Genomic DNA, 126,507 nt, shown 5'->3' with positions numbered 1-126,507 from the left:
GGCGTTTTTGGTGAGGAGTTGCAGGCAATCCTGATGCAAGAAAACTGCCTGATATAAAAATAAACTTAAGAATATTCCCTAGAAAAAACATGATGAATCTTGTAGTTTTCTCTATTACAAAAAGTGTTCCCTTACAGCCTTTTATATTTGTGGAATATCAAAACAGGGTGTGGGATTGTTCGCACAAATGACCAAAATATTCTCTTCAACAAAAAGTGACATATGCCTCCATATTCTTTCCTTTACATATTTAGAATAGTTACTGCATAAATCAGGAGAAAATATACTGTTTAAAATCTGTGTAAGACCAGCTAGCTTGATCTTTCAGAGCTGCCTCCAGTTTATGCCCACCATGTGTGGTGCTTCCCTGCGGTTTGTTATTTTACTTCAATGGCAGAGGGAGGAAACCAACAAAGCTCAGTAACCACACTGCATATCACACTGTAACCATGGAAGCATTTGTCCACTTGGCAGAGCCCCTCCAGAATGATTCAGCCATTCATTTCATTGAATCAATATTGAAAGCTTCTAAGATTTATTACTTGAGGGTTAGAGGGAAACTAATAAAATAAATTCCTTGTTTCTTCCCATTAGATTCATCTTGTCATGCTAGGCATATTAGTACTTTGTAGACACTTTACTAATGTGAGTTGGGATGCATTACTATTTCTCCTTATGAAGTGATTATTCATAATATATTTGCATTAACATGCCTAATACTCCGTGAAAGAGAACGTAAAGATTTCTGAAGCATTCTGATGTCCGTATAAAAGCCAAGTAGAATAGAAAGACAAAAGTTGTATAAGAATGGGGGAAGAAGGAATCTGCTTTAAAATTCATGAAAAGGAGCTATTATGTTTACTGGAATCCCATGTCTGTTATTTAGATATAAAATATAAAGTGGAAACTTTATAACTTGTTAAAAAATGCTTAAAACATTTTTAATGGAGCAATGATTTTGGAGTGTATAGCTATATATTTGTTAAAGTACAATTATGCTAAATGAAATTGTTATTAATTTATGGAGAGCCACTGATACAAAAGATAAATGCAAATATAAAATTAGCTTGTTCTGCAAGAAAATGTAACCAACACCTAAAAGATCTGACCTGGTGCAAATATTCCAGTTTCTAATTGGCTGAAGCACAGAATTTTTCTTTTGTAAATTTTGCTTCCCCCACCCTCCAAAAAAAACCAGTGAAGCAAATTAAATTGAATAAGCAAGAGATTTAATAAAATGATTACTACTAACATCATGACAGAAAAATGCTAATGTAAAAGTCTATTGCTTTTTGCAATTAACAGAAATTGTAAATGTGCCCTCATTGCCTTGTCCAAAGGTACCATCAACGCAGCAGGCTGTGAAGGCAGTAACATTTAAGATGTTTGGATTTATCAGGAGACTGGACCAAATCCTGGAGTGAGCCAAAACTGCACAGGATGCAAATCAGGGTGTGTGAATAGGTGGCTTAAAATTCACCTCTGCTCTTCCCTGATCCTGCTGCTGAACTGTGCTGACTAGTTCCCCTCCCCTTTCTTACAGAACAATGAAATAGCTGCTCTAATTTACCCTATGCGATACCAACCACAAGGGGCTTAAAATGCAGTCAGGCATGAATGTAATGCAAGGGCATCCTAGGCATGTCACTCTTCCTTTGCCTATGCCCTCTTTTCCCTCCTATGCTAGTAGCAAGATGATTGAGTGGCAGAAGAGCCCTCCTGTTGGCTCTAATTAGTTGCACTGCACAAGAAGATCAGGTCCTGTATTGGTGCAGTTCTACCCACCCTGGAATGCAATCAAAGGCCTTTTCTTCATTGCCAGTTTGTTCCAGTTGCAGATATTGGTGGCCAGCCATTAAACTCAGTCAGTGAGTAAGCTTACAGCATAAAAGTTCCTTCATTGCCTCCCAGGTCTGGTCCTATTTAACATCCGGCCACCAGCAGCACCTAATAATGGTTAGCCCAGTAGCCAGAGCACTCACCTGGGATATAGAAGACCCAGGTTCAATTACGCTCTCTTCCTATCAGGAAAGGGTTTGAACCAGGGCCTCCCACCTCTCAGGAGAGATGCTCTAACCACTTTAATATGGGATATTTTGATGTGAGCTGCCTCAGTGTTTCCTGAAGCTGTTTTGCTATGGATAAATAATGAAAGTGATAGAATCGGGGACTCCTGCCTCCCTTGTGTATGCTCTAACTACTGGATTATAGAGTCATCCTCGTTCTCTCTGGCTCAATAATTGCTCAACTGTGAGAGAGTGAGACAGAAAGAGAAAGTGACTTTATAGTCCAACCTCTCTGTAATTCCACACAACACACCCGAGAGATGCTACACAAGGATTATCTAAGCATAACAGATCCCCAAATCATCACAAAGTATCTGTCTGTGAAGTTTATGAATTCAGGCTGATATGAGGACATTACTATGAAAACTGTTGTATCATGAAGGCTCCCATCTGTTTGTGGATATCTACCATGAGATTGCAAGACTGCATCATGTCTCTGGCAGTGTGGGAACAATGGTGGGTTGTTAGAACTCAGCAACCACCCATAAGGTGGAAACAGTTTGGAATAAAAATTGGCTCCTGCCCAGAAAACCCAGTTTGCAGGGTGCTGGAGTTTGGAAAGTGGAAAATTACCAAACACAGAACAAAGAAGCCAAGCGGAGGATATATAAACTCACTCACAGAACCATGCAAGGGAGCTCAGGGTGAGACACAGAAAGTTCAGACAGGAGGTAGGAAGGAGTCAGATAGGCCAAGGCAAAGGAAGCAAACTGATCTAAGGAGAACACAAGCCAAGCGCTAAAGGAGGACTTGGGATAGGCCCAAAGGTCACTGACCCAAGCCCAAAGAATGCTCTAGAGTAAAAATTATTCTTGTATAAATGTATGTAGAATTTATTTTTGTATAAATCTGTACTTCTTATGTGATTAAGAGTAATGTGTTAGTCTTCAGTGTGCACAGTGGTTCTCAGAATTTTCTACTGGTGACTCCTTTCTCATAGCTAGCCCCTGAGTGTGACCCCCCCTTATAAATTAAAAAACTTTTTAAATATATTTAACACCATTATAAATGCTGGATGCAAAGCGGGGTTTGGGGTGGAGAGTGACAGCTTGCAATCCCCACCATGTAATAACCTCGTGACCCAGAGGGGTCCCAACCCCCAGTTTGAGCACACCAGTGTACAGCATCAGCGTGTTTAATTAAGACTACGTTTATGTCACGGAAGTCATGACTTCTAGAGACCTCCGTGACATTTTTTGCTTCAGCCCCTGGGGCCACGGGACCGGAGCTGGCAGCCAGCAGGACACCGGTAGGATTCCAGCGACGGGCAACAGCCTCCTCAGGGTCCCCATGCAGGGTTCCAACAATGGGCAACAGCCTCACATGGGGGGGCAGGGACCCCACAGCTTCCAGCCACCACAGTAGCAGTGGAAACCATACCAGGGGTGGGCAAAATACAGCCCACGGGCTGCATCTGGCCCGTCTAACATTTCTGTCTGGCCTCTTTTGCCCCCTCACGATTTCTGAGTCTGGGCCGCTAAGAGTCCCACGGTGCAGGGGGGTGCTTAGGCAGGCTGCTTGCCTGCCGTGGCCCCTTGCCACTCCTGGAAGCAGCTGTAGCCAGCTGCTGCTGGCACATCTCTGCACACCCCTGACCGGGGGGGCAGGGAGGCAGCTCCGCGGGCTGCCCCCGCCCCCAGCACCGTCCTCACAGCTCCCATTGACTGGAAACCAGCCAATGGGAAAAGCAGGGGTAGTGCTTGCAGGCACGGAGACCCACTGCCCCTCTCCCCACAAGGGGAGCATAGAGACATGCCAGCAGCAGCTGGCCACAGCCGCTTCCAAGAGCGGTGTGGGGCCATGGCATGCAGGCAGCCTGTCCGAGCCTTGCTGCGCCCCCGGTTGGTAGATGCCTGTGGTAAGCGCCTCCTGGCCAGAGCCTGCACCTCGCACCCTCTCCCGCACCTCAACCTCCTCCCCAGGTCAGAACCCCCTCAAGCTCCCTCCCAGACCCTCCACCCCAATCCCCTGCCACAGCCCAGAGCCCCCTCCTGCACCAAACTCCCTTCCTGCGCCCACACTGTTCACCCTCCCCTGCACCCCAACACTCTGCACCAGTCTGGTGCTCCCTCCTGCTCCCAAACTCCCTCCCAGACCCTGCACCTGCTCCATTAATACAGTAGAAATGTGCGGCCCATGATGATTTACCAAAATTTGTGGAGTGGCCCCCCTGCTAAAATTATTACCCATCCCTGGTCTAAGCCCTCACAATGGGATGCTAGAGAATCTGCACCCCCAACAGTGTGCCTAGGGGCCCTGTGTGACGTTCCCCTGGTGTTATCTGGACCGGTGATCTCCTAGGTCACTCCAATACTTGACTCTGGGAGCCAGTTTTATCCTGCTCTGCTGTGAGAACCCACACTCCTAGGCTGTTCACGCACAGCCTCTAGCATGTAAGCTGCTCCCAGCTACGTGAGTGAGCACTTTTGGCCAGCCGCTGTTGGATTGTGCAACCGAATGACACTAGTCAATATCTCTGGTCCCAGACACAACCCTAGGAACCTCCATCTTGCAGTGTCCAGTTATACCCGCTGGACGCTGCAAGCTTATTTGAGTTCATCAATTTAACAAAGAAATTGATACGTACCAGGCTTGTTATCCCAAGAGGAGTCTCTGACACGCTTCAGAACAAACGCACTGCTTCAGGTAGGATAAAACAAACAAATTTAACAACTACAAAAGACAGATTTTAAGTGATTATACGCCAAAGCACAAGAAGTCAGATTTGGTCAAATGAAATAAAAGCAAAGCGCATTCTAAGCTGATCTTAACACTTTCCGTGCCATTACAAACTTAGATGCTTCTCACCCCAGGCTGGCTGGTTGCCTCATGCCCATACATGCCCTGATGAAGTGTGCACTGCCCCTCCGCTCCTGGAGAGTTTTGCTTGGGCTTGTTTTAAGCCATGAGGACACATTTTCAGCCTCATAACTATATACATGAAATTACAACTTATAACATTACTATAACAACAATGCTCAGTGCATCATGAACCTTCCGAAGATACCCAACATGACAAACTTTGCATTGCATACCACACAATCATATTATAAGGATGAATATGGGGGTTCAGGGGGTTCCCCCGAGATACAGAGCATCATCCTGGAATACGGCAGAACTCACCATCACAGAACCCCTCAAGCCAGGACATGGTGTTGCAGGAGTTCTTATAATCAGGACTGCTATATGTCAAGCTGATTTTACTGCAGCTTCCAGGTCCCAGTCAGGTCACCTTCCAAATTTAGTCCCCTTTCAGTGTAACAAAAGTCCAAAGAGAACATCTAAACAGTTATTCTGCCCCTTGTGAGCTACATCAGCTTGTCCTCTGGGATTGGTTCTCAGCCCCTTCTGGGCTATCTTTAATTCCTTCCCTGCTCTGTTACAGAGCATTGACTTCCAGGCTGCTTTCCCAAGAGCCCCTCTCACAGTCTACGACTCACTGAAGTTCCCTGCTCTTTGCCCCTACTCCTGTTCTCTTCATAGTTCTTCTTTGCTCTTCTAGCTGAGCACTGCCTCCTAGGGCTTTCTCCCTGACAACCCTTTATTAGCAAGGTCTGACTGCCTTCCTTCCCAGGAGACTCCAGAAGCTTCCTACACTACAGAAGCTTCCTGCACTACAAGGTGGGTAGAAAGCTGGCTAGATTGTCGGGCTCAACGGGTAGTGATCAATGGCTCCATATCTAGTTGGCAGCCAGTATCAAGTGGAGTACCCCAAGGGTCGGTCCTGGGGCCGGTTTTGTTCAATATCTTCATAAATGATCTGGAGGATGGTGTGGTTTGCACTCTCAGCAAATTTGCGGATGATACTAAACTGGGAGGAGTGGTAGATACGCTGGAGGGCAGGGATAGGATACAGAAAGACCTAGACAAATTGGAGGATTGGGCCAAAAGAAATCTGATGAGGTTCAATAAGGATAAGTGCAGGGTCCTGCACTTAGGACGGAAGAACCCAATGCACAGCTACAGACTAGGGACCGAATGGCTAGGCAGCAGTTCTGCGGAAAAGGACCTAGGGGTGACAGTGGACGAGAAGCTGGATATGAGTCAGCAGTGTGCCCTTGTTGCCAGGAAGGCCAATGGCATTTTGGGATGTATAAGTAGGGGCATAGCGAGCAGATCGAGGGACGTGATCGTTCCCCTCTATTCGACATTGGTGAGGCCTCATCTGGAGTACTGTGTCCAGTTTTGGGCCCCACACTTCAAGAAGGATGTGGATAAATTGGAGAGAGTCCAGCGAAGGGCAACAAAAATGATTAGGGGACTGGAACACATGAGTTATGAGGAGAGGCTGAGGGAGCTGGGATTGTTTAGCCTGCAGAAGAGAAGAATGAGGGGGGATTTGATAGCTGCTTTCAACTACCTGAAAGGGGGTTCCAAAGAGGATGGCTCTAGACTGTTCTCAATGGTAGCAGATGACAGAACGAGGAGTAATGGTCTCAAGTTGCAGTGGGGGAGGTTTAGATTGGATATTAGGAAAAACTTTTTCACTAAGAGGGTGGTGAAACACTGGAATGCGTTACCTAGAGAGGTGGTGGGATCTCCTTCCTTAGAGGTTTTTAAGGTCAGGCTTGACAAAGCCCTGGCTGGGATGATTTAAATGGGATTGGTCCTGCTTTGAGCAGGGGGTTGGACTAGATGACCTTCTGGGGTCCCTTCCAACCCTGATATTCTATGATTCTATGATTCCTTCAGAGACCTCCCTGTTTCTTGCAAATACTATCTCTGGCACCTCCCATAGCACCTAACCAGCTTACTGTTGTTCCTCTTCCCTTCTCTCAGACTCAGTCCTTTTAATACAGCCCAGATGTTCATCAGGCTAACACTTGACCCCATTCATTCCATCCACCCCTCAGGCTGGGAAGCAGCTAATTATCACAAAGGTGGTGCTAATTAAATAGGGCAGACTAGCCCAAGATCTCCCGGTCCTGTAACAGGGCAGGTACTCTGTGACTGTGGGGCCTATTTCCGTTCCTCCCTGGTCTCACGCATATGGGCAGAGTTCCTCTGGGCAGCGTCCGCTGGCTCCTTAGACAACTTTGAGGAGCAGTGGGCGCTCTCCGGGGTTCTCTACTCGGTGTCCCCCTCTGCATCCCTAGTTTTGAACCTGTGACCTTCACTACTGACTCTGTTATTCCTTAGTTGTTCCTGGGTCCAGTGGTCCCACCCACAAGGCTGGATTTCCAATAAGGCAGGTGCTCTGCAACAGTGGGGCCTATTTCCTCTCCTCCCTGGTCTCAAGCATCCAGGCAGAGTTCCTCTGGGTGGCATCTGCTGGCTCCTTAGACAGCTTTGAGGAGCAGTGGGCACTCTCCAGGGTTCTCTGCTCGGTATCCCCAGTCTTGAACCTGTGACCTTCATTCCTAATCCTGTTATTTATTAGTTGTCCCACGTATTCAGTTGGTTCCCAGGTCCAGTGGTCCCTCCCACAAGACTGGGGGAAGGACCTTCAGATGCAGGTGGGCTTGTGCAGGCTGTCCTGTTATAGATGCTACCACAGGGATGTTGAGTCCCCTCACAGCAATCTGCCAGCAGGGGGAGCCCTGGAACATTTTAGGACCCAATAATTCCCTTCTGTATAAAAATCTTCACTTCCCATGTAGAAAAGGGGGAGGTGGTGAGGTAGCTAGCTGTATGGCAGTGTTTTCCACTTCCCTGAGATCCTGCCAAAAGCTCTCTTTAGGTCTGGGGATCTGGTGGGAGAGCATGTGCTGAGCAAGCCCAGGAAGAAATGGAAAATAAAGGAAAGACTTGTCTTATGCCACACTGACTCCCCCAGAAATGTATTACAGACCCAAGCTGTATTATGTTTTTGCAGCCTTCCTCCCTTTAAGTCCTGTAAGAAGACATTGGCTGGACAGCTTGGTTCCACTGGAGCTCTCCTACCAGGGACTTCACATAGTTGCATCTGCTTCCTCCAGCTCCCTTAAATGACAGGTTTCAGAGTAGCAGCCATGTTAGTTTGTATTCGCAGAAAGAAAAGGAGTACTTGTGGCACCTTAGAGACTAACCAATTTATTTGAGCATAAGCTTTCGTGAGCTACACAGCTCACTTCATTGGATGCATTCAGTGGAAAATACAGTGAGGAGATTTATATACACACAGAACATGAAAAAATGGGTGTTATCATACATGCTGTAAGGAGAGTGATCACTTAAGATGAGCTATTACCAGCTATTACCTCCTTTTCTTTTTTCCCTTAAATGGTAATCCCAAGTGTGGAGCAGAGGGAGATGCACCACTGTAAGATTGCCTCTGGGTGTACATATCTGAGTGAATCTCTTAATTACCCGTATTCTAACATGCCCTTTCATTCAGGGGATTATAATATGTATTTAGATGCCTAACTTTAAGCACCAAATTTGAAATCTTGGCCTATGTCTTTAACTATAAAATGCTAGTAATTTACAATATAGTAGGGGAAAGTAACATGCATGTATTGTCAGAAAGACAAAACGTGATTATTTACTGAGGTTTCAGAGTAACAGCCATGTTAGTCTGTATTCGCAGAAAGAAAAGGAGTACTTGTGGCACCTTAGAAACTAACCAATTTATTTGAGCATAAGCTTTCGTGAGCTACAGCTCACTTCATTGGATGAAGTGAGCTGTAGCTCACGAAAGCTTATGCTCAAATAAATTGGTTAGTCTCTAAGGTGCCACAAGTACTCCTTTTCTATTTACTGAGGATGACTCAGAAAAGGTATCAGCTTTCCCCCACCTCAATTCCTTACCTCCTTTCCTTCTTGAATCCTTTCTTAAAATACTTCTATTGTTCCCAGTGGGACTATATTTCCTTGCTTCTTCTCCGTTCAAGCAACGTTGGACACAACATGTCCAAAGGAAAGGGTGGAGAGCCTGTTGCAGTTGCACTTGGAATGCCATGTAGTGATTAACACTGACCTTCTTGCTCGTTGAGTATGCGCTATTAGGATATGCAAAGTAACTTACAGAGGGATGGAGAAAGGCGGTTTTCCCATTAGCATTCATAGTAGCTGTGCAGCTACCACATCAAGCTGCTCATCAAGTTGGGAATATATCCTTTTGTATATTGATGGGAAAATGTCACTAGTTACAAATGGTTACAGACAGGGGTGTAGTGGGGTCAAAGCAAACTCCAATACTTTTTTTTTTCTGAGGGAAAGTGCTGCTTCGGCAGTTCTTTTTCGCCCTGATGGTGCACTGCTAGATAAAAGAAATGGTGGAATTCCCTGCCCTGACCTTCCTTGTGCCCCACTACCCAAAGACTAAAGAAAAATGTGCCATTTTCAACACAAAATATGCCATCAGTAGTTTATGTTGGAATAATCATCAAACTCAGCTGTAGGGTTACTGAGTATGAAGTGTGTCCTCTCAAGGTCCACCCACTACTCTGACCAATCTTATAAAACAATCTTTCAGCAACATGAATGGAGTCTGAATTGCCAGTTTCCCAGCTACCGACAATGACAGTTGTTTCATTTCTATTGCTCAAAGCTTCCTTTTTAAAGACGAGTCGGTGTTTCAGACATTCCTTGCCAAGAGTCCAGTGACACTTCTTAATAGCTGAAATTCCCACTCCTTTGTTACTACTATTTTCTGTCATCTGGAGATACCATAAGAAAATCTTGGTTTGTAGATAATTAACCCAATATTGTCAGCTTGCATAAAACTTCCTACATGCTCTATTAATGTAGTTGGAGGAAGATTTAATCTTCCCACCATTTGCTGTTGCTTGTATTACAGAAAAGCATATTGGGGCAGATACAAGTTCCTTTAGGTAACTGACTAGCAATTGAAACTGGTGCATGAAAGCTGCTTATACACAGAAGGACTTCAACGGAGCTATGATAGCTTACACCAGTTAGAGATCTGGTCCATAACAAGAAATAGCTCTTAAAACAACTAATCTAATGATTTGGCTAAGTATTGGGAAGATGCTACCAAATACACTTTGCAAGGAAGAAAAAGGACTATGGGGAAACATAACATTGTTAGGCTCCCTAAGTTCATTTAAGAAATTCCCCTGGTTGCACAAGGGCTTATAGTAGTTTAAAGATGGCTCTGGGTAGCTAGAGCTATGTTACACCTAATGCTGAGATGAAGATGCCCATAAATTAGCTTATTTTGATCACTCCCAATTTTGTACTGGACATGCACAATTTTCCATTAACACTGCTAGCAGATGAGCTCTGTAGCGTGCCACTATGCTTCCTTTAAAATGGTGCAGAATCACTCCTGCATGGCCTGTGTCCTTCCTTGGGCCCAACACATATTTAACTCCTATCATATACTTCTTCAGTGCACCTGAGAATACAGCCCATTATGTTTATGTTCTTTTACACGATATCTCTCTTCCTTGGTACTGCACCTTAATTGCTCTGGATAGAAAATCTCCTTTGATGCTTGCAACTTCTGATTTTCTCATTGGCATCATTTCCCTTAAGAGTTTCTAAATGGATTATGATTACTATAGAGTATCCAGAATTTTGTGTGAGCCATCCCCACTTTCCTGAGGCAATTTCACATCCTTCAAGCAATGCTTCCAGGAAAAATCTATTGTCAAAACATCATTACATTGTTGTGATTTAAATTTCACACTGCATCACAACCTTATTTTACAATGTTACCACATTGCAATGTATTTTATTTATATTTAAATTAAGACACTATACCAGGTTCTAGATGACCTAATACATCATTAGTGTTCTAATAAAATAATCAGAATGACCATTTTAACAGGAACTCTGCTAACAGACACCTACAAAACCTCCTTTCCCACCCATAACTGGGACCGTCAGCTTTCTCTAAAAACTCTAGCAAACAGTCATGACGTTGTGTCACAATGGTATTATGCATTGAAGTTTATTCTGCAAGGCAAATTCCAAAAAGCCAGCAACTCTAATTTGTGGACATGTTCAAGGAAAGAATAGTAACAGGCAATACATTATTTTTGTTTTGTGTATCATCAGACTAACGCTGACAAAGCCACTTGTTGAGCTGGGTCTAACCTCCTATGTTACACTCAAAACACTAAAAGAAAAGGATTACTTGTGGCACCTTAGAGACTAACCAATTTATTCGTTTATTAGTCTCTAAGGTGCCACAAGTACTCCTTTTCTTTTTGCGCATACAGACTAACGTGGCTGTTACTCTGAAACTCAAAACACTGATCACATGTTGCCAACTCTTGCAATTGTATCATGAGACTCAAATGTTTTTCTTAAAAACCTGCACCTGAAGTCATGTGACTACTTAAGAATTTCACCTTTCTTTGGAAATTTCTAGCCCTCCTGACTTTGTCACAAAGAAAAGCTTGAAAATGTGAACCTTAGGCTTAAAGGCTCAAAATGAGAAGACAAATCAAAAGTTATTTTGTTGTTATCCAAAATGTGTTATTTTTTAAAATCTCATGATTCTTTCTTCAGAATTTTTGAACACTTGTGGTTGGCAACATTCGATTGGTTTAACGTGTACCTCCACTGTCTGGCCCAACCCCAATCTTGCCAACTGTTGTGATTTGTACACCACAATTTTGGCCCCTGCTGACGGCACTTCAGTGATCTAGACCAGAAGCTCCTACCTTGGTGTCATTTAGGAACGTGGTCAGTCTAGCCTTCCCCACTTTTCTGCTTCCTAGAAAAAGCAGCCAACCAGAGCTAATGCAAGACCTGGGCAGAGCTGTCTCTCTCCAAAAAAAATTGGGTAGAAACTCGTAACTGTTTCTCTCGATGGAATTTTTTACTAAAAGCAGAAAGATTTATACTGCAGATGAGTTTTTGCGTAAGCGAGAGGGCAAAGGGAGCAGCGGACACCATTTTTACAAGAGAGGAAGAGGGAGCTGAAATATTTCCTAACAAATTTATTTGAGCATAAGCTTTCATGAGCTACGGCTCACTTCATCAGATGCATACAGTGGAAAATACAGTGGGGAGATTTATATACACAGAGAACATGAAACAATGGGTGTTACCATACACACTGTAACGAGAGTGATCAGGAAAGGTGAGCTATTACCAGCAGGAGAGCGGGGGGTGGGGGAGCCTTTTGTAGTGATAATCAAGGTGGGCCATTTCCAGCAGTTGACAAGAATGTGTGAGGAACAGTAGGGGTGGGAAGGAAAGAAACGCGGGGAAATAGTCTTACTTTGTGTAATGATCCATCCACTCGCAGTCTCTATTCAAGCCTAAGTTAATTGTATCCAGTTTGCAAATTAATTCCAATTCAGCAGTCTCTCATTGGAGTCTGTTTTTGAAGTTTTTTTCTTGAAGAATTGCCAGATTTGATTGGTACAGATTGGTACAGATTGGTCTGTAATCAAGTGACCAAAGACATTGATGTGTTCTCCAACTGGTTTTTGAATGTTATAATTCTTGATGTCTGATTTGTGTCCATTTATTCTTTTACATAGAGACTGTCCAGTTTGACCAATGTACATGGCAGAGGGGCATTGCTGGCACATGATGGCATATATCACATTGGTAGATGTGCAGGTGAACGAGCCTCTGATAGTGTAGCTCCAGAAGTTACCTACTACAGGACAGGCCCAACAAAGAAAATAACAGAACTCCACTAGCCATCACCTTCAGCCCCCAACTAAAACCTCTACAACCTATCCTGAAGGACAATCCATCACTCTCACAGATCTTGGGAGACAGGCCAATCCTTGCTTACAGACAGCCCCCCAACCTGAAGCAAATACTCACCAGCAACCACACACCACACAACAGAACCACTAACCCAGGAACCTATCCTTGCAACAAAGTCCGTTGCCAACTGTGTACATATATCTATTCAGAGGACACCATCATAGGGCCTAATCACATCAGCCACACTATCAGAGGCTCGTTCACATCTACACATATGATATATGCCATCATGTGCCTTGCACGTTCTTGTCAACTGCTGGAAATTACCCACCTTGATTATCACTACACAAGGTCCTCCCCCTGCTCTCCTGCTGGTAATAGCTCACCTTACCTGATCACTCTTGTTACAGTGTGTATGGTAACACCCATTGTTTCATGTTCTCTGTGTATATAAATCTCTCCACTGTATTTTCCAGTGCATGCATCCAATGAAGTGGGCTGTAGCTCACAGAAGTTTATGCTCAAATAAATTTGTTAGTCTCTAAGGTGCTACAAGTGCACCTGTTCTTTTTGCAGATACAGACTAGTGATCAATGGCTCCATGTCTAGTTGGCAGCCAGTATCAAGTGGAGTGCCCCAAGGGTCGGTCCTGGGGCCGGTTTTATTCAATATCTTCATAAATGATCTGGAGGATGGTGTGGATTGCACTCTCAGCAAATTTGCGGATGATACTAAACTGGGAGGAGTGGTAGATACGCTGGAGGGGAGGGATAGGATACAGAAGGACCTAGACCAATTGGAAGATTGGGCCAAAAGGAATCTGATGAGGTTCAATAAGGATAAGTGCAGGGTCCTGCACTTAGGACGGAAGAACCCAATGCACAGCTACAGACTAGGGACCGAATGGCTAGGCAGCAGTTCTGCGGAAAAGGACCTAGGGGTGACAGTGGACGAGAAGCTGGATATGAGTCAGCAGTGTGCCCTTGTTGCCAAGAAGGCCAATGGCATTTTGGGATGTATAAGTAGGGGCATAGCGAGCAGATCGAGGGACGTGATCGTTCCCCTCTATTCGACATTGGTGAGGCCTCATCTGGAGTACTGTGTCCAGTTTTGGGCCCCACACTTCAAGAAGGATGTGGATAAATTGGAGAGAGTCCAGCGAAGGGCAACAAAAATGATTAGGGGACTGGAACACATGAGTTATGAGGAGAGGCTGAGGGAGCTGGGATTGTTTAGCCTGCAGAAGAGAAGAATGAGGGGGGATTTGATAGCTGCTTTCAACTACCTGAAAGGGGGTTCCAAAGAGGATGGCTCTAGACTGTTCTCAATGGTAGCAGATGACAGAACGAGGAGTAATGGTCTCAAGTTGCAGTGGGGGAGGTTTAGATTGGATATTAGGAAAAACTTTTTCACTAAGAGGGTGGTGAAACACTGGAATGCGTTACCTAGAGAGGTGGTAGAATCTCCTTCCTTAGAGGTTTTTAAGGTCAGGCTTGACAAAGCCCTGGCTGGGATGATTTAACTGGGAATTGGTCCTGCTTTGAGCAGGGGGTTGGACTAGATGACCTTCTGGGGTCCCTTCCAACCCTGATATTCTATGACTAACATGGCTGCTACTCTGAAACCTGAAATATATCCAACAGCTCAGGGAGGTTTTATTCCCCTTTTCTCACCTGTAATAAACTGGTTGGTCGGCTCGATGCCCTCTATCTTCACCCCTGCAATCCAGGTCTGGGAAAGGGGAGAAGAGCCCCAGGATCTGCCTCCCATTTCAGACCCGGAAGGGGATGTGGAGAAGCACTAGAACTGCAGAAGGAGTCGGAGAGCAGTGAGGGCCAAAGCGTCACTGGCCGGCGTTGTACAATTCCCGGCTGGGCAGACCTGGGGCACCAGGTTAACTCATTCGAATTGTTCAGGGCCGGGTTCAGGCTGGGGACTCCGCCCCACCCAGCAGCATTTTATAGCGTGGGCACAACTCTGCAGTTTGATCTCGGGTCCAAGCAGCGTGTCTGCTTTGGGGCCAAAATCACCCACCCCGACTGGTGTCCCTTGCAAACCCCCGGGATCCTGGGGCCAGTCTCGTGATCTTTAGACGCTCGGAGCGGGCACCGCTGCCAGGCGCCCTGCCCCAGCGCTTGGCTCGGGGAACCCAGGCACCCCACCCCCTCGGCCGGGTCGGCCCCCGGGGACACGCCTGTTCCACAGCCCTGGCCCCGGTGGCGGCTGCGCTCGGTGTACGGCCCTCGCACCGTGTCTATAGGGGGCGGGCCGCAGCGAACAGCTCCCGCGGCCCAGGGCCCAGTCCACCCCAGTTCTACAGCGTCCCTTACTCAATGCGCATGCGCGGAAGGCTTCTTTACGCGCGCGCGGGGGCGGGGCCGGGGGCGGGGTCGCTTTGCGGACGTGGCGGCTGCCACAGGCCGCCCCGCGCGGAAGGAACCGGTGAGCGGCGGTCGCCCGCCGCCATTGCCATGAAGAGTTCCTGGGGGAGCGGCAGGTAGGTGCTGCCTCGCCCTGGCCCTGCTTCTCCCCGCGGAGAGGGACCGGCACGGCCGCCCTGAGCCCCCGCGACCCCTGGCATCGGCGGCGGTGGGGGGACCGGGTACCAGCTCGCCTCGGCAGAGCCTCCGCCCGTCCCCAGTGTAACGCCACATGTGCAGCGCCGTGCGCAGGCCTCTGCTGCTGATTGGGCGCCGGGAACCAGCGCAGCGGGTGGCGAGGGGCGCTGGGCGCGGTTGAAGGCTTTGCCCCGGGTGGCAGGTGTTTCTCTGTTGTCGTTAGAGGCGTCCCGAGAGAATGGCCGGGAGGAGCCAGCCCCCGGCCGGAGCCCTGCCCGCCGCGGGCGGCAGCCGCGCCTACCCGTTTGGAAACGGCCTCCAGGCGGACGGCGAGGCGCAGGAGGAGGACGGGGAGGTGTCCGAGCTGCGCCCAAGAGGGAGGGAGAAGGTGCGACGAAGCACCTCGCGAGACCGTCTGGATGATATTGTGCTACTAACGAAGGACATCCAGGAAGGCGAGACGTTAAACGCGATAGCGCTGCAGTATTGTTGCTCGGTAAGTCTGGTGTACAGAGCGGTTCCCAGCGCGGTTCGTCATTTTGCCCACGAGCCGCTCAGGCCCAGCGGGACGTGTAGAGTGTTCCCTACAGAAACTACACAACAGGAATGCTAAGATGCATGAGTATTTAAGCCCCCCGAAAGCAAGAAATACCCAAGCGAAGGCTGACAAGGTGGGCGAGGTAATATCTTGATCGGACAACTTCTGTTGGTGAGAGAGACAAGCTTTTGAGCCATACAGAGCTCCTCTTTGGACCTGGAAAAGGTACTCGGAGTGAATGACTAAAGAAATGCTACAAAATATTAGTATATGCCTTACGAAAAAAGGCTTTAATGTTTTAAACTATTGGCTTGGCTATAATCTTGAATGTATGTAGAGTAGCACTTTTCATCCAAATAGAACCTAGAATGATTAAAAACTTTACTGTGTGTAAAATATGCTGACACTGCACATCTCTGAACTGTAGCTCCCTCTGGGTTAATATATGATAACTCTTCAACAGCACATAAGACTACAACAAAAGGACTTAATGTTGTAAGGCGTGTATTGTCGTCACATTTTCATTCCAAATCTTCATACCACATTTTACAGATTTTATTCTTGAAAGCATTTCCCGGATGTTATGCATTTTGGGGAAAAGTGTGGTGTGTCTGAGAGACAATGTGCAGCTGCATCTTAAGTCTGTAGGACAGTGCATAGCCACAAGTGGGCAGACTTGTAATAGAACAGCCTGCATGGAGATGTTTCTTGATTTGGATGCCTGACAGTATAACAGCAGTGCTCACTAAAAGTTTTCGTATGGTACTTTAATTTTTTAGAAAGAAAAATAAAGAGAAAATAAGTAACTTGCTCTCCAGGACTCTGAAATTCTGAAGACTAGCCATAATGGGTATTAGCTCCTAGTGAGGTTATTTACATGTGCTATTTGGCCAGACATCGCTAACCTCCCTCCCTATGCACCTTAGGAGGGCCAAGAGAACACTCTTCTTACATGCGCCTTAGGGTGCTGCCAACTTTGCAACATTTCCAGTTTTAGGATTTTAACTTGCATGAGTAGTGTTTAGCTTCTTGGCAGTCTTGCGTAATCTACTAGTATTGAGCCAAGGGCTTCTGCAGAGCTCTTGCCTCAGCTAAGGTGAACCTTCAGTACATTTCTCACTTTGTAGTTAAACTAGCTGTACATGTGTGGTAGTATAGCCTTCTTGACCAGAGTAGTGAGAAACTTGCACAAAATCTGAGCTACATTTGCTCATGCAGCTTTCAAAAGCTCGTAACTTGGTCAATAAAAAACAATTTTCTAGAGAATGCTCAGGGGTGTTTTTTTCATGCAAAATGTAAACATTCAACTCTCTAGCCATTTTGACTGTAAAGCAATTATAAAAAAACTCAGTGAGTGAAACAGAAGCCTTATTTATTTGTTCTCAAATGTTTTGCTCCTGTTCTCGGGGGTGTGGGATTGGTGGGGAGGGAAGAGAGCTTGTCTGCAGAGACCAAATCTGAGGAACTTTCATCTTGTAAGATGAAAAGTTTAAAAAAGTTAAGTATCTGAACACTTGTTTTAACTGAAATCTATTTTTTTTAACTACCCCTTTAACCATTTTATTTCCTCTCCCTCCCTTCACAAGCTTACTTTTTTGTAGCTGTCTTGGACTATTTTTTGTGAGAGTTAATAAGCGGAGCTCTTAAATCTGTAGGAAACCCTGCCCTTTCTCAAAGAGAGAGGGGGCATAGGAAGACAATGCCCTGAATTATGCCTATTGCTGCACTTGGCAATACAGAGGCAGAGAAGAAAGAACTATACTAGGTGAATTAGGGTGATTTTGTAAAGTAGGAGAACTTCTATCTACCTAGATGTTCTAGAATAACCAAACCACATTTTACAGTAATAGTATGTCTGTTTGCAAAACACTTCATAAACTAATGGTCGTCATTTCTTTGAAAGGGAGGAGTATTATTTCCATTTTTATAAATAGTTAATGAGATAAGGCTGAGTGACTTTTTTTCCCCAAGTTCAGAGGGAGTCAAAGTGATTATTTGCATTAGAATACAGTTCCCGCCTTCCAGTCTATACTTCAGTTCTTGTCTGTTTCAAAAATTTTGTTTGTATTTGGAACTTTGATTCTCTGTCTTGCATCAAAATATTTTTGATTGGGTTCCATTTATAATGTGGAATTTCCCCTTTTAGGGGGTGTACACTGTCACTGAGGGTGGCTAGAACTCTTCTTCAGGTTTATTAAACCTGTTCATGTTTAAACTACATTGCTTTATTTATTTATTGTTCTTCAGGTTGCAGACATCAAGAGGATTAATAATCTTATCACTGACCAGGATTTTTTTGCACTCAGATCTATCAAAATTCCAGTGAAGAAGTTCAGTTTATTGACTGAAACTCATTGCTCTCCAAAAGTCAAGCAAGTTTCAAGATCCTTATCTTCTACTCAGTTTTCCCCAGAATTCCAAGAAACATCACCAACTTCTGATTCATTTTCCTGTAATGAGACTGTTGGCAACTTCTTGAAAGAAGTGGATCGCGATATAGAACAAATAGTAAAGTGTAACGATACAAAGAGAGAGAATCTTAATGAAGTTGTTTCTGCCTTATCTGCACAGCAGATATGCTTTGAACCTGATGCTAAAACCAAAAAGCGGAAAGATCCCTATTATGGAGCAGACTGGGGCATAGGATGGTGGACAGCAGTGGTGATAATGTTGGTGATTGGTATAATAACTCCAGTTTTTTATCTCTTATATTATGAGGTTTTAGTGAAAGTGGATGTTAGTCACCATTCTACAATGGAATCTGCCCACTCACTAGTCACAGCACCATCGCAACAAAAACAAATTGAAAATGGAATAAATCCAGCCAACATCATGAATGTTGAGAGTGAGGAAGAGCTTCAGCATTATAATGGAAAGTCCCAGGAGACTGTTGTTCATAGACATATGACATAACTTTCAGACGAAGAGAGAAACAGAGAATGCAAAATGCATTTGGAGTGCAAAGAATAGATATGACTGATGTATACATTCCTTCTTTTGGGGCAGTATTAAAGTACAAGGATGCTTTGCTTCCTTTATTTAAATAGTTGTGAGAACCTGCCACATTTACATAGGAGATAATCCTTCTGTGGGTCATTTAAACTGTCAAGCACGTTAACAGGTGACATTACCAGGTTTAATGTGAGATTGTCATGGTATAAATATGTATGTAAACAGGTGTTTTTTGAAAGGCTTTGCACTTTTTTCTATTTAAATATAACCTGGTTTTGGTTTGGTTTGTTTTTAATTAACAATTGCTGTTAAGGTGCAGTTCTGACAAACATGAGATAAATGAGTACAATTGACTATAATTTGCTATCTGAAAGCATCTGCTTCAGCATGTTTAATTTAAAATAAATATAGTTTCATGCTTTATTTATAATATATTTAATGGCACATGCTAGAGAGGCTATCTTAATATCCCAGTGTATTGCTATCAACTGAAGAGATCTACTTCCCGCTTCATAATATATACCACAATACATATTTAGTGTATGGCTGGTGTAAATTCTGTGTATAAAACCTTTTCCATATATAAAGTTCAAACCACTTTTTTCCTTAGATCAGTGTGAGACTTCCTGAAGGGAAAATGAATATGTTGGGCTGAGAGCTACTGTGGACTAACTAGAAAGATATACTACATTCAGTTTCGTAGGCTGATAGAGCACTGCTTATGTTGAACCTTTTTTTTGCACTATGACTACTGCCTTACGTAACAGACATCAAGTGGTGAGATTGCAAAGACATTTCATAGAAGGTGGTGAGCTTTTCACCATCAGTGCACAACCAAACAGTTCATTAAATTCCTCCTTTTTGAGTATAAGCAAATTTACTGAAGTAAGGCCCAGTGTTCAGGCTGGGTCTCGTTTTCTGCCTGCGCTCCAGTCAGTAGACTCATAAGCACTCTTTTTAAATGTACTTCAGAAGCTTGCTTGAGGTCACTTTGTGTATAAGTAGGCTATGCTCTGATGCCTAAACACAATCCAGTTGTTGAGACAGAAGTCTTTGTCCTGTGTAATAATTAGCTGCTTAAATTTGAAGAAACTAGAAATTGGCTAAATAACATGTCGTTTTCTGTTCAACTACTTGTATGGCAAAACAATCCAAGAGGTTTAGCATTTCCTTCAATGACTCCTTACCTTTTTTGTATTATTAAGGAAATGTCACTCTCCTAGTTACATCTTACAGTGCAAAAAGCTGGTTTTCCTCAGTTGAAACAGCTGGTGGTTTCAGGTGTCTTGAGTGGACGAATATGGTAGTCTGTAGGAGGGCTTCAGACACACCAATCTTTTCTGACTCACTCCCACAACACTTCAGAGGGAAACCCTGTGGCATCTAGCAGAGAAATTTGGCCTGCAGTGAGGGTGCAGCTACTGGCAGTGCCTTACTGCACCCATGATCCTTGTCAGCCATTCTTGTGCTCTTAAATTTCTTCCCCTGAAGAGGGCTGGTCCCTGCATTTAGCAGTCACCTAAATTTTTCCTAAGAAAGTTACAGTAGAGAAGAGGGAAATGAGTTTTGAACTTACTAATTTTTCTTTAAAGAGGAAAGGAGAGGTATTCCTTTATGGAGATTTATTAAAAATTGAATTAAGATAGTGCTTAAACTTACACTAAATCCCATCATATTTCCTCCCTGAAGCAAGGTTCTCACTGTTACCCTCCACTCATAATTATTTCACCATATGAATAAATGGATAGACTTTGGGAGCAAAAGAGACTTGAGTGAAAAATACTTCCCTTCAATGTTTTGTATTTAAACAGCATCTTGACCAAGTGTACAGTATAAATAAGTGATTCTGAGAAATGGACATATTTTTAAGAGATGCAGTACTTATAAACACTTTTTCTCATGTTTGAGGAATCTGATGTCTTACAGATTTTAAGGAGGGCAAATAGAGCCTCTTGTTAAATGAGGCAAACGTGGTTCACTGACTATTTTTATTTAGAAATTATAAAACTTGAGAAAACAAAAATTGCATTTTAAGGCTCAAGTGGTCTAAAATTTGATGGTAGGTGGAAGTACACTTGGGGCTATTTTGAATTGTTAAAGTGGCAGCTCTCAGAAGAATTTGATCATGCAAAATTTCTTCCAGAGAGGACCAAACTAGCTATACAAGTAGAAATTATTTAATATTTGTTTTAGAAATAGTTACAAAAACTCTTGTTACAAACATAATAGCAGCTTTGCTTCTATGGTCAAAACATTAAACAGCTAGTTGTAGTTTAGAAACAGTTGAGATCGCTTTAATCTAGGATTTCAACATTACTTTTAAGGTACCTTAATAGAAATCATATCTATGTAGGATCTGGAACTCTTTAAGCATAGAATACAATTCTGTGCTCTGAACAAACTTAGGCTTGCTCTTTTTGCTTGCCTTAACTAGCCTCTTGTCTACTGTGTCAATGATTAGTTTTGGAACTACAAAATGTTAATTCTTTATAGTGTCAGAGATTGGTCCTTTCATCACAATAAAAGGCCCAGAAGAATTATTAACAACATGAAACCAGCTTGTTTGGGATTTTCAAAAGATACATTGCATACTAGTTATTTTCTGTAAGTGTGACTCATTGCATACACACATGAGCAGCCAAAAGAAAATACTAAATTATTAAAATTTTGGTAATAAATTATAAGGGTCAGACTTGGTCATACCTTGAATTAGAATCTGAAAGGGTTCTATACTGTTAAAATACAAGTAAAGAGACGTTGCTACTTATGTTGCTCTGTGGCATTGTATACTGAGAGCCTTTGTTTATTTACATCTCACATAAAATAAAACAACCCACAAGTTTGAGTTAAGGTCTGAGAAGACTTGTGGCTTATTGTCAATGAGTTCTTCCTTTTATAAAAAAAAAAAAAAAAAAAAAAGTGTGCTGCAGCAGAGGTATAAACCTTACCTTTTAAAGTTGGTTTTGAAAAAATACTTAAGAAAAAACTTCTTGTTTTGAGCAACATTCAGTTGGCTTATATAACAACATTTTTAAGACCAGAAAGTTAATTTTATCAGAGTTTGACACAGGTTTCCCTTGAATATGGGACTTCTGTTAGTATTAAAGGGAGTTGCCTGCATTAATTTCAGTTTGCTTCTCTGTGGGTGGTGGTGTTCTGTTGCAATTGTACTATGTTTTCCAAACTACTATGGCAGATACTGCAGTATCAACTGTAGCAGTGAATAACTATCTGGTTGCTCTTTGTGATATAGATTCACACTTAATAGTTAGAAGTGAAGTGGTAAAGCCAGACTCCTGTCAAAGCTGTTTTAACAGGGAAGTTGGAATTGGGGGAAAAAATTTATTACACAGTGAATTCAAGTGAAAAATCATGCTTTAGATTAAATACAAAACATTGTTTGCTCAGGAAGTCAATTTTTAATCTAAGTGCATATTGCACTTTGGCACATATGTAAATGCTTTATTTAAATCTGATATATTTTGGAGTACACTACCACAAATGGTCTTTGTATAACAAAGTATTTTATACAGGACAAAATGTAATTAGATGTGAAATAATGCGGTGCTGAAGATGTAAGCCTCTTATTAAACCTTTTGTTCCTTTCACTTGCTTCATAGTTTTGGGAGAGCTCTGAGCATTCTAATAAAATATTTTTGTCTGCAGCGAAATGTGAACTTGACAGTATGTTCTTGTCCCTGCATCTACTTTCCTGAGGAAGTTGCACACTTGTCTCTCAGGCTGATATTGGTTAACCTATGTACAACCTCAAACTAAATTCCTTAGGCTGGTGAATATCTCTGTTTATATATTGTGTAGAGCTCAGTAGAATATTTACATCTAATATGTATTATGACATTACAGTATGGTTATTCACCTCCTATTGCAGGGTTTCTCAAATTGGGGGTCGAGACCCCTCTGAGTGTCTCAAGGTTATTACATAGTGGGTTGCGAGGTGTCAGCCTCCACCCCAAACCCAGCTTTTCATCCAGCATTTATAATGGTGTTAAATATAAATTAAAAACCCTTTTTAAATATAAGGGGGGTTGCACTCAGAGGCTTGCTACTGGAAAGGGGTCACCAGTACAAAAGTTTAAGAATCACTGCCCTATGAGTAGACTCTCAATTTCAGATAAATGACTACCCTTGACCTAGTTTGGATGTTCTAAAAACCATTAGCTTCATGAGGTGAGTGAAGCAGTTATAAAAAATAAGCCCAAGAAAAGTAACCCAGTTATTAGTGAAGCTATTTTTCAGATGCCAACATTTTCACAGGCTGGCAAAACTACGTTTCCAATGGTATACCATACTAGGTTCGCCTGCCACTGTCCTAGGAATTTGCAGCTGAAATCCCATTTTACTTTGTAAAATTGTTCTCCAGAGTCAGAAGTTTTCTCAAACCCAAGTAAACAATGTTTTGTTCACTGTGCTAACATGGGGGAATATTAACTATATATAGTTAAAGGGACAGTGCCAATTTGGAATGCTATCTTAAAAGTAGTTCCATGTTTCATTCAGACCCTGAACAGTATAGTTCAACTCTATCATCTTCATCTTTCCCTATAAGAGGTAGACTTTCACAGGCATGCTGCTCAGTTCAATTCTTGTAGCAGACCCTGTTCAATAGAGAGAACAATATAACTTTACCAAGCTTTATTCTTAAAGGGCTGTGCTAAGGTATGGTCATGCCTGCAGTGGTTAGCTGCATGGTTATCCGTATTCACTACCAGCCATGGTAGCTGCTATAGCCATAACAGCCACATTTCTCTATGGAGGGGTAATGCAACATCTCCCCCCACCAGTTGTTCAGGGATGGAATGGAAGGAGGTCTGTCTAAAGGGAAAGCCATAAATAGCTCCAGAATCACCTGAGTACATGTGGTACAATGTACAGATGGTAAAGCTACCACTAAGTTATTGGTGCCTTGTCACTGAAAGGCAGCCTTGGGTTCAAGGCTTGACTACAGACAAAAAATGGTAACGAGGGTATCCTCAAACTTAAATTGGCTAACACAACACCCTTGATCCACACAACCATATTGTTTTCAGTAAACTACATAAGCAAATTCTCCAAGTCACTGAGATCTGGGCCGTGTGTGTGTGTGTGTATGGGAGATATTTGTCTGTAACATTACACCTCATCTTTCTCCACATTCTAGAGACATACTTATAAATGCAGTTTAAGTTCTATTTCCTGTGTGTCTTCATGTTGATTGACACTAGAATGATTCCTGGCTTCTGGCAGAGTCTGGAATTGTTAGGAAATAGCTTCAGTGTTCATGGTGATGTGAGAGAGACAATGGTGTTGAAGAGTACCTCAGCGACCTCTACTGATGACCCCATTCCTGTACATTCAGGCCCTCAAATACTCTTCTCCTATTCTGCTCCTGGTACAGTAAACTCCAAGCACAAGACAACTTACCCTGAGCTGGGTTCAGCTAAAGTCTACGGGCTTGATCTAGTAATTAGTGGATTAGGTTCTATAGCCTATGGAGGAGATCAGACTAAATCATAATGGTCCCTTCTGGTCTTAATTGTCCATGGAGATGGGGGAACCTATCTGGATAAATATGAATTGATGTCCCAAACATCAAAAAAGACAGCTGAAGAAACTCAGCTGCTGCCTCTTGAAACCATGCCCTGCTCTTTGTCTTGACTAACCATAATTTTTTTGGTGGAAAGTCATTTCTGAACACGTTAAATCTTACTGCCTCGCGTTGGACAATGAAATAAGGTGGTTTGTCTCTCCCTTTATATTTGTATACTCTTTCTTCTGATTGCATTGTATCTCACTATTTCCTTATTCTGTGATCTTTGACTGCATTTGATAAAATCCTGCCTTCCTTTTTCACATTTCACCTAAGGAAGCAGTTGTTGGCACAATGGTTCTATAAGTCTACTTTATAGAATCATAGAACTGGAAGGGATCTTAAGAGGTCATCTAGTCCAGACCCCTGCACTCATGGCAGGACTGAGTATTATCTAGACCAGAGATTGGCAACCTTTGGCATATGGTGCATCAGGGAAATCTGCTGACGGACCAGGACGGTTTGTTTACCTGCAGCGTCTGCAGGTTCGGCCGATCGCAGCTCCCACTGGTCGTGGTTCGCCGTTCCAGGCCAATGGGGGCTGCAGGAAGCAGAAACGAGCACATCCCTCGGCCCATGCTAATTCCCGCAGCCCCCACTGGCCTGGAACGGCAAACCGCGACCAGTGGGAGCTGCGATCAGCCAAACCTGCAGACTCTGCAGGTAAACAAACTGTCCTGGCCTGCCAGCACATTTCCCTGGCAGGTTGTGTGCCAAAGGTTGCTGATCTAGACCATCCCTGACAGGTGTTTGTCTCACCTGCTCTTAAAAAAAACTCCAATGGTGGAGATTCCACAACCTCCCTGGGAAATTTGTTCCAGTACTTACCCACCCTGACAGGAAATTTTTCCTAATGTCCAACCTTAACCACCTTTGCTGCAATTTAAGACCATTGCTTCTTGTCCTATCCTCAAAGGTTAAGGAGAACAATTTTTCTCCTTCCTCTTTGTAACAACCTTTTATATATTTGAAAACTGTTATGTCCCCTCTCAGTCTTCTCTTCTCCAGACTAAACAAACCCAATTTTTTCAGTCTTCCCTCATAGGTCATTTTTGTTCCTCTTCTCTGGACTTTATCCAGGTTGTCCACAACTTTTCTGAAATGTGGCACCCAGAACTGGACACACTACTCCAGTTGAGGCCTAATCAGCAGAGTAAAGCAGAAGAATTACTTCTTGTGTCTTGCTTACAACACTCCTGTTAATACGTTCCAGAATGATGTTTGCGTTTTTTACAAGTGTTACACTGTTCACTCTCATTCAGGTTGTGATCCACTATGACCCTGAGATCCCTTTGTGTAGAACTCCTTCCCAGGCAGTCATTTCCCATTTTGTATGTGTGTAACTGATTGTTCCTTGGTAATAGGAGCATTTTGCATTTGTCTTTATTGAATTTCATCCTCTTTACTTCAGACCATTTCTCAAGATCATTTTGAATTTTAATCCTATTCTTGCACTTGCAACCCCTCCCAGCTTGGTATCATTTGCAAACTTTAAGTGTACTCTCTATGCCATTACCTAAATCACTGATGAAGATATTGAACAGAACCAATCCCAGAAATGATCCCTGTGGGACCCCACTCAATATGCCCTTCCAGCTTGACTGTGAACCACTGATGATTATACTCTAGGAAGTTTTCCAACTAGTTATGCACCACCTTATAGTAGCTCCATGTACGTTGTATTTCTCTAGTTTATTAGGATCAGCTGCAGCTACCCGTTGCTCTGCCTGATGCAAGCAGAACCTCTGGAGTGTTCAAAAAATGGTGACTTTATTATGTCATCCGCTCAGCTTCTCTCTTCCTGAGTTGGAGCAGGAGCCCACATGCAAGGATGGGCAGAGAAATAACTGGACATGCCATGGCCATGTAGAGGCAGCCTATTTGCATAAATGCAGTTTGGGTGCACACCATACTATAAAAAAATTTAAAACCCACAAACTTTAGTCCTAAACTCTTCATTATTAGTTATAAAAAAATTAACTTCAACACAAAGTCCTAATTAGTGACCAGAGTAAATTTCTGTTGCAATATAGCATAGTATTTAATAATACAGAAATAAGTTGTTTTACATTGTTTTGCTGTATCTTCCTACATAGCAATTTAACATTTAAAAATAATCAAGTTAAAATATACATTTAAAGTGTGCCCTGTATTGCATTTAGTTTTCTCATCCTTTGGAATTGCTTCACATTTTGTTTATCAGAGCATTTTAATTAACACAGGGAAAAAAAATACAGCCAGGCCCCAAGTTATACAATCATTAGTATATGTAAATAGTTTTTTGTTGATTTTATCTCTCTATTGTTTCAGAGTTAGCACTGAGGTAAAGTATTGTTTGGCAAACATGTTCCCCAACCATCAAGAAACAAACTTTAAAAGCTTATAAGATTTAAAAAAAAACCAAATAACCAGTTTCTCACTAGATGAGAACACATTTTTTAGTTCTCAACAGCTAAAGAGCGAAAAGAAAGAGGACCAATCTGATCAACTAACACAGGTTCCAATTTGTGCAGAGGAACAACAAAAGCATAGGTTAGAGCCTTTTAGTGACATTTCTGAGCTTAATAATTCTAGAGGAAAAAGTTTATTTTCAATTTTTCATTCATTTTTATTAAATTTTAAATTAAATTTAAAAATCTGAAGCCCCCCACAATCCTCAAGTCAGCTAAAATGGTTTCTATTGATTTTGCTTTAAATTTATCCTCAGCATCTCTGTCTTTGAGAGTAGTTATGAGTCCAGCTGGGAATACTTCAGAGAAAAACAGCAGCATAAAGGAAACAAAAAACAATAAGAAGAATAAGCTTTAAGTTTCCTTGAAGATTGGCAGAAAGGAAATTTAAAGCCTATTCTATAAAACCACATGCTTCTCCTTTTATGAAGACAGCTCCTGTGGCTACTTCAAAAAGACATCAAAGGCCATAATTGAAACAGTGACATTTCAGATGATGCTGAGATTTTAGGATCCAGTGCTTTCTATTCATTTTGAGTGAATTTAAGCAAAACAAACAGTTTTTAAAAAAATAAGACCTATTTTAAATTGCTTAGAAACACAAAAATATTAGAGATACATTTGAATGTTGTACCTACCAACTATTGTTATAAATAACTCCTAGGATTACTGTAATAGAAAGATTAGAGTCACAACATATTCAGCCACAAATATAGAATATTTATAGCATTTACGTTATTGTTTTCACCACCCTCACAGTTTACCATAGCATATTACTCTTTTAGTATATGTACCTTTATTTTACAGTCTGATTTTTTGGCTGTGCTGGGAAGTAAATTACATAAAAACAATATTTCACATTTATATAGTTAGTATTTTTTTATAAACATCAACTCTCACAACAGTACTATGAGGTAGGAAGTAGTATTTTCCCCATTTAACAGCTGGAGAAACTGATGCAGAGATGTTGAGGGACTTGTCCAAGGCCACAGAGAAGAGCCAAACCGAGAAATCAGGATTTCCTGGTTTCCCACTCCCTTGCTCAAACCTCAGCCACAACCCCTCTCTAAATGAAACTACTAATTAGCCCCAGACCTCACTTCCAGTAAACAGGAATTCATAAAACACAATCTAATCTCATTTATTAAGTCTCCTTACACCCAACAAGCACTGGTTTGAAAGATGCTCCCTATTCGTCAAAGTGCTGAATTATGAAAGTCTGTTGATTAGAATGCAAGAGCCTTCAAAATTATCTCCTTACTTTTTAGTCCACAGTACCAAAGTACTTTTAGGCTACTTTGTTCAAGAAAGTGCTCAGTGTTCAGTTAGATTTCAATCCCCTGATTACAGAAATTATATAAATTCCTTTAAAATGTCAGCAGCTAAGTAAGAACAGCTTGTGTTCAGAAAGGACCAAATCCTGGTTCGCTTAAGTCAATACAAGTTTTGCTACTTACTTCAGTATCCTCTGAAATATGACTTCACATCCGGAACAGGATTTGATCCCTCCCATGCATAGAGAAGTGCAAATGCTTAGGCACAATTCAGTCAAAATGTATATTCTTTTCCAGTGCAGCAGAAGCAATACAAAGGCATATATGTTCTTCCCAAATGCTTTGAAGACAGATATTTATCACTGCAAGGTTCTCTAGAACTCCCAGATACAGAGTTCTAGAGAACCTTGCAGTGATAAATATCTGTCTTCAAAGCATTTGGGAAGAACAGTAATATGGCAGCTAGGTCTCCCATTTTTCAACTCAGTTAAATAAACCAGAAAAAAATGCCCTTTCATCTGAGGGTGAACTCAGCGCTCCAACTTCAAGTAGCTGCATCAAGAGTTGCGGTTGCTCAGCCCACCTACAACTGGGTCCAAATAGTTTAGTGGATGTCTTAGAAGGCCAGGATAGGACACAATCTAATATAAATTACTAATAGGTTGCTTCATCCATATTGTCATCACTGCCAGCACCAAAGTCATCGCCATCTTCAAAATATGAAGCAATATAGTCGTTTTCCTAAATGAAAATACATTATAGATCAAAATACTTTAAGTTACTGATGTAGATGAAACAATTAAATGCACTGTTATTAAAAGAGGCACATTGCCTCATAATCCTAATCAGGAGAATACAGTATGATTTTGAAAGAAGAATATACAGGGATACATCCTCCTTTCCTAGTTTGATGAGAGAGGAAAAGACCTACATTTTGGGATGTTTAAAGTTTGATTGTCTATACATGGACACACTCATGGTGCCTTGAACGCTTTCTTTGCTGGAGGAGCTACAGTTACCTAAGGTCATGAGCCATTTGGATCACACTCCAATGCAGCCTGAGATATAATCTGGATCTTTTTTTTTTTTCTTTTTTTTTAAATCTTCTGTTGTTTTCAGATGCCAACAGCCACCATAACATTGGGGAACTAAGACAAATAGTTTGAAAGCATGTTATGAAAAACTGTCTTAGATCTTTGTAAAAGTATCACTATAAACTTGCTGCGCTTTATCAGTGATACAAATAAATAATGACATCCACTCTTAGTGCCAGGACTCACTTCTAACTGCTGAAACAAGATTTTGCAAGATTTTGGTGATACTAACATATCTAACAGAACCTCTTAAAATCAATCACCGCACTAAGCAGCATAATGTGCAGCTAGTCCACGTAATAGTGCCTTTCTCATACCAACTTTTCCTCTAATGCAGAACAGCTAACAACTTTGTTGGTACACGTGGTTTCAGTCATCATTCCTGTCACCATATTTACCTCTAACAAATAGGGTCTGTTTTGTTAGAGCTAGAAAAGGAACCAGTACCTCTTCATGTTCCTCTTCATCATATTCTTCTTGTTCATTTGCTGCTGCTGCTTCTTCCTCTTCATCCTCTTTGTCTTTTTCTTTCTCCTTTTCCTCATCAGATTTTTCTTCGTCACCTTTCTTTTCCAACTCCTGTCACAAGTTAGAACATGTTAAGGAGTCTATCAACAACATATCCTCCACGCTATCAAAATGCAGAGTTTAGTTTTGTTGTATTGCAACTAATAATAATAATAATGCAACTAACCAAACAATGGTGTAAAAATAACAGGCAATTATGTTGCTTACCAAAATGCCAGGATTTTCCTAGGACTTATTAGATCGAATACTAGCCATTATGTTTTTAGCACATTTGGTGTAGTACTACAGTGCTGAATTCTCTTCCCCGTTATCTTAGGATAAAGTGGTAGTTATTTGTGCAGGCACACATGGTGCTTTATAAGACAAAGAACACCACATAACATCTGCTCCAATATGCGTACGTACTAAATCAGACAAAGACACACAGGGCAACTCTGCCTCTCAACCTCTTAATACCATTGTGTGCAACACATACGTCTAAAATTATGATCAAAATTTCCTCCCAATTTGCCTAGCCATTGCCTCCAAATGTCCCCTTCTCACGCCCTCTCTTCTCAACTCACTACATGGGTTTATTTGCAACACTGGTAGGTTGAGAGGGCACTGATAGATCTCTCCTTCCCTTTGGGATCACTGATAGATCTCTCCTTCCCATGTCTTCAGACACCATACAGTCATGTGTCACCAAGGCACGGCAAAACAAGACCAGACCTGACCAGAGAAATGGCTAAAATGTGAGAAGTCCCACCCAATGTAGGATGATTGAGATGTAACAGCTATTGAATTCTCTTTCTGCAGCTTTATTCCTGGGGGAATTCTGTGTCACTGCACATGCACACAATTCATGTCCCTCGCAGATTTCTTTGCTTCCCTGCAGAAAAATGACTTCCGATGGGGAAGCAAAGGGAAGCCACACCTCTCCAGAGCAGTGCAGGCAGGTCAGTTCAGGCACCTGGAGCAGCCACTAGAGACATAAATCACCTCTGGGAGCAGGGCGGGATCTGGCCAGTCATGAGTGTGAGAGTGGCACACTGTCCCTCTTGCTTGCTATTGCGCCATGCTCAGTGTGGAGGGGCAGGGCTTTGGGGTGTTTCTGAGGAGGTAGGCATGGGACAGACTCTCTCTACTCAGGCAGAGCAGAATGTAGCAGCCTGCCTGCTTAGTGAATTGTTGCCATTGTCCTGTGAATTCCCCCAGGAGTATAAAAGAAGTGTAAAAGTTGTAAGGCTCCTTTACATTGCCAGACTGGTGTAAAGGACAATATGGCTTATAAATGCTTATGGTGCTTTAGTGATTAGAACTGGTCTAAATGGACTGAAAAAATTTCCTATTAAAATGTGCTCCATGAACTGTTTATTACTGACCTTTCTGGAGTTTGATTCCCCAGCTTCACTTGCTCTTTAGTTGCCTATGATGTAACACTGAGCATATGACTGCATATATTTGTTGACTAATAACTAGAAATAAAGGATCAAACCTAGCTACATTACTATTAGGCAAGGGGGGTTGGGGATTTTCTTCAATGCTCCCCACGCCAAATCTCCATCCATGGTATTGTAGTTTAAATAAATTGCCTAAATAATTGAAACCAGAGTGTTTATATTGCATTATTTTGACAAATAAAACATGCAGAATTTTAAAATACTGTGCACAGCATTTTTTATTTTTTGGTGCAGAATTCCCCCGGGAGTAAGCATGTATTGCACAACGGAGGCTATACAGAGAAACTGCATCTTTTGCATCAAGTAGGTCTTACCTCAATTTTTTTCAACACATCCACATGACTTGTGGGTGTGGCAACTTTTGCCTTTTTCGTTTTTTCACCTGCTGAAGTAAAATAATAAGTTACTTAATTTACCTTCTTAATTCCTACATGGAAAATACACATTACTCACTGTTAGAGATTACAGCACTGTTAACATCTGTCATGGCAAATTAATGTAATGTCTGTGCTATATCCTTGCTTTACAGTTGCAAATCCTTTACCCTGCACTGAATTGCAATAGCCCAATTTATGTAAATGCTGCACTTTTCCCTAATTCGGGCAGATCTGAAACTCAACTTTGAATAGGCATTTGTCCAAATTGTGATATTAAGCTTCAGTCAAATAATTTTCAAACATATATTCAAAGCTGGTTAAGAACGTACAGAAGAAAATACGTATTATTGTCATTTTCCATCTTCTTAAATATATTAGAAACCCCTGGAATATCATTTTAATTCTTGTTCAGCATATGTAGCTTCAAGATCATAGTAGGTGTTTGTAGTAGGCTGGCAGTCCTCACTTTCAAACATCCTGCCATCTTAACAGCTGTTGATCCAGCTGAGAAAGGGCTAGGTTGCTTCTGCTGACTCCAGGTTGCTTATTACATGGATGTAAGTGAAGTAGATCTATCTCTTCAGGGAGAAATAACCTAGGGTGTTGGCTAAGCAACCTTGACATCCTGTAGAATCCTGTAGAAAAGCAATCCTGTAGAAAAGGCTTGAGATGACCTTTACTTTCTTTCATTCTTTGTTAATAAAACCAAACCCCACAAAGGAGTGAACTTTTAATTTTACATAGGTACGTGCACTTTGTTTAAAACCAAGCTATTTAAGGGTCTTGCCTACAGTATAACTGTAAAATAATGACTCCCAAGAGGCAGCTCCATTTTTGGAATGACAAAGTAGACACCGAGCACTTTAGGCCCTAATTTTCAAAAATGTCAAGTCCCATCTGACTATCAAAAAGTACTAAGTTGTCAATGGAAAAGCCAAGAATAGAACTCAGATCTTTAGATCCCAAGTCCTCTACTTTACCCACTAGACAAGGATTTCTCAAATGGGGCTATAGCATTAATTCCTCTTTATGTGATAACCTATAAACTGCAAAATTATAGAGATGGCAGTCATAATGCCATAGTAGAAAAGGAGCTGAGATTTGCACTTGTAGTTGGGATTCAACTTCTTTGTCTTGTAAGAAGAATGCAACATAACCTCTCTAGAATTACAAGACTTACTCTTCACTTATTGAACAATGAGGATAGGAACTTATAGAAAGTGTTGGAAGCTGTGTGCAGGTACACTAGAACACAACCTGATTGTGTTTTATCTGGACTAGCTTTTGAGAAAAGACTAAAGACTGACAGAAAGATATAGATTCTACTATGCAGGAAGCATTTGTCATTGACAGTGCTGATGTTCACTTGAATATTTTATCTAGATAGGGATGCTGTGGCAACGAGGAAATATTTTTAGCATACGTCTAACAATCCAACACAGTACATCTTTGATGCAAGTGGAGCTACTATGTAATAATTTATTAACTGTATGTTGACCTGATTGTGAGGATGCTTGTTTCTGAATATACTGGTTTAGTTTTATAGAGAGCTATAAGGAAAGCAAACAGGAAGGAAACAGAATGGCTTAAGATAAGCCACTTCTCCAAAAACATTTGAGGGTTGTTAAAAAACAATGCCACTAAGGAAAAGGCCTGGGAAGCGGAAGATATATAGCAGTTTAAAAAGAAACTCTCAGGAGAGGGTTGGGGTTTTTTTTTTGTTTTTTTGGAGGTGGGTGGGGGAGAAGAGTTGTTCAGGAGAACCAGGTCGATATACAGACACTTGCTGGGCGGGGAGGAGGACGGGGGGCGGACGGGTGGTCTGAAGCAGTTAGGCCTTCCTAGGTCACCATCACAGGACGGCAGGGTTTTAGGCATGTAAAACTATTATCTTACAATCCTTTTTCTCTAAACGCTTTGTTCTTTCTGTTAAAATAAATAATATGTTGGTTCTAAGGCGACTGGTCACTACATACACCTGGTCAGTTTCTCAAAGGGCAGAACCAAAGACGCCAAACACAGTTGCACCTGCTGGGTACGCATGGTTGAAATACATCATGATGTAGCGAAGGGCATGGTCTCAGAGAGGCAGAACTGCAGAATTCCACCCCTGGGAGGTAAAGGCATGAATCCTAAAACATGACGGGGTGCACTCAGAGACCAGAAAACGGACAGAGGTGCAACTAGCCCTTTAACCATGGCAATGTCATTATCCAGAAGTAAAAGTCACTCTCAGCAACATATATAGTTAGAATGGGCAAAGCAAGTTGGGTTGGATTCCAAGATAGAAAAACTGACTTGCGCTAAGAGGGGAAAACCCAAAACTCACCCTCTTCTAAAAACACACACATTTGACTTGATTATAATGTGTTATCTAGATCAGTGAGGCTCAAACAGGTGTCCTTACTCCAGCAGATCCATGAGTCATGTCCGGGGGGGCCTCCACCCTCGCTGATCAACTCCTCCCCTTCCCTCCTAGTGCCTCTTGCACATCACAGAACAGCCGTTCAGTGGCGTACAGGAGGGGCTGGGAGGCGGAGCAGGGACAGGGTGCGCTCAGGGAAGGAAAGAGGCGGGGTAGAGGAATGGCAGGAAGAGGTGGGGCCTTGGGAAAGCAGTGGAGTGGGGGAAGGGCCTGGGGCAGAGCAGGGGCTGAGCACCCCTATGGAAAGTTAGAAGCTGGCTTGTGGGTCCACAAAACTTTTTAAATCAAAATGGGGGTCCTGCTGAAGTCTGAGAACCACTGATCCAGATTATTGTTCTCAGAGTATGCCAGAATGATGTAATGGCCACCTTTCTACAAACCTCTGCAGACTATGTTTTCTGAAAGGCTTATATACATATATTTTGTAAAGGAATCTGTATCTTTCTTATGTTCACAGAAGTTAAACTGTTCAGTTGATTTTTGTTGTTGATATTAAAGAGAAAAATGGTCACTTTTGGTGTGAGATCAAATTAATAAAAATGTATCTTAAAGGCAGTGACTTTGAGCCTATGTTTATGGTCATCATTTAATGTCACTCGAGCAAAGGGACAAATCAGCAGCTGATTTTCTTAGGATCTGGGAGAGCCAATTACTGGCTCAAAGTCTGTGTAAATACAGCACTAATTACACTTTTGAACAACAGCTATATACTGGTTATTCTTCTTTGGCGATCCTGACAATAAGAATTTAATTTCCAGGAGAATGCTTGCACTCTACTTTTAGTACCATGCTTCTCAGTGAGGCTCTTAAAAGGAACAAAGCTTCCAGATGAGCCAGTCTCCATGACTACTGCACAGTCACTTTTCTGTGTTCTATTTTATCCTTGAACTGAAAGATGACTCACTACAGACTTGGACAAGGGGTAATGAAAGTAAATAATTATACGTAACAGACATCTAGGTATCAGTCAAAGGGTTGCTTCACATCAACAAAACAATAGTTCTCCAGAGAAAATTGGAATAATGGTCATGCATGCCGGGGAACACTGAAAAATAAATACATTTTATGACATTTTGTAGTGAAAATTAAACTGCTTTCTCTTTCAGAGCAACCAATACCAGCTCTAACTGCTGTTGAAGGATCTGGTTCACAATTCTGTCAAAGAGAGCTGAAAATAAATAGAAAAAGGAAAAATAGGGAAAAGCAGAAGTTACATTTATTCACACACAAAAACTAAAACAAACAGAAGAGCCAACCAAATCACAAGCAGGAACACAAATCATGGAGTATGGGAAAACAGCGGTGAAAGATGTTTGCAAACTTCTGAATGCAACAGCAAAAGAATACAAGTATTTTTTAAATAACTCAGTGCTACCCCATCAGCATTCAAAGACATATTGGTATGCAAAGCAGGAAATGCAGATACACCAGCTCCAATAACAGGTTTCAGAGTAACAGCCGTGTTAGTCTGTATTCGCAAAAAGAAAAGGAGTACTTGTGGCACCTTAGAGACTAACCAATTTATTTGAGCATAAGCTTTCGTGAGCTACAGCTCACTTCATCCGATGCAACAATAAGCTCCAATAAGTTCACTATTATTTTCTTTAAAATATCAAAATTTAGTTTTTGGTAGTTCTGAAAACATCCTATAAAACAATAAACAGACCAGTCAAATAATGTTTAAAAAAAAAATCCTAGTCAAAATGTTTCAAAAATTATTACCACTGTTTTATTTTCAACCAGCTCTAACAATCGTCTCTCTCACATATAATTGCTAGGCACTGAATGCTCCTTAAAACTACAACAGCTACCTTTTTTGGTCTTTTTCCTTGGCTTCATCTCTCTTGGGAGCCTTCTCCAATCTGCAAAAGAAATAATTTTAATATATAGGAACTATTATTTATTTGTATTACATTAGTGCCCAAAGGACCCAAGGAGGGTTGGGGTCCTAATGTTCTTGGTGCAGTACAAATACAGACCCTGATACTGAAACAGGCTCAAATTTTTGGTATCCAACTAGTCCCACTAAAGTAAACACAGTACCTGAAGTGTACTTGAAGTTTAGCCCTAGTATAAAGATTTACAGAATCAGGCCCATAGAACAAAAAAGAGTTTCTTCCCCAAAGAAGCAACCGAAGTTCAGACATAAGTGAACCTAATAACCTTTAATTTACATGTAATAATTAGCAGTAGTGAAGCTATATAGATAAAGCTGAGGTGGCCTTTCCATTCCAAACCCCAAATCTTCAGATCACTGACACCACAAATTTTCATTGATTAAATTTCTCATGTTAATCCTCAGCTCAAGCTTGAATTTTTTGGGGAAAATGTGATGCAAGTCTGAGAAACTAAGTTGCAAGCAAAGGTGGAAAAAATCAGATTTATTTTTTCAGGCAGCTCAAATACAGGTTTGTCAAGTTTGCAGTGGTAAAACATGTGTCTGCACCTCCACAAGGAATACACAATTTAGAAAGGTTGCAAATGCCATTTGACTGGCATTGTTTTAAAATGGAGAAACTGGGTGTGACGCGTGACCATTCTTTGCAGTTCACCCTAATTGAGTGACCTCAGTTGGCTCTCCTGGGACTCTGGTCACTGTGGCGTAGTCTGTCTTGGATACACATTGCCACAGGTTAATTGGGTTTCTGGATCAGAACCACACGCTTGTCAAAAATTAATTTTGATATTGGAGAGTTTAAGAATTAAAAATCAGTTACAAAGAGTGAGCCATGATCATATGAAGATCTTGACAGAAAAACCCTTGAAGAATTGTGCTTACAGAGGGGGCTGGGAGCTGTGCTGATTCAGGATGGGGAAGTGGGTAAAAGGCATCCCATTGCATATCTAAGAGAAAAATTGACACCCACTGAACAACACTATGCTATGCTGTGCAACTGTGTGAGCAGTAAAGCAACTCAAACCCTATTTGTATAACAAGATGTTTACCATGTTCAGTGATCATGCTCCCTTGGTGTGGTTACACAAAGCAAAAGAAACCAATTCTAGGTTACTCCGTTGCAGGAGTTTGATATGGACATAATTCATATCAAAGGAAACAGAATCTTGTGGCTGATGCCTTGTCAAGGTTGGGAGATGCTTGAGGTTTATGCAGGAGCTCTAATTAGCTCTCTTCGACATCAATCTCGCGTTGGGGCATGACCAGAAAGCGTTAAGAATCCTACAAGATAAATGACTCAAATTCAACCTTTAAAAACATATAGGTGGATAATGTTTGTGTTTTTACATATATATTGGTAGAGATCAACAATATAATCAGAGTCCCTGTCTATGCTGTATTCTGTTAATTCAGAGATCAAAAGACCATCTTAACATTTAAATGAACTGTAAACATAGGATATCACTGTATTCATCTCTCTTTGAAACGTATAGCAAATCATCTGTGAATGGTGGAAAAACAGGCAATTGCCTTACGTTAATCTGTGTGAATAATTACCGGTAATGCTTAGGAAATGGGTCCACTTCAAAGTCCACATGAGTGTCTATTGTTTGCCAAAGAACTACAAGCTGTCACAAGAAGGCCTGAAACTGTATAAAGATGTTTGGGTCCCAATCCTTTTTATCTCAGATCTGCCTGAGGCTTCATGCAGGGGAAGCCTGAGCCATAAGAACTGAGATCCCAGTCCTGACTGGACCACCCTGAATATAAACATTAGACTATAACCTATGAACTATTTCTGAAAGAACTCTTTGCATCTACAAAGCTCACCATCTCTGCTATGAATCTGAATCTTAAGATTGACTCATGTCTTTATGTATACTGATCTCTTAACCAATCCTCTCTCTTTTCTTTTTAAATAAATTGTAGGTTAGTTAATAAGAATTGGCTGTAAGCATGTATTTGGGTAAGATCTGGAATATTCATTAACCTGGGAGGTAATGTGTCCGATCCTTTGGGATTGGTAGAACTTTTTTATATGATGAATAAGATTTTCAGTAATCCTTGTCATATTTGACTTGCGTGTCTGGGTGGAGGCCTAAGGCTGGATTACTTCAAGGGAACTGTGTTGTTGGCTTCTGGGTAACCAGTGAGGTATTATAGAAGCTGTTTTGTGCTGGCTTGTTAAATCTAAGTAGTGGAATATCCATCACCTTTGGGGATTGCCTGCCCCATTCTTTGCAGTTCACCCTAATTGAATGACCTCAGTAGACTTCCCTTGGACTCTGGTCACACTGGGCATTTAAGAAAACTGGCAGATTACTCAAGATCCATGCAGAATTTCACTGTTGTAATTTACATTATTACCTGGGGTCCATTCCATGGATTCTTTTTTCATCTGCAGGTACTTTTTACTATATTTTTCAATTCCTAGAGAACAAGAAAAACCTGCAGTTATTGAATTCTATTTCATTTACATGCTATTAACCAAGGCAATCCAAACACTGTATTATATGCTTCCCTTGACCCAAATATACATACACACACACACACACACACACACCTTCCTTTTATACAGATGCACTTTCCATTGTGCTGATGATGAACATGTTTAACTGTACTACTGTGAGCAGTTCCCTTGAAATCAATGGGACTACTAACATGCATAAAGACTTGTCTACACTTAAACCGCTACAGCAGCACAACTGCACCCTGGTAGCACATCCATGAAGACACTACCTACACCGATGGGAAGGTTCTCCCATTGGCGTAGGTAATCCACCTTCCCGAGAGACAGTAGCTAAGTCGAGGAGAGAATTCTCCCGTCAACCTAGCGCAGTCTACACTGGGGGTTAGGTCAGTTTAACAGCATCACTCAAGTGTGGGGATTTTTCACTGAATACTTACCTACTTTCCTTGTATAGACCAGGCCCCAGCGTAGATGAGGATTTAGTCAGTTAGACCTTGCCTACATGGGAAAGTTTTACCGTTTATACTGATCTAGTATACAGGTTGGCAAAAGCTCTACTGTCGACACAGTTATACGAGCAAAAAAAGTCCTTTTGCCAGTATAGCTTATTTTATTTAGGGAACCAGTATAAGCTATATCTACATTGTGCCTCCATTAAGAAGGTTTGCTGGTATATTTATACTATGACCCCTGTCTAGTGTAGACAAAGTCTTATCTGGTATGTGGCTTTTTTCAGTATGGCTTAATCCCTTTCCCAAGCAACATAAACTTAACTGAAAAAATGCACTCATATTGGAAAAAAAAAGAGTGTCTACATGAAGAGTTATATCATTTTAAATCCACACCTTAGATTATAATGAAAAACCTTCCCATGTAGACAAGTCATCCCTCAGTAAAGAAAAACACTGAGACTGGAACTTAGGCATTCTTGAGTGTTAGTCCTTCTTTATTACTATAAACCATAATGCCTCAAAACAAAAAAAATAAATAAAATTACAAAATTAATTTCTACTGCAGTAATGCCTAATGATTCCCAAAAAAAAAAGAAGGCCCCTGTATACTAGGCACTGTACTAACAAACCACCCCAGAGAGCTCAGAGTCTAAGATTTACACAAGACACAGAGTAAAATAATGAGACAAATTAGGATGATGGGAGGTGGAAAGGTAACAGTACATTCAACTCTAAATCAATTACATATATGACTCCCCATCACTTGGGCTTCCAGTCTGTTACCAGGGCAAATGTAAGCACAAGAGCCAAGAATATAGTGGAACAAAAGCTTATGTTTAAAACGATGGTGCCTCAAGGGGCACCTAAAGTAACTGGTGTTGGGTGTTTTTTGTATGAACTGTCAATGTCAGGAGAGGAAAAACCAGTGGCTTTGATTTCAGGATGAAGCCCATTATGGAGGAACGTTATTGCAACTGCTAACATCAGGGTAGATTTGATTTAAAACACTAGTCAGGAAGACTTGATTTAATCATGGTTTTCTACATAAAAGTGCATTCTTGTTGGTTGTTATAACCTTAATACATATTTTTTACAACTCAGAGATAGATGTAGGTTTCATTTTTAGAAGGTACACACTATACATTTTTAAACAGTGATTTATTTTGAAAACTTTTCAGATTACTTTTACAGCTATATCAGAAAATGAATGATTGTTTGTTTTTTTCATTTACTAAAGGTAACTGAAGCAGATATATGAAGTCATTGGGAGGTGAACTATCTCCAATTTAACAGGTTAATCATTAATATTTGGAGGATTTTCTTGCCATGCTGTATTAGGAGGAGAACATCACCAGACAGACATTTAAATTGTTTTATTTAACTAAAACAACAACGTTAAGTATTCTGGATTTTTTTCTTCAACTGCAAACATATAATATTTTAACAAAACAAGCATATGTTCCTTGCTTCTCACATTTATCTCCAGACTTCTTCTCCTTGTCCAGATCTATTCCGCCCCCAACAATCTTCTGTTCATTGAACTTTTTGAAACTTTGCACTTTTAGAGAGAGGTAAGGGATTGACTCTGTGTACACAAATTTGCAGAGGGACAACAGAGTTGAGGTCTGTTATTTCTCACCTCTATATATTATTTATTTATTTTAAAACATTTTTGCCGTTAACAAGCATGTTACCTCTGGAGACACAAATCCACAGTTTGAGAACTGCAAAACTAAGCATATCTGATGGTATCTTCTAGACTGAGCACTGAGTCCCATTGGGTAGATAGAAAGATTAACCTAAATAATCTACACAGAAGCCTGTGGAACCCATAAGATTGGGTCCTTAATCCATGAACTATTGGAGCTCATTTACAAAACTTTGCTTAAACATTACATGAATATATTGTCTCATACTACAGAATTAGAATTTATAATCCCTATTCCATGATAAGATATCTTTGAGCTATAATGTATCTTTGTATAGGTTTTTTCCTCAAAAAGCATTTTATCAAAAAAGTCCAATTTTATTTTTTTAAATCATTGATTTTTATCCACCCTGGCTAACATATGTAGTAAAATCTGTGTGCAACAGTAACTGATCTTAATCAACCATAGGTACCCAGCAAATCCAAACCCAGCAGCACAGCTTCTCTTATGCCACTGTAGCATAGACACTTACTACAGTGATGAAAGGGGATTTTCCATTATTGTAGTAATCCACCCCCACAAGAGGCAGTAGGTAGGTCAATGGGGTTTGGGTTGGCTTAACTACTGTTTTTCATATCTCTGAGCAACCTAGTTAGGTTGACCTAAGTTTTAGCTGTAGACCAGGCCTTCATAGTTTGTAAAGGCACCTATCTTCAAGTTAATTAAAATGTTTCAAAAGTTATCATTCATTTTCATTCAGGAGAAAGCAGGATGGACAATATTTTTCAGCATGACTGATAGTAACGATAAGTAGCAGGCAACAGAATACACTTGTGTTTAAATAATATCTTCTCAGTTCAGTTGATGGATGTTACCCCAGTACCCACACATAATTTCCCACCATATCCCAAATAAACAAGAATTAAAATTAAGCTCCTGAATCCAACAGATCAAATCATGTATTCCACAGCCTAAAATGTATATTAACATTATAAAAAATAAAAATCATACTACAAAATATTATCCACGAGTGATATTGCCAAGATGCAATATTCTCTCCCACATCTTTCTTTTGCCACCTTTGCCATTTTAAAGCATTTCATAAGAGCATTTGGTCATTTTAATCCAAGAAAACAAAAAAGGAGTGAAATACTTCTTTCACCAGTTGACTACTTAATGACTGTGTATTTGATAATCAGGGTCAGGTGTGCTGATGGGTCTAACTTCTGGAAGGAGAAACAGAGATTAGATCATCTGCTACTGCAGGATTCTTATAGCTTTGTCTATCTGGTGCTGGCCACCATCAGACACAGGATACTAAACTAAATGGACCTTCGATCTGATTGAGTATGGTAATTTCTGTGTTCCTTACAGTCCCCAACCAACATCATTTACCATACCTGGCAGTCAGGCTAGGCTCACAGGAAGATGGTGGAATTGACAAAAAAGGTTGAATAGGGAAAAAATCCTCTCTGAATAATGACAGCCTTCTGTGATTGCTAGATTTTTGATACTCCTGCAGTGAAGCTGGGAGGTACTTGGGTCCTTTGTTTTCCCCAATGCAATTTTCAAAGACTTGGAAGCTTTGATTTAAACAACGCTTATCAACAAACTAATGAAAAGGTAAAACATATGTATTGGCTGTCAAATACAATATGTCAGCCAACACTGAGAAAGACAACAAATATTTTCAAAATTAAATTGCAGTTTTATAAAGGTTTAAAAAAAGGGGGACAGATACTATGGTCTAGGTGAAACACGCAAAAGGCTGGCAGTCAGGAATTCCTGATTTCTAATTCCACCTCCACCACTGATTCAAGCATTGGTAAATCTCTTCACCTCTGTCCTTCTCAGCTTTGCCATCAGTAAAACTACTTATCATACCTACCTGTCTTTCAGGGATGTTGTGAAGTTTACAATGGAGCACTGACTAATTTGGGCCGTGATAGAGTAACCTTCAACTGATTATTTTTAATTGGTATATAATATTTTAAAATAATCTGGCTACAGTTTAAAGGGTCCTTATTGGAACCTGGGCTTTTTAAAAATATATTTATATAGAGAATTCTGTGCTCCACTATTAATGATTATAAAGGCATTTTCAGCAAGGAAGAAACTGACTGACTAAACAGAGTTGTCAAATACACAAACAAAACAAATTGAGAAGAACAGACTTCTCCCAAACCCATATACTACTTTTTAGTTACAGCAAATGTAGGCATTACTTGTAATTCTCCTAGGTGCAAAAGTTTCACTATTCAGTGTCAGTACTACAGCTTGAACATATAAAGTGCTAATTATTACATTTTTCACACACAAATACATTTTGCTGTTCTAAAAATTACATTTATGCAGAACAAACCTTGATTTTCATCTTCATTTCGCATAAAATAAGGCATTTTTTTCATACTTCCTCTAAATTCTTGCTTTAAGGCCAACATATAATCCTCTTCCTCTCCCATTTTCAGAGGCACTGGCTTAAAATCTGTTGGCTGTGTAAATTATTAAGGTGCATTATTATGCTAATATCCAACACATTCAGCAACACAAAAAGCTGCAGAAAAAATGTGCTAGTTATAGAGGGGTGCGATTCTGTATTATGCTAGTTTGCAAATGTATTGTATTGTATTGTATTTTGACAATATGTTCAGAACTTTATAAAGCATATTTTTCAGTTAAATTGTAAAAAGGATTTATTTCTTTTTAATGTATCCATCCATGAAAATCTCTATCAGGAAAGAAAGAAAGAAAACAAGTATCTAAAACATTTTCTTGACTATTAAAAAACATAAAATTCTAATTCAACTGACTTTAGATCAGTGCAGCAAGGTGAAAATCATCATCCACCCCACTAGCCCTCCAAATGCAGTGCCTCAGGCTGACTTAACGTGCTCTGAACCTCTTGCTGCTATCTTAAGTCAAAGAACAACTTCAGCAATACCTCTTCCCAAAATACAGTTGGATCTGTGCTAAACATGATTAATCTAAACAATGGGTTCTGATTTTTTTTTTTTTAAATCATGCTAGTTACCTCATGGACAGTCTAATACAATTTAACAAATCTGCTGTCAAGAACAAAAAAGTCTCTTCCCACTGTGGCCTTGTCTACATTAGAGACATGGGATCTGTAAGCCTCTCACAGTGCAGCTCCATTGATGATAGCAACAGTGAGGTTGTAGCATAAACAAGACTCAGACTGTTTATACTATCATCAGACAACAGTGTAAAACACCTGAATCCTCACTGGGAGCACATGGTTACATGGACTAGTTACTTTCAAAACTGACTGATAGTGTTTAGGATTTTTCCACATGTTTAACAGTTCACCTCATTACCTGAATATGAATATGAAACACAGTACACAGACATGCAACATGCTCTTAAAATTATGCTTCTGTACTTACAGGAAACAGTGGACGGGGCTTGAATGCTACTTCAGGTAGCGTTTCACCTTTGGCAAAGCCAATTGCCTCGATGTTGAAAGTAAATGCAGCACGTCCTCTTCCTTTCCCTGACCCAGCCATTTGGAGTTACTGGAAATATTACACCCTTTGTTAGATTCTAGTTGTATCACAAAAAATAAAGCCAAAATTAAGATGGAAAAAAGTCAAAGACTAAAAAAAAGGTATTTTTCAATTGCATGACTCAGATCAATTATGATCTCCAGCTTGGAAAAAAAGTTACTTCTGTGTGGAAATCAAACTGGACTCAAGACTCCATTTTTCGTTTCTAATCAAAACTGAGTCTGGTTTAAAACTGAGAACTTAAAAAAGATGGGAACACGTGTCAGCCAGCCCCGCCCCGGCTCTGCTGCCGCAGCCCGCAGTGGGTAGCGGCGGCCTCAGTCTCAGTGCGGGGCTGTGTGCGGCCCGGCATGTCGGCGCTGGAGTGGTTCGCCCACAAGCCCCTGGGCGGCGGCATCTACTGGATCCAGGAGCGGTTCTACGAGTCCGGCAACCGAGCCAACATCTGGCTGGTGCGGGGCTCGCAGCGCGACGTGGTGATCGACACCGGCCTGGGGCTGCGTAGCCTGCCCGACTACCTCCACTCGGCCGGGCTGCTGCGGCCGGGCGGCGGGCCCGGGGAGGCGGAGGGCGGGGACAGGAGGCCCCTGCTGGCCGTGGCCACCCACGTACACTTCGATCACGCGGGCGGGCTGCACCAGTTCGACGAGGTGGCGGTGCACAGCGCCGAGGCGGGCGCGCTGCTCCGCGGGGACAACTACGAGACCGTCACCTGGCTGTCGGACAGCGAGGTGGTGCGGCCGCCCAGCCCGGGCTGGAGCGCCCGGCAGTTCCGAGTGCAGCCCGTGCAGCCCACCCACGTCCTGCAGGAGGGTAAGGGACAGGCGGGCCGCCCCGCGCCGCCCGGCCGGCTCAGCCGCGGGGCGGGATGTGCGTGTGTGCGAGGAGTGGGAGCGAGGGAAGCCGAGACAGCTCCTTGGGGCACTTGCGCTGGGGTCTTTACAGGGGTTTGTGTAAGGCGGGTGTGTTGTGTGTGTGTGTTCTGTTGGGCATGTATGCGTGCGTTTGCTGGCACACACGTAGAGGTTGGGCTGGGCACTTCTGTAGGTCAGGAGCGCCTACGTGTGTGTGTGTGTCTGTGTGTAAGTGAAATGGGGCTAAGATGGTGAGTTGTGCATCTCTGTAAGGCAACGGGGTTTAGATACAACACACAGTGATGCACTATCTGTATAGTACATCTACACGGATACCCAGCATCTGTATGCCTGGAGAGTTGGGGGGAGGTTCATCTGCATGTGCGTGCCTTACTCTGTATGTTTTTGGGGGATAAGAAAGTACATCTGTGTAAGACTATGCACTACTGTTTGTGGGAGGTGTGCATATGCTGCGTTTGTGTCTTTTATTTACATCCATGTGTTCACATCTGTTGTATACTTGCATCAGTTCATCTGTGTTTAGTGCTTCTAGATTAAATATCAGCTTATATACAGTGCATCCTGTTTATATGTATCTAAATATATACCTCACGTTTATAGTGTTAGTATATTGTATGACACTCAAATATAAAACATTTTTTTATATAAAGGGCATCAGTGGATATGATATGCTGTATCTGTGGTGTATTCATATATGTTTGTACTACATGTAGTAATCAGTCAATTTATATGAAGTGAATCATACATAATGCATCAGGATGTATGTTTATGGTGCATGTCTGTATAGTGCCTATGCATCAGTGTACCTCAGGTTTCAGCTAAAGGGCTTGATTATCTGCAGCCTTGGCTTTGTCAGTCTTCTATACCTCTGCAAAGAAGGTGTAAAATGCTACTAGCAATATAAGTATGAGAGAATTCTGATTTTTGGTATTGTTTTATACCCACTTTTCACTAATGTGAATGACTGCACAGGGTGCAGGGTAGTGGAGAATTAGGTCTTTGGTTTACTAATGGAAATAATTTTTATCAACTAAATAAGGCAAAAATTATTCTTCCACGTCTGTTATAATTCTGACTTTCCTGCAAGACCTCTGGGGAACAGAGGAAAAAAATTATAATGCTCCTCTTTGATCTAGCTAGATAAAAACAGACTAAGTATTTTCCTCTCCAATGGGAAGCAGGCAAATCAGGAGCAGACAACACTGCCAGGAATGGTGTCGCCCCTCCCTTTTGTCTCTTCTGTTACAGGAAGACTTTTCACTGAGGGTGAACAGAATCTGGATCTAAGGCGAGAATTGTCTCCGTCACCAATAATTTGGAGATGTGATGATGCATTCTCCCATCATGTAGAGCAGGGGTAGTCAAAAGACAGCCCAGGGGACAAAACTGGACTGTCAGATGCTTTTGAACAAATTGCAAAATCTTTTTATTTTCATTGCTGGTTTTGTATTATTTTCTCTGGACCTTGACTATACCTTGACCAAGAAATTTGGACCTTGACAAGAAATAATTGATTAACTCTGATGTACAGTTTCATGATGGAAGTAATAATTCAACATTATGTGTTGTTAATATGAATATTTCATGGTGAATTTTCTTTCAGAATCTCTTTTGACCTGTGTTGGCTTTTATGTTTGGAGTTGTGTTTTTTTTCATTGGATGGGCATTGGAAGGAACTGTCTTACAGATAAGAGTGGGGAAGAGTTGAGATTCCAAAGCCTCCACTTCCCCTCCTTAATTATTTTATACTGAGAAATCTCCCTCTGTCGTATTCACAAAATGAATAAGAGGTATACCTATATTTTGCCCCCATTGATTTCAGAGGAAGCAAATTTAGTTTTTTTCCTTCCCCAACAGCAAATAAAACTGGTAGAGAATGTGCAGTGAAAAATAAGGTTTCAAATATGTTATAAACTATATCACAGATGATTGTCAGTTAGGACTGTACTCCTGATAGGCTTGTTTGGGCTGCAACCTTCATTTTGAAAGAAAATGGAATCTCACCAGATAAAAACAAGGAGCTGGTAAATATCTGAAACCGGGGGGGGGGAGCGGGATTTTGAGTTGCATACTTCAGCCTACTGAGTATAACTATTTTTCATTTCTGCAAGTAGTATTTAGTTACTGTGATATGATAGTTCTTTCAAAATGCTAATAGCAAATGTCTAATGAAATAGATTGCCTAGTTTTGTAAAAATTTAAGCAGATTGGAGATCTAATTGGATTTAATTCCCAGACTGTTCTTGAACATAATAAAAGGAACTGTGATATGCAATGTTGTTGTATTTTAACTATGAAGATTTCTGTAAAGGAAAAAATAATATCCAGCCTTCTCCTCAGGTGACTGTAATCTGTCCCCTTTTTAATACTGTATTAAAAACATATTTGTGGTAAAATGTTAAAGAAGATTATATAGACCAATCTGGAATAGTTGTAGCAATAAAACATATTTGATTCTTCCACTGGGTGAAGTAGGGCAGTATGTTTCATTTAATAAAACAAAAATACCCCCCTTCCCACAATGTATTTAGGTGCAAATGATGTATTTGTTTGTAGAGTTAAAATATCCCTATTGACCTTAGAGAACATTACTAGTTTTCCTCCTTTTGAAAACTTTATAGCAGAGAGGGAGAGATGTTGCGTGAGTAATGTCTCTGCATAGTTTGATAAGAGAACTTGTTATAAAACAAGTGTGTATATGAAAATAATTAAAACTGGGGATTGATTTCTCCATATTGGAAGTAATAGTTTAAAATTTTTGAAGAGTCAAAATTGTAATAAATTATGTTTAGTTGGATTGTTGTGCTGCCCCCTCCACTCTAGCAATACAAAACCTTTATTTCTTGAAAGTGGTGAGTGGTACAAGTTGGGGAAGTCAACTTTTAGCTGTGTAATCACCTGTTGACTACACTGTCTAGCCTTTTCTTATTCTATACCTATTTAAAATCCCACTTAGTATATATGTTATTCAGTTTCAACTGTTTTTCCTTATCTTGTCTGAATTTGTTGTTAAAGTGTGAACGCTTCTCTTCTCCCTCTATTTGAATCATTTTAGTTTTAATAGGCACCATTCTCTTTTTAAGAAACCAGTATCACGGTATTTGGATTATTTGAACTTCTTGGCCCTAGAACCGTTTGTGATAACCTCCATGCTGATATTGTACCTTATGAAGAGTTGTTTTTGTTTGTTTGCAAGAGCTGAATTGCAGATTTAAAAAAAAACAAACAAAAAACTAAAAACATCAGAAGCACTCTGCAAAGTTTATTACACTTCATACAGATACGAGAGTAGAGTAAGGCAAATTAAGAGTCTTATCAGCTCTGAAAATGTTGACAGAGTCTCAGGGCACTTAAAACATTGCAGCAGTTGGAAACCTTAACTCTGATTTTTCTGAAACGGCATCAATTTAGCCATTTTCCATGTATTTGTGGTATTTTTTTATTGATGTTTGTATGTGTAAAATAGCAATGTTGGATAACAAATTGTATACCATAATATACAAGGTATGCAACAAGCCAGAGTTAACGTTCTGTTAGAAACTTTAGCTCTGAATTTTGTGACCGATGTAATTTATCAGCCCTAACAATTAATTGAGTTTAGTTTCTCCATTTACATTAGTCATATCTAATCTCTCAGACTACTAATGCCACTTTAATTTATTTATCCTGTCTAAAATCTCACTGAATTTTTAGCCTAAATTGTCTTTGTTTTATCCTTGCATTTTTTGTTCCTACACTCCTGGTGTACTTCATTTTCTTCACGCCATTCTGATGATTGTGCCTTAATTCTGCAAGTGCTTTCCCCCTCTTTGAATTTGGGCTGTTACATGCTGTCCATTTCTCTACCCTCTTCTTTCATTTTTTTTTTTCCTAGTATGATGTTACTTTGGGTCTGGGAAGCCCATTGGAGCACTTCACAGCTCCAACTTCCTCATCACCACTACCATCTGGTTCACCACTTTGGACATTCTGTATCTTTTATATAAAATCATCAGCGTTCATGCTATTAAACTATTATCTAGGCCTTCCATGCATAGTCAAACTCCCTTTTGAGGATAACACCAATAGCCCCCCAAATAACTTGAAACTAACTAACTTGGCAGCAAATTTTCAGGTAGAGACAATACTGTTTCCCTATGCTATGCACAGGGTAGTCAAATCTGCTTCAAGTTTTAATGTTGTGATAATGGTGAGATATCAAACCTTTGGCCTGGCATAGCAGCACTGATAAGTAGGGCCCTACCAAATTCACGGCCATGAAAATCTAGTCTCCCCCAGAAAATCTGGTTATTGTAAAGGTGTCACGGTATTGCCACCCTTACTTTTGTGCTGCCTTCAGAGATGAATTGCCAGAGCGTGGCGACTACAGGCCAGGAGCCCGGCTCTGAAGGCAGCACCACTGCCAGCAACAGCGCAGAAGTAAGGGTGGCAACACCATGCCACCCTCACTTCTTTGCTGCCATCAGAGCTGGGTACCTGGCCAGCTCTCTGTTTGCCCAGCTGTGAAGAAGAAAGGGTGGTAATGCCCATGCTCCCCACACAAACACAAGAGCTTTGTGACACCTTTAGGGTCAGGACCCCCGGTTTGAGAAACGCTGATTTAAGGGCTTTACATGTTTACAAATCATGAATATGTATTTAAAAGTATAATTACACCATAAACTTTAAGATTTAAATATCTGAAACAGTGAAATTCATGCTTTTTAAAATGTAATGACTGAAATTTACCAAAGTGGACCATGAATTTGGTAGGGCCTTAGTAATAAGTGTAACCCAAACAGCTACAACACAGATGCAAAATGCTGTCATTTTAGGGCCTGACTTTCAGAGGTGTTATGTGCCTCTAATCAAGCCTATAACTTCTGTAGTGCTGACTAGATTTCTCTTGTGCTAGCTGGTTATCAGAGCCAGAGTTGAACCAGTATTTATTTTGGTTTGGATTCATGTTTGGGTTCATTTGCATTCGGTGTGTCTGGGTTTGGTTCCAGTTCAAGCCACCAAACAAAAATAACAGTTCAATTACTGGATTGAGCCAGTACAAATCAAATTTTAGTCTCGGTGGAAGTATGCCTATTTACTATTTTGTTGTCTTGTTTTATAAAGTAAGATCACAATAGTTTTTAAAATAGTAAGCCTAAAAAAAAGTGAAACATTTATTTTAACTAGAAACCCAAATAATTTATTTTAAAGTTCAGGTTCAGTAGGTAGGACAAATTTATGGTTCAGATTTGTTTCTAGTTTAAGTAAAAATACTGGTATGAACTGGTTCTTCGGTTTCCATTCACTTCTCTGACTAGGACTAGATGTTTTGTAATTTCTCCTTAGTTTTTGGACTACCTAGTGCAGAGGTTCTCAACTCTGGTCCACCGCTTCTTCACAGAGAGCCCCTGGCAGGCCGGGCCAGTTTGTTTACCTGCTGCGTCCGCAGGTTCAGCCGATCGCGGCTCCAGGCCAGTGGGGGCTGCAGAAAGCGGTGCGGGCTGAGGGATGTGATGGCTGCCCTTCCTGCAGCCCCCATTGGCCTAGAGCGGCAAATCGCGGCCAGTGGGAGCCGCGATCGGCCAAACCTGCAGACGTGGCAGGTAAACAAACTGGCCTGGCACGCCAGGGGCTTTCCCTGAACAAGCAGTGGACCAGAGTTGAGAACCTCTGACCAAGTGCATGATGGCGTGTTAAAAATCCTTCTTATTTTAAATTAACTTCACCACAGTCATTACGAAGGTCCTGTATCATGATTGCCATCCTTTAGGTTGTGGAAGATGATGGAATTTCCTTTAGAATTAGTTAATATCACTCTTTAATCAGCAGTTTGTATGGAGGTACTTGGTGAAATAAGTCTTATCTGTCCCTCCTCTCATAGTCTAGGCTTTGAAGTTGTAAATCTTACTTTTAACCACTTCTTTTAAGTTAGAGATTTTTTTAAAAAATGAATAGAATATAAACTTTCAAATGCTGAATTAGCTATACTGTCTAGCCAGTTCTACATCATCAACCTGAGCTTCTGCTGAAACTATCAATGCAATGGCTATTTCACTAAAAAAACATTCATAGCTGTGGTGATAGTGAAACAGTTCTTAAAAATCTGTTCTGAATATGAACTAAAATATGACTACAACTTTCCTTTAATTTCGTATATCTTAGTCAATACTGGTATTCTGAAAAGTAGTATATTTGGGAGCCAATCTTGCTTCCATTTTAATCATTTACATTGTTCTGTCACTGCAGATCTCAAAATAACTGTGTTGGAGTCCAGAGAGAGAGCTAAATAACAATAAATTTTTATAGACCATAAAAAGCTCGGTATTAAAAATGTAGGAAAAACCGAAGTTGGGAAATCAGTAGATTTTTAGAATGTGTATTTCTTTCTGCCCAAATTTCTTTATAGTTCAGATCACCTGATTAAAAATTAAGTCCCATTCCACGTTTACTTTACAATGTTTGGTCTTTTTAGAGGATATATAATTTGCTTATTGCATAGACCGCTGTATACGCTTTGGTTTTGGCTTACAATGCATAATAAATGCATATTTATATATTATCCCTTTAATATATTTAAATCTGTAGGGGACGTGATCAACCTTGGTGACCGACAACTGACTGTCATGCATATGCCTGGTCATTCAAGAGGAAGTATTTGCTTACACGACAGAGATCGGAAGATATTGTTCAGTGGAGATGTTGTTTATGATGGATCAATGATTGACTGGCTTCCCTACAGCAAGATAAGTGATTATGTCACAACTTGTGAGCGTCTTATAGAATTAGTGGACAGAGGTCTTGTGGAGAAGGTACTTCCAGGGCATTTTAACACCTTTGGAGCTGAAAGGCTGTATCGTTTAGCTTCCAACTACATTTCAAAAGCTGGAGTTTGTCACAAAATTTCTACCTGTGCCATGAGGTCCATTGCAAGTTTAGCTCTTCGTGTGACAAATTCTAGAGTCACTTCTTAGTGTCAGTTCATTTTGTTAATATCAGCTGTTGTAAAACCAAATGGCTTCTGAGCTAGTGTTGATAAAAAGCAAACAAAAGCAGTGCGTTATTAAAGAAAAGGCAGACTGATAATGAATGATCCATAAAGATTTTTATTTTTGCTTATTTTATTTTTATTTTATAAAATTAACACAAGCTATACCTATGTGAATTATCTTTTCTTTCTGTTTTTCAAGGCATGTTTGCACCTGGATTATGAATGCCGTTAGACTGTGGTTGGAAATATATTGTTTTATTTTTGATATTATTCTAATGAATACATATGATATGCCAAAATGAAAAGTTTGACATTCGTGCCTGAAACTTAACTTTTTTTTTTTATGTGGTGTTAGGTTAAAGGCTCAATTTGTGTTTAAAGTGTACTTTAAAAATGGCTGAAATGTAATTTAGCGGTTAGTGCTATATTTGAAAAGATAGCTGTAACATTCCATTGTCCTATAGTACTGAATTCAACATCCAGTACACTTAGTTTATTACTTTTAAAGTGAATGTAACTTGAACTGTTTACTATTTGTTTATAAAGTGTTTCAGTACATATTGTTGCTTTTTGAAGAAGTGCATTGCATTTGAGTCTCTGTTCCTAAAATAGATTAAATGCATCCATGAAAATTGCTAAGATATATCATTTCTTCATTAAAATTGACATGTTTGTTGTTTTAAATGATGTTAAACAAGTTAGTTTATATGTGCATAATTATTTAACAATTTAAATAGAATATAGATACTATTTTAAATGGACACTGTCTGATTATTTTTATATATATTTTATCTTCCTAAGAAGTTTGACAGTGTTTAGTTTTCAAATTTTGTTTTTCCAGTTTAGCAAATTTCTTTTATCCACTATGTTTAAGAGGAGTTTAAAAATTAACCTACTTCTTTGTTTGCAATTGACTTTATGCGAAGAGATGGTTTTATGTGATCATACCAAACTATATTTTGGGCTCTATTCAGAAGAAAATATCTATGGCCTTTCTGACCTAACATAAATTTTGGGAGAAAGAATGGTCTGCCATGGAAACTAATCACAAATTAATAAGCACTCTTGCCCATAAGTTATGGAAGTGAAAATCTTATGTAAATCATCTCTCCTCTCATGGCTATTTACTTCATATATTCTTCACCAAAACCAGCACTGCATATAGAGTTTAATAAAGGCATGACACATTTATTTAGATTTTAACAGTGCCTAATTAATGTATGCTGGAGCAAAACTGTAAGTGGGCAGAACAGATCCACCAGACCGTGGCTAGTCAGGACAAGTTAGCAATTATATGTTCTGGTTTTTGTTTGTGTAAGAAATCTAAATTCCTTTATATGATTATGTGAAGGAATGATAGCTTCATTTCTGAGGTTAGTTCAGGAAGAACTATTTAACCCAGTTGCTACTTTCTTTAATACCAGAGATGAAAGGCAAAAAAATGGGCCTGAAAAGAAAGTTACTCAGTGAAGGGCCACAAAACAAACTTCAGATCATGGCCTCTCTTCTTTTCAGTTGACTGACATTTGCTCTTATCTGCATATGCTCATTCCAGTCTAAATATTATTCTGAAAAGCAGGCAGGTTGGCAGTTTGAGAACTGTTGTGGGAAGTAGAAAATTCAGAATGCCTGAAGAAGCATATTGTAGCTACCAAAGAAGCTTGGGTTTACATTGAATTGTCTGGGTGACTTGCAGCAGCTGTTGTGGACCCCTTGATTCAGTAACTGCCAAGAAAGGATGTTTTGTACGGTTTTAAACACAGAATTTGTGTTCCAGCATCAACTATGTCATACTACAGAGTCCTTAAATTCTGACTTCACTGGGTGTTTTGCCAGCATCAAAGAGCAGTAATTATCAATAATATCAGTAATTGTCAGATTTCTTCCTCCACTAAGTTTTGCCTAAATCAGTAGTTGACCCAGTATAAACACAGTCTTGGAATGGTGTTTAATAGTATACTGCTTGCTCCAGATACACAGAAAATCCTAGTGTTGTGGGTCTTAAAATAGCAACTATTTTTATATTATAAGAAATAACTTGTTAGGCAAGTAATATCCTCTCTGTAAAATATTTGGAGGCCTTCCCCCTCAGACTATATTTTTTTTGTCAGATTTTGATCTTAAGAGTTTAACACTGTCCCTTTCACATTATTTGATTAAATATATTTAAAATCGGTTAAGTTTAAGTATTGCAAAATTTGGGGTGTTTAGAATTGTTTGTAAAAAGTCTGAAGCACTGTCTGTGTTAATTAAGTTTGCTGTTTTCAGTATAGTGGAGGTTTTATGGAAAAATTAAACTTGGTCTGTCTTCAATCAAAATTTTATTGATGTTGGCTGTCTGTTTTCTAGGAAACTGTATTGCATCTTATTTTGCAATGGATACTGATAAAAAAAGTGTTATAATAGTGTCCAGTTATAATTTTCATATGTCTTAGAATCATAGAAATATAGGGCTGGAAGGGATCGCAAGAAGTCACCCAGTCCAGCCCACCACACTGTGGCAGGACCAAGTATATATCTAAGGTGTTTGTCTAAGTCTCCCTTGCTGTAGATTAAGCCAATTACTTTTTGTCCTACCTTCAATGGACAGGCCCATTGTCTTTACAACCGCCCTTAATCGGTTTGAAGACTGTTATCAAGTCACACACGTACTGTTTTCTCAAGACTAAACATGCCCAGTATTTTTAACCTTTTCTCATAAGTCATGTTTTCTAAACTGACTATCATTTTTGTTGCTCTTCTCTGGACTCTCTCCAATTTATCCACATCTTTTGTAAAGTGTCACCTAAAACAGAACACAGTACTCCAGCTGAGGCCTTACCTGTGCAGAGTAGAATAGAATAACTAGCTCCTGTGCCTTAATATATTTTTTCTATATGTTTTAAATGGAATATTTTTATTTAATAACAGAAAAATTAAGATCTTTGTTTAAATGGAAGAGGATATTAGAAATGTAAATTTTGTAATCACATTTCTATCCTAATAATGTAAACTGCACTGTAAACTTACTCATGATGGACAGATGCTGCAAGACCTGATTTTGGTCCTTTCTTTAGTAATGTGTTTGTACCAAAAAAAAAACCTTACATTTCTTTCAGCAAAATCCACACAGATAAACATTGTATTATATAATTCCCTTCTTTTATTAGAAAGACTGCTGGCAGGAAGCATCCCCAAAAAATAGGAAGTACAATTTTGCACAAACAAAAGGATGTGGAGGATGTGTTACTCTAAATTTTAGGTGCCAATTAAATTAGCCTACAATAGCGCTTCTAATTTAACAAAAGGGTAACAAGGTTGTGGCCCGCCTGAAAGGAATTGCCAGTGTGTTACCAGGGGGCTTGTGTCCAACCTGCAGAGGACTCCCCAGAGCAAACTAGTCTTGCTAACCCCTGAAAGGACACGGATACAGCCTTCCGCTCAAGGATTGATGCAAGCAGAAATTCTTTTAACAGAAATTTTTTTTAAAAAAAAGTTTAATAAAGCAAGAAAAGATACATAGGATTTAATAAAACACAATAGAGTTATATTTAACAATTACACAATAAAGCAGTACAGCAAAATAAAAGACAGACTGCATAAAATACCTAACACCTATAGAGCAGAGGTTCTCAAACTGTGGTCCGTGAGCTCCATTCAGGTGGTCCACGGCTAATTCCCTCTAAGGTGCGTGCCTGGGCGCACACAAGAGAATGAAGGGCCACCCACCTAATTAGTGGAGCCGCGCAGGTGAGGTTCCACCAATTAGGTGCCTGTATCCTGGAGAAGACTCACATATAAGATGAGGTGGTGGCCTTGTGGGGAATAGGGGATAGGTGGGAGGGGACTGGGGTGAGAAGAGGGGGTGGGGGGAATTTGGGACGTGCAGGGCTGCAGTGGCCAGAGAAAGAGGTGACTTTCCCCATCTTCAGGACTGCAGCTGCCAGGGAGAGACGGCCCTCCTTCCCAGCCCCAGCTCAGGGGCTACTGCGGCAGCACAGTGGCTTCCCAGCCTAGTGACTGCTGTGGCAGGGGAGACCCCTCCCCTCCTTCCCAGCCCCAGCTTGGGGGCTGCCACGGCAGGGAAGAGAGGGCACATCCATCACATTAGAAAGGTAAGACTACTGATATTAAAATAAGTTATGTGCTTTTATTTGTAGAACAAAAATAAAGGGTTTTTTTATATAGCACTTTTATCCAAAGCGGTTTGCAATAGTTAGCTAACGGTACAAACAACATTTGGAAAGATGAGTAAGTGGGCTGTTGACACCCTCAGCAATTTTCAGGTTGTCTGCAAAAAAAAAAAAAAAAAAAAACAAACTTTGAGAACCACTAATATAGAGAATACAGTAGTTTCAATGTAACATGCATATAAAGATCCCACATTCAAAGGCTTTTAGTCTTAGTGTTAGTCTAATTCTGTACCTAATACAGTGTAATATACATGGCCTCTATATACACATATGAAAAAGTCGTCATTCACAGATTTAAAAAGAAAACATTTACTTAACACTAACACTTAATATTTAAACATAAATCCTGTGAGCACTGGCCAAGCGGTCAGTGGGCAGGGGAGAGCTGCTCATTCAGAAACAGGCATCAAACTTTATTAACACACCCACCCAGACACTCAAAGAAAATAATTTATAAAATTACTGTTACGCTTTCACACCAAAATCCCTCTGACTCATCTTAGGTCCTTCTGCTCTGTCAGTATAAAAGATGAAGATGTCTGCACCTGGAAGAAAGGATCTAGCTGATAATGACATTTTCCTCTGTCTTTATTTAAATGTATATCATAAGGCTGAATTGCACTGTTATTACAAATATATCCAATTCCCTGTTCTTCCATACAAGCCTCAAGTTCAAGGATTTTCCATGTCTGATTTTGTTTTATGGTCTATTGGTTGCATCACACTGGTGTTGACATTTAACCCAAGTGATACAATAGGAGATATCCATTCAGTTTGGGCATCAGACATCATATATGCAGTTGCTTGGTTCAACTGAGCATTGTATGTGAAGTTTACCATCTTCCACCAAGAATTAAGGGTTTTTTTCAGCCTCAGTGGCATATTTCCACATTATGTTTCTTATTTCTAGAGGTAAAATTCAACTCATTCCATCTCCTATAATGTCTTGAAAACATTTTCCTCTTTCAACTACCAACATTTCAGTCTTTGGGCTTCTCTACATGTGAAAATTAATCCAGAATGCAGGAGGGTGTGAATGTAAAGCAGATTAACTATTCCTGATTAATTCTATGTGTGGAGGTTTTTATCCCAGAATAAGAGAGCCTTATTCCAAATTACATAAATCCAGTAAATTAACCTAATTTGGAATAAGAAATGCTTATTTTGGAATAAGTGTGTCCACCCATGAAGCTAGTCTGGAATAATTCCCCATGTAGACAAGTTTGAGCAAGCTGTCTTTGTCATGGAGCCAGTGTGTCATGTTAGTGGGGATAGCAGTTGAATCTCTAAACAATCAGAAATAAAGCTGGGTGTCTTGTGTATTTTTGGCAATGAAACCAATGTGTCGCAGCACCTCTCCAAGTGGTCTCCTGGATTCTGAAGAGGAGGGGGAACAGGATAGTTCCTTGTGGGAGCCCACAAGTGAAGACTTTTCTGGAAGAGGAACAGTTTCCCATCATTCCTCTAAGCCTGTTGGAAAAGAACGGTTGGAGCGCTATTGCTGTGATGTCTGGTTCAGCGATGTCTTGTAAGTGGTCAGCAATACCTTGCAGTTGACAGTCAAAAGTTGTGGAGAGGTCAGGTATTATGAGATTGGCCTCTCTTCATCCCTTAGTATTACTGGGGCTGTGTCCATGCCATGCCCTGGTCTGAAGTTGAATTGCAGGACATCCAAGATGTCAGCAAAAGTCATACCTAGTTGAAACATGGCTACCAGTACTTTCTGAATGGTTTTGCATAAGCATTGGAGATTTTCCTCAGTCAAATGCTGGCTTTCTGAGAATCATGAACATTGTCACAATTTTCAGTAGGATTTTCATTGACAATTACCGTTAGGAGTAGGAACAGTTTTCTTTATTGCCATTCCTCATCCCAGAGAGTTTCACCTGTTTCGCAGGTGATGTGTCAAATATTTCTCAGCATTTCTTCAGCTTCATTGTGTACCAAACCCACACAAGTGGCAGGGTTGGTAATGTCATCTGATCTGCTATATAGTTTCCTTCCTATGTGCATTCATCTCATCTCTTTTGTGAAGCAGGAGGAAAGCTCTTCACAGCAGTGGTCAGTGGTTTGGTCCAATGTCAGGAGCTTCAGGTGCACAGTACCTCTTAAAAACAGGAACACAATTTTTTCCCCATATTTTTCAAAATCAATTTTTTCATTTGCTTTCTGGGTTTGTACATTTTTATGTACAGAAATTTTAGATGCTTGTATGAGCAGTGTTCTACATTCAAATTGTATTGTTTTGTTATATCAAACTAAATCTTGTGTTCTGTAACTTCACAGCAGAAACTGTATTATGTTGCAGCAGTCCTCAGTCAATGACCATGGAGTCTCTCTAATTTTTTTAATTGGCAAATAAAATGTAATCTTTTCAGTTACTTCTGGTATCTTAGCTTCTCTTTATCTCGAACACTGCTGTCATCAGGGAACATCTCTTCCTCTGCAAAAGAATTGTGCTGGAAAAATAGGAAATATCACTGCTAAGGATGAAATAAAGCATCGGCAGTGCTGGGTCCTGAACATGTACTACTAGAGATCAGAATAAACCTTAGTCCAACTGCTCTTTGAACTGAAAAATAGCTGCAATCAAAGGAAATGAAAAATCAAGATGTAGGAGAGAAGGAAAGGGTATAGGCAGGGAATTATGGGTGAAGGAAAATAAAACAATTTTCCCAAGTTAAATTAAGGACTAGTTTTGTATGTTTTTTAATTATTGTACTTAATGCCTAAGTACTACAGTGATTTTAGTAATATCTCTCATGTCTGAAAAATTGTACTGAATATCATACAAAAACAAGTAACCTGTGTGGTATTTCAGCATTTCACTTCCAAATGGAACCAGGAAGTGCAGAAGCATGGAGAACTGAAAAATAATTAGAAAACAGTAACTACACCTTATTTGAACTTCAACTGATGTTTGGTTCAAGTTATGGTGATGGTTTGGTCAGTTCATATTTTATGTAAATCAGTTAATACAGCCTTAAAGAAAATACAACCAAATTATAGTATCTTGTCACTGCTATTCCTTGCCTATCTTCCTATATAAACAGTCATTTAGTGTTCATTAGCTATAAGCCTATTTGTTCACTCATTAAGATTGACCAGTCATTTCAAAAATAAGTGACAGATGCATGCCATCTGGTGGTTTACCTGCATATGTACAGTTTAGAGTTCTACCATCATGCTCCTTTATTTTAGGAAATCTTTTCCCAGTGTTGTCGCTTTGATAACTAGCAGAATAGTAACATTTAAAAACATGCTGAAAGTGAGCAAGCAGATCCCTCTGAAGAATGCATCAAAATAACATGAAAATGAAACTACACATGAAGTTAGAAATGTTGAGATTTGGCTAAATAGCTACAGAATGCATCTCTTTATTTTCAAACCATCTTATCACTCTGGTATCCAAGAGCATTTTCAGTGATTTGTTCTGAAAAATGAATATATGGTTCCTCAAGCTGCTCTTATTCATTGGCTGCCAACAACATGCCGGGGCTATTCCAGTAGTTTAGAGGTTAGCTTCCATACTGTGTGTAAGATTGCATGAGTAAGGGGGAAAATATTAAACAAGGTAGTAGAGAGTAAGGAAAAGGAGGAAAAAAAATAGGAGAGGGCACAGAAAAGGCCATACTCTGCAGGGAGGGAAGCCTGCAGTTGAGGTCAAAAAAGCAAAGTGGGGAACAATATGACAGACCACAAAATAGAAATGGGATAGGAGCAGGATTTACCTACCAAAGGGAGGCAAAATGATTAATAAAAAATGATTCTGGTCTGTCGTCTGATTTCTGGACTCCTGCCCATCCTCAATGCATGTGCAACAATTTTAGGAGTTCAGAAATCAGACGATAGACCAGAATCATTTTTTATATTCATGATTTTTGGAGTCTGGTTCATGATTTTTAAACTTTTGAGGTCAGCAACGGTGATTAGTGTTGCTAAGTCTCACAATTTTATAGTGACAAAGACCATTTTAGTCCCCACTGTCAGAGCTTTTGCTAGAGGACCCAACTAAAATCAAGGCCCCATATGCTAGGCACTCTTCAGCCACATAATAAGAGAGGCTTGGTTTACATGGGGAGTTTAAACAGGACTAAATTGAGTTAATCTGATTTGAAAACACTTGTGTACACAGCTGCAATTCATTATAGTGCACTGACCCTGCATTTATCACAAATTCTGGAGTCCTCTTTTGAAGTTATTAACTTTGCTACAAATCAAGTTAATTCAGTCTATTGTTCATGTGTAGGCAATGCTGCTGAAAACTGCTTTGACAGTCTTCCTATTCTTATCCTACCCTACTTTTCAAGTGATCATTATTGGCCTCTCTGTTTACCTACATGCCCTCCACTGTTCTGGGGTCAAGTTGACCAGATGTTCCTTCCCCTGTTTATAAGCTGGAGCACAGCCAGATTTTGTCTATTGGCTCCTGGATTCCATTTTATCACAATAGCTATGGAAATATCCCAAAAGCTCACAATATGCCTTGAGCAGCTTCTTGGAACTGTGTTGAGACCCTGACCAAGACTGAGTAGGCAGATCCTATGAAGGGAATCTTGGCATGTAAGTCTTTTTTATAATTTAACATTTATATTTTAATGTATTATGTTATAGGGTTGTACTAGCTTCCGTTCGAGGTGCCCTATGGCTGCAGCCACTCTAGAGCGTTGTGAGCTAGAAGATTTTCTGAGTCCCAGGTTCCCTGCCTTGCTCCCTCTATCAGCCTATGCTATCTATTTGTCCCTTGGTCTTCCACACACCTTTTCAAAATGGTGGATACTCTGGCCAAGTAATTGGCCTCTATCTCATGATGAAGCCCAGTTAGTGACCATTTTCAGGACCACACTCTAGAAGGCACATGCCTATGTATCTATTTTTACTTCCCCTTCCCTTTGCTTGGTAAATGATATCTTCCCCTCCCCCATTTGCCACCTCAAAATGGTGGCTGGCAGCAAACAGTTGCAGTTTTTATGCCCTCCCTCCCCAAGGGGATTCAAATAAGAAAAACATTCTTTTGTGACAAGTGTAATGTTTACTGAGGCAGTGGTTACAGAAAAAGAGTTTGGTTAGTGTTCTCACTTTACATGAGGTAGACATTGCATGCCTGTAAAAGCGACAGAGTACTGATCCCTTACAAATGCCCTGTAATGCTCATTCTAACAGACTGGTAACAGTGAATGCTTCAGGCAATCATTGCAGAACCCTATCCATTTTTCTCTGCACATTCAACATGTCTGTAGGGGAGATAAAGCAAAAGGTAAGGCTGAAAAATTGTTCAGAGATTATGAGGAAGAGCTGCATGGCCACCCACCCCCCTCTCCAGGGAAAGCTTGCAGTCAGAAGCTCCTCCTTCCACTCCTCGAGCACTTCTGGAGGAATCATCATGGTGAATAACTTCACAGCATCTCTCACTGGTCTGTCCTTTGCCTTTTTAAAAAAGGTCACACTTTGCCTCCTACTCACCCGCCTCAGGGTAATGACAGCCTAAATGCTGGAGGGAGTACTATAGAACTCACCCCTAGATTCACCCCACTCGCTCTTCTGATATTATACATCAGAGTTGGGCAAACTAGGACCCACAGGCCACATCCGGCCCACGGGACTGTCCTGCCTGGCCCTTGAGCTCCCGGCCAGGGAGTCTAGCCCCTGGCCCCTCCCCCCACTGTACCCCCTGTCATAAATATAAAGGGAAGGGTAAACCCCTTTGAAATCCCTCCTGGCCAGGGGAAAGCTCCTCTCACCTGTAAAGGGTTAAGAAGCTAAAGGTAACCTCGCTGGCACCTGACCAAAACGACCAATGAGGAGACAAGATACTTTCAAAAGCTGGGAGGAGGGAGAGAAACAAAGGGTCTGTGTGTCTGTCTATATGCTGGTTTCTGCCGGGGATAGACCAGGAATGGAGTCTTAGAACTTTTAATAAGTAATCTAGCTAGGTATGTGTTAGATTATGATTTCTTTAAATGGCTGAGAAAAGAATTGTGCTGAATAGAATAACTATTTCTGTCTATCTTTTTTGTAACTTAAGGTTTCGCCTAGAGGGGTTATCTATGTTTTTGAATCTAATTACCCTGTAAGATATCTACCATCCTGATTTTACAGGGGGGATTTCTTTATTTCTATTTACTACTATTTTTATTAAAAGTCTTCTGGTAAGAAAACTGAATGCTTTTTCATTGTTCTCAGATCCAAGGGTTTGGGTCTGTGGTCACCTATGCAAATTGGTGAGGCTTTTTATCCAACATTTCCCAGGAAAGGGGGGGGTGCAAGTGTTCGGAGGATTGTTCATTGTTCTTAAAATCCAAGGGTCTGGGTCTGTAGTCACCTAGGCAAATTGGTGAGGCTTTTTACCAAACCTTGTCCAGGAAGTGGGGTGCAAGGTTTTGGGAAATATTTTGGGGGGAAAGACGCGTTAAAACAGCTCTTCCCCAGTAACCAGTATTAGTTTGGTGGTGGTAGCGGCCAATCCAAGGACAAAGGGTGGAATATTTTGTACCTTGGGGAAGTTTTGACCTAAGCTGGTAAAGATAAGCTTAGGAGGTTTTTCATGCAGGTCCCCACATCTGTACCCTAGAGTTCAGAGTGGGGGAGGAACCTTGACACCCCCTCTCCCACAGCCATGCCACTGCATGGGCAGCACAGCTTGCACCCGCCCACCTCCCAGGCTTTCCAATAAGCTAGTCCTGCTGCTCTGAGCCGCATGGTAAGGGGGCGGGGAGAGCAGGGAGCAGTTGGGTAAGGGGCAGGAGGTCTCGGGGGGGGGGGGGCTGGATGGGGCGGAGTTTTGGGGCTGGGAAGTCAGGGGATGGGGGGCAGGGGGGTTGGATGGGGGTGGGGTCCTGGGTTGCGGTTAGGGGCAGGAGGTACTGGGAGGGGGCAGTCAGGGGACAAGGAGCAGGGGGGGTTGGATGGGTTTGGGGTTCTGAGGGGGGCAGGAAGTGGGAAGGGGTAGATAGGGGCAGGGCCCAGGCTGTTCGGAGAGGCACAGACTTCCCTATTCAGCCCTCCATACAGTTTCACAATCTCGATGTGGCCCTCGGGCCAAAAAGTTTGCCCATCCCTGCTATATAAGCACCTCCAAGGCACAGGAAAACTGTGAAGGCAGACCAGGAACATATATCCCCTCCCCCCAAATCTCCAAGGTACAGCTACAAAGCCAAACAGCACATACCGAATGGATAAAAATCCCAATTCACATACCACTTACCATCTCTGAGGATCCCCCCCCAGGCTGAGAAGAATCTCAGGGACGTAAAACCAGAAATGCATTTAAAAATATGCTGTCAAAGCCACCCCCAAAATATGAACAACAACTGTCTTTCTGTTAATACCCCGTCACTGCGGCACCTGTACTGGCCAGACCATTGAGGTCAGGGACTTTGTCAGTGACGGAGTAGCTGGAGAGAAAACAGAAAAGTCATGATGAAATGTTCACAGGCATCATTACACAGTGCCCACTCAAAACAAATAAAAAAAAATGCAGAGGTGGAGGCAGTATCTGAGGACAGAGAGGCAATCTGACAAAGAGCTTTCCCGGGAAATCATTGCAGTGGAAAAGGACAGCGTGACAGTTGCCAGAGAGAGCACTGTCATGGCCAAAGACAGTATGAGAAAAGACAGGAAAATGCAGAGGCAACTCCTGGTGGCAATACAAAGCCAAAATGCGCTACAAGTTACTATTCCGAGATATGTTGCATGGGAATCTGTCAATTGTTTTGCCCATACTTTGCAGCTAGCCATTAATGATGGGTTTTCTTCAAGTAGTGTGGATCGGCTATTGAAGCTGCAAGTAGACTAGTTGCACGTTTCCACCACAGCACTGTGACTGCAAAAGCACTCGAAAGAAAACAAACACAGCTTCAGGTTAAGCAACACTGTCTGATCCAATTGTGTAAAACTCACTGAAATTCGGTATATGACATGTTTTCAAGACTCGGTGAGCAAAGGTGGACTATAACAGCTGTGCTTTCAGATAGCTCGGCAACAAAACAATCTGATGCCTGAACGCTTCAGCTGCAAGATGAGCACTGGCAATTCATAGAGGATATCTTACCAGTACTTTCCACTTTAAAATGCACTACACCTGTCATGTCTGCTGAACAGTCAGTGTCAATTTCAAATATGTATCCAATTTGCAACAGTCTTCTCCAAACTCACCTCAGAAGCAAAGCTCCTGTCGAAAATGGAAAAGTTGCTGATTTCAAGGCTGCTGTTCGTCACTCTCTGGAGCATCAGATGAAAGCCAATGATCCTGCCAGGGCCGAAAAAAATGCATGAAACTCAAGAGTGCTGTAGTGATGCTTTTAGGTGAAGGTTACACCAAAAAGGAGAATGCAATAGAAAATGAACTGGAAAATTACTTCGGGGAGCCTTGTCCTTCATTGGAATGCAGTCCATTGGAGTGGTGAAAGGCTAATGCACAGTGTTTTCCAAGGCTTGGAAAACTGGCAAACAGTTACCTGTGCATTCCAGGAACATCTGTGCCTGCAGAATGTGTGTTTTTCAATGCTGGCCTTACTGTTAATCTGCTGTGCACAAGACTGAAACCAGAGCATGTAAACATGATAATTTTTCTTAACAAAAAATCAGCAGTAGAGTTGAAATTCTAATCTGTTTTTTTGTGTTTTTGGATGTCTCATGGATATTATGTAAAAAGTTAAACCAAAAAGTGGGTTTTAGTTTTACACATAAGACTGGCTGTATTTGTTGTTAATAAAAGCACTTGACAAAGATAATATATATGTGTGGTAGATTCACTGTGAACCAGTGACACAGGAACATTTTTTTAACAGTGGTGGTGCTGAAAGCCAGCCCCTCCTTACCCCTGCCCACCCCCACCCATTTCCGGGAGGGGGGACATGGACAGGGGCCAGGAGCGCAGGGTTAGATGTCTAATTGCAGTGATTCTTATATCCGTAGTATTGACTGCTTACTGTATTTGGAGCAGGAAAACAAAGATATATTGGTAGGACCTTTGGAGTATTTTCACCATCTAAAAGAAGAGTAACCAGAGATCACAAGATCAATTTCCTGCCATTACAAGATGAAGACTCTGGTCACTTGTGCTTCTTGGTTTCTCTAAAATCCCCGCAAGTTAGGATCCCATAATCTTCACCAATAAGTAATATATCTGAATTGACAAAATATATGACATATAATGGATCCGGTAGGGCAGGCAGCAGAGCGTGGGGCCCGGGTGGCAACGGGGCTGGCAGTTGCGAGGAAACTGGGAGCGAGGCCAGTAGCCAGGATGCTTGGTGCACTGGTATGCCAGGCAGCACTAGAGGCCCAGGTGCAGCAGCAGCAGAGCCCCGCTGGGGCAGGCAGCCAGGATGGACACCGGGTGGCAGCAGGTCGGAAGCCGGGACAGATCCCAGGCCACACCAGGATGCTGGGTGGCAGCAGGGAGGGTGGTGCAGGGCTGGCAGCCAGGACCCTGGGTGGAGTTTAATCATTAACCACTTAAACTCTTACATCTCTAATCTGTGTGGTTTATGGGTTTTGTTTTGTTTTTTTACTTGATTACTATACACTGATCTGCAGTTGAAAATCTCCGAGATCAAACCAAGGAACCAGAAATTGTGTGCTAGCAAATAGGCTCACCCTACTCCCGTAGACAAAGGTGAGTCAATATGTGTTCTTTATGTTCAATTTCATTCAGTAGTAGAGTGGTACTACTCTACTACTGTGCTATGTATGTTGCTTTTTGTCATAAGCAATACATCATGTTGACAAAGAACAAAAATTTTCTTGTTCTGTGCAAAAGTACTCTTTCTTAGAAAGAGGAGGGCCCATACGGGGCATGAATCTCCAAAGGTAGGTGCATCAAAAAAAAAATTTAGTAATTTTAAATATATACTTGTTACAAAAAATAAATTGGAAAGTGCTCAAAAGTTGGCAAATGGCATAACTAACGCTAGCTGTGCAGCCTTAATTCCGAACCCTTGTATGAAACATAAGCATTACGATACTATTTTTAATTACCTGCTCACCCACATCGATCTTCAGCAGGGTTTGAACCCAGGACTTTTACTAGCAGTTGTCTTCCACGGGCCCCAGCCAGTAAAGGACAGGGAGAGCCCATGGGCTATGCAACTCTTTCCTAGTAGCGGCAGCGGATTCCGGTGGCTGGGGCAGTGTTCTGCGCCCATCTCTGCCCGCGGCCACCGGGCCTTTCTCTCGGGGACGGTGCGAGCCCTGATGGGGCAACGGGGTGGGGGGAGTTCAAACGGTGCCTAACCGGCTCCCATCCAGTCACGGTCCTGAGCGCCGTGCCCCAGCTCCCTTCCGGGCTCCACAAGGACCTGCCCACCTCAGTGTTCCCCCTCCTGACTGAGAAGACTCCGCCTCTCCCGGCAGGCTGCTGAGCGTCACAGGCTGGCCCGCCCCAAACCCCGGGCAGGGGTGGCCCGACGCCAACGGGAGGGAGGAGCCTCAAAGCCGCGTCCAGCATTCTCACCCACCTTCCCGCCGCTTTTGAAATTTAACCGCCGCTTCCCCAATGCAAAGCCTGAGCCATGAGGTATTCTGGGTAAAATCGGCGGCCGCACACGTCAACCAAACTACGTAGAAGGCGGGGACTCCCCTGTGGTTGGCAAGCATTTCAACCAATAAGAGAGTAATTCAGGGAGGTGGATGGGAGGAAGTTGTTGCTCAACCACTTAAATTAGCGGTAGCGAGAAGCCTGGCGATTGGTGCCTGGATTGTATCGCGTTTCCAAGGGGAAGCTGGAGCGGCGGCGGCGGCGGCGGCGCCGGGGACAGCAGGGGAAGTCCAGTGCGGCTCAGCCCGGTCCGTCCGGGGGTTGGGGACGCGACCATGAGTTTGGCCTTGAGGTCGGTATGGATGGAGCGAGGCGCCGGGGTCTGAACCTAGGCTGTGACCCCGCGGGGACCGAGCGTGCTTGCCGAGGCCGCTCCCTTCAAGGGCTACTACCCCAGAGGGCGGGCCCGGGCTTGGGGCCGGGGCAGAGAGGGTGGGGGCGGGGAGGAAGCTCCGGCGTTGCTCAGTGGCTGGGGCGGCTCGGGGCCCCCGCCCAGCGCTGGGGCTTTGGAGGCAGCTTGGGGCCCATGTATCCCAGCTCTTCGCTTTGCCGCCAGTAGCTGCCTGCCGCAACCTACCCTTGTGTCAGGGCCCTTCCCCTTAGCACGACTCCTGCCCGTTTCGAGGAAGCAAAAAGGCCCGGTGTCCTGCTGGATGCCGAGCGGAGGCGCGAGGCCCTGGGGAGCGTCTGGCACAGAGCATCGCAGCAGCCCCTCGGTGACCTACAGCCCTCCTGCACGCTGACTGTGTCCGTCCCCGCGGTCTACATGTGACGGGAGCCCTCACCGAGCAATAGTCATTAGGATTAGCTAAAGTATTTAGCCGCTCTGGGTGATCCTTCCACAGGCTCAGTGCGGACCCCTTGGACAGATGGGGCTTTAACGCTTTGGTTAATCTGTACTGACTGTTCTTTAGTAAGGGCTGTTGCCATGTGTATGTGCGAGACCCATAAAGTTCAGGGGTTTTTTTGGATCAGTTTTATTTCAGAAATGTCATTGTTAAAACAGACCTTTAGTTTTAAATAATCATAACTTTGCAATAGCTTTCAATAAGTTTGTTTTGCTTGTGAGAGCAGCTAGAGCATCAAAAATAAATAAGATTTCAGAATCTAGTGTTAAGGTATCATCTTTCCTGCTGCATACTATCAGTACAGTAAATAATGGTATACATGTGACCAGAGCTTTGTAAAGCACATATCTGGCCAAATCCTGCTTTCTGTCTGTATAAACTAATACATTGAAAACCAGGTGCATCAATCTTCAGATATACTGACAAGTTTCAGAGTAGCAGCTGTGTTAGTCTGTACCCGCAAAAAGAAAAGGAGTACTTGTCGCAACTTAGAGACTAACCAACTTATCTGTGCATAAGCTTTCGTGAGCTACAGCTCACTTCATCGAAAGCTTATGCTCAAATAAATTGGTTCGTCTCTAAGATGCCACAAGTACTCCTTTTCTTTTTGTCAGATATACTGAGTATGTACTTGGTGCACCTCCAGAATGGGAGGGGAAGGTGGCTCTAGTAATTTATTATTTGCATTTCAGTATTGTACTAAGGCCCTTTTCAGGATCAAATTTCCATTGTGCTAAGCATTAAACAAACACTTGGGTAGACACAGTACTGTCTCCAAAGAGCTTAAAAGGTATCTAATTAATTTAAGATTTTTTTAAAATGTGAACTTCATCCCTACAGCTGAAGAAGTGGGTGAAGTTGGAACAATTTCTCAAGATTCATGGTGGATATTTCATCACTGACAAACTTTAAATCAAGTGTGGATCTAAGAATTACTTTGTGAAAGTTCTATGGCTTGTGATAATACAAGATGTCAGACTAAATGATCACAGTGGTCCCTTTTGGTCTAAGAGTAGAATCTATGAAGGGTGGATCTAAACTACTTTTCCAAGTCCCCATTCTGTAGCTAACTAAGGGTTGTTTTAGCCCTTTCATAAATTACAGAGGCTAGAATACACATAATTTCAATGGCTGGAGTGGTCCCCTACATAAACTCTTCACCAGCTAGTGATAACGAGTGCAAGGTGGGTTCAGCTGGTGCAAGCCTTAGTTTTTCTTTTATACACTTTGTTTGCACTGGTACAGCTACGCCACTGGCTGGTTGCTGATGACTGAGTCCCAAGTATAAATGCTTTGAGTTAGGGACTTCTTGGCATTATACAACAGCACAAACCCAATGGGATTCTGGTGCGTAATGGGCTCCTAGATATTACTGCAATACATGTAATATATATATAATTATAATAGAAGAGGTCTAGCGTTTCGGTGAGAGTATAAGGTCACCATGGAAGAAAGCATGGAGATGTTTGTGTGAGAAGCAAAGAGTTGTCTAGGCTGGTGTTACTGACGAAGTAAATGGGGTGAGGAAAGATGAAGGCAAGCAATTTCTGATAGGGTACTCTGTCATCCATCAGAATTTTCTGCCCTTTTTCCAGGGGATGAAGAGAAGCAATTTATGTAAGAGTATGCAGTAAACAAATACCCAGTAAACACCCATCACAGACAACTGTCCACCTACTCATTCAGTAACAGTCCTCTAGCACAAGGGTTCTCAAACTGGGGGTCAGGACCCCTTAGGGGGCCGTGAGGTTATTACATGGGGAGTCACGAGCTGTCAGCCTCCACCCAAACCCCACTTTGCATCCAGCATTTATAATGGTGTTAAAAATATTAATAAGTGTTCTTAATTTTTAAACGTGGGGGGGGTCACACTCAGAGGCTTGCTATGTGAAAGGGGCAGTAGTACAAAAGTTTGAGAACCACTGCTCTAGCATCATGTCGGTAGCCCTCCTTGAGCAACCACCAGTGCATGCACACGCATGCATCCCAACACCAGCCAGTCCTCACAGCCAACTCCCCCTGCAAAGAAACACCTCACATGCAGCAACAACCTGAGTGAATACTCTCATCTGCAATCCAGCACTCTTACTGCAAGCTAACACCTTTATCCTGAACAAACACCTTCAATGCACATCCATGTCTCCAATAACACCCCAGTGAGTTTGTGTATATACAGAGAATAACAATATCTTATAGCTTGAAGACTGCCAAAGCAAACATCCCCGTGCACAACCTGACATTCCCACTCTAAACAGATACTCTCCAAGCAAATTTCCCTGGGGTCATTCATCAATATCTTCGAACTGCACTCAGTTCCCCTTAGCAAACAATCCTCTATATCTAAACACCTGCACCCCTTATCCTGAATCAACACCTCTTCCCTTTAACAAATATTCTTGTGAATGCACTATACGATAATCACTAGGGATCTATCTACACACTCCCATAATCCTTTATCATCCAAATAGCCTTACTACTCTAGCACACACATCCCCAGCATACAACAACCACTCCTTGCACATGCACCATCTGACCCTTTATGCACATCTTGTGTGCACATGCTTCTCGTTCCATGCTACTGATGCTTCAGCAATAGCCACCAGCCACTGTCATGTTCACAACATCCACGCAGCTCTCACTCCCTACATGCATGCCATACAATGTATTGTATTCATATTTCTCAAGAACTTCATCTTGTCTCACATGCCAAGAGAAAGAGAGATGTACTTGCACAATATTTGCAAATATTTTCTTTAAAAATGTGCAGGGGAGCAGAAAAAGCCTTAATGTGTGAGTTTTAAAGTTTTTTTTTTTAAATAAATCTTTTGTACATGTTGTTTATCTAAAGAGTACTCTATTAGAAATTTGAATTTATAGATACTAACTACTAGCATTCTCACCCCTGGACCTCAGCTTGCTAGTGCAAGGCCTTGTTTACAATAAAATATATTTCCTAAAATTTCCAACCATTGTTACTGGCACCATCATCTCGGCTCTGTATGTGGTAGTGATTTGGGGAGAAGTCATGTAGGCAAAGCGCTGATAGCTGTCTGCACTGCTGTCTAAACTTGTGCTCCCATCATTGCTACCTCTTAGGGAACTGAACAGAAGGTAGCAACAGTGGAAAATATTTAGGAACAATTTTCTAGCATAAGCAGGGCTTGAAGGTTTTTGGCCATTAAGGATAGCTCTAGTGGCCAGAGGTTGTATGCTCTTTGAGCCTACATTTGCAGCCCATCAAAATGTTCCAATCACTTCATTTTTGACCACAGTTAGCAAATAAGCTTTCCTCATGGGCTGCATCATTTCAGTTGCCACTCCATCTCTCCACTTCAGTTCATTTGTGTGTTTCAGGAATCCTTTTATTTCTGTTTTTTCTTTTCTGTGATTTTCATCATATAGTGGCTGTCTCCTGATGTTTGTAGGAGTGTTTGTATGTTCAGAAAAAGGGGTGCTTTTTTTTTTTTGCAAGTTTTTGGAGTTTTTGGTCATGCTTAGAAGCTACCTTAATTTACTTTGAGACTTTGGCCGCCTTGATTTTTTTTTTTCCTAGGATGTCCTCAGCACTGTGTCTAAAGATATCTTTTTGGCATTATTATTTATAGTGCAGTGGGATCTTAGATGCTCCAGCTAAGATAGGGGTCCCGTTGTGCTGGGCACTGTTCAACCGTGTACATAGAGAGAGAGCACTCATCCCTGCTTTGGAGGGAAATGACAGACAAAAGGTGGGAGGAAAAAATGCACACAAAGGTAGAGTGATTTGTTAGAGGCAGGATTTGAATCTGGGTTTTCTGATAGTCAGGCCACTGCCCTATCACCTAGACCAAATGCTGCCTCTATGCTTTGATTTTACATAAGGTACCTTAAAAGTGTTATGATCCTTCAGCAACTTTACTTGAGGTCCCTTAGTACTCTGTTAGCAGCTTTTAGGTGCAGCAGTTAGGTGCATTGTCTTGTTTTCAGCTATTGCTTAACGCCATTTGGGCTTTCTGTTTTGAGGTGTCCGAGTGGTACTGTATCATATAGACGCTGTCAGCTGCTTTTGATGCCATTGACCATGAGATATTGACCAGTTTGTGAACCCTAGCTGGAGGGAGTGGGGATGGAGTCTCTCTGGATAGGCTCCAGTCTTTTCTTGTGAGACATCTCAGCTGATAGTTTTGAGAAATTGCTTGTATTGTAGGGGCACATAAGAATGTCATCCCTTTTTTCACGTGGCTTTGAGACTACAAGGATTGGTGAGTAGCGATGGGCTATGCTGATGAGATCCACCTCTGTGTATCCTTATGCCCTTTCCTTATGCCAGTATAGTGGAACAAATAACCCATTTTCTTCTTGAGGTGAAGCTTTAACAAGACCTAACTGGCTGAAAACAGGAAAGTTTGAAGTAACATTGGAAAGTTGGGGGTTACAACCTGAAGAGTTTAAAGAGCGTTTTTTGTGGGGTTTTTTGGTCTGCATCCTTATTTGAGCGAATGGGCTGCCTTTGGTAATGTATTTGTAGTTCAGGCATCTTAGTTCCTGGCCTTCTCCCAGATATTTAGGAAGTAACTGTGGCTCGTAGTTTTTTTTTTTTTTTTTTTTTTTTTTTTCCACGTTGGCTGCTTTTGTCACCACAAGACTATACTACTGTAATACACTCTACTAGCTATTGAAACCATTACAAAGCTGAAGCTAATGCAGAATGGGTTTGATCTGCATATAGTTTTTCAGCTTGCGCTTATGAAACATGCTCCATTTTCACTATCTGCTTGTTGCCTTTCCAGCAGACTTTAGGATTTTAAAGTTTTAACCTGTAAATTGCTAAATTTATGCATTTCTGTGGAGCATTATTTGCTGTTGTGGAGCATTGTACAAGTGAAGTTTTATGGCACTTTGTTTACTAATGATATTGTAATTTTAATAGCTGTAAGGGCACCCAGAGTGTAGAGTAGGTATCTTTTATAAATCTAAATAAATAAAAGAATTGGTTTGAGATCTTGTTACCTGAGAAACTGCCCCTCCAGCTGTGTGAAAACACATTTATGATCACGTGAGGCACTCCTGGTTTAAATGGGAGGGGCTACTGACAGGGCATTTTCCACGAGGGGTATTCCGATCTGGAGTTCACTGTCCCACTTGGTTTGCCAGATTTATCAGTACTCCAGACACTTAGTGAAACCTTCCTGGTTTATTTCTCTTGGGCATTTGGGGAGGAGTTGAAATGAGGGATTTGGGGTGGTCAGATGTGGAGTGATTATGATTATTATTGTGTTGGTGGGAAAAGTTTTATATGGAACTGTATAGGCAAATCATTAGATATGTGGATTTTGATACTGTGTGTATTTAATTAAAGTTAGCGTGCCTAGAGGTATGTCTTATATACTATATTACAACTCTGTATAAATAAATAATCCTGGCTGTGCCACGGAGTCCCTCTTTGGATTTGGGCAAGTCACCTGAACCTTTCTTCCTCATTTTTCTTCTTGTGCAAAATGGGTAGAATATCTACCTACCTCCCAGATATGTTGTTGTATTGTTTACATTTGTAAAGTGCTTTGAAGATGATAAATCCTATTATCATTATTATTATGAGCTTATTTTCTTTTAACTTGTAGGAATGATCTTGCAGTAGACAAAACCAAAAGGAAGAAAAGAAGAGAATTGACTGAAGAACAGAAGCAAGAAATTAAAGATGCTTTTGAGTTGTTTGACACAGACAAAGATAAAGCAATAGATTATCATGAATTAAAGGTAACTTTTGTTTTTTCACTTAACTTTTGATCGGCTATATTTCTAAAAGAGCTCAGCCCACATTTAGACACGTAAATAAATTGGCCTTATTTTCAGGAGTGTTCAGCATCCAAGAACTCCTGCATTGGTGAAGGAGTGGTTATATTTCAAAAGTGGCAGGGTTTTGAATTGGAGTCCCAAATATTCATGCACAAAACCCACCCGTATGAGTGGTATAGTAACATCTGCATTCTGGGTACCAGGGGTCTGAGCTCCAACCTTTTCACTGACAACTGAAGCACTAAGGGTGGCAGAGTTGAGATTTCCCCCTCAGCAGGGACTGTTGCAGTACAGTTGCAGATCTGGGCTCTCCAGTTTGAGTAGAACAGGAAGTGGGAGAGGCTATTGAAAAGCACCCTGATTTCCATAATCACACAATACATTGAGAGCTTTGGCTGTGTTGTGGAAATCCATTGATTTTGAGGAACTTTTTTACATAAAAGATGAAAATTAAATTTATTAAACTGTGGACTAGGGAACTAGGATTTACTAACTGGTACCTCTTAACAGGGAACCTGTTGACCCATGGGACTCAAATTTGGTGTTTCAAACTTATGTAAGGGTCTTTGGAATCTCTCTCTATTCCCCGTTTTGCTGCAGGCCTCCATCCTGATGGTCATCACTTCAACCAGGAGAGGCTTGGAGTTGCAGCCTCCCAGCCAGTCCCCCTTGCTGGAGATATATAGGGCTGATACATGGAGCTTGGTGCACATCTGTATGAATCAGTATTCTCTTGATACTGCATCATGTTTTCTGGAGGGCAGTGCTTCTCTCATTATGTAACTAGTAAGGCTTCTCTGGGAGGAAATAGCTAGCCTCATACAGTGGCTTTGTGAAGGCAATGCTAGAAGGAAGAAAAGAGGGTTATTTATTTTGTGACTCCTGTTCTATAAATGTCTTACCTCTGTAGAGCCATGCTAACTCCCTCCAACCATTTGTTTCAAAACTCAGCTACTTTAGGTCTTCTGAAGGTGGAGGAGAACTGGGGACTTTTGGGGGAGGGGGGCGGGGAGGACGTTTTTATACCTTTGGCCAGTATAGTTGCATCCCCATCTGTCATTATTATTGTATAAAAGGTTCAGTAGCTGTATGATTAAGTATGTGACTCCTACACTGTGGTTCTGAGGATGAGACAGTTGGAGAATAGAGGCATATAAGACAGAGTAACTCCCTTTCCTGTATAACCTTATCTGCAGTGGAATTTGGATGTATATAGTGGGAATGGATTTGACAAGTGTGATTTAGAGTGAATGCCAAGGTTCTTAATTTAGCTGTAGAAGGGTAACTACAAATGTTCACAGTTGAAATAAAGAACACAGTTCTTCTGTAAAATTTATAGCTTTATGTAACATTTCCCTCTTAAAAGGATTAAGAGTTGTTTTTTGTAAATTAAGGAAAAAATCTGCTTGCCCACTAGAAGTATTTGGCACATCTTATAAAATCTTGGAAAGCATGAAATTTTACATGTCTTGACTTCACTTTGTGGCCTTTTTATAAATGCTGTTCTACTTTTGAGACAACTCTTTGTAACCAAAGATGGTTTATTCATGATTGTATGTATTAAAGTGTTCCTTTCTCCAGTTACCAACATTTTATCTTGGATAATAAGGTACTAACTTAGGTAAAAAGAGAAGCTATCTGATTTATATTTTGAAGGTGGTATATTGTTGTACTTCTGTTTTATTCCAAAAGGTGGCAATGAGAGCCTTGGGTTTTGATGTAAAAAAAGCTGATGTGCTAAAAATACTTAAAGATTATGATAGAGATGCAACAGGCAAAATCACCTTTGAAGATTTTAATGAAGTTGGTATGTATATGATTTTAAGTACATATTGAAAGGTTGTGGGGTTTTTTTTGTCTGCTGCTGCTTGATTGCATACTTTTAGTTCCAAATGAGGTGTGTAGTTGACCAGTCAGTTTGTAACTCTTGTGTTCAGTGCTATCATTGCAGTTGATTCGAGACGGGTGGAAAGAGATCTTAACAGAAGATGTTCAGTTTAATAGACTTTGACCCTAGGTTCCCCCATCTACCAAAAGGAAATGTTAAAAAAACACTTTATTGTGCGGGTGCATACTTTCTCTCTCCCTCCCTCCTCTCTCTGCTATGGTTTTGGGGCTTTTTGCATTTTTCTTAACTTAGCTAAATTGATTCAGGCCTCCCTACTCTTTATACTGTATCTACCTATGAGAAGTGATTTTTCTGGAGGAAGTACTTTTTGTCTGATTGACAGGTGCTGCTTCTGGTGAGATGGAATTTCTCTTTTCTTATGTATATGCTTTCTGTTTTTCCCCTCTTATCCCTTATGTTCAACCAATTTCTATTCTTCTGTCCCTATTCCTGCTTTGAGTGGCCATGAGGCAGCTCAGCTGGACAGAAACACATACAAAGTAGGAAGGTGATACTCTTGTCTGAACTCCTCTCCAAACTTTGAGTCAGTTTCAGCTCTGGTGAAAATGACTTGGCTCTTTCTCCTTTACTGGTATGGGATACTTCATCCAGCTGAACGAACTGGAATGACTGGAGGAATGTGAGATACAGGAATATACAGTACAGTAAAATTACTTGAGCCACATTTTGTTTTCTTTGATCTAAATCAGAAGGGAAGAAATACACTTTAATAATCTTCACTACTATACCACAAGTTGTTTATTAGCTTAAACATAGGAATGAACCACATAAAAACAAAATTAATAAACTATTATATATTTTGTTTTGGTTTATAAAGTCAAGAACCCTCTTTGAAATTTACATGTATTTTGAATCTTCCGTCTTTTAGGATATGTTTCAATTAGCTTTTTGGAGTGCTCTTTGGATAAGTAAATCTAAATTTGGTATGGTCAAAGGACAACTAAGATGATTCAAATAATGTAATGCCTCTATACATACATAATTATTTTAAAGCTAAATCAATAATCTCAAATTTTGCAGCAGAGCCACAATAAATTTGTGAGCTTAGATCTAACTTTTTCCTGTCAAGTTCACAAAACCAGACAGTTCATTCCACCTACAAACAATAGCAAGTTCTAAATGGTTCTGTAAGCCCTAGCAGCGGGGAAGTATTTTTATAATGGCTTGTTGAAAGTTATAAATAGCAAGTCCTGTAATACAAGACTTAGCAGGTACAAAGAGCATGAAGATATTTTCTCTCTTGGTTCCAGAAATGGGTGAAGCAATTACTAGCAAAATATTTTGATGCAACAGATTATTTTGTCTTGCTTTCCTCTGCTATAGGACTGACAAATGGATGTGATAAAAAGAATAATCAAGATTGATTAAGCCTTCCTGTATTAGTGTCTTGCTTTATATAGTAAAAGCCTCTTCAATGCCCTGGGAGGTTGGGGCTTTTTTCGTAGATTACAAAGCCATAAGGGACCATTGTGATCATCTGGTCTGACCTTGTATATAACACAGGACTTCCCTGACTTTATTCCTGTTTGAACTAGAGCATATCTTTTAGAAAAACATCAAATCTTCATTTAAAAATTTCCAGTGATGGAAGTGCCCTAACCTGTGGTAACTTGTTCAAATGGTTAATTACCCTCACTGTTTTATTCTTGTTGCAGTTTGTATCATACCTCTCTTTTAAATACCCATGCTTTTTAGTGCCCAACTGCTTCTCTCTCAGTATCAAGAGGATTCCACAAAATTTAGAAGCAACAGAGTCACATCTATACATCCTATATAGTAGAGCTTTTCCCAGAGCACCAGTTTGAAAGAGACTATGGCTGTGTACACTTAGCCTCCTACAGACTGGTGCTGTGGGAAAGGTCTACGTATCAAAGCACAAATGAGGTAAACTGCTTTTCAATCTCTCTTGTAGTTGGACATGCCACAAACAGATATACAAGGGAAATAGAAGGAAATAAGATAAACAAATAAATGAGGCATAAGCATATTGAATTGAACTGAACTAGAAAAATGCAGGAGTGAAAGTGTAAAATGCTATTAAAAAGTATATGTCCAATGACTCTCCACCTTCAACTTTTATATTTCTATTTATATTGTCTTCCTGAGTTTACAACTCTTCTTCACTCCCTGAATATTTATAAGCATATAAATAAGAAAATCACTGTGGATCATTCTTGTCTATCTAAGCTAGGTATTTATACCATGCTCCTCGTGTTGGTGTCTGAGCATCTTCTTAATATCTGGATTTTTCCTGAACTGTTGATACTTCTAGGTCAGGGGCTTCCTCTAGTCCAGAAGTTCTCAAACTGTGGGTCGGGACCCCAAAGTGGGTCCCAACCCCATTCTCATGGGTTCAGCAAGGCTGACTTAGACATGCTGGGGCACAGGGCTGAAGCCCTTGGCCGTGGGGCTCCAGTCACAGGCCACCCCACCTGGAGCAGTGGGGCTCGGGATTTGCCCCACCAGCACCACCTGGGGCAGTGGGGCTTGGGCGGCTCCAGCATCAGTCCCCGCTTCTGGGGTCATGTAGTAATTTTTATTGTCGGAAGGGGGTCACGGTGCAGTGACGTTTGAAAAGCCCTGCTCTAGTCTATAAAATATGTCCTGAAAATGTAGGTATTGGGAAGTGACAATGATTAGCCACTTTTGCTAGAAAAAGTAGAAAGAGAGGCATATTCAGAGTGGTTCCCTGAAGCATCCTTTCTAAGAATGTACCATGTCAGTTGTTGTCAAATCTGAAGTGCACAATGCTGAAGAGACTTGGCTTAGCTGTCCTCTGAAACTATTGGCTAAGTTTCCTCTTCCAAACTGATCCTTTTTTTTTTTTTTTTTTTTTTTTTGCTTTGAAATAATGCTGCACTAGCCATGCAGTGCCCCAACTGGTGCCTTTGATTGTAATACAGCAAACATTTAACATCCAAATCAGACATCTTGTCTTCACAGGAGATGGTGTTTGAAGACTGCCTTCCTTTCTGGCCCAATCCTAAAATTTAGTGTTGATGCTAAAACTGAATGGAAGACATGAAACAAAGATGAGTCTGGGGTATTCAACAGATCTTAACTTAGTTTTTGTGCTGTTGCACAGTTCCTGTTATAACTAACTAGAAATACCAATGTTTAAGACTTTAATAGTCAATTAAAAGTGCCTGATTGAAAGCTAAGAGGAATCTGAACAGGTGAAATAACTTTAGAAACCAGAAGCTTAGGAAAAAAGGACTAACTGAACTTAGAAAGTAGAGCTGGGACACTGTGAAATTGCCATATTTGAAATAAATGGCATCTTATTTTCCCTATATTAGTGACAGACTGGATATTGGACCGAGATCCACAAGAAGAGATACTCAAAGCATTCAAATTATTTGATGATGATGACTCAGGTAAAATAAGCTTGAGAAACCTGCGCCGTGTTGCTAGAGAACTAGGTGAAAACATGTCTGATGAAGAACTACGGGCTATGATTGAAGAATTTGATAAAGATGGAGATGGAGAAAGTAAGTATTGAACTGAAGAAAACAAAACTCATCTTGCCTTGTTTTAATTTGTCTTGTTGTTTTTGTCCCAATCTTAACTTAAAATGTGGTTCTGGTCTGAGAAGTGACTGTAAAATGGTCAGTGTTAAATTCTTTGTTTGCCTTTTAATGACTTTCAGAACAAATTTGCTCAATTGACAAAATAAGAGATTGATTAGTATTATTTATTTAATCATTTCTAACTCGGCAAACACATCTTGGGACCTGAAAGTTAATTTGGGTTCTTTCTTGTTTGGATATGATTACTGGTAACTCCAATACAACTAAGGTATATTAGAGTCTAGTTAAGGTACAGTTGAAGCTGAAAGTAATTGAGTCAAACATGGCACTTCATTATGCCATTTCTAGAATTGAACTACACTGCAGTCATTTCCACACAAATCAAGAAATACTTAATTGAATTATTGAATATGGTGAAATTGATAAATCCCAAAGGAAAACCACAAAGGATGTCCCTGAAGAGACCATTCATAGTATTAATTGCTATATCTATTAGCAACTAAGGAGTTAGTGAAGGACTGTTAGTTAACTATCTCAGGCCTAAACAGGCCATATGTGAACATATCACATGGCTACCACTGCTAGGAAACAAGTGATGATGATGATGGTAGGTAGTTTTCATCATCAGTTAGAATGCTTGGTATTCTAATCAGATACTTTCTTTTGGGAATATCTTCATCTTTAAACAGGGTGACTAATAAAAAAAAATCCTTTGAGGTCCTTCAAGTTTAAGTGAATTTGGTATTCAAAAATTGCTACGTTAATAGGGCTGTAGGCTGAAATCCTCAAATTATCCTCAGAATAGGTACAGCACACACAGCTGTAAGTGCAAGCCTCCTTCTTTCTTCCTCTCCCCCTCCCTCCCCCTGCATCTTCACAGTTGACCTCAATGTTCTTTTGAAAAGAGGATTTCTAAGGTTGAGAGAGTAGTTCAGTCTGCAAGCATATTAAGTCCTTGACCTCTTTGCTGACATTGCCAACAAGGGTGTCAGTTGTGATGGTAACTTTTGTTATGTGGACACCTTGTAAGTAGGAATTGAATAGAGACCACCAATTTATTTCACAAAGATTACTGAGTTGCAACTACTTTGGGTCACTGCTGACCTTTCTGAATTCAAAACAATGACCAAGCAGTGAAAGTCTCCATTTCCTATTATCCACAGAACCATACATTCTTCTCATTAGATATTCAAGTACAGGAATGTATGTGGGAGATTGACAGCATAATATTTATCTATGACATTGTTTATCTCTAAGGTTTTATGTTTCTTCCAGTTCTCTAAAGCAAACTGATGCTGTTTCTTGCACTTAAATTTTTATTTTTTAAGAATTAATCTTTATGAATCATTGTTCTGTTTAGCTCCAAACATCTGGGCTGTATAACAAAATCTTTGTCTTCTTTACTGCAACTCTCAAAAAAAAAAAAAAAAAAAAAAAAAAAAGGTATTGTTTTGTGCTAGAACAAAGGTCCACTTACGGCAAGTGCTAGTTTGTCCCCTTTCCCGTCCATTAGCAGAGGCTACCCAAATCTACTGGTTCTGTCCTTGGAGAGCAGAAATGGCAGTTGAAGTGCAGCTCCAGGGCATCATTCTCTCCTCTCTAACAGCTTCTGTGCTGGAGCTTCATGAGATCAGGTTTCTGTGGTATTTTGGGACCATGAGTGGAACAGCATATGAAACCCACGACTTCTAACTACACTAAATCACAACTTAATACTGCTTCAAGCAGCATTCAGTCTCCTGTAGCCTCTCAGTGGCTTCTAGTGCACAAACACGTTTAATAGTAATGTGCTGAGCATAAGCTCCAGCAGAGAAGTAAAGGAGAAAATTCTCCATACGTTTGCCTCTGCATCCGCTTCAGCCCCAGGAAAGGGGTGTGTAACTTTAGCCCCATTGCTCAGGGCTGAAGCCCTTGGGCTTGGGCTTTGGCCCTGGGCCCCAGCAAGTCTAAGCCAGCTGTGGTGACACCATTAAAATGGGGTTGCGACCCCCCCTTTGGGGTCTCAACCCACAGTTTGAGAACCGCTACCCTAGTGACTGAGCTGCACAGACACACTTTGATATCGGGCAATGAGGTAGAAGCTGGTAAGACTGAAAAGAAGGCTAAGTCCTAGCTATTTGATGATCTACTGCAGGGGTGGGGAACCTTTTTTCTATCAGGGGCCATTGACTTAGAGAAAAAAATCAATCGTGGGCCACACACAGCCCCCAGGGGGTGAAAGTGGAGTGCAGAGGCTCAGGGCTTCCCCCTGCAGTGGGGCAAGCCAGCACTTGCGGCTCCAGCCCCGCGGAGTGGCGCGGAGGTCTGGGGCTTCCCCTAGGGTTGCCAACTTTCTAATTGCACAAAACCGAACATCCTTACCCCGTCCACTGCCCTGCCCCTTCCATGAGGTTAGGTTAGGTCCCTTCTCTGAGGCCCCGCCCCGCACTTACTCCAGCCCCACTCCCTCCCTCAGTTGCTCGCTCTCCCCCACCCTCACTCATTTTCACTGGGCTAGGGCAGGGGGTTGGAGTGCGGGAAGGAGTGAGGGCTCCACCTGGGGATGCAGGCTCCAGGGTGGGGCCAGAAATGAGGGGTTCAGGGTGCAGGATAGGGCAGGGGGTTGGGGTATCAGAGGGGGTGCAGGCTCCGCTGGAGGTGTGGGGTGGGGCCGGGGATGAAGCACTTGAGGTTCAGGCTGGGGCCAAGGGGTTTGGAGTGCAGGAGTGGGCTAAGGGCTGGTGTGGGTTCCGGCTAGGGGTGTGGGCTCTGGGGTGGGATGAGGGGTTTAAGGTACAGGAGGGGGCTCTGGGCTGGGGTAGGGTGTTGGGGTGCGTGAGGGCGTGTGGGCTCTGGCAGGGAGTTCCAACCTGGGGCACAGGGTTTGGGGTGCAGAGTCTGGGAGGGTATTTGGGTGCAGGAGGGGGTTCCAACCTGGGGCAGGGAGTTTGGGGTGCTAAGGCGGGTTCCCTGGCTCTGCACTGCTCCTGGAAGCAGCCGCCACGTCTGGCCCCCTTGGTGGAGACGTGGCCAGGCGGCTCTGAGCGTTGCACTGCCTCCCTCTTCTCTCCCCCTCCCCCGGCCAATGTGAGCTGTGGAGTCGGGGGCTGGAACAGCATGCAGAGCTTTCCTGATCACCCCTGCACCTAGGGGCTGGGCATGCTGGCCACTTCTGGGAAGCTGCGCAAAGCCAACCACACTTTTAACGGCCTGGCAACCCTAGCTCCCACCACAGCAGGGCGAGCCAGCGCTCATGGCTCCAGCCCCATATGGGGGCACCAAGGCTCGGGGCTTCCAGCCCATGGCATGGAGACTTGCCGTAGGCCAGATGAAATTAAGTAATGGGTTGGATGCAGTTCCCCAACCCTGATCTAAGGGTCTGCCACCAAAAATCATGACTGATGTACAACCTGTCTAGGCCAGAGGGTGCCAGGCTGGGACTCTGCTGGGGGTCAAGAGTGAAGTACTGGAAAACTGGCTTATTTGAGTCCCACTGTGTGAACACCTCTTGAAAAACAGATTATGCACTTAAAATTGTAATCTAGCTATTACGTGGTGACATACGGCAAAACACAGGTCATGTTTTTTCAGTAACTTTTCACACATTTCAGTGGCTTATGTCCTATGTTGGCAGAGTTGTAGCTTGAGGGGTAAGCATATGGCACAAAAAATATAATGCTGTACCAGTATGGGCTAATTCTTGTTGTCTGAAGGATTCTGTAGATATATTCTGGGTATCGTATTTACAAAATAATAAAAATGCACTAGAACAGCAGTACACTAGTAGCACAATTTGAGACTCAGTTGGTCTTTGACCTGGGCTTTCAGATGTTGAGAGCTCCTGAAGAGGCAGTGTACTTCCCATGTGGGAGAACTTTACATTATTCTGCAGTGACCTTTTGGTCAAATTCAGGATAAACGTTGCTGGGCTGTGAAGGGAGACTAGACCTCCTTGATTGGCAGCCTCAGCCTGATGATTGTTTCAGAAAAGGTTTAACTCAATCACGTGAGTTCTTTTGGAGTTTTGTGAACATGTAGGGGAAAATGTGTCTTAATTTCTTTATAGAACCTTTTAGGGTTGGATAACACAAAATGTTTAAAAAACAAACTTAACATTTGCTATGGTGACTCAGTGCGAAGTGCTTTTGACACATTCAAAGAGATTTAGTTAGTAAATTAAAAGAAACTCATTCTCTAAATATAGTATTAAATGGCTATATTTTCCATGTTTATGTTCAAAACATAGTCTTATCAGTATTCATTGCAAAGTCACAATTAATGCTAGATAGAACCTAATTTTTAGTAAAGATGCGGAAAATCCAAAATCAAGTAATAGAAAAACAGGGTTTTTGCAGTATAAAGGAATATTGTCTTACCCAAGCAAACACCTGTTCTAGGTACTCTGACATCTTGTCTCCTTTGGGACATATCAATGTATTGGCATTTTTATGTTCTAGTTCTGTGCTACTAATTTCAGGTGGCTTACGTAGCAAGCGTTATGTCGCAATAGTAGCCTAAAGCCTATATTTCTCTGCTCTATTTATGACTTCCATTGCCATAATATCAGAGCACCAACTACAATTATTTAAAATTAAAAATAACAATGGATCTTTCTTGCTTCCTGTAAGAGGAATAGCTTGATTAAGTTATAGGGACTGGCGTGCAAGTGGGCGTATTGTATATCTGTATGTACTGAAAAATTAGAGAGAAAGCTAAGCAGAAATCAGCTAAATAAGCCCCTTTTCTGTTTGAATCTGTTTTAATGAAGATGAAGGCCTGATCTACTCTACAGAGTTGGGTCAGTGCAAGACAGCTTACGTTGACCTAACTTAATAAGCGCCTACACTAAAATGTTGCTCCTGCCAGTGTAACTCACCCGCTATGCCAACCTAACTCCACCACCGCAAGAGGCATAACACTTTGGTCGACGTAGTTGGGTCGACACAGTGTCAGTGTAGATACTGTGTTATTTATGTTGACTTTAGTGGCATCCAGGAGATGTGCCACAATGCTCTATGGTGACCACTCTGGTCGTCATTTTGAACTCTGCTGCCTGGTGGCCAGGTATACAGGTGTACACCTGTCCCCTCTAAAGTCCTGTGAATTTTTGAAATACCATTTCCTGTTTGCTCGGGGTGGAGAGCTCACTTAGCGACTGCCTAGCTGACCATGCTGGAGACATGATCCTGCCTGGAATACACAGGAGTGGTGGATCTCCTGGATCTGTGGGGAGAAGAGGCTGTGCAGGCACAGCTCTGATCCAGCTGTAGAAACATTGATATCTACAAACAGATTGCTCAGGGATTGTGGGGGCTAGGGCTACAAGAGGGGCTCGCAGCAGTGCAGTGTGAAACACAAGAAGCTGCGGCAGGCATACCAGAAGGCAAAGGAGTCTTAACAGTCACTTTGGTGCAGAGCTGCAGACATGCCGCTTTTACAAAGAGCTGCAATCCCCAGACCCCACAACCATCTCCAAGAGCCCCATGGATACTTTGGAGGAGCTGGAGTTACAGGTCCCTGGAGTGAACAGTGAGGAGGAGGAATATGGGAGACAAGCGATCTGGGGATCCAGTGGTTCAGCGAGCCAGGATCTGGGGATCCAGTGGTTCAGCGAGCCAGGATCTGGGGATCCAGTGGTTCAGCGAGCCAGGATCTGGGGATCCAGTGGTTCAGCGAGCCAGGATCTGGGGATCCAGTGGTTCAGCGAGCCAGGATCTGGTTTTTTTTGTTTTGTTTTGTTTTTGTTTTTTTACTCTAAAGCAGTCGAGCGAGTCCCTGCAGTCCAGCATAGGCAAGCCTGATGCAGGGGAAGGAACCACTGATAAGTATGCAGTTTGCTTTGATATTGCAGTGATATATCCATTTACTTTTTTAAATCATGCTAGAAGAGAGTTAAATATCCAATAGAGGTAGAGTTGCTATTGGCTTCTCATTCCCATGTACAGTTAGGCAGAGGGAGCCCTGCAGAACAGTTTATGTGCACCGGGATGTCCCGTGAATCTTCCATAGAGATCTAGAGGAAACTTTCCTGAAAGTCGTCTGCAATCCTCTGCTGCAGGTTTCTGGGGAGGGCTGCCTTATTTCTTCTGCCACGGTAGGACACTCTCCCATGCCACTCAGCAGTTACTTCAGCAGGCACTGTTGCAACACACACGGTAACAACATATGGCCCCAGTCTGTGGCTGGAAGTGTGCAAGAACTGTTCCCTTTCAGCCTCTGTTACCCTCCAGAGTGAGAGATCTCTGCTGAAATCAACACTGCCTGTGGAAAATGGTGCCTGTATTCTGTTCAACTGCCCTATTTGCATGGCTGTGAGCTACCTCCCCCTTATTGTCCAAACTCCACACGCATCCCATCCCCAGTCTGTAGTCACCAGGGCTGGGACTCCTGCCGTGCTTTGTGAATCCCCAGAAGCAGTGAGAATGTAGTGCTTGCAACTTGTGTGGATTGAAGGTAGTGAGTTCATTATATGAAGTTTCCATTTATTTTGTGAATATATTCACAATAGAACCTCTGCACGTTGCTGCTGGAAATGTGGCCTTGAGAGTCTCTCCATGCATGCCAGCAGAGTAACTCAGCCGGATAAGGAGAAGGAAGAGGACGTAGGATGGCATGTTCCAAAAGTGCCTGCAAACCTCTGGTGTTTCAGATACTCGGCACAGGTCTTGAAGGATCGCCTTGGCGGACAGAGTGGACAAGGATATTACTACACACACACAGCACTCATTACAAGGTTCATATTGGGGTACAGAAAACAATGGCAGATCACGCTACAGCAACACGCATTACTGTGGCCCACTATTGAAATGGTCTTTCAAAGCCTCCCTGAGTGATATAGCTCCCTGTTGAGCTCTTCTTATAGCTGACAGCCTTTCTACCTTCACCCCACTGGAAACTTTTCCTTCTTTGCTTCACAGATATTTTGAAGCACACAGCAGGCAGCTATAACCATTGGGATATTTTTTTCACTGAGGTCTAATCTCGTGAGTAGACTGTGCCAGTAGCCTTTCAAATGGCCAAAGGCACATTCAGCTGAGCCTGTAATTGAAGTGCTCCTTGCTACTGTCGAGGTGGTCGGTTTATGGCTTCATGGGCCACGGGAGAAAGGGGTAGACTGGGTTTCTAAGGATCAGCATGGTAATCCTCTGGTCTGGAAAGAAAAGTCCCTGCTTGCAGCTTTCTGAACAGGCCCGTATTCTTAAAGATGCAAGTGTCATGTGCCTTCCCTGACCATCCCACACGGATGTCAGTAAAACGTCACCAGTGATCTACCACCGCTTGCAGTACCATGGAAAAGTAGCCCTTTATGTTGATGTACTCTGGCACCAGACCACATTGCCACAAAATAGGGATATGCATGCCATCTATTGCCCCACTGCAGTTCTGGAACCCCATTGCTGCAGAACCATCCATTATGTCCTGCACATTGCTCAGAGTCACAGTCCTTCACAGTAGGACGCAGTTAATGGCCCTGCATGCTTGCATCACAGCAATCCCTACTGTGGAGTTCCCAACTCCAAATTGATTGCTACTGATCATTCAGGAATCTGGCATTGCAAGTTTCCATGCAGTGATTGCCACTCACTTCTCCACTGTCAGTGCAGCTCTTATTTTGGTGTCACTTTGCTGGAGAGGTGGGGCAAGCTCTGCACACAAATGTAGGAATGTGGCCTTGTGCATCATCCTATACCTGCAGAACACTGCAATCTCACCAATCAGTGCTTGTATCTCAGGCCCAGAACTGGCATCCCACCATCTGCAGCTGCTCTGTGAATGCCAACAACAACCTTGAATTGTTTCTTTTTATGTCCCATAGCAAGCTAACCTCTAAAGAATCATCATGGTCCCTGCAGGTCCTCTGGCTCTGCAACTACTGCAGGATCAGGTGCCCTGTGCTCACTACTCTCATCACAATAGTGCAGAGCTGTGCAGGATCCATGCTTTTCACACAGAGTGGATGTGCGGGTTTGTGGGACTTTTTGAAAAGAGGCATGGAACATTATGGGATGCAGATAAAATTATGGGATGGAGAAAAGGGCATCATGAGACATTGAAACCATGTTCCCCATTACCCCTGTGCAACTCATTTACCTCTGAGACATTGCTCACCCTTACCAAAACACCCTGTGTTCGGAGATAGCAAGTTTTACAATGGGATAGCTAGCTATGGTGCACAGCTCTCTGCGTCGATGCAGGCGCTGGTAGTGAGGACATGCACCACTGACAAAAGGAGCATAGTGTGGACACGCAAATGTGATTTAATTACTGAGGTGGCTGTACATTGTTGTAACTTAAGTTAACTTAATTTTGTAGTGTATACTTGCCTGTAGCTCCTTCAACCTGGTTCCAAATGATGGGCACTATTAAAGGCATACAAGTAGACTTTCTCCTTCACAATAGTGGATGGAAGATGCAATTAAATTTCTATGACAGATGGTGAATAAAGCTTTCTGAACATAGTTACTGATGCTGTCCCTATGTTTTTGTACAATGCTTAGCACAGTGGGGTCTAATCCTGATTGGAACCAATATGGTCTGACAGAAAACAAATAAGTAATACTACTGTCTCTGACATTACCACCTTTCATCTTCTAATTCTTAATGTTTATGCTAGACATCTGAAGTACATGCAGATTATTCTGTTATATATTAGGAATGTGGGCAGAATTTGCAGGCCACTTTGGTAACTTGCTAGGTGTGTAGGGCTACACCCAATGTCTTTTTCTGAGAACAAAATTGATCGATTAAAGTCAAATTCTGATCCCTGAATGTACATTCCATGTGACTTGGTAAAAAGCCACTGTGGATCCGAAAACTAACTATGTAAAGAAGGGGTGTGCAAACTACAGCCCACAAGCCAAATCTGGCCCGCGAGCCGCACCATGCGGTTTGGCCCCGCTCCAGCTGGGGCACTGGGTCGGGGGCCGCACCACACGGCTCGGCCCTCCTCCAGCTAGGACGCTGTGTGCCGGAGCGGGACCGAGCCACATGGTGCGGCCAGGGCTCTGGGTTGGGGGCTGCCCCACGCCGGCCGGAGCACTGGGTCGGGGGCCACACCACGCGGCTCCCGGAATCCGCAGCATGCCCCCGCTCCGGCTCCTACACACTCCAGTGGGAGCTGCAGGGGGGTGCCTGCAGAATGGGCAGTGTTCAGAGCTGCCTGGGTGCGCCTCTGCCTAGGAGCTGGGTAAGGGACATGCCATTGCTTCCAGGAGCCGCTTGAGGTAAGCACCACTTGGAGCCTGCATTCCCTGAGCCTCTCCACACACCCCAACCGCCTGCCCCAGCCCTGATTCCCCTCCTGCTCTCCAAACCCCTCGCTCCCAGCCCGGAGCACCCTCCGGCACCCCCAACCTCTCATCCCCAACCCCACCCCAGAGCCTGCACCCCTTTCCACAGCCCTGATCCCCCTCCTGTCCGCCGAACCCTTCGGTCCCAACCCAGAGCATCCTTGTACACCCCAAACTCCTCGTGCACCCCAACCCCAATTTTGTGAGCGTTCATGGCCCACCATACAATTTCTATTCCCCATTGTGGCCCTCAGGCCAAAAAGTTTGTCCACCCCAATGTAAAGCAATAACATGTATGCAGGTACGATATGTCTCTCTTATCCCAATGCTTACCTAGAGAAGTGAAAAAGGCATTAATACAGTTTCTAAGTAATTTTTTCGTGCAGTTTACTTACTTTAATTTGTGGCAGCATCTCCCTTCTCTCTCTCCCCTCCCCCCAATATTAAAAATGTAACTTATAAATTTCTTAGTCAGTTTGTAATTTCAGCAGGACAAAATACTGTGTGCCATGATGCACATTGATACTTGTTTATCATATGTCTACTAGTAAAAGTGAAGCATATCCATATTTTAAAAACATGTATCCATGTTTTACTACTAAAAATTTAATACATTACTACATAGCTTGGAAAATAAGCTTCTGTGCTTGCATGCATTACACAGCAGCTGATTTTTACATGATATACATCAAGTATTGAACTGTAACTGACTATATGTTGATGTTATCGAGACCAAGTGGATTGGCATGCATCCTCTCTTTTGGTTTCTTAAACCTGTCTTTTTGCTTTTCACTATGTCCTTCAGCCTCCACCTTTTCTAGAAACCAACAAACTTTATCTTGTACTCATTTATACCCTATATATTGTATACATCTACTCCAGTAATGTATTCCATATGTCTTTATCTTTTAATATTAAATGTTCTGGTCTGTGTTGCCTATTTATTCCTAGTTTCTAATTGGTGGGATTATCCTTTAGTACTTGAACACTTAATCAGCATATAAATTTTTTTGTAACCTTAATCCTAGTTATAATTTTGACCAGTCTCTGTTCAGTCATCATTTACTACTACATTCTAAGACAAAACTACATTAAAATGGATTTAATGTGGAGAGTAAATATCAGTAAGTTAAGGGTGGGAGGGAATAACAGGGTTTAAAAGAAATCCAAACACTTTGATCTGTGGAAATGCACAGTTAGGTCATCCATTCAACCTTAACTCTGTCCTGTAGCATGTGATTATGAGTAAGACATTTCAATGTTTTGCTCACAGATTATATTAAAGTGATTGTTAAAGACTTATTGATATTTTTCCCTTTATCTTGTCATGACAGGTTAGAACGAAGATCTTTTGGGTGCTTTAACTATATGAATATCCACTGCTTAACACGTTTGGCTTTCATTTACATGTAAATTTAACTCTGGAGTTTGCAGTGCTTAGTTGGGGATATTAAGTACAACATCTCTGTAACTTTCACTCTTAAGGTAATGACATGAACTCTTAACTTAAATTGTTTTTTCCTTTTTGGTCTTGGAATTTTCTTGGTTTTGAAAACTTCCAAATAGAACAAGTTTTGCATAAAAACTAAGCAAGAAACCCAGAAAGAATGCTTCCATGCAATATTTATTAGATTTGAATATATGTAATATCAGCCTTTAACAATTTGTGTGCAGATTAGCTTCAGTGGAAGTATAGTGATTGGTGGAGTTACCTCTGATGTCAAAATGGCTCTTCAAGAATTACTTCAGCTCTAGGCCTGAACCTTTATGTAGCACAGGGATTCTCAAACTGTGGGTCACGACCCCATTTTAATGGGGTCTCCACGGTTGGTATTGGCCCTGGGCCCCAGCAAGTCTCAAGCCCAAGCCCCACCGCCCAGGGCTAAGGTTACATGCCCCCTGCCCAGGGCAGAAGCCCTTGGACTTCAGCTTTGGCCCCTCCCTCCCTACCTACCCAGGGCAATGCGGCTCAGTCTTCGGTCCCCCACTCCTGGGGTCGTGTAGTAATTTTTGTTGTCAGAGGGGGTCACGGTGCAATGAAGTTTGAGAACTGATGTAGCCTATAGAACCATAATGATTGGATACAACAATCAGTAATAACTTCACTTTGTTACAGCCTAATTTCTTCAAATTTAGCTTGTGTATAAGATTTCAATTAATTTTAACCATATGGAAAGTTTGAAACATGGTTGTTTTGACGTTTCACTCCATGTTCTTTATGAAAGTATGCTTCTAATGTGGATATGGCATAACAGATATACTTTATGCAAGATGGGTCTTGTAAGATATCATTGAAAGGTTATTATTTACTAAATGTGATTATCCAATTTGTATGCATGTATCATTTCTGTATCTAAAATTAGGAATATGGACTATAACAATTACAACTGGGGGTGTATTGGGAAGACACCCACCAGATGACGGGCCATCAGATTTGATGGGCCATCAGGAAGGAACAACAAGACCATGAAGATACTAAACTCTCTCCCTCCTGGGAGGAATCCCGGATGTAACTGTGACACTACTAGGTCAGGTGGTCTTGTCACCTGATACTAAATGTTATCTGGCACTTCTTGTAACTTTCCACTGAAAGGGAAGGGGAGTCAAGTTTGGGAAACAAAGGATTCCCACCTTATGTCTTATTTAAGGGTGGAGAGGGAGGCAAACAGGACTCCTCCTCTCCGTGTCCTGTCTGCCCAAGAAGAAAGACTGCTAAAGACACCTGAAGGGAAGGCAAGGAGATTGCAGGGGAGGGAGGGGAGTCCAGACTGAGACAGGAGTCCAGTCTGAAAAGAAATATAACTGGAACTCTAAATCACAAAAACTTTGTAACTTGCCTAAAATAATATTTAGGGTAAGAAATTGTGTTTTTAACCTGCTTCTTAAGTATATTGAACTTAGCTTTTGTATTATTTGCTCAGTAATCTGCTTCGTTCTTTTATATTCACTTAAAATTAACTTTTTATAGTTAATGAAATTATTTCTTGTCTATAATATAAACCCATTTGTACAATTCACAATGGGCGTGGGGGTGGTTGGTGGTAAGAGGCTGTGCATACCTTCCTCCACATTTAAGGGAGGAGGCAGATTTCATAATATACCTTTGGGTCTGAACTCCAAGGAAGGTGGACACCTGAGTGCTGGGGTCAAATCCCTTCAGCTGATCCTTCCCAGAACTGATATTCATGTCTGTTTCATTCTGCAGTTGGGTGTGGCCCTGCCTCTGTGTGTGTTGGAGGAGGCTTAATAGCTTGGCTTAGCAAGACAGGTAAAAAGGGTGCCCAGGCTAGCATAACAGGCAGGCTCAGTGGTATCTCAGCACATCAGGTGGTGCTTAGTAGGCAGGATAGTGTGCACAGCTTATTGCCCTGAAATACTGGTGGTGATTTTAAGTGGGGTGACTAGAGAACAGACAAAGTGGTTACTGGTTTGTTATTTTCAGGAAGGGAAGTAGAGGCAGAAAAGCAGCAAAATGACTAAAGTGAAGTTACCAAATGTTGGCGCTCTACGGATTGGAAGTAGAAGAAAGCAAAAAAAAATGCATAAGAGATGGAAATTGATGAGCAAAGAACTGCACATCAGAGAGCCCTGGAACTGAGGCAGCTAGAGGCAGATTTCATAATATAACTTTGCATCTGCACTCCAAGGGAGGTGGATACCTCAGTGCTAGGGCAAGTCCCTTAAGCTGAGCCTTCCCAGAACTGATCTCAGTGTCTGTTTCGTACTGCAATTGTGTGTGGCCCTGCCTGTGTGTGTGCTGGAGGAGGCTTAATAGCTTGGCTCAGCAAGACAGGTAAAAAGGGTGCTCAGGCTGGCATAGCAGGCAGGCTCAGCAGTATCTCAGCACATCAGGTGATGTCCTAAGGGGGGCAACCCGTCACTTGTTGTTGTTGTTGTTCCATTATTAAAATGATTCGGGGCAAAGGAAACACTGTAACAGAAGCTAAATTTCTTAAGGCTCCAGTTTAATTTTAACTCAAACTAATTAACAAATTTACTTGTAAATTCATTGTAAGTACTATAATTTTGGGGAAGATATATATGAAAAATACGCTAACAAAGCAGTTGAATCCCTGTTTTAAATGCAAACTGAAATTCAGCCATAACCATGGAGAGACACTAACACACCCACAATGAAAGATTTTTTCCGGTGATGAAATGTTGAATACATTTAACATTTCCTTATAACTTCTCTGTTTCTGTATAAGAGTGATCAGAACTGTGCACAATATTCCAAACTGGACTTTTACAGTCTCTCTTTAATAGTTTCTTTTAAAATTACTTTTTATAATAGGTAAATAGAACTATTGCTATGGCAAGATAATATTGGTGTGCACTGAGCTTCTGGCTTCAGTGACTTCTTTAGTAATGCCTAAATACTGAACTTTTGGCTTATGTTTTTAAAAATTGTGAAAACAGTGTTGTGAATACATTTTGTTTAATGAAGAGTCTTAGCTTGTTATAAATTGGAAGCAAAAAATCCAGACCTGCGTTTATTAACTTCAATGTGCATTGGATCAGTGTCTAAGAATACAAAAGGGGAAGCTTTAAAATAAAATGTTCAACATGTACATAAAATATTCTCCTGTCATTATTATAGACCTCTACTGTGTTTGTCTAATTACCTTCTGTCTCTCTTACCACAGTCAACCAGGAGGAGTTCATTGCTATTATGACCGGAGATGTTTAAAGTTACAAGAAAATGAACTCAACAACAAAAAGGGAGGATTATTGGCTGTTAACATTTTAATTGCCATCTTATGGTTCTGTTTATTTCTGTAGCTGGACCCATGCAAAAAAATTATTTTCCTCAAAGGACCAAAATAAACATGTTTTATGTACTGATACTTCAGTAATTTGTAACATTAATTTTTAGAGTAAGCAGTGTTAAGTTTCTAAAATGTTTGAGTATTCATTTGTAAAATAGCTTTGTATGAGATTTCTAAATTAAATCATATTCTAAAAATCTTTTGAAGTTTACTTTAACAGTAGCTGTGGCCTTAGTTTTGATATATAAAGTTTTAACAAACTTCCATTTTTAATAAAATGTTCTTTTATTATTGGTATTTGAAAGTCTTGTTGTTGTTTTTTTTTTTGTTGAATCCAAAACTGAATTGTACTGTAACTTAAATTGTTAGTCTTAAATATGCTTTATTTTTCAAAAGTAACAGTGGATTCTTTTGTTGGGTATTTATAGTTGCACCTCCATTGTGTGTCATGACTTATTAAATGAGCAAGCATTCTTCACAGTTACATAGATGAATTCTACTAGTTTTGCATCACCCACATACCCTGGTTTTCTGTGTGATGGTAAACCGTATCAGAAAATGTGAGTAATTCTGAAGTCTTTTTTTTTTTTTTTTCTGTTTTTGTTTAAAAGGAACTAAAGTGCTCTTAAGGAGGCACAAATTTTTTCCTACAAAGTGCCTGCTAAAATAGCCACTGGAATTTTAAGCTTGTTTAATCTTTGGAATTCTTAGCCTCTGGAAACTGGTTCATTTTTTGTTCTGTATAGATACCAATTTTAGGTAGATTGAAGTGTTCTCCAGTGCCTCAGCATAGTGCAGTGCTTTTTCAGCAATAGATGAGGAAAAAGTTTCAGCTATCTTACCAAAAAAGACCTGTGCTCACTTGCTCAGGCATTCTGAATGATCAGTTCTATTCCTTCTGACTGTAAGGTGATACAATTAGTAAGAGGCCAGTGTTTTGCTGTTGATTCCAAAATTTCAGGCAACATTCTAGGATCTAGGCAGAACCCTATGGATTTTGGGAAAAATCAGAAAACCAAAAGGGGAAAAATGGGGGACACATGGTGCCCCTGGTATGTTTAGCAGAGCCAGGACTTGAAGCACCTCTTCAATTTTCTATAGATCAAACACCTGGTTGATGGCACCAATGAACACCTTTCAGCATAATCACACCCCTCATCCCTGCCCATCCTCCCAATAGAGTTTAACATGCTGACACTCCTGAATGATTTACAGTAGAACCTCAGTTATGAATACCTCAGCAATGGAGGTTGTTCATAACTCTGACATGTTTGTAACACCAAACAAAACACTAATAGTTTTTTTAAAGTTTACAACTGATCATTGACTTTGCTTTCAAACTTTACTCTGCACAAGAAAAATGCTGCTTTTAACCATCTTAATTAAAATGAAACAAGCACAGAAACACTTTCCCTTACTTTGTCAAAAAAGAAATTACTTTCCCTTTATTTTTATTAGTAGTTCATTCAAGCTGGACACCTGGACACCTGCTTTCCCTTCCATGCAGGGAGGAAGAAAGGTACTGGGCATTAGTGAGGAATAGGGGAGAGAGACAGTTCTTGGCATGGGAAGCAGGGGAGGAAGGAGTGAGAGGGAACAGAGCCCCTGGTATGGGGGGGAGGGGGAACAGAGAACCCTGGTAAGGGGGAATGGGAGTACACACAGTTCCTGGCTTTGGAGAGAATAGGGTAGCCTGATATGGGAGAAGGGCAAATTGGGGGCAGAGGGAAAGATTGGTGGATGCTGGAATGGGGGGCACACAGAGGCTTTGGGTTGGGAGAGAGAATGAGACCCTGGTATGGGGATATCAGAATCAGGGTACTCCCACGCAGAACCCTGATATGGGGGAAAGGGGAGCCACCTGGAGCTACTGGCATGGAGGCGGAGGATGGGGGAAGGGGACATAGAGCCCCTGGCATGTGGCAGAGGAGGAAATTGGGAATACACAGAATCCCAAGCATGAGGGATGGGGTGAGGGAAGTTGCGTGGAGTGCCTGAAATAGAGGAGGATGGGAGGGTGACACACAGGGGACTTACGGTGATGGGGCCAACTAGAGGGAGGCAAGGAGCCCCTAGTGTGTGAAGTGGGCATGGCATACAGAAGCTACAAAGTGTACGACCCCCTAGTAGTTGTTTTTTATTACTGTTGCACCTATGAGCTCTGGTCATTGACCTGGACCCTATTGTGCTCGGTACAAAAAGATGCTCCCTGTTCCAAAGAGTTTACAATCTAAGAATAAGAGAAGAGATAACAGCTTGATGCTGATAGATGGGGGAGTGCAAAAGAACAAATGATACAGTGATATCATGACACTTTGGTACCTGTTTTGTTTCAATATTTCAGGACCTGGTTTTGGTGCTTTCATTCCAGCACCACAAGTGTTTGTTACCTGCCATCATTTAAATGCTTCCCTACTGGTCTTTCTCAACTTTAAAACTTTTCTCTGTGCCTTGGTGTTGCTGGTTCATTTTCTGCTGTTTTTTCTTGGTGCTCTAGTACTACCATTGCTCTCAGCTGACACTAATGCCAAAGGTTTTTAGCACTTCCACATTTGCTGTATTGTTTCTGTTTTAGGGGGGCTGATACCTCTTCGTCCTTGCTTGTCTGTTGGCCTAGTGTTTCAATACACTAGCATTCTTTTTTCCCCCCTTTGCTTCATATCAACAGAGGAAGAAAGACCTCTTAGCAAGTCCAAATCATGTCAGCGTGGCAGAACAGTATCAAAGATGGATCAGCATCATGGTAACATCTGCCTGAAAGTCTACCACATTGGCATTTCTGCACAGTTATGCTTGCAAATGTAAAACCTAGCATCTAAGAAATAGGATGCAATTCTAAGCCCTTCTTCAGTTACCCTAAAAAACTCTTGTAAGCATGGCATTAATCAGGTTTCAAATTATAAACCTACAAAGCAAAAGCTTAAGTCAAAAAAACCATGCAGGCCTGGATCCACAAAGGGACTTTGAAGTTCTAAAGCCTGATTTTTAGGCACCTAGCCACTCAGTGGCATTCGTAAATCCTGAGTTAGGTACCTAGGTTCCCTACGCAATGCCTGGGGAGAGAGAGGCATATGAGAATGGGATCCACGTAAGCCAGCAAGCTAGGTGGAGACCTACCTCACCTAGCCAGTACCAAAAAGAGAAGTGTGTCCTAAACCCTGCCTCTCGGGGCTGGGGGCAATCCACAGCTTGGAACCCTCTCCTGGAGGGGAGGCATCTTAGGCACCTAAGCCAGCCATTTCTTGGAAGAACAGTGGCAGTGCACACCTAACTCCACAAAAACTGGCCTGAGGGGTGGAGGATAAGCCCTAACCTCTAGGCTTTGGGAGATTCTGAAGTGGATCTCTTGCAAACTCTCCTTTTGAAGTTGTGCATAAATTATTAAATTTGTATTGGACCACGGAGCATGGTCTGTTAGTCCAGTGGTTAGGGCACACACCTGAGAGCTTATCAAATCCCTTATCGGCTCGGGAACTTGAACTGGATTTGCCCACATCCCAGCTGAGTAATCTTTACCACAGTGACAGTTGGAAACTTCTTCCCTCCCCGCCAGGATGTTTTATGTGCAGTTAAGTTAGCTGTGAATGCACCTACTAAAGTGGCCTACCCAGTTTCACCTGGTTTGAGGATGATGCCTGGGGGCAGGGTTTAGGGGTGTGATAAGCATCCAGGCACCAGCCTGGGACAGCAGTGGGCATGCCTAGAGGCAGAATCTTAGGGACCTAGGCAACTTGTACAGTGTAAATTTAGGCACCTACAGGATTAGGTGGCCACTGAATGAGGATTTTGTGGATCACAGTAACACCTAAATCCAGGCTTTAGGGCCCAGATTTTTAAAGGTATACAGGTGTTGTTGCACTCAGTGTTGCACCACCTAACTGGTTTAGGAGCCTCAATGTCATTTTCAAAAGGAATGTAGACACAGTCTAAATCCCATCAGTTGATAGAATCCAGACTCCTAAGTGCCTAAATCACTTTTGAAAACGAGATTGAGGCTCCACACCGGTTAGGGGTTATGATGCTGAGTGCAACAACACCTAAATATCTTTTACAATCTGTGTCTTAGTGCTTAAGTCCCTTTGTGGAAATGGGCTTCAGTGCTGGGAATCAATGCCAGGATTGCCCACTTTGGCACAGACCTAAGTTCTCCCTGTTGAGCCCAGCAGGGCCTCTCTCGCGTGTCTAGCACTATCAAAGTCAAAGCTTCTGCCAAATGTCTGCTCCCCCAGAGCATCCAGGACCTTGGTACAAGAGACCCTAGATATGGGGTACAGAAGAAAGACCCAAAAGTTTCCCAACACGCTTGTCAAAGCACCTACCTTCATGTAACTGTAGAGAGGCCTCCAAATTTTCCTATGTTGTTTCTGTGTACTGAAATCAAAGAGGAAAAGGTGAATCTGCTGCACGGTAAGGCTGCCATAAAGCCCATAGTTCCAGATTTCAGGCATTTCCCTCATCTTGTGTTTTCTGGGGCATCAAGAAAAATGTCCAGTATCACGAGACTCATGATAAAATCGCAAGAGTTGGCAAGAGTGAAGTGCAGAAGCTTCTGGTATGAATATAACCTATATAATTCTCCGTGTTTATTTCTATTTAGTATAGGGAAATCCTTGTAATTCGGTACTACAGCACGGTATCTCCTGATATATTAGACTTTTAATGGTGACCGCTGTATAGGTAAATGCAACTTCCCTTACTCCAAAATCAGCCATATCTAAAGCAAGAGCTACATTTTTCCTTTGTACTTGTTCATTAGGGCAGGAGTTCTATCAGTTAGTGGCTGTCACAAGCAAAACTTTTCCAGAGGTCGTGTTCTGTACCACTCTTGCTGGGAGATAATTGCCATTGAAGTAAGTCTGCAGGGATGTTGAGAAGGTTTTCATCATTGAGTAACAAAAGAGAAATGATCCCCCAGAGAAAAAAAAAAGGTCAATGTTTCAAGTTCTTCTAGCATCCCCAAGTTATACCAAGGGGAAATCTGTACAGATTCCATTGGAATTTCACTACACTAGTGTAGATGAATAGGAAGGCACTAGAAGCCTCAGAAATGCTTAAAGAATAAGAAAATGTCTTACTCTTTTACCCAAAGCACCAAAGGTCACCAGTGGGGAAACTCAGTTGCAAAGCAAATTGATCACATTGGCAATTAATCAGCTGAAGGACGTGATAATTCTCAAACATATATCAAACAGTAAGTGGAGACCCATCTTACATGCATCCATTTGGAATGCCACGTGCTGTTTCTACTTCTCTCTCCTTCCCCCACTTTTGCTGTAGGGGTGCAAGGGCCATGGCCTAGAAATAGATACTTCCTAACTTACACATCTCTACTCTCATGTTCTTGTTTGCAAGAAATTCAAAGCCAAGATGGTAGAACATAACTATTATCCTGAAAGCCATAGAATTACTGTGATTCTAGCAGTACAGCAGTCTCTGCCTTATTGGTAGACAGAAGGTTAGTTCTGCCACTGTTTATTCCTCACAGACAAGCTTTATTTATAGGAATATTTAGAGAATAGGTTTAGTGGGAAAGGACTGCTCTTAACGGGTGATGAATTCCCTGTTAGTAGCTAGAAAAACAGTTCAAAATAAGATTGACTGTTCTGTTTTCCAGAAGTGTTTGTTCTGACATATGGGTAAAGGTCATTATCTCAGTGTTCAGTTGTCATATCAGCATTGGACTTAGAAAATTAGTTTTTGAGAGGGTCTTGAGTTCTATACGTTTGTGTGACAAGACCAAACGAGTTCTACGAGCAGAAAGTGCCTGCATTACCATTTAGCAATCTGAGTTTGAGTAAGTCTTGGGTAGGCAGGGACTCCAAGCACTTTATGTTGCATTCCACAGCTTTCTCTGGATTAGGTGTAGTGTTGTCAGATCTTGACAGAAGTCATTTCTAGCCCTCTGCTGGAAGGAGGGTTGCTGCAACACAAGGCTCAAGGATGTTCTGATTGTTCTAGACTGTTCTCAGTGGTAGCAGATGACAGAACAAGGACTAATGGTCTCAAGTTGCAGTGGGGGAGGTTTAGGTTGGATATTAGGAAAAACTTTTTCACTAGGAGGGTAGTGAAGCACTTGAATGCATTACCTAGGGAGGTGGTGGAATCTCCTTCCTTAGAAGTTTTTAAGGTCAGGCTTGACAAAGCCCAGGCTGGGATGATTTAGTTGGGGATTGGTCCTGCTTTGAGCAGGGGGTTGGACTAGATGACCTCCTGAGGTCCCTTCCAACCCTAATATTCTATGGTTGTGTTAGGGAAGGTAAACAGAGTTGAGAAAGAAGGTTATTTAAGAGGCCCTCCATGACAACCAAAATGTAGATGTGCCAAGTGTCTTTGTTATCATAGACTAAGTAGTGACAATTTTATTTGAAACATGGTGATAAAATGCTAAAACTGTTTTACTGTTTATTGAGGCATATAAGGAGCAAAACAGGTTGAAATCATATAAAAAGCTGCCAGATCAATGAATGGGAGAAGTATGGAACAAAACACCTGTTGGATATAGGCAATGAAGAAATGTGTGGGTGCTAGGTTTGAAAATTCCCACAAATTAGTTAAAAACTTCTAGTTAATGTAGTTCAGCCTTATTTGGTTTACAGGAGGTTTGAAAAACCAGAGAAAACAGGGCACATCTGTAGGCCACAATGATGTGGGATAAGGCTCTATTCCAGAGCTTGGATTCATATTGAATGCTGTCCATGCACAAGGTGAGGAATAGTAGTATTAGAAATTCTGTCCATGAGATGAGGCACTAAACTGAGATCACTTTCTTGGTACCTATCCTGGTGGAAGTCAAATAGCCCCTTTTAGAAAAGCTGAAGATAACTCCCAATCTCTTGGTCAAGATTTCCTCACCTAATAAAACAGGTTCTAATGTCTAATGTGTGTGAACTAATTATAGCTATATATAGTGGCCACCACATTTCCCAAATGCAGTCACTGCATTACCAGTGTGTAATTCATTACTACATGAAGTGCCTTGAATATCATGACTCTGAAAAGTGCGATTCAAAACTAAATTGTGAAGTCTTGACTCATTTTTGCAGAAGCATAATACATGTTGTCCTTCCTACATATCTATCACACCAATCAGGACCAAATCACCAGTAAAGTTATTTTATCTTTTGATAAATATTTTTTGGTAATTGATGTTATGTGTTTACTAGGTAGTTTCATCACTGTCTTAGATACTGCACTGGGGTGATGACATGATTGCTTAATAGGCCAGTTCAATAAAAAGTACATATCACTTACAAAATGCTTTACACTTTCAAAGAGCTGTGCAAGTATTAATAAAACATTTCCCTCCATTCATTTGTGCAAGTGGGAAAGAGAGGGCTTTGACTTGATAATCAAGACTGGTACAGTGGCAAGAAGAAATTTTCAAGCAAAACAAAATTTACTATCTCCTTTATCCACTAGGGGGACCTATTGTTATGACTTAAAAAGTGGTATCTGAAGTTATAACAACAAAATCAAATATCTGGCTGAAGTTTTATAACTGAATCTTTTAACCCTAACCAAGTCTGCACACATCTTAAATCCTAATGTGCCTGTTCCAACCATGGAATAGTTATTTTCCAACTAAGATCTGACTTCTATACTGCACAAATAAAATCTAAACATTCTAAATGCACGGATAGCTCACATTTCTATGTTGAATCATCTTGGCAGCATTACTGTCAAATAGAAATAAAAAGAAAAGGAAAACAAAGATTCATTGTTTGTGATTTATAATAATTCCTTAGAAAATATGTACTGATTCATAGATGTGGGGGAAGAAAAGAGAAACAACTATCCCTTTTTCTTTGTCTCGACAGCCAAATGGCTTACCCCTGTCCTGATCATTTCCTGTCTCAAGTAAGCAAATTCCTCCTCCTGAGACCAGTCTATTCAAGATGCTGCTGCCAAAATCATCTTTATGGCCTATGTCACCCACTTGTTTAAGTCATTTCACTGTCTTGCCATTGTGCTGCGCCTCAAATTTAAATGTCTTTTTCTTGCTTTTAAGGCCCTATATCACTCAGTCGTTTGCTCATCTCTCTGACCTAGTCTCCTTTCATATATCGTCATGACCTGACTGCTGTGCCAGTTATGCCAATCTCGATATACCTTTCATCTCCTTCTCTCATAAATATCTCTGTGCCTTCTTCCATAATGTTCCTCATGTGTGGAATACCACCCCACACCCCAACTTCTTTACCATGGTACATCCCTCATTCATTCAAATCCATCCAAAAAAATTATTTCCACTATGAAAAGTTAGAGGGAGGTAAAGTTAGCCAAAAAGCACAGCAAAAAACATTAAATGTTTACATGCCTCTGTGTTATCCTGTTATCCGTGTTATCCTGTTATTGTCACACTGCTGCTCCCTCTCCCATTCTTTCTTTCTGCCTTTTTGTCTTTTTATACTGCCCACTTGTGTCGTGTTGCATTTAGATTGCATGCTTTGCAGAGTCTTTACAGGCTGTGTCTTTGCTTATTTTGGTGACATGCCTAATTCCCTTTTGAGCATTCAGAAATAATGAGTTAAATCTTATTTGCTCACAGCGGATCCTTTTCACTGTTGCTCCCATTGCTATCAACAAATATGTAAGCCCTGAGAACATTTTGCCTTTCCTCAGAAAGAATATTGGTTTGATCAATTCCTCTTATTTCACACATTTCAATATGTTAAAATAAAGTACTTGGACTGTTTAAAATTTGCAGTGGATAACCTGGGCAGGGTAAAAATTAAGATTATTTAAAAAGGTAATTGAAAGATTCATGTTTAAATCATGTATGTCAATAGAGTTTTCTCCCAAAATATGTAATATTAATTATTGTATTACCTGACCATGTAATATGAATGCTGTAGTGAACCAAATATTAACTCCTTTTAGCTGGATCTCTTCCAATGTACTTGTGTATTTAGAGATTAGAGGTATAAATTTAGAGGTACAAATTAGGGGCCTATGCTCACTTTTCAAAAGTGACCCCTGGGACTTAGGCTTCTAAGTCACTTTGGGGTTTTTTTGAAAATTTTATCCCAACATCTAGTGCTTGGAATGTGGATATGTTTCATATGGCAGCCTTCCAAGCACTTTTTAAAATGTATTTATTATTTACATGTATTTTAACAGGTGAAAAAATGGAACTGAAGTCATTTTTACAAGGCCATGATTTGACCAAGAGGTAACCTTTCTATCTACTTCCACTATGACAAAATTAAACAGCAATCAAGAATGAATTTGTGGCAGGGCTCAATTCTGTGTTTCATGTGTGCCCCAAACTCCCATTAATCTCAGTTGTGGGTGTGAAAGGAATACAGGATTGTTCTTATAATTTGGTGAAATGAAATGATGAAACACAGTAATAAATTCTTGATTAAATAATGGAAGGGAACCTGCCAGAGAACTGGAGGAGGTGGTTTGAAAACTTCACATTTCTCTGGAAGCAAGTGGTACAGCACAGAAATCTGAGAGGATGAAATTCTGCACACTGCTGCACGTAGCTGGCCCAGAAGCACTGAAGATCTACAATACATTGCAGTGGGAGCACCAGGAAAACTATACACTGCTAGACAAAATCGTTCCAAAATGTCAAGAATACTGTAACCCATGCAAGAATGTCACCAGGAAAAGGTGCATTTTCTTTACAAGAAATCAGCCGCATGGTGAGATCACTGACTATTATGACAGGTTTCAGAGTAGCAGCCGTGTTTGTCTGTATTCGCAAAAAGAAAAGGAGTACTTGTGGCACCTTAGAGACTAACAAATTTATTTGAGCATAAGCTTTCGTGAGCTACAGCTCACTTCATCGATGCATTCAGTGGAAAATACAGTGGGGAGATTTATATACACAGAGAACATGAAACAATGGGTGTTACCATACACACTGTAATGAGAGTGATCACTTAAGGTGAGCTATTACCAGCAGAAGGGTGTGGGGGGGGCCTTTTGTAGTGACTGGGAGTGGATGGGTCATTACACAAAGTAAAACTATTTCCCCATGTTTATTCCCCTCCCCACCACTGTTCCTCAAGATGTTCTTTCGGGGAGAGATAGCTCAGTGGTTTGAGCATTGGCCTCCTAAACCCAGGGTTGTGAGTTCAATCCTTGTAGGGGGCCATTTAGGGATCTGGGGCAAAAATTGGGGATTGGTCCTGCTTTGAGCAGGGGGTTGGACTAGATGACCTCCTGAGGTCCCTTCCAACCCTTATATTCTATGATCTGAACTGCTGGAAATGGCCCACCTTGATTATCACTACAAAATCCCCCCCCCCAGTCCCCCTGCTCTCCTGCTGGTAATAGCTCACCTTAAGTGATCACTCTCGTTACAGTGTGTATGGTTACACCCATTGTTTCATGTTCTCTACGTATATAAATCTCCCCACTGTATTTTCCACTGAATGCAGCCGTTGAAGTGAGCTGTAGCTCACGAAAGCTTATGCTCAAATAAATTTGTTAGTCTCTAAGGTGCCACAAGTACTCCTTTTCTTTTTACTGACCATTATGTTACAGACCTATCTAATAAAGTCAAGCCATGTGAACTTGAGCAGTTAAAAGATGGATTAATTAGAGGCTGAATTATTTGTGGGATCCCTTTGTACTCTACCTTCCACATCAAATTTAGATCCTTGGGCAAGATTGTCCTCACAGCTCCTGCCCTTTTACACTGGGTAAGAGGTCAGAGCAGCACAGAGAGGCTCTAAAAGCCAAAATTCTGGCTGTGGGAGAATCTCCCTGGCTCACCAGCCATACGGCTGATTTCTGAGGACCCCCTTGCCAGCTCAGATATAGAGGAGGCATTGGGGGCAGAAATCCCACAGTGATGTCTCAGTTATGGTGGGGCTGCAATGCAGCTAGGGTTGCCACTTAGCTGGTGTTTGCATTGCCAGTGAAAAGATTTAATATGCTGTGTTTTTTTTCACTTGGGACCAAAGTTCCCTGTAAACTGCGCACTTGCGAGGCTGCCCAGTAACTACCGCACACGTCACATGGCTGGGAGCGTGGCCAGCTCTCAGGTACTGCTCTGGAGGCGGGGATCTCAACCTGCTGAAACTATGGCTGTTCTCAGCACCGAGGGACTGGGAAGTGGGATGGACCTAAGGATTGTCAGCAAGGAGGATAAGGAGTGGGGTGGAGTTGGCTGGGCCTCCTGAAAGGGAACAGTAGGTCCTTGAGGTCTGAGATGGGGTTAATTTGTAATGAAAGAGGTGCTGGGGCTCAAGTTTTTTTTTTTTTACTTTCATAAGTGATGTGTCAAGCCCAGAGGTTCTGGGGCTACGAACTGCCAAGCATGGAGGTACTGGGGCTCAGTCCTGGCAAGCCCCGGCACAAATTAAGCACTGAATGCAGCCCAGGACTGGGAAGGTGCAAAGGTTGATTAAAACTGCCTTTGCCCTTAGAGGCACAGCACCAAATCTCATTCCTTGTATTCAGAATTCTGCAAAATCTATGTCTCTTCTCTTGTCTCCTTTTGCCCCATGCGTGCCTTTGCATGCACCCATTCACCACATTTCGTATGGAGGTTTCTTTGGTTTTTATTTTAGTAAGCTCAAAGCACTCGTTTAGAAATGCTACACTCCATATGCATGCTCTGTAGGTGCCTATGAACTGAGGCAAAGGCTCCATACGATGAGGCAAATGCAATCTTAACTTTGGCATTTTGATCCTTTTTGGCATTTTGATTCCTTAACCATGCCACCTACATGTTCCCTGAACAGATTTTTTTTTTTTTTGCATGGAATAAATAATAAGAATTTTCACTTCGAAGTAGTTTGGTGTTAAAAAAAGACTGCTCTAAATAAAATAGAAAAATATGTAAAATTTGGCAGACAGAATGGAAGTTTTTTTTTTTAAATTATTCTTTGCATTTCAGTAGCCCCTTGATGTTAGGAGAAAACAGAATTAAAGGGGGGGGGGGTACTGAAGGATCCCTGCTAATGATGGAAGTTCGGATTATCCCTGATTTAGGGTCTGTCACCTATGGTCTCAGTGAAACAGGAAGACAAGATTAAAGGTGAATGAAAAGACAGTTTATTAGGTACAGGTAAGTAAAGAACACTTGGTGTTTTGGAATCAAGGGCGTGAAGCCCAGGCCCTCTAGCCCTTATAGATGTTATGGATTAACAGTCAAGAAATCTGTACTTTACGGACGAGACGTCAGTCATGGAGGGGGTCGTGTCTGACCCAATTGCCTCAGCTCAGGTTGTGCGATGGGCAACCCGGACCTTCTACTGTGCCTGGTGATGGTGATGTACACAGGAGGAACATGGATCAAATCAGCTGCTGGACCAGAATCCCTCAATCTCAAGTAAGTAGGAGTGAGTTGATGTGTTGCCTCTCAGAGACTGCTCACGATGATCAATGTGGAGACAGGCTGCCACCATGATGGACAGCATCCAATAGCCTGTGAGAGAAGCTTATATATTCTTTTGTTTCCAGGCAGAATTGTGGAATCATGTGACTGATCTTTTCCCACTTTACAGAAAAAGGGTGCCAAAAGCCCAACAAGAAGGGAGACCAACATGGCTCCCAAACAACTTTACAGAATTCAAAATGGCGATTGCGAACAAATTTTTAAAATGATACCATAACACAATATACAGTTAGAATACGTAATGTAACAGTTTTCCCTCAACTAGGGCCTCAACTAAGATCAGGTCTGTACAGATACACAGCCCAGCTGTACACACAAAGTTGCACTGGTTTAACTAAAGGAGTGATGTTAACCAATATAGTCTCACTGGTACAACTTTGTGCTGTTGGTTTAAACCCGTTTTAGTTTAAATGACAATCTTCTATGGGATTTGGAGAATTCTATAATCTATTGCATCTCCATCTGTATCCACAGAGAAATCCATCCGATCAAGTGCAGAGAGGCTACTCAGGCGCTAAAACAGGAAATGAAATAGCCATTGTTTATAAATATTGTAGTCTTCTGTTCCCTCTGCTGCTTCTTCAGCGGCAGTCTTATAATTAACTTTATACAGCTGTACTGAGATCATCAGTGACGTTGGAATGCACATGAAAATTCAAACAAAAATGTTATATTTCTAACTCTATTCAAAAAAAGGATCAAAAATATGATAAAGGAGAAAATGACAACATGGATAGTTCGTATTTAAGTTTCTGTGAAGGTAATATAAACAATAACAGTTAAATATATATGTGTAACTGCAAAAATGTACACAATCTTATTTTAATTCATCACAAAGTAGTAAGATTTCAGCCACTTATTTAAGCCTGATTTCTACATGACCATCTAAAAATGTACATCTTGATTGACATTTATATCAAATTTCTGCTGTAATAATTGAAAAGTTTATTATTTGCATTGGCTGATCTATAAATAGAATTTACTTAAATGTACTGTTAACCTGCTTTGATTGCAGTCTTTAATGCGTGCTTTTAAAAATGACTGATTTAGTGCTATTTTTCTTTGGAAAGTGGGAGTTTACATGCAAGGACAATGACGTTAAAACTAATAAATTAGGAATCTTTGCTCAAGAAGGACCACAGGATACTCGTATTTAAATCAACTGTAATACACACATTATCTCTGGGTAGAACTGAGAGCATGCAAAGAGAGTAGTGGCAACTCATGCAGAAGTATTTTTTGTTTGCTTGTTTTTGCTTTTTTAAAATACATAAAGTCATAAATAAATAGTATGTCTTAAATTCAAGCATGGCCAGGTCTGCTTTAAAGTTTGCTCAAGCAACTATGTAAAGACAAGACTAGAGAGAACAAGAAAATAATTATTGTGCGCTCTTGCTTCTTTATATATAAAATATTTTTGCTGCTTGACAGTGTTTTACACTAGTACTTCATTGCTGAAAAGTATATTAATGGGGTTCAAAAATCCTTTATGAATTATTGTAATATCCTCCACATTTTTAAACAATACAAAGTTTCAGAAATTGTACATATTGGATTTTGCTTGTTCACTAGCACTTCCTTTTCATGCTCATTAAAAGTAAGTGTGGTGAATACATATGATTTTCTCGAACCCGGGGCTCAGTCCAGTGGTATTTGATGGATTCTACATATATCCTTCTTTCCTTTAGTTGCATTTTAAAACCCTTTCTTTACACTTTGCAGAGTTCCATTTTTTAAAAACAATTTCAGTAGATAGTATAAATGTTTATTTTTATTAATTTAAATTTTCATGTTGTGGTAAATTATGGGAGGTTCAGCCAATAATTATTTAATGACAGTCGACATTGAGATTCAATAAATTAAAGTTTTACACCCGTAAAACACAAATTTGTCAACATTGCATGTCAAAACATAGAAAGTAAATATCCTTAAATCAAATTCTAATAAATTCTCAAGCAGCAGTTTTCTTAATTTCGCTGTCTATAAATTTAGATTATCATCGATGGAATTTTTTTTTGCCTGTTTGTGTGTGTACAGTAAAATCAACATTTACCAACATTTATCAAAAAAACTCTAATCCTTCCAAGTCTACCTATCTCATAAAATAAAAACTAATTTAAAAGGAGGAAAATCAGTAAAGGAATCCACAAAATCCACTAGACTCTAAATTGAAATTTCAGGGCTCATCTACACTACACAGTTAGGTCAACATAAAGCAGTATGTCAGTGTCTACACTACAGACTTCCTCTCGCCAGTGTAAGGCCTTGTCTACACTACGAAATTAGGTCGAATTTATAGAAGTCGGTTTTGTAGAAAGCATTTTTATACAGTTGATTGTGTGTGTCTCCACACAAATGCTCTAAAGCCTGGTCTACACTACGAGTTTGTCGGTTTTAGCAGCATTAAATCCAAATTAACCCTGCACCCATCCACACAATGAAGCCATTTTTTCAACATAAAGGGCTCTTAAAACCGATTTCTGTACTCCTCCCCAACAAGGGGATTAGCACTGAAATCAACATCGCCGTTTCGAATTAGGGTTAGTGTGGACGCAATTCTAAGGTATTGGCCTCCGGGAGCTATCCCACAGTGCACCATTGTGACCGCTCTGGACAGCACTCTGAACGCAGATGCACTGGCCAGGTGTACAGGAAAAGCCCCGGGAACTTTTGAATCTCATTTCCTGTTTGGCCAGGCGAGCTCATCAGCACAGGTGACCATGCAGTCCCAGAATTGAAAAAGAGCTCCAGCATGGACTGAACGGGAGGTACTCAATCTGATCGCTGTATGGGGAGAGGAATCTGTGCTATCAGAACTATGTTCCAAAAGATGAAATGCCAAAACGTTTCAAAAAATCTCAGAGGCCAAGAGGGACAGAGGTTACATCAGAGACGCAACACAGTGTTGCGTGAAACTAAAGGAGCTCAGACAAGCGTACCAGAAAACCAAAAGATCAAACGGATGCTCCAGGACAGAGCCCCAGACATGCTGCTTCTACACTGAGCTGCATGCAATTCTAGGGTGGGCTGCCACCACTACCCCACCCCTGTCCGTGGACTTTGATGATGTGGTACTCTCTGCCATGGCTGAGGATTTTGCAGACGGGGAAGATGAGGAGGACAACGACGACGAGCTTGGGGAGAGCACCCAGCACACCGTTCTCCCCGACAGCCAGTATCTTTTTATCACCCTGACTGAAATACCCTCCCAACCCAATGAAGCCAGAGAAGGGACCTCTGGTGAGTGTACCTTTATTAAATATAATACACATTATAAAAGCAAGTGTTTAATGATTAAGTAGCCCTGAGGACTTGGGATGCATTTGTGGCCAGTACAGGTATTGGAAAAGTCTGTTAACGTGTCTGGGGATGGAGCGGAAATCCTCCAGAGACATCTCCATGAAGCTCTCCTGAAGGTACTCTAAAAGCCTTTGCAGAAGGTTTCTGGGGAGAGCAGCCTTATTCCGTCCTCCATGATAGGATACTTTACCATGCCATGCTAGTAGCAAGCAATCTGGTATCATTGCATGACAAAGCCTGCCAGCGTATGGTCCCGGTGTTTGCTGGCATTCAAGCAACATCCGTTCTTTATCTCTCTGTGTCATCCTCAGGAGAGTGATATCATTCATGGTAACCTGGTTGAAATAGGGGAATTTGATTAAGGGGACTTTCAGAGGTGCCCGTTCCTACTGGGCTGTTTGCCTGTGGCTGAAAAGAAATCCTCCCCGCAATTAGCCACGTGGTGGGAGGGGTGGCCATTGGCGCTGAGATGTTTGCGTTTGGCTAGCAGGGATCTTCCCTGATACCAGCCAGGCTGGGGGCGGGGGAGGGGAAAAGCAATTGGATGAGGGGAGGGGGTTAGTTTGGATTCTGCTGCTGCATGTTAACAGGAAAACTGCAGCACTAAATGGCCAACTCAACAGGCTTTGCTTGGTATGGGAAAGGAGGGGACTGCTGTTATGAAGGTTGCAGAAGACGAAAGGCTATGGCTTACCATGGCTGCCTGCAAGCTGAATTCTGTTGCCCGGCCCTGCATGTGTGATCTCTAACACCAAAGCCGCAGGCACTCAATATAAGATGCAAAATGCAAACTTGTACCAAAATCACATGAGCTATGTGAATAGTATTGTTCACCGTGAAAGAGTATAGTCATTGTTCTGTAAAATGTATCTTTTTAATACTTCACTCCCTTTTTTTCCTCCAGCAGCTGCAAATGTTTCAAGCCTCCCTCCTCCGTCCCAAAGGCTATCGCAGATAAGGCGGCGAAAAAAACGCACGCGCGATGAAATGTTCTCTGAGCTCATGCAGTCATCCGGCACTGACAGAGCTGTGTGGAGGGACACAACAGCATAATACAGGATGGTGGTCAATGAACGTGAGGAGAGGTGGTGGCAGGAAGATCAGAGGAGGCATGAAGAAACGTTGGGGCTACTGCGGGAGCAAACGGACATGCTCCGGTGTCTGGTGGAGGTTTATGAATGGCAGCAGGATCACAGACTGCTGCTACAGCCCCTGTTTAACCGCCCTCCCTCCTCCCCAAGTTCCATAGCCTCCTCACCCAGACGCCCAAGAACACGGGGTGGGAGGCTCCAGGTACCCAACCACTCCACCCCAGTGGACAGCCCAAGCAACAGAAGGCTGACATTCAACAGGTTTTAAAGTGGCCTTTTCTTCCCTCCTACCCTCTTCCCACATCCCACACGGGCTACCTTGTGAGTTATCTCCCTATTTTTATAATCAATTAATAAAGAATACATGTTTTTTAAATGATAGTGACTTTATTTCCTTTGCAAGCAAGCTGTGATCGAAGGCGGGAGGGCGGGTGGTTTACAGGGAATTAAAGTCAAACAAGGGGACGGGTTTTCATCAAGGAGAAACAAACAGAAGTATCACACAGTACCCTGGCCAGTCATGAAACTGGTTTTCAAAGCTTCTCTGATGCGCACTGCTTCCTGCTGTGCTCTTCTAACTGCCCTGGTGTCTGGCTGCGCGTATTCAGCAGCCAGACGATTTGCATCAACCTCCCATCCCGCCATAAACATCTCCCCCTTACTCTCACAGAGATTGTGGAGCACACAACAAGTAGCAATAACAATGGGAATATTGGTTTTGCTGAAGTCTGAGCGAGTCAATAAACTGCGCCAGCAACCCTTTAAACGTCCAAATGCACACTCTACCACCATTCTGCACTTGCTCAGCCTATAGTTGAACAGCTCCTGACTACCGTCTAGGGTGCCCGTGTACGGCTTCATGAGCCAGGGCATTAAGGGGTAGGCTGGGTCCACAAGGATAACTATAGGCATTTCAACATCCCCAACAGTTATTTTCTGGTCTGGGAAGTAAATCCCTTCCTGCAGCCATTTAAACAGACAAGAGTTCCTGAAGACGCAAGCGTCATGAACCTTTCCCGGTCATCCCACGTTGATGTTGGTGAAACGTCCCTTGTGATCCACCAGTGCTTGCAGCACCATTGAAAAATACCCCTTGCAGTTTATGTACTGGCTGCCCTGGTGGTCCAGTCCCAAGGTAGGGATATGCTTTCCATCCATAGCCCCACCACAGTTAGGGAATCCCATTGCAGCAAAGCCATTTAGTATGACCTGCACATTTCCCAGAGTCATTACCTTTGATAGCAGCAGCTCAATGATTGCATTGGCTACTTGCATCACAGCAACCCCCACAGTAGATTTGCCCACTCCAAATTGATTACCAACTGACCGGTAGCTGTCTGGTGTTGCAAGCTTCCACAGGGCTATTGCCACTTGCTTGTGAACTGTGAGGGCTGCTCTCATCTTGGTATTCTTGTGCTTCGGGGCAGGGGAAAGCAAGTCACAAAGTTCCATGAAAGGGCCCTTACACATGCAAAAGTTTTGGAGCCACTGGGAATCATCCCAGACCTGCAACACTATGCGGTCCCACCACTCTGTGCTTGTTTCCTGGGCCCAGAATTGGCATTCCACGGCACAAGCCTGCCCCATTAACACCATGATCTCCAAATTGTGGGGGAATGTGGTTTTAGAGAAAAGTGTGTTCATGTCCTCATCACCACGCTGCCATCGCCTCCTCACCTGGTTTTTCAGGTGCTGGTTCTGCATACACTGCATGATAATGCATGAGGTGTTTACAGTGGTCATAACTACTGTGGTGAGCTGAACGGGCTCCATGCTTGCTGTGCGATGGCGTCTGCTCCTGCTTGGGCAATGCAGGGAAAAGGGTGCGAAATGATTGTTTGCTGTTGCTCTGGCAGAGGGAGGGGCGACCGACAACATGGCTTACAGGGTTGGCTTACAGGGAATTAAAGTCAACTAAGGGGGTGGCTTTGTGAGAAACAGAATGGCCCCCTCAAGGATAGAACTCAAAACTGGGTTTAGCAGGCCCGTTGATTTCAAGGAGGGAGGGAAGAGAAAATGAATACAAAACAAATCTGGTCTATTTCTTGTTTTGATTCACTTCATATATCTTTATACATCTTGCTGGTAGCAGACTGTGCAGTACAACCGCTAGCTATCGTCATCTCCTGGGTGCTTGGCAGAAGACGGTGCAGTATGACTGCTGGCCATCGTCTTCTGCTGGCTGCAGATTAAAAGACAGTGCACTGCCAGTCGGACTGAACTGCCATGAGATGAAACTTAAAAGGGAAATGACCTGGCTGAGTCACTCCCAGGTTTGCCCAGGCGCCCCTGACCTCATCGACATTGGTTAAAAGAGCACCCTGGACTACATCGATGACGGCTACCAGTCATACTGCACTGTCTGCTGCCAAAAGACAATAAACTGTTGCTGTGTAGCAATGCAGTACCACGTCTGCCAGCACCCAGGAGACATACAGTGACGGTTAGATGAGCGGGCTCCATGCTTGCCGTGGTATGGCGTCTGCACAGGTAACTCAAGAAAAAAGGTGCAAAATGATTGTCTGCCCTTGCTTTCACGGAGGGAGGAAGGGAAGGGGGTCCTGACGATATGTAACCAGAACCAACCATAACAATGTTTTAGCCCCATCAGGCTCTGGGATTTCTACTCAGAATTCAAATGGGTGGCGGAGACTGCGGGAACTGTGGGATAGCCACCCACAGTGCAACGCTCCGGAAGTCGACAGTTGCCTCGGTACTGTGGACACACTCCGCCAACTACATGCACAAGTGCTCTACTACACTGACATAATAACTTCACCTCCACAAGAGGCGTAAGGCTTATGTCAGTGTAGTTAAGGCTTATATCTGCTGTTGTTAGCTGTCTTGTCAATTTCAGGGCAGGAGCTGTGAAACTGAGAAGAAAGATGGACAGCTAGAGCCCAGCTGCCCCCTGCCTCCCCAGAGAGCTGGATGGCTGGACCCGCTCTTGGCTGGGAGCCGGGGGGAGAATGTATGGCAGTTGTACCAATGGTATACATATGTGTTGCACTGCATCTTGAACAGAAACATAATTTTAAAAAAATAGTGTAAAGTATGATTGTATTTTGAAAAGTGAATCTGTGAATGCAGCATCTTGTTCATTGTCTTAACTGCCAAATTAAAGGCCTGATTTACACACATATCACCAGCACATTGACTTCTGATTGGTAGATACATTTGTTTATTCTAAGTGCAAACCCCACACACGAAAATGGGGCTCGGAAAGTCCAGTTATGTTCAGAGTCCTGAAATTACTGTGATTAGACAACTATGCAAATGGTCGCATAATATAACTTCTTATCAAATCTCAACGTAAATCCATATTTGTGGTACATAAATCCATGAAAATGCTACTGTCTTCTGCTAAGGTTCTCAACTCACCATTTTGTTTTCCAGTTTTTCTCTCTTCTGTTTCTTTACTCTGTGTTTTCTCCCACAAAGAGGAGTTCATTGAAATTCCTGGCCTGCTCTCACACTGCTAGCCTTGAAAAGACAGAGTGGAAAATAACAAAGGAGTCAAGAAAAGGAAGAGTAGTTCTCTACAAACTGAAGGCCAGATTGTGATATATTTACTCAGTGTGAGTAATACTTTACTCCTCAAGAGTAGTATCTCACTCCAGTAGGACTCAATGTGAAAAGTACAATTCAATATGATAAAGAATATCACAGTCTAGCCCCTAGAAAGGTGAGGGTTTGGTATAGTTGGAGATTTGGGTGAACAGAGTCTGATTCTTCCCATAGCCAAACTAGTTATTCCATCCCTAATTAAAATACAAGAGAAGACTGTATGAGCTATTGTAGGTCTATAATGATTTTTCTGCTCCAGCTCTGAAGTGAAGACTGATACTTTAAGAATTGGCATCCTTATTTGGTATTCTTTGTAGAAATGTGAAGGAATGAATTGGCACTGAAAATGAACTATAATTTCATGCCAAGAGATAGTCTCTTGAGATTAGTTTTAGGCCAAAAAATGGGATGGAGTGCAGAAGACTCAGATTTTAAAAGAAGGAGGAGGATTGACCTGCATAATACAGGCCATAGAATTTCATCCAGTGATTCCTGAATTGAGTCCAGTAACTTGTCATTGAATCAGACCACCTCTTTAAGAAAGACATCCAACCCTGATTTCAAAAGACTTCAAGTTGTGAAGAATGTACCATATCCCTTGGTAATCCATTCCAATGGTTAATTACCCTAACTCTTAAACATTTGCATCTTATTTCCAGTTTAAAATTTCCCTTCTGCCATTGGATCTTATTTTGCCTTTGCCTGCTAGATAAAAAAGCCCTCTAGTATAAGATATCGTCTCTCTCTGCAGGTATGTATAGACAGTGATCAAGTCACCTCTTAACTTTCTCTTCAATATTCTAAATAAGGTTGAGCTCCTTAAGTTTATTATAATAAGTTGTGCTTTCCAGACCAAAAACATTCTTATAACTCTTTTCTGAACCCTCCCCAGATTTTCCATAATCTTTTTTAAAATATAGTCCCCAAAACTGGGCATAGTATTCCAACAGTGATTTAAATCAATGCAGTATACAAAAAGAGTATTATGTCCCTATTGTTACTCAGTATTCCCATTTTCCACTGCTTGCATGGCATCTGGTCTCTGAAGAACCAGGTTGTTCGTTTAACACCTTTCTCAAATATTAAAATTGTTTATTTTTTTTAAAATAAGGATTTTGATAGAAATCAATATCTCAGAGTGGAGCTGTGACAGCTTTAAAATTTCCCACATTTTTTTCTATCTCAGAGAGATGTCTGATGATACATTGAGAAAGAGTAATAGTCTTCACAGTAATTTGCCAGAAACTGAGACTATAACTCCTATAAAAATAATGATCCTACATATAGTGTTGGGCTACACAACTGCATCTTCTAATATGTCCTGTACCCCACTATGTAAACAAATATCTTCCCTGGGTACTTCTGCTCTACACCCTTACTTATCTTTGTGGAAATAGCCTTCTGATTAGGGATGTGGAACTGCTGTCCAATCTAGTTGTCTTCCATTTGCAAAACATTTTGGTGGGGTTATGATTAAATTGAACCCCTGGTTTGGTGGTGTAAAACCAGAACACATCTAACCACCTATGTAACATATATGCGAAAATCATGTCCCAAAGATTAACATGGGAAAAAATTGGTATAGTATAATTGGAAGCACAGAGCCAATTCGCTGCTAGCATAAGTTCAATAGATTTATTCCAGGAAAGAATCTGGCCTTTTATTTTGCAATACTTTTTGTGAAATGTATAGTCAATGAAGTCTGCTTCTCAACAGGTGAATAGTCAGATGTCTGCTTTATTGATAGCCCACGATGTCATGCCTATGTGCCCATTATATGTATTAGACTACATTGTTATATGGTTTGTGCAGAGTCTTTCAAAGAAGGGATGCAGGGGTTGAAATTGCTCACTCTAATTCTGGCTGCCATAAGGACACTATCCTACAGGTTCTCCATAACAGGATCCTTTAAGGCATGTTTATGAGTCAGCCCTCTGACTGTACATTCTCATACTTGATAATGGCCTTTGTGCAGACACCTCCATCCATGACTAACTTTTATGTGGTTGTTGCCCATCAGAGTACTGAACCCCCAACCAAACCTAAGATCCTATTAAAACAAGACACTCCTCTGCACATACTTCTCCCCTTGGAGAGAGGATAAGAGAACAAACAACATGACAGATATGAGTCACATTGCTTAATGTACTACTAGACAGTGCTCAAATACTACAGTGATGAGTACCAAATGAGAACCTGAATAGAATGTGGTTGCAAGTTAATATGTGCACCTCTAGGAGTTCTCCACACATGTTGGGGCAAAATATGGCACAATAATTTGCAAGAGGTACACTATTCTGAAATCCTGGCAATATTTAAGTCATGTGGGGTCGAGTAAGAATAAAGTGGCAGCCTCAACTCTAAATTTTCTTGCTATTGGCAATTTTGATCTGGATATAAACATTCACATTTTTAAAATAAATGTGTATTTAATAATATGAACTCGTGGTACCTCAGCATAGTGTACATGGCATCTTTTGGCTTGGATCACTAGGAGTCAGGTGTCAGTAATTCTACAAAGTAACTTGGTGAATGTTCGGTCTAATGCCTATATAAACTACTTTCATATTGTGACAGATTAGCTTGCATTTATGGAAGGATTTTTTAATACTTTTTTTGGAGTTCTGAAAAAAACAAAGAGAAATTAAGCTGTTGCTGAAAAACCAAGCAGGCTGCCATCTCTTTTTCTTTTCTGGGCTAAAGTCCAATTTGCACAGCAGTTGCAAAGAAAAAGCAAACGCATCACTAGATTCAGTGAGAAATATTGTAACAGTATGTAATCTCTGTCAAGATAAAATTGCTTTGTGATTTACATTACAATAAATTCTGACCTTTAAGTGCTGCAGACTAAGCTAATCTGTGAAGTACTTTATTCTATCACTGAATCAGTGTGCAAAGCTGAAGTAAAGTGACTATATTAGTCCCACCATGGAAGAGTATGTATAGAGGCCGATTATGGTGCCTTGTTCTATGTGTACTATAAGTGGCATAACTGAAACATTTAGTCTGTTTCTCCATTGTGGATTAATAGAATAAATTTTCACCTGTTTTGTTTACCTATTGTATGAAGTACAAATTAATACATTTATAAACTATAAGGGTCACACTTAAATTGACAAAAGTGAGGAAATTCAAAGTTAAAGTTAAAAATCTGGACTGACATTCTAGCCTTAATTCACTCTGTTGTGCCTTCCCCCGCTCTGTGGTTGGTTTGTTTCTTCTTCTTCTTCTTCTTTTTTTTTTGCAGAACAGCCAACGTGTCAGCCTGGATATCTCAGCCTTAGCTTTACATTTTTGGCCTTTGTCTCTTTAAGTGAGACTTAAAGCTTTGTTTAAGCGTAGCCTTTTGTAGCTGAATGGCCTTTGCATTCTTAAATTAGTACTTTGTTGTTGCTGAAAAAATTACCTAGAGTGAATATTTCAATAATCCTTTAATTATGTATTTACCCAATAGTCCTTACCAGCAAACACATAATGATCACTAGATTGGGTAAGTATGTAATCAATTAGTTATTAAAACAGGGATTCTTGACACATTATCCCATAACAGAGCTGTTAAGGTTTATTGTGTCAAGGTCTACCTGGAACATTTTTATCTTATATATTTATATGGGCACTTACGGGCACTTACAGGCACTCTTATGATTATAAAGCACTTAGGGACATTCAACCAATCAGGTGTCTGGAGTAGCAGAATACTTTTAACTCTATAATTTTGCATAGAGAGTACCTCATGCTGTGGAACTAACTGCTCTTCGGGGCTTTTATTGTTACTATTACACCACATCATTTAAAATCACATTGAAAAACAGGAAGAATTGTAATTTTAATCAAAAAGTTTACTTTATTTCTTCAGTTATTTGTGTTACATCACATTTTAATTCTTTATTTTAAATGCATATGGTGTCATGAGACCACATGTAGTTGCATCATCCTCTCAGTAGTTGCAATCTCTGTGTAAGCTTTTCAGGGCAGTGCCCATGACTTTGTACAGTGCCTAACACATTTGGGGTGCTATCAGAATCAGCTTTGTCCCCGGATCTGATAGCCTGGAAGCAGTGGGAGAGAAGGATAATTGGAAATTGAGGCTGAAGGCAACAAAGGAAAAAGATGCACTGTGATGTCTGATAGGAAGAAAAGAGAAAAAGAGGAGTGAAGTTAGAAAGAGGAAAAGTGGTATAATACAAGTGAGAGAAGTGGAGTAAGCTAAAGGTTTTAAAATGTGATAAACATGAATCTGATTGACAAGGAAATGTTTCTTATTACCACTAGATGCTGTGTACGTCAGTACACAACTGTCTGACTTCTTTAAAATGTGGTCAGAATATCTTTGTAGAGCAGGGCAGTAGTGTTCAGCCTGGCTAGGAACTTAGATTTTGGCCTGTACATTTTTCAAGCCTCAGCATTATTGTGTTGATCGCCCTTAAATGCATCTCTCATTTGAAAATGACTGCTTGGCACTTTAACATTTAGATAATAATGTTTGTAAGTCTGAGAATACACGTGTGGGGAGGCATACTAGCAAGACTCAAGGCCTGTTCACACGTGAACTGAGAGTTCACTGCATTAGTCTAGATGCAATTATCATTCAGCTTTGCTCTTTAGCCAGCATTTGAAATACAACTGGAATGAAATCACGAAAGATTTTCCAGATGGTTGGAGTTGCTGCTGAGGTGTATTTGGAGAGGTGATGACACACCTGCCATGGGGCACAGGGTCAGGAAAGTGGTCGACTGAGAATTGAGAGGTTTGGTAGCCAGATCATTACGCATAATGTTATCTTGTGTGACTGACCCTGCCATCCATTGTTCAGATATCAGTCGTGATATCTTTTAACCTGAATCTCCAGAACAGACTGGATGGCTGGTTGATAGATAAAGGGGTAGAGGAGGATAGTTGAGCTGATGGCTAGTGGTGTCTATAGTGAGCTTAGATAAATTTCCTTGAGAGATAATCTAATGAAGTTACAGCCTTTTCCTAGCTATGTTAAACAAACAGTGAGCTTGTGTCATCATTTGAACCTGGCAGCAACAAGGTTGAGAAAAAGATATGTAACAAAACCTTTCTGGACAAGTGGTCACACCTGTTGATTTACAGAGAGTGTTTAGAGGCACTTGTCATGAGACGTCCTCCATACCCATAATTCAATATGACCTTAAATATGGTTTCAGGGCTCAGAATATAGGACTCTTACTCCTTTCCCCATCATGTTTGCATTTTGTTCTCCATTCATTTATTATTTTTTCATTCTCACTTCTGTACCTCTACCTTACTTATATTTAAAAAGAGTAAATTATAACATTCGCTTCCTCCCAGACATGGATCAGTTCGTGTGGGTGTCATTCCTGGGTGCAACCCTCAAAAGTAACTGATATATCTGTATAAAAAATGTGTGTGTGTGTGTTGGGGGAGGGTCCACAGAGGATCATTAAGCCTCCCTAGTCTGAAGAACCCAACTGCATATTCCTCTCAACCTTAGTGATCAGTTTGCACAGGTTCACAAGGAAAAGGGCAAGACAGACTTTTCAAAAAAGATTAAAACAGATATTCTCTTTTAAAAGGAACAAAGGCCAGCTCTCTTAACAAGGGACTTGCATGAGCAGTTATGAGCTCCCTTCAGAAGTAAACAAGAAGTTTATGTAGTATAATTATGATTTCACCCTAGATCAGGGTAGTGGAAGTTTAAATCATATGGGCTGGGTTGCAAATTAAGTTGACTTGTAATTTTCATTTACCAGGCCAAGGCAGTCTACATCTGTCACAAACAGCAAGACAGCAGCTTGTGAAAGCAGCTTTTCATGCCCTACAGGCAGAGGAAGAAATGCTGGGTAGCATTTATTTGTTAGAGTTAGCAGAATTTGGAATTAAAACAGTGAGTAAAAAATAAATACAATCTGTCTCAGACCATTAGGTATACAGATCAGTATAAAAAGGAGTAAAAGCAACTAGTAGCTTGTAATTTACTACCATATTTGAGACCTTAGACTGTTTATTAACAATAATACATTTATAGTGCTCTTTTCATACCAAAAGATCTGAAAGCTCTTTACAGCTGTATTCACACTGGACCACAAACATGCAATGGCTGGGGGAGGGGGAAAACCAACCAACCGCTGCAAAGCATGCTTTACAACAATGCAGGGACAGGCAAGCACAGTAGGGCAAATTTACTGTCATGGAATATCCAGAGCCAGATCTGGGGAAAAATGGGTACAAATTATGCACATAAAGTTTTGTGCTTTTGCAGTCCTGTATTTGCAACTCCAGCCCCTACAACAGTGTACTAAAATTATATAGTTGTGCAATAGGATTTTTATACCTCTACCAGTTATGCAATTGCTTTCTTGCATAGTTAGGTATCTATATACCTATTTGTATCTACAAGTGTCCCATTTGCACACACAATTGCACAAATTGTGTAGGCCTGCAAATACACCCACATCATTGTGAATGGACTTCAGGCTTCTCTTGAAAAAATAAAAATCTGCCCCTTATTGCCATACAGAGCTAAGACGACTTCTGTTGTTAAGGTCTCATCCAATTTGTTTTATTAGAGTTGTTGAAAATGAAGTTTCTATTTGAGGCTTGTTTGTACCATCTACTTTTCCCTTCTGCTATTTGCCAGATATAATAAAAGGGGGCAAACTTCTAGGTTCAAAATGTTGGTGACACAGAAGGATTTGTTTTCCCAACATATTTACAGTCACTAGTGACCTTAATGTAGAAAATGTGAGACTGTCCCTGGTGCCACACTAGTGAAATAGTGCTAAGTAGTGGAAATCAAATTCAGGGGTATCATAAATAGGACAATTCATGAGTGTTAAGTGAATCATTTGCAAAAAGTAATTGCAAGATGGAGGCTTTATTTGTAAACATTTTGGGCTAGGAACTATGGCCCAGATCCTCCAAGCTATTTAGGCACCTGACTCTCATTGATATCAATCAGTAGTTACCTGTGAAGATCTGGGCCTACATCTTTACTTACTACATAAAGTATCAGGCTTAACTATGGTGCTCTACACAAATGTTGCATTATGCTATAAAGAAATACTATCTTTCAACCTTCTCATGTTGGTTACTTTTCCTGCTACAACCTCATCCATCTGCCTTCTTAGTATGTAAATGATAGAAACTTACATTCACCCTGCCTAAACAATATTCCATGTAGAGCAGTGGTTCTCAAACTTCAGTACTTATGCCCCTTTCACATAGCAAGCCTCTGAGAGTGACCCCCCTAATAAATTAAAAACACTTTTAAATATATTTAACACCATTATAAATGCTGGAGGAAAAGCAGGGTCTGGGGTGGAGGCTGACAGCTCATGTCCCCCCCCGCCCCACGGGGTCCCAACCCCCAGTTTAAGAGCCCCTGATGTAGAGTACCAGTTGAGTTTGTTTTTCTGAATTTGGCTCAATACACATTTGTAAACTGTCCCTAGTCTTGAGGGACATCATTCATCTTAATCCCAAAGTCACCCATGTTCCACACAGATTGTATCACCTTATTTTTTTTTTAAAAGAAGATCATTCACAACAGAAATAAAAGATCATGAAACTGAGGTCATAGAAAGAACCACTTCTGTTAAAGGAATGAACCCCAGATAATTTTAAGTCTGCAGGAATATATTTTAGGTTTCCCTGTAATAAGGTACCCTCTTCTGCCTGGAGAGTTTTCCTGTGGCAGACTGCAGCAAAATAGGTGTGCCTGTTTTAGTTTGCACTTAAGGGTACATCAACAGAGCAGTTAGACAGCCATGGCTGGCTAGGGTCAGCTGACTCAGGATTGGGCTTGTGGGGCTGTAAAATTGCTGTGTAGACATTCAGGGTCAGGCTGGAGCCTAGGCCCAAACATCTATACAGCTATTTTTAGCCCCATAGCCTGACCCAATGAGCTCAGGTCAGTGACCTGGGCCAGCCTCAGCTAGGCCGTAGATCTTTTATTCTAGTGGAGACATACTGTTAGAGTCCCTAGATGTCACCTAAATAGTATATATCTGAATGTATATATCCCTTACACGGTTAATTACCCAAGAAAGTCCCATACACAAACCATAATAAAACAAGTCCCACACCAGAACCATAGTCCAGACAGTAGATGAAGTAGAGCCCTAGTGATCCTCACCATGCCACACTTCCAGCTCTCTGTGGTTCAGAGAGCCAGCAGGCACATCCCTCTGCCTCTCTCAGTCTTCAGCCCTCTCCAGCTCAGGCTCAAGCAGGTCAGTAGGCTAGCCTCTCTACTGGTTTCCAAGCCCTCAGCTCTTTTTAGTCTCCCACCACTAGTTTTGATTCAGGATGGTCACCAGGCTTGTCTCTTTGCTGGCTGCTCAATAATGCCTACCTTTTTTCAAGAAAAGCTTGCAGAGACCATCTTCTGATTCCCACATCCCACCTAGTTTTCCTTCTCTTAGGAGTCTCTCATGTCCTTTATAGTTCCCATATGCTGCCCTGTCCTCTTAACTGGCCAACTGAGAATACCTGTTCTAGTACAGATGCTCTGGACCTGCTTCATTTATAGGGGCCAGTCATCCTATGACACTCCTTCATTGTGGGTCTTTGCTCCATATTGCACTACAAATTCAAGACTCGGCAAGTTCAGAGAGATGAATACATGGTCTCTGCTACCACAGAGAAGAAAAAAGCAGCAAATAAGTGATAGAAGAACACAAATTAAAAATAAATGTTAACATTTCTTGATACATGGTATACAGGTTGAGATGAATTAGCTTTGTTTAAACCACATACTGCAACAAACAAATAGCAACCCCCTCATTTCTTACTTAGCTGGATACACATTTTTGAATGACATCTTATTTAATGAAGGTAGAAAAATAGCATTAAGACACATAGAAAAATAAATATTTATTCTAGGCTGATTCTATCCCTTAGCAGCCTGGATATGTTGGTAGCTAGTGGAAAACAAGGCAAATGTTTGAGCTGTGGAAAGTGGTTTCCTATCTGGAACTTCCTGAATGGTACCATAGTTGGATTTTCAAATTGGTTTTTGTGGTCCACAACTACACAGAGCAGATGAAATTGTAGGCATCTCTTAGGCTGCAAAGGTATTTTTAGATGTTTTGTGGGTTGTGTATCAGTTACTTTGTAACATAGAGTTAGAAAAGAATGTACAAAATATATTTAGCATTCTTTGAGAGTATTTTAAGAGCATTTGATTCGGACACGTGCTATGTAATTTACAGTGATGCAAGTTACATCATTACAAAACTACATATTGGAGAAAGCTACTGAAAAAAAAATCCTTTGAACTGTGGCTGAGGTATCCACCCTGGAAAAAAGAGTGGTGGTTTTGCCAAAGATTCTTTGCTTCCTAGTCAAGGGCAGCTTTTGGAGGATTTATATGAAAAAAAAAAGATTGTTATAGATTATTGAACCCAACTATATCCATGTTAATTACATTGCTGACTGAAAGATCCTTGCTGGTACAAGGCCATGGGCTGCCATTGCTAGACTCCCCCTCCTCATTCCTGCTGGTCCGTAGTGAGAAGAGGAAGGAGGAAAGGAGAACTACACTTCTCTATTGCCATTATCTTATATTTGTTGTAATATGAGGCGTGGAGGAACATCACTGAGTTAAAAAGCTTTGGTGTTGTTGCAGTTTTAGTAGCGAATTAACAGAATGTTTGGAATTTAATTTCCTTGGTTTTAAAAAAAAAACAAAACAGAAGAAAAAGAAGTGGCCTGTAGTTAATGATATGAACAGCTGATTGACTGCAGCCAGGCTTTGATGTTCTCCCATACTGCACTGAGGAGAATAGAGTGAAAGAAGGGGATGTCCAATCTTTGCTGCTACTTTTGTATTTGGCTGGAGATTTCATTGGGATGGATGTATCTTCACGACAGAATTAACAAAAAACATTTTTAATGAAAATTTTCAGAGAAGGGTTAGACAACCCAATAGTAGAAGTATCTGGGCCCCGTTTATGTTAGCATTTCTATCATTGCTAGTACCAATGGCCAATTGCTGATCCATTTTTTTCTAGTGTAGATTAATCCTAACTGGCCTGACCAGGGTATTCAGGCAGAGTGAAGGACTGGTTACTACGGAGTTGCTATGAGTCACATTCAGCAGAATTCTGCAAAACCCTCAACCAACCTGCCTTAATTTCTGGAACAGGAATCTTGAACGTAGAAATAGTTAAGCCTGTGATTTTGGAATTTTTGCACTTTTGACTGACTTCTGGAACTTCTACTAAAAAGACTCTTCTATGTATTCCACTGTGCAGATGCAGCCATCATAATGAAAATCAAATGAAAATTCTCTTGTCAATCAAAAATAGCATCTCTGCGCAGGGCTGGGTGACACAATGGTAAAAGCTCTGGAGGCCTCTCTACACTAATTTCACTTCCACCATTTTCACCATCAACAGAGCATTGCAGGTTGTGAATTGTAGGTTTGAATTTGACTAGTGTAGACATAGCCTCAGAGAGACTGTGCAGTGATGTCACAAAAGGGGTGTGGCTTTAGTAGTCTCTGCTACAAATCTTGCATATACTTAAAAAAATCTTCGGTAATCTGATCAAAGACACCACTTTACAACAGGGCTATCTCCATTCTAAGCCTCAGACGTAAGCATTTTTTGTTCTCGGCAGCCTTGTCTAAAACCAAATTCTCAGTGTTTGTTTTTTTGGTTTGTTTGGGTTTTAGAACACTTTTCCCACCTACCTCCATGAAGCTCAAAAACAGCTGAAGGACTTTTACTCATGCTTTTAAAAAAATCAGTTTCAGGCAGAGACTAAGATAGGGCTTGTCTGTGTGGAGACTTAGTGGATGGCAAGCTGGGGTGTAAATCTATAGTGCATTAGTCTGCCACACACTAAGTGTCCATGTGGATCCTGCTACAGTGCACAAGAAGTTCCATAGTGCGCTTTGACATACAAACAGCAGTACATCAAAATGCACTATGGACAGGGCTGGCCATACCATGAGGTGAACTGAGGTGGCCACCTCAGGTGCCAGACTGTGGGAGGGTGCCACTAGGACCCAGAGTTTCAAAGTTTTGGCTCAAGCGAGCGGGTTATGGGGGCGTCATTTGAGCTCCCTGCCTCAGGTGCCAAAATGTTGTAGACCGGCCCTGGCTATAAAAGGGGTAAAAATAGAGTTGACGTCATGTTAGGGGGTCTAATATGGACCACCAAATCATGAGAGGAGGTGGATGAGGCATTTCCAGAACAAATAACAGACTTTATCAGACTCAGAACTGGTAGGTAAGGTCCCATGGGGAGAAAAACTAAGGGACAAAAGAAAATCAGGAGATCTGGTAGTTTCTCAAGGAGATAATATGAAAGACACAACTGAAAACTATTTTGATGGGAAGGAAAGAGAAGAATAGTAAGACACCATTATGGCTCCATGAGGAGCTCTTTAATACCTGAAAATCAAAAACAAATCCTACAAAAAGTTGTCATATGGACCAATTGCTAAGGAAAAGTATAAAAGAATAACACAAGCATGTATGGGAAAAATCTGAAAGGCTAAGGGTCAAAATGAGTTACACCTAGCAAGGGATATAAAAGGGAATAAGAAGATGTTCTTGAAATATATTAGGAGGAAGAGAAAAATGAAGAAAAGTGTAGGCCCTTTACTGAGTGGGGAAGGAGAGCTAATAACTGATTACATCAATAAGGGTGAGGTGTTTAATGTCCATTTTGCATCAGTCTTCATTAAAAAGATTCATGGTGACCACATACTCAACACAATTAATATTAACACCAGGGGAGAAGGAACACAAGCTAAAATAGGGACAGAACGGGATAAAGAACATTTAGATAAATTAGATGTATTCAAGTCAGCAGGGTCTCATGAAATTCATCCTAGGATACTTAAGGTACTTAAGTCCTAGCTGAACTGTTAGCAATTATCTTTGAGAACTCATGTTCCATAGGACTGAAGGAGGGCAAACATAGTACCTAAGTTTAAAAAGGGGAACAAAGAGGACATAGGAAATGATAGACCATTTAGCCTAACTTTGATATCTGGAAAGATATTGAAACAAATGATTAAACAATGAATTCCTAACCACTTAGAGGATAATAAGGTTACAAGGAATAGCCAGCATGGATTTGTCAAAAACTAATCATGCCAAACCAAACTAATTTCCTTCTTTGATGGGGTTACTGGTCGTGTGGCTAAGGGGAATAAGTGGAAGTGATATATATTGATTTCAGTAAGGCTTTCGATACAGTCCCACATGATATAGTCATAAGCAAACTAGGAAAATGTGGTCTAGTTGAAATTACTATAATGTGGGTGTACAGCTCGTTGAAAGACCGTACTCATAGTTATCAATGATTTGATGTCAAACTGAGAGAATGTATCCTGTGGGGTCCTGTAGGGGTCAGTCCTGGGTCTATTACTATTTAATATTTTCATGAATGACTTGGCTAATGGAGTGGAGAGTATGCTCATAAAATTTGCAGATGACACCAAACTGGGAAGGGATGCAAGTGCTTTGGATTGTGGGATTAGAATTCAAAACATCTGTGGCAAATTCGAGAACTGTTCTGAAATCAACAAGATGATATTAAATAAAACACTACACTTAGAAGGAAAAATCAAATGCACAATTACAAAATGGGGAATAACTGGCTATGTGGTAGTACCCCTGAAAAGGATCTGTGGGCTATAGTGGATCACAACTTGAATATGAGTCAAGAGTGTAATACAGTTGTGAAAAAACACTAATATCATTCTGGGGTATATTAACAAGAATGTGGTATGTAAGGCAAGGCAGTTAATTGTCTCACTCTACTCAGTGCTGGTGAGGCCTCAGCTGGAGTATGGTGCCCTATTCTGGGCACCACCCTTTAAGAAAATGTGGACAAATTGGAGATAGTCCAGAGGAGAGCATCAAAAATGCTAAAAAGTTTAGAAAATTTGACCTATGAGGAAAGCTTAAAGAAATGGGCATGTTTAGTCTTGAGAAAAGGTGAGTAAGGGGAGACTTGATAACCATTTTCAAGTAGATTAAGAGCTGTTATAAAGAGGATGGTTATCAGTTGTTCTCCTTGTCCCTGAAGATAGGACAAGAAGTAGTGGACTTAATCTGCAGCCGAGGGAGATTTAGGTTAGATATTAGGGAAAGTTTTCTAACTGTAAGGGTAATTAAGCTCTGGAGTAGGCTTCCGGGAAGGTGCTGTGCAATCCCCATCACTGGAAGTTTTTAAGAACAGGTTAGACAAACACCTGTCAGGGATGGTCTAGGTTTCCTTTGTCCTGCCTCAGCATAGGGGGCTGGACTTGATGACCTCTCAAGGTCCCTTCCAGCCCTACATTTCTGTGATTACCATTGTGTTTGAGCATCTCACTATTTATGAATTTTTTATCCTCACAACATTCCTCTGAGGTAGGGCAGTACTATTATCAGCATGCTACAAATGTAGAACAGAGGCATAACAAGGCTAAAGCACAGATCACAAAGGGACTTAGGTGCTATGATGCTGAGTGTCACAACACCTAACTTTTAGGTGCCTAGAAAATCACAGGAAAAACACTGCAATCCACAAAGCCTGAGTTGGGCCTTGAGGGTCTCTATACAACAAATGAGGAGAGAGAGATGCCTTACAGTGCATTCCACAAAAGCCAGCACTATAGGCTGGGAGCTGCCTAAGTTAGCCAATGGGAGATGCTGACCAGAGAGGTGTGTCCTAAGCCCCACACTTCTCACAGAGAT

At 41.4% G+C, this 126,507-nt stretch overlaps 4 protein-coding genes, 1 long non-coding RNA gene and 1 pseudogene across 7 annotated transcripts; 4 read left to right on the top strand and 2 right to left on the bottom strand.

Moving 5' to 3' along the window:
- Window positions 1–15,006: 15,006 nt before the first annotated feature.
- On the top strand, window positions 15,007–22,348 carry LYSMD3 (LysM domain containing 3). The gene is made up of 3 exons (XM_073344459.2): window positions 15,007–15,126; window positions 15,413–15,683; window positions 17,973–22,348. Exons 1-3 carry the CDS (start codon window positions 15,101–15,103, stop codon window positions 18,636–18,638), a joined length of 963 nt encoding a protein of 320 aa, XP_073200560.1. The 5' UTR covers window positions 15,007–15,100; the 3' UTR covers window positions 18,639–22,348.
- A 3,927-nt stretch (window positions 22,349–26,275) lies between these two features.
- Window positions 26,276–44,466, bottom strand: POLR3G (RNA polymerase III subunit G). The gene is made up of 7 exons (XM_073344457.1): window positions 43,727–44,466; window positions 42,685–42,814; window positions 38,119–38,181; window positions 35,666–35,716; window positions 31,367–31,437; window positions 29,530–29,661; window positions 26,276–28,729 (listed from the first exon to the last, which is right to left on the bottom strand). Exons 1-7 carry the CDS (start codon window positions 43,844–43,846, stop codon window positions 28,643–28,645), a joined length of 654 nt encoding a protein of 217 aa, XP_073200558.1. The 5' UTR covers window positions 43,847–44,466; the 3' UTR covers window positions 26,276–28,642.
- Window positions 44,125–54,007, top strand: MBLAC2 (metallo-beta-lactamase domain containing 2). The gene is made up of 2 exons (XM_073344456.2): window positions 44,125–44,659; window positions 51,286–54,007. Exons 1-2 carry the CDS (start codon window positions 44,197–44,199, stop codon window positions 51,669–51,671), a joined length of 849 nt encoding a protein of 282 aa, XP_073200557.1. The 5' UTR covers window positions 44,125–44,196; the 3' UTR covers window positions 51,672–54,007.
- A 1,169-nt stretch (window positions 54,008–55,176) lies between these two features.
- LOC140911436 (uncharacterized) lies at window positions 55,177–66,206 on the bottom strand. 2 transcript variants are annotated; one of them, XR_012158954.1, is made up of 4 exons: window positions 65,842–66,206; window positions 64,015–64,108; window positions 56,330–56,405; window positions 55,177–55,958 (listed from the first exon to the last, which is right to left on the bottom strand). It is a non-coding gene; the product is annotated as an uncharacterized LOC140911436 (long non-coding RNA). The 2 variants fall into 2 exon arrangements; XR_012158953.1 differs by having other exon boundaries at window positions 56,324–56,405; window positions 65,842–66,205.
- Window positions 66,207–66,522: 316 nt separating this feature from the next.
- On the top strand, window positions 66,523–92,724 carry CETN3 (centrin 3). Of its 2 annotated transcripts, XR_012158952.2 has the most exons (6): window positions 66,523–66,692; window positions 72,846–72,981; window positions 74,713–74,827; window positions 78,229–78,420; window positions 89,063–89,213; window positions 92,375–92,724. XR_012158952.2 is itself a non-coding variant. In XM_073344455.2 (5 exons), exons 1-5 carry the CDS (start codon window positions 66,676–66,678, stop codon window positions 92,416–92,418), a joined length of 504 nt encoding a protein of 167 aa, XP_073200556.1. In that variant the 5' UTR covers window positions 66,525–66,675; the 3' UTR covers window positions 92,419–92,724. The 2 variants fall into 2 exon arrangements, 1 of the variants encoding a protein (XP_073200556.1); XM_073344455.2 differs by lacking the exon at window positions 89,063–89,213 and having other exon boundaries at window positions 66,525–66,692.
- Window positions 92,725–107,578: 14,854 nt separating this feature from the next.
- Window positions 107,579–109,517, top strand: LOC140912058 (uncharacterized; annotated as a pseudogene).
- The last annotated feature ends 16,990 nt before the right edge of the window (window positions 109,518–126,507 follow it).

Source organism: Lepidochelys kempii, chromosome 5 (genome assembly GCF_965140285.1).
Source record: "Lepidochelys kempii isolate rLepKem1 chromosome 5, rLepKem1.hap1, whole genome shotgun sequence".
In the NCBI taxonomy this organism is placed as follows: domain Eukaryota; kingdom Metazoa; phylum Chordata; order Testudines; family Cheloniidae; genus Lepidochelys; species Lepidochelys kempii.
The sequence above is the reverse complement of the archived record's forward strand: the minus strand, read 5'-3'. Positions and strand labels throughout refer to the sequence as shown.

Bases quoted from the DNA above. Each gene is read 5' to 3' on its own strand.
- LYSMD3 (XM_073344459.2), top strand. From the start codon at position 15,101: ATGAAGAGTTCCTGGGGGAGCGGCAG. The intron at 15,127-15,412 runs GTAGGTGCTGCC...TTGTCGTTAGAG, and splicing joins AGTTCCTGGGGGAGCGGCAG to GCGTCCCGAGAGAATGGCCG. The intron at 15,684-17,972 runs GTAAGTCTGGTG...ATTGTTCTTCAG, and splicing joins CGCTGCAGTATTGTTGCTCG to GTTGCAGACATCAAGAGGAT.
- POLR3G (XM_073344457.1), bottom strand. From the start codon at position 43,846: ATGGCTGGGTCAGGGAAAGGAAGAGGACGTGCTGCATTTACTTTCAAC. The intron at 38,182-42,684 runs GTTTGTTCTGCA...CTTGTTCTCTAG, and splicing joins AAATGAAGATGAAAATCAAG to GAATTGAAAAATATAGTAAA. The intron at 31,438-35,665 runs GTAGCTGTTGTA...ATTTTACTTCAG, and splicing joins AAGGAAAAAGACCAAAAAAG to CAGGTGAAAAAACGAAAAAG.
- MBLAC2 (XM_073344456.2), top strand. From the start codon at position 44,197: ATGTCGGCGCTGGAGTGGTTCGCCCACAAGCCCCTGGGCGGCGGCATC. The intron at 44,660-51,285 runs GTAAGGGACAGG...TTAAATCTGTAG, and splicing joins CACCCACGTCCTGCAGGAGG to GGGACGTGATCAACCTTGGT.
- CETN3 (XM_073344455.2), top strand. The intron at 74,828-78,228 runs GTATGTATATGA...TCCCTATATTAG, and splicing joins TGAAGATTTTAATGAAGTTG to TGACAGACTGGATATTGGAC. The intron at 78,421-92,374 runs GTAAGTATTGAA...CTCTTACCACAG, and splicing joins TAAAGATGGAGATGGAGAAA to TCAACCAGGAGGAGTTCATT.